The 109,594-nt window shown below is 39.7% G+C and overlaps 4 protein-coding genes across 5 annotated transcripts; 3 read left to right on the forward strand and 1 right to left on the reverse strand.

The window, feature by feature from the left end:
- Window positions 1–603: 603 nt before the first annotated feature.
- On the forward strand, window positions 604–25,057 carry LOC104604566 (NAC domain-containing protein 53). The gene is made up of 6 exons (XM_010268966.3): window positions 604–1,064; window positions 1,170–1,447; window positions 1,621–1,815; window positions 23,195–23,728; window positions 23,809–23,926; window positions 24,373–25,057. Exons 1-6 carry the CDS (start codon window positions 869–871, stop codon window positions 24,819–24,821), a joined length of 1,770 nt encoding a protein of 589 aa, XP_010267268.1. The 5' UTR covers window positions 604–868; the 3' UTR covers window positions 24,822–25,057.
- Window positions 25,058–26,897: 1,840 nt separating this feature from the next.
- On the forward strand, window positions 26,898–44,235 carry LOC104604567 (hydroxyproline-rich glycoprotein family protein). The gene is made up of 7 exons (XM_010268967.3): window positions 26,898–27,204; window positions 27,340–27,509; window positions 34,391–34,467; window positions 34,764–34,829; window positions 43,286–43,360; window positions 43,455–43,529; window positions 43,630–44,235. The coding sequence occupies exons 1-7, from the start codon at window positions 27,053–27,055 to the stop codon at window positions 44,086–44,088; spliced, it is 1,074 nt and encodes a 357-aa protein (XP_010267269.1). The 5' UTR covers window positions 26,898–27,052; the 3' UTR covers window positions 44,089–44,235.
- An 8,649-nt stretch (window positions 44,236–52,884) lies between these two features.
- LOC104604568 (uncharacterized) lies at window positions 52,885–54,279 on the forward strand. Its single transcript, XM_010268968.3, has 3 exons — window positions 52,885–53,217; window positions 53,328–53,702; window positions 53,807–54,279. Exons 1-3 carry the CDS (start codon window positions 53,029–53,031, stop codon window positions 53,879–53,881), a joined length of 639 nt encoding a protein of 212 aa, XP_010267270.1. The 5' UTR covers window positions 52,885–53,028; the 3' UTR covers window positions 53,882–54,279.
- Window positions 54,280–62,412: 8,133 nt separating this feature from the next.
- On the reverse strand, window positions 62,413–108,123 carry LOC104604569 (phosphatidylinositol 4-phosphate 5-kinase 9-like). 2 transcript variants are annotated; one of them, XM_010268969.3, is made up of 9 exons: window positions 107,834–108,123; window positions 102,429–103,834; window positions 98,539–98,706; window positions 96,039–96,204; window positions 67,783–67,893; window positions 66,907–67,094; window positions 64,795–64,952; window positions 62,980–63,145; window positions 62,413–62,819 (listed from the first exon to the last, which is right to left on the reverse strand). In XM_010268969.3, the coding sequence occupies exons 2-9, from the start codon at window positions 103,691–103,693 to the stop codon at window positions 62,555–62,557; spliced, it is 2,487 nt and encodes an 828-aa protein (XP_010267271.1). In that variant the 5' UTR covers window positions 103,694–103,834; window positions 107,834–108,123; the 3' UTR covers window positions 62,413–62,554. The 2 variants fall into 2 exon arrangements, with proteins under 2 accessions (XP_010267271.1, XP_010267272.1); XM_010268970.2 differs by having other exon boundaries at window positions 107,683–108,005.
- Window positions 108,124–109,594: the final 1,471 nt, after the last annotated feature.

A 109,594-nucleotide genomic window follows, 5' to 3' on the forward strand; every position in this document is an offset into this window, starting at 1 on the left:
ACAAAATTATTGAATAACCATGTTTTAATTCAACAAAAACATTAGAAGATGATCATTAAAAGGAGATTTTTGTCAAGTAAAAAATAAGGTTATTTCAGTAATTTTGTATATAAAATAATTTATGAAAGTGTAAAATGGGTATTTAGAAGAAACTACTACATCAATCTAACGTTTTTCAGTATGGGGAAGTGATGGAAGGGAGGTTTTTGTCAAGTTTCTCAAAAGTTTAGAGGAGCTATTTGTTAAAATAAAACTATAAAGGAGGTTTTTATAATTGTCACAAACTTCAAGGAAAGTTTTTATATTTTACCCTTAGAAAAACCTACGTACACGGAATTTAGACGCACATCGGGAATATCTCTTAAATGAATAGGGAGGTGTTCACAATGTGAGGTTGGAGAACCCGTCGCATACTTTTTTGACCTTCGAGGCCTCAACTCATCAACCATCATACATTCTTTCTCATGCCCATCCAACGGTTGTAGAAGCCCTCGTTGAATCCATAATGGCACCAACCATGGATGATGGAGGAAGCAATCGTCATTCTTCTACGGTTCTACCTGCCACAGAGCACTTAAATAATATAGTCAGCAAACAGCAACTCAAAGGAAGGAGAGAAGAACAGTGGAAGCCGATCAAACAAAAACATCAGACTCCTTTGCTTTTCTTCTCTCTCTCTCTCTCTCTCTCTCTCTCTCATACCTTCTTCGAATGCTCCGAAGTCCGAACATGTTGAGTTTCAACGTCGTAGAGATGATAAGGACCTTGTTTAAATTATCAGACATTGATTGAATCCTCTTTTTTTTTTTCCTTTTCTATTTGTTATTCTTCATCGAATCCTCAATTCCCCAATTTCCAATTCTCTGTAATGCCATCTGTCTGTATCTCCAAGAGATCGCATGCTATGGGGGGTGAAGCAGCACTTGCTCCTGGTTTCCGATTCCACCCGACCGACGAAGAACTTGTAAGCTACTACCTGAAGCGCAAGATATTGGGAAAGCCTTTTCGCTTCGAAGCCATCTCTGAAGTCGATCTTTACAAAACAGAGCCATGGGATCTTCCGGGTTAGCTATTTCTTTTTACAAAATCATCTTTAGTTTCATTTCTAATGACTCCATTACCTTTTTTTTTCTTTGTATGTATTTCTGATGAATTCTTCGAATTTTTAGGTATGTCAAAGCTGAAAACCAGAGACCTACAGTGGTACTTCTTCGGTGCCCTAGATAAGAAATACGGTAACGGGTCAAGGACGAATCGCGCTACGGACCAGGGGTATTGGAAGACCACCGGTAAAGACCGTCCGGTCCGACATAACAACAAGACGGTCGGGATGAAGAAGACCCTTGTATTCCATATTGGACGGCCTCCACGTGGCGAGCGGGCCAATTGGGTCATGCATGAATACAGGCTCGTCGACGAAGAATTGGAGCTAGCGGGTGTTCTACAGGTTAGTTTATTGGTGAACTTTTTGTCTGTTACAAACTATAGAGAATTATTGTCCAGAAGAAAACAAAAAACTGCAGACAATCGGATGCTTGTATGTGCACTTTCATTCCTTTTTCTTTTCTTTTTTTGATTTTCTTATATTGTGGAAATTTATTAATTGTTTTTGCTGGGTAGGATGCGTATGTGCTGTGTAGAATTTTTCAGAAGAGTGGTTCAGGGCCCAAGAATGGTGAGCAGTATGGAGCGCCTTTTATTGAGGAGGAGTGGGATGAAAACGAAAATGTGCTGATTCCTCAGGGTGAGGATGGTGACAATGTATTGCTTAATGGTGGGGATGACATATACTTCAGTGTTCATGACTTTGAACAGGTATATGCCTTCACTAATTAGTTTATTTTGTTCACATGAAACTTTCTGAATTATGTCACTCGAATGAAATTATTTTGCCCGCAATTGGTGATGGTTATAGTAGAATATAGTTCAATATTATGTTGTTTTGCATTATTGCAACAGCCACTAGACTCAGTTATTGGTTTTACTGTTAAAGGTTTCCTTTAGTAATAATTTAGATGAAGTGAATAAATCTATAGAGAAATTTATAACTCAAAATGGATTCAACTTGAAGGTGAAAATCTGGCCAACTTAGATAAGAGGTGTTGAACTTTGTACAGATAGGATGACAGGCGGAATTTAATTTTGTGGGATCTCAATACAACTCAATTGCTTGCATATTGATTGGACTCATCTGAATAACTTTTCTGGCTAGTGATCTTGATTGATCTATATAGCACTAATTGCCATGTAATGCATGAAAAGATGTATGATATTATGCTTGTCAAGGAAACAACTGGAAAAATCATCATTTGATGTCAAGTCACTGGGGGAAATGGTCCTCATTCTACTACTTTTTACTTTTTTAGGCATCTTGCCCATTGATTTCTTTGTTAGTCTTTCTTAGGCAATTTCTGTGGTACTGAAAAGATACTGTACCTAAAACACTTTCACTAATCAAAATCTCTCATGAATTCATACCCTTTGATTGGTTATGAATTTGTTAGGTACCATACCTTTTTGTTACAGTAGTCGATCAAGACTACAGTCAGTCTTGGATTCCAACAGATTTTGGATTGAGAAAAGTAGAAGAAAGAGGGAGAAGAAAGGAGAAGAAGCAGAAGTACACAAGGGTTTTGAAAGGAGGGACAGATCGAATGAATCTGCCGCCGCCACTCTCTCAATATTTATAGTTTATATTCACTAAATGTAGGAAAGGACAAAATTGCCCTTAATGCTCACATGGCAAATAAAACAAATAAATAACTGAGATAACAAGCTGTCTAAGATAACTACCAACTAACACTGACAAACTAATCAAAGGTTACATGTGCTGTCATACGAACACAGTGGGGACCACAGCCGTGGGGCCCACATCAGTGTTCTCTACACTCCCCCTCAAGTTGGGAATATATATTTGTCATTCCCAACTTGAATAGGTCTGCTTCTAACTTCTTCCTTGGAACGGCCTTGGTGAAAAGATCTGCAAGCTGCATGTTGGAGGTAATATACGGGAGACACACTTCTTGTGATGAAACCCTTTCTCTGACGAAGTGTCGATCAACTTCGATATGTTTAGTTTTGTCATGCTACATCAGATTGTGAGCTATATTAATAGCCGCCTGATTATCACAATACAACATCAAGGGCTTCTCATAATCAATACCCAAACTCTTCAAGTAGTGACTTCAACCATAGGATTTCAGCCACTCCGTTAGCCATTGACCTGTATTCAGCTTCGGCACTAGAGCGGTAAATAGTACTTTGTTTCTTACTCCTCCAAGAGACAAGGTTACCTCCTAGAAGGGCACAATATCCAGAGGTAGACCTCCTATCATCAGCACTCCCAGCCCAATCAGCATCTGTATAGACCTCCACCTTCATGTGATTATTGTTCTTGAACAGTATACCTCTACCTGGGCATTTCTTCAAGTATGCTAATATTCTCTCAGCTGCAAGAAGATGTGTAGTTCTAGGGGAATGCATGTACTGGCTGACAACACTGACTGCATAACTGATGTCTGGCCGTGTGAGGCAGAGATATAGGAGCTTTCCAACCAATCGTTGGAACATAACTCTGTCTTCGAGAGGCTCTCCACCCTCTGCACTGATCTTGTGATTCTGTTCAATGGGTGTATCGGCAGGCTTGACACCTAACTTTCTAGTTTCCTCCAACAGATCTAGAACATACTTCATTTGAGAAAAAAAGATCCCCTGTTTAGATCTAGCAACCTCAATACCCAAAAAATATCACAGTGCACCAAGATCTTTCACCTCAAACTCTTGATGAAGGAGCTGCTTGAGGGACTCAATCTCACTATTATTATTCCCTGTCACTACGATATCATCCACATACAGCAAGCAAGGTCAAAGAAGAGTTCACTCTTTTAACGAACAGTGTATGATCTGACTGGGCCTGTACATAGCCGAATTTTCCTAGGGCTAGTCTGAATCTATCAAACCAAGCTCTAGGGGATTGCTTTAATCCATACAATGCCTTATTCAGTCGGCAAACCTTCTTACCTGTATCTGTATCAAAGAATCCAGGGGCAACTGCATGTAGACCTCTTCCTGTAAGTCTCCATTCAAAAAGGCATTTTTAACGTCCATCTGGAACAAGGGCCAAGAGTAACTTGCTGCAAGGGCTAATAGAACTCGAATAGTGGTCATCTTTGCTACTGGAGCAAAAGTCTCCAAGTAGTCTATACCATAAGTCTGAGTAAACCCTTTTGCAACCAACCGGGCTTTGTACCTTTCAATGGAGCCATCAACATTATGTTTCACAGTAAATACCCATCTACATCCAACTGGTTTCTTTCCTTTGGGTAGGTCAACTAGCTCCCAAGTATTATTTTTCAAAAGGGCATCCATCTCAACTTTCATTGCATCTTTCCACTCTGGAACTCATAAGGCTTCTTGCACTGTTCTGGGGATAGGGATATCAGCAATGGAAGTGAGATAGGACCTGTAAGAGGGAGACAGGCGATCATAGGATAGAAACTGGGAAATGCAGTGAGCTGTGGATGTGGTGCAACGCCGTTTCCCTTTACGGACCGCAATAGGGAGGTCAAGGTCATCTGAAGGAGGGGAAGTAGCAACAGTGGAAGGTATCTTAGTGGGCCCTGGGATTGTAGTACCTGGATCTGGATCCGTAGAAGGGACTGGAGCTGGCCTGGACTGCCGATGATCGGGATCAACCTGCCTGCATCGCTTGTGATAGACTTTCAACTCCTGATCCCTCTGACAACCCTCACCATTACAGCCTTCATCACTCAATGGAATGGGTAAGGGAACAACCTCAGATGAGTTAACCCCACTCTCACTGCGCTCCCCCTGAGGAAGAAGACCCAAATTCTCACTACTCTCCCCCTGAGGAGAAACCCTATGATAATAGGGTGCCTCCTCAAAGAAGGTGACATCCATTGAGACAAATCTCCTCCCTGAAACAGGATCATAGCAGCAATAACCCTTTTGAGTTTGTGCATAACCGAGAAAAATGCATTTGGAGGCCTTAGGGTCACACTGTCTCTTGTCAGTATCTGCTGTCTCACAATGTCATAGTCTGAATTCAGGCCAGCCAGAAATTCAAACACCCTATTGGTCTCGACTTGCTTTCTATGGGTCTGTGCATCTTTTGGACTTTCCCACTCAAGAGTCTCCAGATGGTCAATTTCATGCCACAGGGATTTCAAGGTAGAGAAATAAACAGAGACTGGTTTCTCTCATTGTTTAAGATTATTCACCTCACACTTCAGTTCATAGGCTCTAGCAACATTAAGGGGTTGGGAGTAGGTCTCTTTCATGACATCCCATATCTCCTTGGCTGTCTTTGCCCACAAGTAATTTCGGCTGATATGTGGCTGCATAGAGTTGCACAGCCATGTCATAACCAAGTAGTTCTCCTGAACCCACTTGGTATACATTGGGTCCTCCTTGGAAGGTTCTTTCACATCTCCCAATAGGTAACTAAGTTTTCCCCTTCCCCCAATAGCCATTGGGCCCATTCCAAGTAATTGGATCCGTCAAATCTCACAAAGTCTCAGACATACTACTAGAACTGCTATTCCCAAAAACACCTTCTCCCTGATTTTTGAACTCCATTCTTGGTCAAGAATCAGTAGTTAAGAACTATCAGGGTTACTACAATAGAAAACAGCACTTAAACAATCGATCACAATCAGAAATCTGTATGAAATCAGTTCAGATCTGATCTGAAACCAATCGGCAACTAGAATATATGCAGTCCGATAACAGTTCTCACCCCCAAAACAGGCTCGGAAGCCAAAAACAGGTCTGAAACCCACTTAGAAAGCAATCTATAGTGCTGAAGCAGAATTAGGGTTTTAATCGTAGGGTTAGGAAGATCTTTGTGAGAATATAAACAGTGCTCAGCCGCACTTTCCAAAAGAATTCACATTCAAGTCTAGCCGTAGGGTTAATGACAAACCCTAAAAAAAACTGATCACCTCTGAGAGAAAATAGGAGAGTTCGGCCGCTCCTCCTAGATAGGTCCAACCTATCTTGACTGACAGCAATCTCAAGGGAAAAATAAAGACTTACCCAGAGAACTCTGATTGCTACCTTCAATCGTGGCCTGAACCCTAACTTTCTTTGATTCTTCCTGATTACCAAAACACTCTGCAAGCCTCGACAAGTCTTCGAACAACTGCTAAACTTTTCTGGTAACCTCCAAGAATCAGCCAATAAACAGTCCTTTGTAAGCTTCCAGCCCTAGACAGTTCTCATGTGGTCAGCTGGACTAGACTCACATGAGAAACCCTAGATAGGCTCTGATACCAAGTAGTTGATCAAGACTACAATCAGTCTTGAATTCCAACAGATTTCGGGTTGAGAAAAGTAGAAGAAAGAGGGAGAAGAAAGGAGCAGAAGCAAAAGTACACAAGGCTTTTGAAAGGAGGGACAGATCGAATCAATCTGCCGCCGCCACTCTCTCAATATTTATAGTTTATATTCACTAAATGTAGGAAAGGACAGAATTGCCCTTAATGCTTACATGACAAATAAAACAAATAAATAACTGAGATAACAAGCTGTCTAAGATAACTACCAACTAACATTGACAAACTAATCAAAGGTTACATGTGCTATCATACGAACACAGTGGGAACCACAGCCGTGGGGCCCACATCAGTGTTCTCTACAGTTACCATAACAAGATTACTTTTAATGCTAATCATTTCTTGGTAATCTCTCTCTTAGGCACATAGGTACATGCATACCCCTTTAAATCTAGTAATGATGCAGTACCAGTGGGCCTTGCCAAGATGGTCTTAGGCCAATGCCATATAGCTCTAGTAACGGTATTTTCTTTTTAGGATCATTAACATTGTAATACTTTATTAGTTTATAAAAAGAATAGGTGACATGTACAAAAGCATATTGTGCCAGACACCCAACAGTTTGGTTTAGGATCCCAGCTACTAAACCCCCCAAGATTCCTTTTATTTGATTACATGTAACAGTCAACTACTTAACCCTTCTAAACTAGGTTGTCTTTCTTTACAAGTCCAATATTCTTGGCCCATGATTCACAACCCAATTCTTTTTGCCGACAAGTCTGTTTGGATAACTGGCCTGTGGCCATTATGCAAGCCCATGCCAAGCCTACTCCAGCAGGCCTAGAGCAGAAGACACATAGAAGGGAAATACTTCGATGAAGATTATGAGATTAGGCTATTTTTGTAATTTTTTCTTGGATTGTAAAATGAATGCATTGTACCCTCATTTCTCCTTTTCATAAATGAGTGAATTTTGAAGTTTGAGCATTTCTTGTAGTTGAGAAGCAAGACTCTTCTCCTTGATGGTGAGGCTCCATTTTCCATTTTGGGTTTGGTTAGATTCTATTTCCAAGGTGGTTTTGGTTAGTGATACTCTACCCAATATACCTCTTATCTCTTCTTGTTTCTCATATTTTGTCCTCTCCTCTACATTGTCTTCTTTCCATTTGTAGAAGTCCACCATTAAAGCACCTAGGCTCTTAAACAGTTTTAAAACTTGAAGTTTCCAATTGCCTTAAGTTCCCTACTAGCACCAATCTTCCAAAGCAATATCTTATTTCCAGTAGTTAGATTTTCTTCCAAGTAAATGACATTTTAGTAGGCTTAGTCATATTATATTTTATATATTTGTAAAATATTAGAGATTTCTACAGAAGTCAATTTAGATTTACACTCCTTGTGTAGTAAAATTATCAAAACAAATATGCACACTGTAGAGGCAGTCCAAATCTTAGACATATTTTGTATCAAACAGTCTTACACTTGTATACATGCATGATCTAGAGCACTTCCATATCTAGCAGAGTTTCTATGTTTAACAGTTTCACAATTTCACTTCAACTTCTGTTGCTCTTTCTCTACAGTTTGGTTACTCGGGCCATAGACTCACTGTGTGTGAGGTTGCAACCCCAGTCAACCTCATCTTGTGACACTTGGAAGGTCATATTGTTAGACAATTTTGTATGCCCTTAGCTTCAATCTGATTTGATGTACTTTTGACATTTAGTGTAAATAAATAAAGTGCATGTTTGATTCATGTTGTTTGGTATGATTCTATGTAAGACCCTAAAACTGGACATTTATTGAGACTCGTGTTAGTTTTAAATGTTCACAGCCATTGGATAAGTCTGGGGAGATTTATCCTGCCAAGGCTGATACTGGTGTGCCGCCAAGTGTTGGGATGGCTTGTCTCGACCACCAGGGTAAGACCTAAGGCACATGCAGTATGGGATTACTCGAATCCTTGAACCGGACCAGATTTCCAGTATTGCCCTGGATCTTAGAGACAGATGGGCAAAACTGGAAAGTTACACCTGACCCCTAGACTCGATTATGATACTTCACTAGGTGTTGGATTGGGTTGTCTTTGATATGCCATTCAGTGAGATCCTTAGCGGGGGTCAAAACCTGGGCATGTTGGGGCAGTCTGAGAATTCATCCAAGTGGGTGATCATAGTGACAGGATCAGCCCCTTTGTCGAACAAAGGTAATGATCGGGAATGCACTATCTCTGATGGAAACCAAACTGCCGGCAGTTGATTTCAATCGTTGGAATTTTGTTTTGCAAAATTTATATATATGATATATAGGTATTTTCGTTTTCAAGTTGTTTGCAAATGGTTTTAATTCCCGGGATCCATGTGAGTGGAGAGTGCAACACTGTTCCTTGCAGCCGAGGGAGAGGTCCTCTCTTGTCGGGCAGTGCTTGATCATTATGGGCTGAGAGGTTAAGTGTAAGGCCATTTAGGATAATACCTGGTGGGCTAATCTTGCACCTGCCCACAGTCCCTGGGCTTTTATAAGATGGCTTGGCCCAGGGACCATTTAGTGTAAGTGTTGGGCCCATAGGGTCCATGTGATGGGCTTAGGGGTTCACTGGGCTTCCTAGTGAATTCGGCTAGGCCTTGCAATAAAGGCTGGGCCGAGCCCATATGGCTGGTGTGTAGATCAATGCTTGGGTCCCACGCCATACAAAGAAGCCCAACTGGCCAGCAGATTGGAAACTAATTGAGCACTGATTACTTAATGGGCCAAAAGCCCATTTCGAATTGGGCTGATGTGATCATCCACTAATGGGGCGGATATGAGATTAAGGTTAGCAAAAGGATTGAGCCTTTAACCTAATCCACTCCAGGAGACCAAATTCGAATAAGATTTGAATATGGTAATCTCCTGATAAGATTAGGAGTAAACTAACCTAATCTGCAGATAGGATTAAGATCATCCCCTATCCAGATGCTGATTTGGATTGGGATAACTCCTAATAGGATTAGGAGATTTCTTAATCAAGAAGAAAAGAGGAGAAATCCTAAGATGATTAACAGAATTCGAACCTAGGGTTTAAGCAGAAAATTCTCCTGCGAATTGAGATAAGGATCTCATACACTCCAGAGAGAAGAGAATCAGCATTCGCCATCTTCATCTCAGGAGTTCTCCTCCAACCGCCGCCATTCACTGCAGGATTCGATCTTTGAGAAGAAATCAAGAAATCAGTTCTTGATATCAGTTTTCCAAAAGAAACTGATCAAGTTCGGTGCTCATTGTTTCCAGAGAATTCTTCTGAAGAATTCGGTGTGTAGGACACACTCTGCTGGTTCCGTTCCACAGTTGCTGTGTCATCTTCAACAGGAGCGGATCTCGGTGTCTTCTTTGGGCGTGAACACCAACTTTGGGAGATACTGCTTCTCTGGATCAGGTATAATTCCTCCCTTGTCTTTTGGTTCAGATTTGGTTCGGTTATGGTTCAAGTAGGATCCTTGAATATTGTATTCTAAATTTAGGGAATATGATTCCCAGTTGGAAGAAAGGTAGGAAATTTTTGAAATTCGTCCACCCATTCCGCAACCATTTTTGCGTCCATACGATGGATCCTACCATTCTTTCACATATATATATATATCCCTTTATTTTTTTTATCATATTTTTTGATTGATAACAAAATTATATCCATTCATTAAACAAGATAGAATGGTACATAGCAGAATGCAGAAGGAGAGATAAATTTCCTTATCTCTCCCGAAAGATATATAGATTACAAAAAAGCCCACAATAAGTTTGGACTTCTTTATTCCTTTATCTGTTCTTGTTGTAGGAAGTATGGATTTACTATTAGTATCAAGGCTTTAAAGTTCAGAAGTTTTGTGCATATTTCAGAACCAAAATCTAATTTTGAAAATTTGGATATTTTATAGGTTCTACACAAAAATCAGAAATTCTGGATGAATATTGTAGACATTTAAAATTCTCATGGTTTTCTATATGGGCCCTACCCCCATAAACTCAAATTTGCTTATGGGCCTTAGTATGGGTCCTTCTATTTGGACCCTGCCCCATACTCTCAAATATGTGCATGTGCCTTAACATTTGGGCTTTGCTGTTGCAAATCCATTAGCATGATGGAAAGATCCGTGCGAGACCCACTTTAAAGTCAAACTGAAATTTCAAATTCAAATTCAAAATTGATTTACAAGTCTTAGTGGTTTATGGTAATAATCCAACTAGAGCCCATCTCAAGTCCTAATGATGGAAATCTAATCAATGATTGAAGAAAGAATATTTCATTGAGAATCATTTTCTCCATAAATGGCAAATTGCCAACCATTTATAAAAGGTAACTAGAGCTAACCAAATTTCTAGTCAACCAAAGCACATCTTCCCATAGATGGAAATTGGTCAATGATTGAAGAGAGAATAATAATGGATGATAAATTATTTTATTAAAGAAAGGAAGTAACTACAATTTTTTGCTCTTTGGAAAGGGTGAAAAGAACCAATAAAAGCCTCAATCAAGGGGAAGAAGAGATTAAACAAAAAGAAAATCTATAAATAGGGATTCCCATCAAGGGGGAGGGGACTTTTTGGTTAGAAACTAAGTGAAGTAAAAAAGAATCTTGGAGAAGGAAGAAGCACACATAGTCATACACACCATATTCTTAAGAGCAAAGCCACAACGTTCTTGGAGTTTGAAGAACCCTTCTTTTGATCAAGTTTTTAAAGTCCAATTGAAGGAAGCAATCTCCATCGCTTTCTGAAGTACGGGAGCACGTCATCTGACCCTTGGCTTCAAATCCAATACAAATATTCAAGTTGCAAGAAATATTTCATCAAGAGAGAATAAGAGGTGCAATGTCTTTTTAGTAGAGAATTCAAATACAAAGAGTTTGTATCCCATTTACTTTAAATATAAGAAAATCAATTTATTTGAATTTGTCTTCATTTTTCTTGTGTTTGGATTTATACATGAAATTTGTGTTGACAAATTTGTCTTGGAGACATATTGGCTCTATTACTTGGTAATAAACAAGCATAAATAGGGGGCATTTCTTTAAAGAAATAAAGGAAAAGAGAGAGAAAACTGAAAAGGGTACTGCACTTACCAATAATGGAGCTAATGGAAAGTCTCTCCCCCTCAAAAGTCACTTGTTTCAATATGAAGTAGTTGAAAAACAGTTCACTTGATGTATGGAACTGTTTGAGATTAGATGCAAAACAGCAAAACAGCAAACAAGAGAGGAAGAGAAGAGAGAGAGCTGCTGCAATGAGTGTTAGAGAATAAGAGATTCGAACATTACCTCTCTCTAACACTCTAAACATCTTATTAATAAGTTAATCTTTGACAAATTACAGAGAGGCCCTTGAGTGAGCAGGAAAATACAAAAAACAGAATATTATAGAGTATGGGCCCAGAATAAGGCCCACAACAGAGAGAAACATAACATAACATAAAATGACAGTCTATGGGCCATTCGGCCCATCTTCTCTACACTCCCCCTCAAGCTGAGCATAGATGTTAATCATGCCCAGCTTGCCAGTGTCATGTTGAAGCCTTGCCTTGGAAATGGCCTTGGTGAGAAAATCTGCCAATTGTCCTTCAGAAGTAATGAATGGAAGACACACTTCACCGGAGGAGACTCTTTCACGAATAAAGTGTCTATCAACCTCAATATGTTTGGTTCTATCATGTTGTACCGGGTTGTGAGCAATGTTGATGGCAGCCTGATTATCACAGTACAACATCATGGGTTTGTCATGATCTACCTCAAGTTCTTCCATTAAGGACCTTAGCCACAACAATTCCGAGACTCCATGTGCCATGGCTTTATATTCTGCTTCTGCGGAGGATCGAGCCACAACTGTTTGTTTCTTACTCCTCCAAGAGACAACATTACCAGCCAACAGACTGCAATACCCTGAAGTAGATCTTCTATCATCAATATTTCCAGCCCAATCAGCATCAGTATAGGCTTCAAGTTTCAGATGACCATGTTTGGCAAATAGAAGTCCTTTTCCTGGAGAGCCTTTCAGATAGCACAAAATCCGTTCTGCTGCTGCCATATGGGTATCTCTAGGAGCATGCATGAACTGGCTAATGCAACTGACAGCATACGCAATATCTGGCCTAGTCATGCACAGGTACAAAAGTTGCCCAAGAAGTCTCTGGAAGACCCCTTTGTCTTCTAACAAAGTTCCATCCGAAGCTGAAAGTTTGTGACTCATATCAATAGGAGTTGCAGCTGGTCTTGCACCCAATTTGCCAGTTTCAGACAACAAATCAAGGACATATTTCCTCTGGGAAATAAGAATCCCATCCCTGGATCTGGCAACTTCTATGCCAAGGAAATATCTCAACTCCCCCAGATCCTTAATCTCAAATTCTGTACGGAGGAAAGACTTAAGGCCCAGAATGCCTGAGGCATCATCACCAGTCACTATAATGTCATCAACATACACAATGAGATACACTGCTAGAGACCCACTTTTCTTCACAAAAAGAGTATGATCTGACTGTGTCTGAACATAGCCGAATTTAACAAGTGCAGATCTAAATCTCTCAAACCAGGCTCTAGGAGATTGTTTGAGGCCATAAAGAGATTTCTTCAGTTTACATACCTTTCCTTGCATATCTTTCCCATACATTCCTGGAGGAAGACACATGTAGACCTCCTCATGTAAGTCACCATTCAGAAATGCATTCTTTACATCTAACTGATAGAGAGGCCAATCAAAGTGAGCTGCCAGAGATAAAAGAACCCTCACAGATGTCATCTTAGCAACAGGGGCAAAAGTTTCCAGATAGTCAATCCCATATGTCTGTGTGTAGCCCTTTGCAACAAGTCTAGCCTTGTACCTCTCAATAGTCCCATCTGCCCTGTATTTAATGGTAAAAAACCCACTTGCATCCAACTGGATCCTTCCCTTCAGGCAAATCCACCACCTCCCAAGTACCATTTTCATGTAGAGCATCCATTTCAGCCTGCATGGCATCTCTCCATTCTGGAATCCCAAGAGCTTCTGATACAGACCTAGGAATGGGGTTATAAGCAACTGAAGAGAGGTAGGCACAATATGAAGGGGAAAGTAGGTCGTAAGAAAGGTGTTTGGAAATGCAGTGTGCAGTACACTTCCGCTTTCCTTTCCTAACAGCAATGGGGACATCAAGATCTGGGAAGGAGGATTCCAAGGGAGCTGAAGCAATACCTGTTATCTCATCTGTGATTGGGAGGGTATGAGCCTTATCTGTTGTAAGGGAAACCACTTGCTCATTCCTGGGTCTCTGCCTTTGATACACTTTGGGATTATGGGTAGGACGAGGAGGTAAAGAGATAGGAGCACTAGGACAAGAAGAATGAAGTGGCTGATCCTCCTTTGATTCATTTTGTGAGGATACAGATTTGTCAAGAGACTGAACTGGGACAGGAAGGGGAAGAGCAAAAACTTGTGACAGACTCTCCCCCTGTTGACAATGTCCTTCCTGAGAGGAACCATAAAAAGGAGAAAGTTCATCAAATGTAACATCCATAGAGACATGTCTGGTGCCAGTCTTTGGATCAAAACAACAATAACCCTTTTGTGTGGGGGAGTAACCAAGGAAGATGCCTTTGTGGGCTTTTGGTTCAAACTTGTGTCTCTGCACACTTGGAATGTGAACATAACAGGTACAACCAAACACACGAAGAGGAATTGGGAAGAGATCCTTATCTGGATGAAGAAGACTGAAGGGGGATTTAAACCCTAAAACCCTGGATGGCATACGGTTTATTAGATAGGTAGCAGTAAGTACAGCATCACCCCAAAATCTTATGGGAACATGTGAGGCAAATAAAAGGCTCCTTGCAACCTCAACAATATGTCTATTTTTCCTCTCAGCAACTCCATTTTGTTCAGGGGTTCTAACACAGGAGCTTTGGTGAATAACCCCCATGTCAGAGAGATACAAGGATAAGCTCTTCTCAAAATACTCTTTTGCATTGTCAGATCTGAAAACCTTAATTCTGGTACCAAATTGAGTTAAAACAAGCTCATGAAATTGCCTAACAAGTCTCGGGATTTCATTAAGTATATCCAAGTGAATCTAGAAAAGTCATCAATAAACAGGATAAAGTATTTGTAGCCCCCCATAGAGGGTAAGTGGTAAGGCCCCCACACATCAGAGTGTACAATATGAAAAAGAAAAGAGGATCTTTTATTGCTCACAGGGTAATTTTTTCTACAATGCTTTGACAACTGACATGACTCACAACTGAGACTGGACGCACTGACTCCCTTAAACAGTTTGGGAAACAAATGACTTAAAGCAGAAAAAGGTAAATGACCCATTCGACAATGACTCAACATAATTTGACTGACAGACTCTGAAGAAGTAGAACCAAAAGCAACATTCTTGGGATGATCAAAGCATTGGCCAGGGGTGTCAAGCAAGTATATTCCATTCGCTTCATGGCCACTCCCAATCACCTTCCGAGACTTCAGGTCCTGAAACACACAGTGAGAAGGGAAAAAGGTTACACAACAATCCAATGACTTGGTCAAGCTACTTACAGATAACAAATTGGTATTTAACTTAGGTACATGAAGAGTGGAGGATAAAAGTAAAGAGTCTGTAGGCTTGACAGTTCCCTTGCCAGAAATGGGGGCAAGAGAACCATCAGCTAAGGTGATTTTGTCACGACCAGGAAGCAAATTATATGACACAAACAAAGTGGAAAGGTTGGTCATGTGATCAGAAGCACCTGAGTCAATGATCCAAGGGGTCTTGGGATTACCTGAGGTAGATGCATGGTTAGCAGAAGCCCTTATACCTGAGTGAGCAAATGCAGTGGTGGCTGGACTTCCAGAAGGGTTGGATGATGAAGTTACACCTTCAAGCTGGCTGATCATCCTTCCAAACTTCTCATATTCAGCTTTCATGGCTGCCAATTGTGCACTTGCAGACTCAAACTCTGTATCTGTACTTGTGGCAGTATGTGCACTTCCTGTCTTTCTATTGTCATTCTTCTTCTGGAATCGGATAGGAACAAGACTGGGATGCAATTTCCAGCACTTGTCCTTAGTGTGTTTCGGCTTCTTGCAATATTCACACACCACCTCCTTCTTTCCTGTGCCACTGGGAGCTCCTGTAACCCCTTTGGGTTTGATTCCCATATTTGCAAAACGATCATTGATACTGACCCCTTGAACCTGCACTTTCCTCCTACTTTCCTCACTGCTGACCAAAGCATATGCTTGAGACAATGAAACATCTTCCTTGGACAAGATGTTTTGCTTTGTAATGTCATATTTAGAATTGAGCCCTGTCAAGAACTCAAAGACCCTATTCCTTTCAACCAATTTCCTATATGTTTCAGCATCTTTAGGGGTATCCCATGTCACGGCCTCTATCAAGTCAATTTCTTGCCATATAGATTTTAGGGCTGAGAAGTATGCTGCAAGTGACTTCTCTCCCTGTCTTAGAATCTTCACATCACTTCTCAGTTTGTAAGCTCTGGCAACATTCAACTTCTGGGAGTAAGTTTCTGCAACACTATCCCAGATTTCTTTAGCCGAGTTCATCCACAAGTAATGTTGGCTAATCTGTGGCTGCATTGAGTTCACAAGCCACCCAATCACTGTGTAATTCTCCTGCACCCATTTCTCATAAGAGGGATCCTCCTCTGGGGGAGCTTTCTTGCTCCTAGAGATAAACCCCCACTTTCCTCTACTGCAAATATGAATTTTTACGGATTGTGACCAGGCCAAATAATTGGTTCCATCCAATTTAACTGTAGTTACAGCCAACAAGGAATCAGTTGTAGTTCCCAAATTATGTCCATATTCAGCAGTGCTCTTGTTCTCAATTTCTGAGAAGTCCATTATGTAACAGCTTCAATTAGGGTTTTGGCAGGCCTTTAAAAGTGATTTGATTTCAAAGAACTCAGATTGAGTTGAAACAGTAGCAAACACAGCAGCACACAAACTCAGTTCAGAACTGACAGCCGTGAGAACCAAGTTCGGTGGCAGCACTTTCAAAGAGAAGAAACCCTGATTCAGCCTTCAAGGAACAATCAGCAGGCCTCCAAACAATATGTATTCTTGGTTCCCAACAGTAATTTTCCAAGGAGAACAAAGAAAACAGTCCACAGTACCTAAGAGGACTTTTTACAAACAATATGTATGCAACAGTCAACACTTCACTGTTAACAAGCAGAAATCACTTCAAGAACACTTTGTCTAGGTCCAAGAAGCAGCTGAACTAAAGTAGAGGCTTGTACCCCTTAATTTAGATCAGTTTTTCAGCAGTTTGGAAGCCCAATAGCAGCCGAACCACACTTCTAGAATAACCCAGAAATCAGTCCAGCAACAGTGGGCCAAATGGAGGTGTGCTTTGAATGCTTTAACAGTCCTCCCAAATAACAAAAATAACTCAGCAAAGAACTGAGAAAACAACTTACAGTATCTCTGGTTTGAACTTCAAACCAGGCTGAACACTTTGCTCTCTGAGCTAGCTTCGAAATCCCTTTTCTCTGATTTCAAATCAGGCTAAAAAACTTGCTCTCTGATTCCTCCTGGTCACCGAACCCTTCTCCAAGTGTATAGAAACTTGGGCACCCTCCAATGACCTCCAAGAACCAGGCGAATGACTGTAAACATTCAGCCCTAGAACCTCCTCATGCAGTTGGCTGAACTAGAACCACATGAGGGACACGCCAAGCAACGACCCGCTCTGATACCAAGTTGAAAAACAGTTCACTTGATGCATGGAACTGTTTGAGATTAGATGCAAAACAGCAAAACAGCAAACAAGAGAGGAAGAGAAGAGAGAGAGCTGCTGCAATGAGTGTTAGAGAATAAGAGGTTCGAACATTACCTCTCTCTAACACTCTAAACATCTTATTAATAAGTTAATCTTTGACAAATTACGGAGAGGCCCTTGAGTGAGCAGGAAAATACAAAAAACAGAATATTATAGAGTATGGGCCTAGAATAAGGCCCACAACAGAGAGAAACATAACATAACATAAAATGACAGTCTATGGGCCATTCGGCCCATCTTCTCTACAGAAGTCAAGATAAGTGACACAGGTTCAAGAATTGCCTCTCCACGAAATGTGCAAATGCTAGAAGTTTATGGCAAAATCTTCCCCCCCTCAAAGATGACCTATTTCAATCCAAATGCCAAGATAGGTGATAGGGTTCAAGGACTACCTCTCCACCAAATGTGCAAATGCTAGAAGTTTATGGCAAAATCTTTTCCCCTCAAAGGCCACCTATTTCAGTCCAAATACTAAAATAGGTGACATGGGTTCAAGAAATGCCATTTTATCAAGTAATTAGAGTCGGTATGTCTCCAAGACAAATTTGTTAACACAAATTTTGTATATAAATCCAAACACAAGAAAAATTGAAGACAAATTCAAATAAATTGATTTTCTTATCTTTAAAGTAAATGGGATAGAAACTCTTTGTATTTGAATTCTCTCCTACAAAAGAAGATAGCATCTCTGGATCTCTCTTGATGAAATATTTTTTGCAACTTGAAGATTTGTATTGGAGTTGAAGCCAAGGGTCGGACGACGTGGTCCTGTGCTTCAGAAAATGATGGTGATTGCTTCCTTAAATTGGGCTTTGAAAGCTTGATCAAAAGAAGGGTTCTGCAAACTCCAAGAGTGTTGTGGCTTTTCTCTTAAGAATATGATGTTTGTGGCTTTGTGCTTCTTCCTTCTCCAAGAGCCCTTTTAGTTTTTGACCAAAAGTCCCCTCCCTCTTGATGGGAATCCCTATTTATAGATTTTTTGGTTTAATCTCTTCCTCCCTTTGATTGAGGATTTGATTGGTTCTTCTTACCCTTTTAGAGAGTAAAAGATTGTAATTACTACCATTCTTGGAGGGAATAATTTATCATCCATTATTCTCTCTTGAATCATTGACTAATTTCCGTCCACAGGAAGATGTGCCTTGGTTGATTAGAAATTTGATTATCTCTAGTTACCTTTTATAAAGAAAAGTGTCGGCAATTTTCCATTTATAGAGAGAATGATTCTTGATCAACTATTCTTTCTCCGATCATTGACCAGATTTCTATCATTAGGACTTGAGATGGGCTTTAGTTGGATTATTTCCATAAACCACTAAGATTTGTAATTCAAATTTGAATTTAAGTTTGACTTCAAAGTGAGGGCATGCACATATTTGAGAGTATGGGGTAAGGTCCATATAGAAGGACCCATAGTAAAGCCCATGAGCAAATTTGAGTTTATGGGGGGGTAGGGCCCATTTAGAAGCCCATGAAAATTTTAATGTCTACAAATATATATGAGGAAATCCTGAAATTTGAGGAAGGATTCCTAAAATCTTACTTGAAAGAATTCCATGCAAAGTTTTTAGGATTTTGTTTTAGTTATCATAGTGTAACCAAAGTTTTGTGAAATTTCTCTTGGAGGGAGAATCACTCTAATTAGGTCTGCCTTAGGTAACTTGCTTGTTTACTTTTTGTTAGTTTTTAAGAATCTGGTGGGGGTGGCTAGTAGGTTGGAAAAATTAATGAGAAATTTCCTTTGGGAGCCAAGGGAGGATAAAAAAGATCATAGGGTTGGGTGGGAGGTGGTGTGCAGGAGTAAGAAGGATGGAGGCCTTGTTATTGAGAACATAAGGAAGAGAAACTTGGCCTTATTGGGTAAATGGCTATGGAAATTTTCATTGTAAAATGAAAAATTGTGTTCCAAGATAGTGCGTAGTATTCATGGGCTTGCAGACAATGGATGGGACTTTGGGATTCTAGCAAGGACTACAAGGGCATCTCCCTAGAAAGCCATCCAAGCTATTTTGCCTTTGTTTTCTCCTTGGACCAGGTATGATTTGCACTCAAACAATCTCATTAAATTTTGGGAACATGTTTGGGTTGGGAATTCTCCTTTAAAAGGCCAATTTCAGCACTCTTTGTTATATCTACCTTTAAGAATTGTTGAGATGGGCCTAGTTGTTTTTATTCTTATTTTAAGTTATTTAGTTAGGAAGTTGTTGGGCTTTAGGCCCATTAGTTTATGTTTAAGTTGTGATTGCTCAGCTACATTAGTAGCCGCCCTACTAAGGGCATCCTAGTAATATCTCATTCTTTAAATTAAGTATAAATATAATGAGGAGTTGGCAGCTAGGGTAAATCTAAGAATCCTGGTTGACTTCCTACTCTTTCTCCTTCTCTTTTCTTCTCTTCTGCTGAAATCTTCATCTTCCTCCTCTTTCCCTTCACAAGAAATTCGACTAAATCTGCAATCAGTGATTTCTACTTGGTATCAGAGCAGGCCGAAGGTTCCTTGAGTTGTTTTCTCATGCAGCCCTAGGTCGGTCGACTGCATGGTGATTTAAGAGGCTGATCGAAGATCTCAAGTAAGCCCAGTTTTTGGATTTTTTGGTGGATCTGTGTGCCCTGTAGCTGGTCTAGGGTTTCTTATCAAACTCAGGAAAAACTGGAGAAAGGGAAAGAGTCGTGTTTCTGTTGGACTCTTCAATTTTGACCTAGGAAGTGGTTCCCTAATTTTTTAGGGTTCCTTGGAGTTTTCTGTCAGGGGCGGTTCAAGTCCTGCCTGATTTGGAGGCTTCTAGAGAGAGCAATTGCCTCTTCTCTCTTTTTTCCCGTCCCACAGAAAAAAGGAATCTTTTGTGGAAAGACAGTATAGGACACTAGAAAGGTGTTGTTGATTCCAGAAGTGTTTCATTTGATCTTCTTGCATATTTCAGTTATTTCCTTTACACTTTTTGAGAAGCATGGAGGGTCACGGAGTTGAAAATAAGCCTGGGAGTGAAATGAGACCAGTGAGAGGAGGTGTTGGAGACCTTTTCGAGACTGGGACCATTACTACAATTAGGTTGGATGGTGCAAATTACTTAGAATGGTCATAATCTGCAAAGATGGCCATTGGTGCTCGTGGAAAATTAGGGTATATCACTGGTGAAGAAGTGAAACCCGAAACTAGCAACTCCCGGTGGGTACAGGAGAATTATATGGTGATGACTTGGTTGTTTAATTCCATGTTGCCCCATATAAGTAAAAATTTTTTATGGGCAAATACAACTAAGGAAATATGAGATGGGGTTGCAGAAACCTATTCACAGAGGGAGAATGTTGCTAGGGCTTACCAATTAATATATTATTTTTTTTTGAAGAGGAACTTATCCTCCTACAAAAAGGAAAAAAAATCAAGGTGTCACATGGTCCTTGAACATTTTGAGGTTGGCCAACAAATTTGTAGTTTGGATGTGAACTAGATGGATCTAGGGTTGAGTATCTGCACAAAGGCATTGTTTCACCTTCGTGAGATAAATTAAGTTTTGTATACTTGGTGACTTGCTGTGGTTTCCATTATTCTTCTTGCATATTTTATATGATTCTCCATCTTTATAGGATTCATATTTGCTATTGCCTTAATGGGTAAAACGATGGTTACAAGGACACACATTTGGTACTACTCTGTGTTTGCTTAGGTGCTCTCTGGGCAATATGATGGCTGTGATATTGTTTTAATGAACACCTGAGAGGGAGGGAGGGAGGTAGGGTTTGAAAGGTGATATTTTCTCTGATGAACCTTTTTTTTTTATCTGGATGAAAAATAAAAAAAAAACTTTATTTGAATGTGAGAAAAAAATTACAATTTTCAAGCCCTGAACAATGGGAAAAGATTAAAGAAAAGAAGATTTAATGGAGGCAAAACAACAAACAAGGAAGAGTGTACTACTAACATAAATGCATACAATGGAAATACATACAGGAATGACCAAACCCCATCCCTTCCTACCAAACCAAATTATCCACATATTATCCAGTCATAGAATTAGCTGATTATCTTCTAAATGATAGGGATCTAATTTTTTTAATTCAATGCTATAATGTCAATGGACTCTCGTGCTAAGTTGCATCTAGACTGACAACCTGTGAATCATCATCCACTGTAGTCCAGTTATAATTCAATACAACCATCAATGTTAGAGAGTGGCCTGGTTTCTTGGTCATAATTCTGGTGCTGCAGTTTTGTCAATAGGAGTGATTAAAATCGGCTTGGACCAACCTGGTATGAATTTTTTCTAGTTGAGTTCAGCCTGGACTTGCACTAAAGTCTAAACCTACACATAGGACGGGTTGTGCCTGGGCATCAAATCTCAAGGCCTAGTCCGCCCAACTTGGCCTGTAATATATACATATCCTATGTATTATATATCATATAAATGTGCAAAATATGTTTTTATTTACTTCTTTACCTAAACCTGAAGTCTAAGTCCAATAGCCCACCTACCCACCTACCATAGCAGTGTGGCCACCCATTACCTGTTACCTGATGGATGTCAAACTTTATTTTTCTTTAGATGTTGCTTTGAGGGCTAGGTGACATCTGAATTCAAACAGTCTGCACTGAGCCATGGACCTTATTTGTGGCCAACTTTGCACTAGACCAGCCCATGTACCAGTTGAGCTGGGCCTAGATGTTTAGGCTGGGGCTTGCCCAGGCTGACTCTTTTTTTATCATCAACGGATCAGTACTAATCTATTCATTTACAAATTAACATTTATGCTTATATCATCATAAAATTAATATGAATCTAACTATCTATTAGTGAAGTGGTTGAATATATGTTCACTAAAGAGTCAGATTTAAGTCAAAAGTTATTTTCAAGTCGTTTTATTTATGCCATACAATATTAAATTAGGTTTTCTCTTTATTTTATTAATAACATATAATATCCAGATATGTTTTAGTTTAATCTATTAATGATATTCAATATCCAAATCTGATCTGAGTTTGATCTAAATCCCATCGATAAGATTTGATTTGAATTTGAGTATTAATGAATCAAACTTGGGTCTAGGTACATCTGATTCAATCCAATCCGTTTGCAGGGTTGGGGGAATACCCACGGGGTAAGGATTACTATATATGAGTGTGGGGTATATATGATGGGGCAAAGTAGCTATTGGATCTATCCCATTTTTTTCTTTTTTTTTTTTCTTTTTGGTCCTGTGCTTGTGTACTACTTTGTTTGTTCTGTCATTTATTTCATACTAATGAAATTGCTGGATGAGTTACTGATAGAAAAAGGAGAGGGGTGGCTAAAACTAACTGGGATTAGGTGCTAAAAAAGGATCCTTAGCTAATTATTATAACTGCCTTAGAGTGGAATGGAGGACATGATTCTTGTTGCAGGACAACCTGATTGTGACAAGGCAGTGATTGGTTATTCCACAATTGGTGGGTGAAATATATACTTCCTTTTGAGCCTTTTTTTTGTGTCAAGCAATTTTTTAATATTATCGAGATAATGTGGGAAAAAATTAATAACAACTAATATATTTGTTTTTGCATCAGTAATATGAAATTGTTTGTGCCTCCACAAACTCAATTCAATTTGTTGTGTTCCTCTTATTTATGATGACTGACTAATGGTTGATGTGTGCCATTTAATGGCCACAAGGATAAAAGTACCCTTTCCCTTTTTCTGTTTTTCTTATTGAACTCTCATTTGTCAGGACTATGAACTTAAGAGCTCAATAGCATTAATCAACTGATAAACATTATTTATAACTTTACATTAAGTTCCTGCAAACTTAAATAGTTCTGATCATTGCTGTTATGCATTCTGTGTTGTATTTCTTAGATTGTCTTCTCCAGGATTCATTAACTAGTGTTATATTTCTTCTGGATTCTCATAGTTAAGGGCCAATACCTAATTTTCCCCCGGCCATCTTGGTCTATTGAGGGTTGGACTGGATACTAACCTAACCTTGATATTCTTTCACACAAAGTGCCTATTCTTGGAATCAAACCCTTGTTCTCATGTTTGTCAGGCTGAGATTTTATCCTTGCATCAAGCAACGATGACCCCTTTTGGGTTCTTGTAATTGTAGCCCTAAAATCTTTATTTTTATATCTTTTCAGGATCTTGGCATTGATCCATCTCAAAGCACTCCTGCTCCATTGAACTTTAATTCTGGAAATCGTTTCAACCATTTAGAGGGACCTGGTGACCTCCTCAAAGATGATGAGAATCTCAACTGTCCAGAAGAATGGCAGGACCTTAAAGATGATCAGGAGTTACTAATTGGCATGGATAAAAGTGAAAACTTACCAGAACTGCCTGATGACCGATGGTTCGCTGACTTATTAGAACAGTATCAGATGGAGCCAACAGCAATCCAAGATGACCATTTTGTTGAACTGAATGATCTTGTGAATCCTATGGGTGATGATTCCCATGGCATTGACCATATTAATGAGGAGCTGAAGTTCTTTGATTCTTCTGATAGTCTACTAATCAATGATGGGTTATTCCTAGAAATTAATGATCTCCAGAACCATGTAGAGGCAGGTCCATCAGAATTTGAAATGGTCGATGAATATCTGATGTATCTTGATGCTGTTGAGGATGACCTAAAGACTCCTACTTTCAGTGAATCAATCCTCAACCTGGAGGTAATCTCTCAAAGCCTTGTGCTTGTCACTTTTGAATTAGTGTGGCAACTGAACATCTTGAATGTTGATCTGGTATACAGGTGAACACAGAAATTGGAGAAGTGCTTCCTGAAGGACCTCAGCCCTTTATATTACAAGATGGTGAGGAGGGTGCATCCTCTTCAAAGCAAAAACCAGACACAACAAAGTTTTCACCAGGTACATAATCTTTCAAATAAAAAAAAAACTGTTTTAGAAAAAGTAACCATGGGTCTTTGTCCCTGAACTATCACATGAAATGTCAAATGAAATGGTAGAGCTTTTTATTTTGGGATAAGTGGACTGCAATCCACCTCAGAAATCTGAAATTGCAGCCCCCTCCTAGTCTACTAGTAGCCCCCCCCTCCTATAAACCGCATCCTGCCTGGGAATTTGGCATCAATCCACGGGCAGGATTCAGTCCACCCCTAGAAATCTTAGCTCCACCCCAGGGGTGGACTGAACTATAAAAACCCCTTTTATTTTATATAGAAATATTTGAAAGGCTTTGTTCCAAATTTGTGATTCTGACTTGTGCTATGAGCCAGTGTTTGTTATTTTTGCCACATTCTTCTGCCTGTATTGCCTCATAAGGGATATTTGTTTTCTGCCCTTTTATGGTGTAGATGTCCAACATGGCAATGGTTGGGACAATAACCTTGTCAAACATGTCAGCCGCATGCTGGGTTCGATTCCTGCTCCCCCTTCATTTGCTGCAGAGTTCCCCTTGAAAGAGGCAGCTATTGGGCAGAATAAAGCAAATGAAGCTTCTAATCCTGTTCGTGTTACTGCTGGGATGATACAAATAAGTGGCATGACTGTAAGTGGTGGTAGAAAGTGTTACTCGTTGGGGAAGAGTAATGCAGATCTCTTCCTTTCCTATGGCATGGCAAGGGACGGTGTGATGGCTGCGGAACAGTTGATCAACAACTCTGTTGCTCTGGAACCGATGGCTAACATACTATCTGGCAAATCTGGGTCACTGATGATTAGATGCGGGTTCTACTTTACATTCTTCTGGGTTCTGATTCTTTCAGTGAGCTTCAAAATAGGAAGTTATATTTATACCAGGTGATTCTGTATCAGTAGAAACAGAACATAGACCTTATCAAAAAATATTAAAAAATAATCATTAGAAAAGAGAGGGATAGACTATTACAATGGATATTTATTGACACTAAAAATCAGGGAATAGTGTTACAGCATTACCATTATGGTAGAAAGTGGTGGATAAGAACAGTTGAGACATAAAAGTACATCTGATTTTTGTTAGTTATCATCATTTATATTAATTTATTACCATCCTCAAAACCTTTGCATGTGATGTACCTGCATCGTCCAACATAGGTAGCTCTGTAATTGTTCATACATCTGATTTTTGAACTTTGATATGAAGTTTGCACTTTAAATAATTTCAAATTTATGAGTGCAAAATTTGTATTGGGTGGAAATGCAAATGTATGTAAATAAATGTATGCAAATTTGAACAGGGTGCAACATTTGTATTTGGTTTATACTTGCACCGCAGACAGAGGAGTATGGATTCAGTCCTCACACTCTGCTCATAGCCTTCTGCAGCCATGTATCGGGAGCATCTCTGTATTTGTATGTTTTTTCATTCACGGGGAGATATTCCCAATGCAGAGTTGCAAGTCACAGTGTGAGGACGGTTTTGTGAGGACTGAATCCGAATTCGACAAAGAGAGCCTAAACGCCCTAAATAGAAGTGGTAGATAATCGATTGTATCTTGATTCCTAGAGTCCTCCGAGGATGAAGTTAGCTCCAATTCTATTTGACCATAAAATTACACTATCAGTTGGTTGATCCCTACCAGGCAAAGTTTGATACCAATAGGGTCCTTACTTGTATTTGCACTCTTGTCAAATAGGGCCTCAGGCTCAGTTTGGAAGAGTACAAATACAAATATGTAGAATGCACAGTCTTACATGTATTTATATTTATATTTATATTCTTTTCAGAGTCTCAAGTGCAAATATCTTCAACAAATTATATTGAGGACCAAAATTTGGAACTGTTATCTGACTATATGGTATATGCTGATGCTACTGTTGAACGGACGGCTCCAACTGGTTAAATCAATCAAGAGTCCTTTCCCATACCAACTGTATTAAGGCCCTGTTTGTTTTTAAGGGAAGGGGGGGGGGATTGTGATATCCATTAACTGATTTTTCCACATTCTTTTTGTCGTTGATTCATGTGGGACTCACAAAAAAGTCACTTTTCCACTTCGGGAAAAAAAGTGTCAATACAATTCTAATTCTGTATTTTAAGGGTAAAATAGTCATTGTCTCACTTATACGAGAAATAAATACACTTACTGATAAGTATTTCCCTGGCTGAATGGCCAAAATAAAAATGAACAGGACCTAAATGAAATAATCTGGCTATCGAGTGCCACAAGTTCATACCTCGATCTGTGCATAAATAGGTTGACATTTGGAGTTCAGTTCTGCTCCTCACAAAGTGTGCCTTACACCGACCTAACAACATGTCTTACTCAAAAAATAAAAAAGAAAAAAAGTGCTGTGAGGTTGGCACAGGCACACTCCGTAAGAAGCAAAATGGAACTTTGATACTTCTGATATTTGATCATGTGGATGAAGATGTAACTAAAGGCATTGGATAATTTGGATTGCATATAGTAAAATTTGAATTGGAATATTCTCCCATAAAACACTCCTCACACTGACCTCACATTCACATCCCACCATGTATTGGGAACATCTCTATACAAGTACAAGAGATGTTTTAGGATAAACATGCTGCGTAGTCAATGTAAGGAATTTGTAAAACTTTACTTTGAGAGGGTCAAAGGAACAGACCGTCGGACCATTTTACGATAAACATTGCGATGTATCTGTTTAATATGAATCGATACCTACGCTACAATCGGAAAATAGCTATATCTTGATTTTTTCCAAGTAATATAAATATTGTCTCTACTATTGTCTATCTGTCAAAAGCTGAAAGCTGATTGAAACGGAAAATATGGAACTAATGGAACTATGGAAGCATGATCAGATACGTATCGGCCGATAGGAAAAATACGTACCGATATTTAAAATGAACCGACTTACGAAATGGTTTGTCGTTCGCAAAACGGCCATTTATTGAGGATATATAAATTCCCATGCGTAGGGACTAGGGAGCGATCTGAGAACTCTTTCCTCAGACCTGAACTTGAGCCCTGCGCTGCATGGGAGTATAGGTAGCTCCTCTAGCTAGATTGTATACCTTAATAAAGGGCGAGGGAGAGAAAAGGGGAGAGCCGGAGAGGAAGGAGAATGGATAGAGACTGGGGATCGAAGCCAGGGAGCGGAGGCGCGGCCTCCGCTCAGAACGAAGCTATCGACAGGAGGGAGCGGTTGAGAAGACTGGCTCTTGAGACCATTGATCTCGCTAAGGACCCCTACTTCATGCGCAACCATCTCGGCAGGTCGGTTCTTAACATCTTTTCTTTCTTTATTGCTTAGTTTCTTTCTCGAAACCCTAATGCACGTAGTGTATATGAATTTATTCTTCATTTGGTGGCGTGGAGTCTTTATTTGTCGGTTTGGTTTGCATTTTGTAGCTACGAGTGTAAGCTTTGTCTGACGCTGCACAACAACGAGGGGAATTACTTGGCCCATACACAGGGGAAGCGCCACCAGACCAATTTGGCCAAGAGAGCTGCCCGTGAGGCTAAGGAGGCCCCCGTTCAGCCTCAGCCCCATAAGCGCAAGGTTGCGCTGCGCAAGTCAGGTCATTACCTTTTTATCTTCCTTTCACTTCTCATACATAAGATATGATTCTTTTGTTGCCACTTTTGTTTATCTATTCATATATAAGATATTTATATATCTCATACATAAGATATTTTTCTTTAGTTTAGATAACAAAGTCTATTCATATATTCTTGTTCGATGTAAATCTAGGAAAAAAACAGAGTACAGTACATCTTCTTTTGTTTTTTATTTTTTTGGGGGGTGATTAGAGAAATCAGATTAAAATTAGGTTATTCATAATGATTCTAAAAGTGAGGGAGGCTTGATTCATTTGAATGAACAACTGTTGTGAAAACTTGGTTAGAAGTCAAATTTAGCTTGAGGTTGGTAGTATTGGATAATCCCAAAACCTCGTTTGGGGCACTGGAACGGGGACAGAATTACAATCTTAAATCAATTCCCTTAATTGTTTAGTCTTGTTTTGTCAGTCATGGCTGTTTTTTTACTTCCCTCCTGTTGCGTATCCTGGTACTCTGTTAGTGGAGGTTTGCATTTAGATCATTAATAGAGTCTCCAGTTATTGATAAGAAAGAAAAAAAAAAAGAATCGGGTAATCAAAGAGATTTTAAATATAGCTGGTGGGAAATACTTACACCTTGAGGAACAGTGAGTTGGTGCCTTGGTGGGAGTTTCTTGGTGATATTGGGTAAAACTTTAGTGGTGTTAAAAACATCCAAGATTTAGATTAAGACTTGCATACCTATTCTTGATAAAAGTTAAGGGTCCTACCACTTAGGCTTTTCACTCTGTTTTTTTTTTTTTTATCAGAAACTCAAGGAATTTTATTAAAACTCAAAGATGAAGAGAATATACAACAAGAAGTTGTAAGGAATAGCACCCTTTACAACAAAGAGTTCCACCACCCTGATAGGCCCCAATTAATGCCAGGAAGAGGAAAGGTCAACAATCAGCTAAGGGGGGGAAATAATTGAACAATTAATCACATGAGGGCAATTATAGCTGGAGGGAATAAGGAGAGTCTTGGGGCATTTATAGCTATGTCAGTTATGAATAAGAAGAGTTTTTGGGCATTTATAACTAGGCCAGCTGGGCATTTATAGAGGGAGTCAGTTATGCTATCAGTAGAGTATAAGAAGGGGCTTTGGGGGATGGGGGTGGTATGTTTTCTTTGAGTAAAGAATATTGTGAGTGTTTGGGAGAGCCGACGGTCTCTCGAAGAACCGACCAACTGTTAATGTTTTCTGCTGAATGAATACTAGTTTCTTTTGTTGATGTTCGAGTGTGTGAACGCTGCTGTTAGACCTGTTCATGGGCCGGGTGGCCCGACGAGCCAGCTCGGCCCGGCTCGACCCCCAGACAGGCTTGAACATGCTTTTTGGCCTGCGGGCTTAACCTCGGGCCAAAAAGCCCGGCCCGCATAAGATTTGAGCCGGGCTCGGGCTTTGCCAAAATAGCGCGGCCCGAGCCCGGCCCGGCCCGACCTATAGTTAAACCTAAGTAAACCCAGCCTGACCTATAGTTAAACCTAAGTAAAAACCCTATGTGATGTCCATTTGAATAAATTTTTTGATTTGAGAATGTTGTTGATTCACTTGTAGGCCCATTGTTCATTTAAATAGGGGAAAAAACATCTAAATTAAAATAGAAAATGTCCATTTGAATAGGGAAAATTTTGAATTTCTTTTCTTAGGTTGGGCTTCGGGCTCGGGCTCGGGCTCGGGCCCAAGTTGTAGGCTTGTTGGTCAGGCCGGGCTCGGGCTCGGGCCTAACATTTTTCTGTTAATAAAGAGTCAAAGCCCGGCCCGGCTCATGAACAGGTCTAGTTGCTGTAAGTCTGTGAACTGCGTGCCAAATTTCTGGGACATATCAGTGGTATCAGAGCACGTCTTTCCTCGGCCATGGTGACAGCTAAGGAAGTGGCATCGCAGGTGGAGGGTTTCGAAGAACGCTTGACTTCTTTGCATTCTGAAGTGGATGGCTTATGTGATGAGATAACAATTGGACTGTCGAAGATCACATCCCTGGAAGGAGGTGTTCAAGACTTGGTAAGGCGTTTTGATCTGTTGCTGCAGCAATAGTCCTTGTCATCTCTCTTGTCTACAACTGACAATGTTCCTCCTGTAGCCGCATCAAGTCGTGCGGCTGACAAAGGGAAGGGTGCAGCTTTCCCAACGTCCCCTTCAATGACAGTCCTGGAACATACTTCTGATTCACTTCCTCGGAAGTTGGAGCTGCCTATTTTTGATGGGGAAAATCCAAACGGCTGGCTTTTTCGCGCGGAGCGCTATTTTGAGATTAATGGCTTGCTTCCAGCGGAACGTTTGAGGGCAGCAGTGGTCTGTTTAGAGGGTGATGCACTGGCGTGGTATTATTGGGAGGATGGTCGACGACCTTTTCGGAGTTGGGCTGAATTCAAGGAACTCCTCCTTGAACGTTTTTGATCGACTCAGGAAGGTAATTTACAGGAGCAGCTCTTCTCATTACATCAACCTTCTACTGTTAAGGAATATCGTTGCCAATTTGAGGTGCTCTCCGCTCCCTTACGTGACCTGCCAGAATCAGTCCTTGAAGCAGCCTTTGTTAATGGGTTGTGCCCAGATATCCAGGCCGAACTCCGACAGATGGAACCCGTTGGGCTGATCAGAAAAATGGTTGCAGCCCAGAAAATTGAGAAGAATCAGGCCTTATGGGCTTATCAATCAGGTTCATTTCCTCGTGGGCCCACAACGTCCCTCTCTGGAACCCACTTTAACTCACGGGTTTCGCAAGTGACTACTCCTGCTGTCACCTGACCCGCACGTGCCGCAATCCCTCCTTCTTCATCAGCCCCTATTATTAAGGCCCCACCCCCTGCTTTCAAAAAGATGACCGATAAAGAGATGCAGCAGAAACGTGCGAAAGGTCTATGCTTCCATTGCGACGAGAAATACAGCCCGGGACACTGTTGTGCTCAGAAATCACTTCAGGTTTTATGGGTTCAAGATGATGTGGAGGAAATTACTTCTGATGCATCTAATTTGGACTACACTTCCGGGGACACCGAAATTGCTCCGGCTCCAGAATCAGCTGCACTTTGTGTTTCGTCTCTTGTTGGGTTGTGTGCGGCAAATTCCCTTAAGGTACGTGGACACATTTTGTCACGTGAGGTGGTCATATTGGTAGACTCGGGTGCATCCCACAACTTTATCTCCGAAACTTTAGTGGAAGAATTGAAATTACCCCGCACCCCTACACACAAATTTGGAGTTCAGATGGGAAATGGTGAGGAGGTGAGAACTTCCGGAGTCTGCCGTCAGGTTTGCCTCAACTTACCCGAATTGGATGTCATTGCTGATTTCTTTCCTTTAAAGTTGGGCTCTACGGATGTCATTCTTGGTTTTCCTTGGTTAGCATCCCTCGGGGACTCAGTGATGAATTGGGGCAACATGTCTATGAAGCTCAATTTGGGAGGTGTCCGAGTGAAATTACAGGGCGATCCTTCTCTCTGTTCTTCTCAGGTATCTTTGCATGCTATGATACGTAACTTACAACATGAGGGACATAACATGGGTTTTCCACCTGGATATGATTTTGATGTTCATATCCACTATGGGGTTGATGCTTACATTTGTGGAGAAGAGACGACATTGTTGGAAAGCCTTGAAGGAAAACAAGGAAAACCAAGGTTGAAGCCTCCTTTTCCAGCTAATGCAGGGCTATATGGATGTCCAACAACTGTTACAAATGTTGAAACTGTGGCTGTTTCCCCCACCATTTTAAGGCGTGGTCCTGAATGGTTTGCTAGTTTTGACAGGAAGAACATTTCTGGGACAAAGCTATTCTGTGTCTCAGGCCACGTGAATAAGCCTTGTACAGTTGAAGGGGAGATGAGTATTCCATTGAAGGAGCTGATAGAGAGGCACTGTGGAGGAGTTAGAGGTGGATGGGATAATTTGCTTACAGTGATACCAGGGGGTTCTTCTGTTCCACTGATTCCAAAGCACATATGTGATGATGTGTTGATGGATTATGATGCACTCAAGGCTGTCCAAACGAGTTTAGGGACAGCTGCTGTAATTGTGATGGACAAGTCAACTGATATTGTGGATGCAATTGCTAGGCTCTCTTATTTCTATAAGCATGAAAGTTGTGGGCAGTGCACACTATGCAGGGAGGGGACAGGATGGCTGTGGATGATCATGGAGAGGCTGAAGGTTGGAAACACGAAGCTGGAGGAAATAGACATGCTTCAAGAGGTGACAAAGCAGACACACCATCTGTGCATTGGGCGATGCTGCTGCTTGGCCTGTGCAGGGACATATCAGTACGCAGTGTGCGCCCATCCACTATGCCTGGAGCTACTGGTTTGGGAGTTCTTATTCATTGGCTGGGCCTGCCTGATTTTGAAGATTCTTGGGAGCCTTTTGACTTACTTTGAGACCAGTTTCCTCATTTTAACCTTGAGGACAAGGTTAGACTTTGGGCGGTGGGTAATGATAGGCCCCAATTAATGCCAGGAAGAGGAAAGGTCAACAATCAGCTAAGGGGGGGAATAATTGAACAATTAATCACATGAGGGCAATTATAGCTGGAGGGAATAAGGAGAGTCTTGGGGCATTTATAGCTATGTCAGTTATGAATAAGAAGAGTTTTTGGGGGATGGGGTGGTATGTTTTCTTTGAGTAAAGAATATTGTGAGTGTTTGGGAGAGTCGGCGGTCTCTTGAAGAACCAACCAACTGTTAATGTTTTCTGCTGAATGAATACTAGTTTCTTTTGTTGATGTTCGAGTGTGTGAACACTACTGTAAGTCTGTGAACTGCGTGTCAAATTTCTGGGACATATCACACCCTTTTAACATCGAGCCCAAAACATATGATTTCTATTTACTCATTGCTTAGCTAATCCATCCGCCAACCCATTAGTGGGGGACCTCCTAACCCATCTTACATGAATTTGCATTTGTCTTGGCAACAACTTGAATGGTCGGAATTCATTTCCAAATTTCCATAATGCCCCTTCTCCTTTTTTTCAACCAACCAATGATTATTTTTGAGTCCCCTTTTACAATCAGCCTTGTGAATCCCATTTCCTTAGCTTTTTGCACCCCAACAATAGCAGCCATTAATTCAGCTCTCATTGAATCACCCTGTTCTATAGGCCCTCAAAAACAATCAACAAATGTTCCCACTCCCATCTCTAATCACTCCTCCAATTCCAAAGGGTCTCGAATTGACAAAATTACTTCCATCAAAGTTAAGTTTCATCCACTCACCACTTGAGTGAGACCAAACCTCCAGGACCTTTTGTTTCCTAGAGGAAGAAAGGGCAATCGACCATAGTTTTGAAAAAGTCTTCCACTGAGAAATCTAAAAATGGTTTCGAAGTCTTCACCCAATGTGCTACTTTTACTGTAATAGTCTCCAAGATTGCCTCCTTATTTCTTTCTCTTTCCTCAAAGAAATATTGTCCACACAACCACTGCCCTTGCACACTTCCACAAGATTCTACCTCTTCTCTATGTGCATCTCAGAACGGTTGGGCTGAAAAGCCTTTCCAAACTAACAGGAGGGACCCACCTGCAACCAAAAAGAGAGCAAAATCATTCCCAAACACGACAAACAAAGGGACAGGAGATTAAGAGGTGGAAAGCACTCTCACCATTCAACTTACACAAGATGCACCAATTAGGAGACAAGCACCAATTTGGCCTTTTCTTTTGCAGCAAATCACCCATGTTGATGCTCCCGTGATAAAATTCCCAATAGAAGGCACTGACTTTTGGGGGATAGGGGTACACCAAACTTATTTAATAGGAAATGGGAGAGGAATTGGCCATGAGGGAAGAGAAAAAAGATTTATAGGTAAACGACCCAGAGGGACTGAGAGACCAAACCTGCTTATCATCCACTAAATCATCAAAACCAGGTCATCCAAAATATTCAATAGGTTAGACATTGATGAGATTTTAGACTCTCTAAGGTTTCTCACAAACCCCAAATTCCATCCCTCCCCAGAGGAGGAGGGAAACCCAAGGAAATCATACACAGGTCTCCAAGGCTTAAGAGAGCATACAGAGAAGGAAACACACATCTTTCAAGGGGAGATCCCCAACCCACATCTTCTCAGAATATAATCCTTTTACCAGAAGCCAAATCATACCTGATATGCTCAAGGAATTGAGGAAGAATACCATGCATTGCTTTCCACGAAGCAGCTTGATCAGCCCTTTGCAGAATACTGGCATCCCATCCGTTCCTATAGAGCCCACGAACACTTGAAATCACTTTATGCCACAATTTGTCATTCTCCAGGGGGAAGTGCCATGACCACTTAAAAGTGGTTTCAAGTGATAGGAGTTGAAGTAGATGTATTTGCTTAGATTTTTTGTGTTTGAGGATATTTGAATCTCTATGCTTTTCATTTTATTGCCTGAAGTGTTGGACAGACATTTGCAATGGTAGAAAGGGGAAGTTATATTTGGAGATTGTTTGTGGCTTTTAAGCAGTCTTGTCATTCCCATCTTAAATTTGTAAATGATTCATGTTTTTTTATCAATAAAAATGATTCATGTTTTTCTGTGCAAAGTTATTCAGAAGCAGCTAAAATAATCTAGGTGCTTCTTGCAGTCCATTGAACAGATAACCTTGATATGGTATACTATTTATGTCTCTTGTGTAGTTGTAAGCCCTTAAACAGGTTCCTTAATCATGATTACATAATAATCGCTTGATACTGTACTTTCTCTCCCCAACTTTTTGGAATTTCTTTGTTCATCCAAAGAAGCTTTTTCAAGTTTATCTTAGGGAGTAGGATTGATGTCTTTGGTGCTAGGGTTTGAAAATAGTTACTAACAATGGATTATTGTTCCTAATTCCTTCTTTGTATTTATGAGGTTTATTGCTATTCTCTTCTGCAGTCAAAATTGGTAGGCCTGGTTACAGAGTAACAAAGCAATTTGATCCAGAGACAAAACAGAGATCACTTCTCTTCCAGGTTCCCATCTGTCTTTAGTTGTTTCAATTGTATATTTCTTAAGAGCAATGCCAGTCCCTCAATCATATATGGGGCTAATGCTAAAAAGGGGCATTTTTTGTCAACACATGGGATTTGAAGCTCATTAGTATTTACTCTTTTGTGATTTACAGTTTACCTTGAGCTTTGATCTAGCATTGCTCTTAATTTAATACCATAGATGTGTTTAGCGTTGAGGATATGCATATCACTGTTTATATTATACTTTATAGTTAGCTTAGCTATACCTTATATGGTGACATTGCACTTCATTACAGATTGAATATCCTGAAATTGAAGACAACGCAAAGCCACGACACCGATTCATGTCATCCTTTGAGCAGGTATAAGGTTTGTTTAAAAGGTTTGTGATGCTTATGCTTTGGGGCTTACTTCAAACTGAAGTTTAACTGCCAAGTAAAATGACCCTCAGGCTCAACCTTAAGGGTCAATGCTAAAAGCATAGTGGACATGCATCATGTCTTGATCTGTCTATAGCTTCTGGCTGCACACTGACTTTCAATCATTTCATACGACCAAATGATAGTGAATAACTTTATTTTTTTCAAAAAAAAAAAAAATGCATTCCACCATGTCTTGATCTGTCTATAGCTTCTTGATTTGCATTAAGAGCTTTCTCTAGGACTTTTAAGAAAGCTCTTAATACTTGATATTCCTATATATTGATAAATTATTCATCTATATGTTATTCCTATATAATGATAGTATTTTTGCATGGTACTAGGGGGTGGGGCAATTTCTGACCCAACCCACCCATTTAAGATTTGGGTTGAGTATGGGTCAAGTAAAAATGGTTGGGTTAGGGTGGGTCAGGGGTTTCCCTTTCCCTTAACCAAGAGGAGTGCACACAAAAAAAGGGTAAAATGCTGAAACCTCCCATGAAGTTTGGTAATTGCAATTACCTCCTCTGAACTTTCTAGCACAGTTGCAAGTGGACCCCCTCTACTAGAATCCTCTAACAAGAGGCATGAAAATGTCCAAAATACCCATGCAGTTACTTTTTACCAAAATGTTTATTTTCCAAATTTTCTCTTCATATCAATTGCTACCCCAAACCTTTCCAATCTCTTTTCCAAAATAGATTTATTTTCCAAAAATTTCCAGTCATATCTATCGCTCAAAGGTAAAGCTGCAACTTTGAACTCTCCTTTTTTGTTCATAAAATTTGTATTGTGTTTCTGTAGAAACCACCTTAATAGTAACTGCATGGGTGTTTTGGACATTTTCAGGCCTCTTGTTAGAGGATTTTAACCAAGGGATCTACTTGCAAGTTGCAACTATGTCGGAAAGTTCAGGGGAGGTGAATGCAATTATCAAACTTCAGGGGAGGTTTCAGCAATGGTCAGAAACTTAGGGGAGGTTTTTTAGCAAAAAAGCGGAGAAAGAAATTGGAATAATGAGAGAGAAATCACACAACCAAGAGGAGAGAGAATCTAAAATATAGACAGTAGGAGAGAGAAATATAAAGATTTGGACTTCATTAGAAAAAAAGTTAGAAAAACAAGAGGAGAAGCCACATAACCAAGAGGAGAGCGAGTTTAAAGGAAAGAGGTGGAGAAATATAAAAATTGGACTTCAGTACAAAATATTGGAGAGAAATGGCAAAAGAGTGAATCCACATAACCAGGAGGGAGGAGAGAGAAACAAGATAAAAGTGGCGAGAGAAACATAAAAATTGGACTTCATAAGTAAAAAGTAGCGAGAGAAAGGTGATAAAGGAGAGAGAAGCCACGTAACCAAGAGAGAGAATTTAAAGGAAAGAGAGGAGAGAGAAACAACATAAAAGACAAGAGAAACATAAAATTGAATTCCATTATGAAACATTAGAAAGAGAAAGGACGTAAAGAGAGAGAGAATCCATACAACCAAGTGGAGAGAATGAGAGGAGAGAGAAATAAATATTGAACTTCATTAGAAAAAAAGTTAGAAAAATGAGAGATAAGAGAGAAAACCCGCATAACCAAGAGGAGAGAGAGTAGTGAGAGGAGGGAGGAACAAGATAAGGGTGAGGATATTGAAACACAAAGCTTGGACTTCATTGGAAAATAGTTAAAGAGAATGGACATGAAAGAGAGAGAAGCCACATATCTAGGAGAGAGAAACATAAAAATTGGACTTCATTGATTATGTGGCTTCTCTCTCCATTATCTCCTTTCTCTATGTTTCTCTCTACTCTTTCTATCCTCTAGATTATATCTCCTCTTGGATACCTGGCTTCTCTCTTTTTTGACCTTTCTCTCTCTATTTTTTTTCTTAATGAAATTTAAATTTCATTTTCTCTCATGTCTCTTATATTGTTTCTCTCTCCTCTTGGTTATGTGGCTTCTCTCTTTCACGTTGTTGAAGTTTGACCTGCCATAGAATTCTGTCTTGTTCGTTGACTGTAGAGTAAAGTAGACAGCAAGAAGTAGGAGAGGAAAGAAGAAAAGAGAGAAGAGAGAAAAGAGAGAAAGGCTGGTTCGAATTAGGGAAAAAAGTTAATCCCTTGATTCGGCCAGACCTATTATTATATTATTGACTTATTGAAAAAGACTTGAGTGCCCTTCTTTAAGTAAGAGGCACTCGAACTAACATAACAGTACACATCAGCATTCTCAACAAGTACAAAGACTGAAATACCCCTTCACTAACACCACTAACACTCCCCCTCAAGCTGGTGAGTATATATCATATAATCCCAGCTTGTTACATATGTAGTCCACTCTCCCCCGACTCAAGCCTTTTGTAAACAAGTCTGCCCACTGGTTTCCCGTACTAACATATGCAGTTTCTATCACCCCATTCAGCACCTTCTCTCTCACAAAATGACAGTCAACTTCGATGTGCTTGGTTCTTTCATGAAACACTGGATTGGAAGAGATATGAACCGCTGCCTGATTGTCACAGTAGAGCTTCATTGGAGTACTGATGTCATATCCTATCTCCTGTAGAAGGTTCCTCAGCCACACTAGTTCACAAGCAGTATGTGCCATGGCCCTATATTCCGCTTCTGCACTGCTTCTTGCCACAACTGTTTGCTTCTTACTTTTCCATGTTACCAGGTTACCCCCCAGAAAGGTGCAATAGCCTGTGGTAGATCGTCTATCAGACATAGAACCTGCCCAATCAGCATCGGTGTATCCTTCTACTACCAGTTTTCCACCACTTCTGTACAGCAAACCACGACCAGGAGCTCCTTTCAGATACCTCACAATCCTTAGCACTGCATTCCAATGTGGGACCAAAGGTTTCTGCATGAACTGACTCACCACACTAACCGCAAATGAAATATCTGGCCGAGTAATGGTTAGATAGTTTAGTTTGCCTACAAGTCGTCGGTATCTGCCAGGCTCTTCAAACACTTCACCTATATCACTGCTCAGCCTCGTATTTGTTTCCATAGGTGTCTCAGCCGGTTTAGTACCCAACAATCCTGTTTCTTCCAGTAAATCAAGCACATATTTCCTCTGGCACAAATTAATGCCATGCTTAGATCTTGCTACCTCTATGCCCAAAAAGTATTTCAACTTGCCAAGGTCCTTTGTCTGAAAGTGTTCCTGTAGGAATGCCTTCAATCTGTCAATGCCCATTTTATCATTCCCAGTCACAACGATATCATCCACATACACCACCAATATTATTTTACCTGCCGAAGAGTCAAGACTGAAGACAGAGTGATCAACTTGGCACTGTTTCAGACCAAACTTCTTGACCACCTCACTGAACCTACCAAACCATGCTCGAGGGGACTGTTTAAGTCCATAAATAGCCTTCTTAAGTCTACATACCTTACCATCCTCCCCCTGAGCAACAAACCCAGGTGGTTGCTCCATGTAGACCTCCTCGAGCAAATCCCCATGCAAAAAGGCATTTTTGATATCGAGCTGATGGAGAGGCCAACCAGACATAGCTGCAAGGGAGATGACGACACGAACTGATCCTATCTTAGCAACCGGGGAGAACGTCTCCGTGTAGTCAATGCCATAGGTTTGGGAGTACCCTTTGGCAACCAGCCGCGCCTTCAGGCGCTCAACACGACCATCTGGCAAGTACTTAACACTATACACCCACTTACAACCGACAGCCTGCTTCCCAGGAGGAAGAGCGGTGAGATCCCAAGTGTGATTATGATGCAAAGCAGAGAGCTCTTCTTCCATAGCACGGCACCACTCTGGAGAGGTAAGGGCTTCCTGGACATCCTTAGGAACAACCACGGAGGATAACAAAGATATGAACTGGCGATGGGAAGCGGAGAGGTGGGTAAGTGAAACAAAATTGGAAATAGGGTGAAGGGTGCAAGTACGCTTACCTTTCCGTAAGGCAATAGGAAGATCTAGGTCGGAGGCTGGTGTCGAAGCTGGAGCTGGATCTGTCGACGGTGATGAAGCTGGAGGAGCTGCAGCCGGTACACGTGGGCGATGTGTATACACGTGACGGATGGGTGGACGGTCAACCAATGGTGGCACCGGAGGCAAGGACGTAGGCATGACTGGAACCAAAGGAGGTGGATCAGCCACAGGAAGAGGAAGAGGAGGTGGTGATGTGGGGGAAGCAGCAGCACCGGACCCCACGAAGAACGGAGTAGACTCAAAGAATGTAACATCAGCACATACCAAGGAACGACGAGAACTAGGATGATAACACTTGTACCCTTTCTGAGTTCGGGAATAACCAAGGAAGATACACTTCAGGGAACGTGCATCTAACTTGTCAGTCCCGGGACTCAGATTATGAACGAAGCAGACACACCCAAATACCCGAGGAGAAAGCGGAAACGGAGACATGTTGGGGAATAAGACACTAAAAGGAGAACGACCATCAAGGATAGACGTGGGCATCCGATTAATTAAGAAACAAGAGGTGAGCATTGCATCGCTCCAAAAAGTTTTGGGAACATTCATGTGGTGCATGAGGGAGCGTGCCGTTTCTACAAGATGGCGGTTCTTTCTCTCAGCAACCCCATTTTGTTGCGGAGTATAGGTACATGAAGTTTGGTGTATAATCCCATGGTGGTCCAAGTATTCTCGAAAAGATGAGGACAAGTATTCACGACCATTATCAGAACGGAAAATTTTGATGTGAACACCAAATTGATTGCGGATCTCAGCATAAAATTTCTGGAAGATGGAAAATAATTCACTTCTTTCTTTCATTAAATAGAGCCATGTCATTCTTGAACAGTCATCAACAAAAATAACAAAATATCGGTATCCATTATATGACATCACTTTATAAGGACCCCAAACATCTGAATGAATTAAAGAAAAAAGACTCGACACACGGTTATCGACCCTAGAACGAAAGGGAACACGATGGTGTTTCCCAAATTGACAAGACTCACAATCTAAAACAGAAAGTTGACTCAATGAAGGGACTAAGGACTGCAACACTTTCAGCGAAGGATGACCAAATCTACAGTGCCACTGGAGAGGAGAAATGGATGACTGAAGAGCCGTTGACGTTCGTCCACCACCATCAAGATAATACAGTCCACCGGCTTCATGCCCTCCACCAATCTTCATCCCCGTCTTGAGATCCTGAAAAAACACACATAGAAGGGTAAAAAGTGATGGAGCACTTAAGTGACTTGGTCAGCTTACTAACAGACATAAGATTAAATGGAAGCTTAGGTACATATAAAACAGAGGATAGGGATACAGGGTCTAGGTCAACATTACCAACACCACAGATAGATGACGTGGAGCCATTAGCAAGGGTAACAGATTGTGATGTTGAGCAATGAGTGAGAGATGAAAACACACCTGGAGTTCCCGTCATGTGATCGGAGGCTCCAGAGTCAATAATCCAGGGGTTGGGTGTGGATGCCAAACAAGCCATACCTGAGTGTGCAAAGGAAGCTGTGTTCTGCTGCGACTTGGATTGAACAAACCTCTCATACTCATCACGAGGAACACTCACCATCTCCTTGCCTGGACCATCTGAGGGAGTAGAAGGCATCGGGTCAGCTGACCGTTTCTCCTGTGTAGGGCTGAAACTGGTGTCACTAGTCATGGCATGGTTGGCCCACGTCGAGGGAGGACCATGTAAGTCATAGCAGTAGTTAATGGTATGTCCATCCAAACCACAGTGAGTACACTTCCGTGGACCCGAGCCACGTCCTCTACCACGAGCTCCCCCTGAATCTCTGCCTCCAGTACGACCACCACCACGGATGTGTGTAGATCCACCACTACCACTCCTGCCAGGCTGGGTTCCTCGAGTCCCACTTCTGCCACCTCGGCCTCTTGACACTGCAAATGCTGATTTATCGGAGACATTAGAGTCCATAGATCCAATGGAAGCCCTCCGAAGACGAGCAAACACCTCCTCTAAAGATGGAAGAGCAGATCCCCCTAGTATCTGGGCTCGTACTGGTTCATACTCAGACTTCAGCCCCACCAGAAACCGTGTTACATCAAGCTGCTCTCGCTGTTGCTGTTGAACTTTGACATCTGAAGTGAGAGGATGATAGACATTTAACTCATTACGGATATTCCTCACATTGGCATAGTACTCCTCAAGGCTCTGATTTCCCTGTTGCAGATTGAAGTAATCCTGATACAGTTGATATACCCTAGTGGTATTATCCTGACCTGAATACAGTTTCTTGGCATGATCCCACACCTCTTTGGCTGTGTCGAGAAACATGAAGTTCACACTGATTTTGGGTTCCATACTGTTCCACAACCATGTAATGATCTGTGCATCTTCCTGTTCCCAGTCTTCATACTCCTGAGAATTAGCGGGGGGTTTCTCCTCTCTTATATGCTTCACTTTCTTCTTCGCCTTCAGAAACACCTCTACAGACTTGGCCCAAGGGACATAATTCTCTCCATTCAGTTTAATGGAGGTCATTTGGACATTCAGGTAGTCAGTAGATATCATGACACTAGGTTTACTATCACTGTTATCTGCCATTGCCGAACTCCCTTAATTCTGAGCACTGAATTAGGAGCACTACACACTGCACACTACACACAGACACTTCATCGAAATCTGCACACTGATTTCAACAGCTGAGAACTGCAACACCACAAACCCTACTCACCGAAGTCTGTACACTGATTTCAGCAGTATTAAATGTTGAAAACTACAACACCACAACCCCTACTCACCGAGGTCTACACACTGATTTCAGCGATATCAAAAGCTGAAAACCACACTTGTAACACCACCAACATTAATCCACAACTATAGGAAGCTTCACCATTAAGTAGACACTATTGCCATTCGAATCACACACAAACCAGAATAAACCCTAGCATAAACCCTAGCATACTGCAATCTGAGAACCCATCATGCGAACTGTACTACACCTCTCATGTATTCCATAACAAAAAAAAATATATAAAAAAAACTTTACCTCATCGCCTGAAGGCCAACCATACGAAGGGCTGAGACACCACTGCACCACACGTACCAGCCCTAACTAGGGCTTAGAAACCACAGCAACCAATCACCAACGACACAATCGGAGGCATAGAGACCTCCTAGGGAAGAGGGCGATCACTCCTTTTCAGCCCTTTTCCCAGTCTCCAACTCACAACTGAGAACCCCAAGTGAAACCCTAATTCGAATGCGCAGAAGGCAGAATTCTAGCAAGTCTGATTTGGTGAACCTAGCTCTGATACCATGTTGAAGTTTGACCTGCCATAGAATTCTGTCTTGTTCGTTGACTGTAGAGTAAAGTAGACAGCAAGAAGTAGGAGAGGAAAGAAGAAAAGAGAGAAGAGAGAAAAGAGAGAAAGGCTGGTTCGAATTAGGGAAAAAAGTTAATCCCTTGATTCGGCCAGACCTATTATTATATTATTGACTTATTGAAAAAGACTTGAGTGCCCTTCTTTAAGTAAGAGGCACTCGAACTAACATAACAGTACACATCAGCATTCTCAACAAGTACAAAGACTGAAATACCCCTTCACTAACACCACTAACACACGTCCTTTCTCTCTCTAACATTTTTCTAGTAAATTATATTTTTTATGTTTCTCTCCACTCTTTTCTTTAAATTCTCCCACCTCTTGGTTCTGTGACTTCTTTCTCTAAATTTTTCCTAATGAAGTTCAATTTTTATGTTTCTCTTCTCTCTACTCCTTTAGACTCTCCCTTCTCTTTATTATGAGGTTTATTTCTTTTATGTCATTTCTCTCTCTATTTTTTTTCCTAATGAAATCTGATTTTCATGTTTCTTTCTCCTCTCTTATTTTGTTTCTCTCATCTCTCTACTTTTCTTTACATCCTCTCTCCTCTTGGTTGTGTGGCTTCTCTCCATTTTCTCTTTTCTCTCTCTAAAATGAAGTGCAACTATTCTATTTGAGTTGAACCAATTAGGTAAGCACATGTGGATAAGAGAAATCCAAAGGTTTTTTCCTCAATAAAGATTGATTTACATGATTTTAAATATTCAAATGGGTCAGCATGGGTAGGTTAGGGTGGGTTGCAACGTAGGTTAGGGTGGGTTGCAAGTTGCAACCCATTAACATGATGCAACTAGTATGGGTGGCAAACGGGTGTGTTGGTATTCAATCCGCACCCAACCCATCCATTTTGCCACCCCTTGTAAACACTTGTGAAATAATGTGATCTGATGGTGCTTAAGCTATATGCCTCAGCATCAGAAGATCGTAGCACCTCACCTCACTCCACTGCATTTTAAAGTGTTTGTTTAACTCATCTGATTGATCCATGTGGGTCTTTACAGATTGCCTTTGCTAAGCCAGCAATTGCACCATCTCTATGAAGGCTAAACAATAATAAGAGTTTTCTTTTATTTTGTATTTTCATTTTTTTTGGTTTGCAGAGGGTTCAATCTTGTGATAAAAGATATCAGTATCTCCTGTTTGCAGCTGAACCGTATGAAATCATTGCTTTTAAGGTATGGGGATCATATGCCAAAATGCATGTTTATAAATTAATTTTGGTTCCAAGTACTGTAACTAACCTCCACTGGTTGTGGCTTTATTGTTTAGGTTCCCAGTACGGAGATTGACAAATCCACACCCAAGTTCTTTTCACATTGGGATCCAGATTCAAAAATGTTCACGGTTAGTCTTAGCTTCTTTGTTTACTTAGTCGTTGTGTTATGCTTTTTATAACTTCATGTTCATTCAACCTGTGGACCTTTAACATGGGGGACTTTCGCAGTTGCAATTGTATTTCAAGGTCAAGCCACCAGAGGCGAATAAGCCTCAAGCTGCACCTGTACCTGCTTCTAATGGCACTGCAGCTCCTGGTGCCCCACCAAGGCCCTTGCCTCCACCACCCCAAGCTCCGCCACCACCACCGCCACAAGGACTTCCTCCTGGTGCTTCTATAGCTAATCCTCCAAGAGGTCCACCACCTCCTGGATCTGCGCCACCGCCACCCCCACCAACGGCAAATGGCCCACGGCCCATGCCTCCTGGCGGAACTCTACCAGTCCCACCACCTCCTCCAGTTGGTAGTGGAACAATGGCGAACTTCACCCCAGGTGCTCAGCTTGGTCGGCCATTGATGATGCCTCCACAAGGTTTTCCGGGTCAACAGCTTCCAGGCCAAGGAGCTCGGTCTGTCCCCCCACCTCCAAACATGGGACAACAGGTTCCTAGGCCACCCATGCCTTAGAGAGGATGGTGGTTTCTGTTCTGTTACATGGTAGAGAGGATGATGGTTTTGCCATTCTCAACTTGAACTTCGGTAGTGTAGCAGTTTAAGGCATCTATCCATGTTGAATTTTGTTCTGATTATTACTAATAAACTTGTCTTCTGAAACATCGTCTGTTTACTTTCTTCTTGTATACGGTAAGCCTCATGAATCAACAATATACGATACTGCACCCGTGGCACCGTTTTCCATTTTGTGATCTGCATGGCGGTTGCACTTGCACATATAATATTGGCAAAGACAGAGATGCGTATTGCACTCATGGACTGTACAAATATGTTTCGGTTTTTGGTCATACCAGTAAATGCATACGTGCGTTGTATGGTAGTGGATTTGTTGCTTCAACGTAAAAGATTTAGCTTTAAATCTTCTTACTATTGTTTTAAACTTTTAAATAAATCTTCTCAATGGGAGTTGGGGCAATTAGCCAATTGACATGGCACCTATTGAGATTTCTGAACCATTGACCCATTTGATTCCATCATTTCACATCAATTTCCTTTTCTGTTTTTTTTTTTTGGCATTTTTAGCCATTTTTCATCATTATTCTTATTTCTCACCCATTACACATTTTTTATTAGCCTTACTATGAGACCAAAAAGGCATGATAGAAAAACTGGGAATTGCCCTTTTATATTTATATATATTTTTTTGTTATTTAATTTATGACAATGATGACTTAGATCCGAATTTGATGAATTTCTTAAGAGTTCGAATCTTAATAAAGAAACAGTAAGGAAGGTGAAATAAAAAACGGAGAAGTACAGACAGGCCTAATGTAGATTTCTGATTTTTACTGCAGAGCTATAAACATTTAAAATGTCAAAAACTCTCATTTTATACACCAATGCCTGCCCGTGAATAGGTATCAATTCAGAGCTGCATTATCCTAATTGTACTTTAGGCCTAAAAATTTTAACCCTGGGTTGAATCGTCATTCTCTTAATTAAAAATTGGACCTGCCAAATTCGAAGAATGGAGAATTCAAAATAAACTTCGATGCCTCTCGCAGGATGAATGGAAAATGTGCCATAGGTACCATTATGAGGGATGATTTGGGTCAATCCATTTGGACCAGTTGTAGAGATATGGGTGATTGTTCGATCAATGAAGCTGAAGCATGGATCGCTTATTTCATCAAAGGATGCCATGACATACAAGACCTCAACAATCTTAGTATAAAATATAGATACGTATTCAGAGAAGTAAATAGCGCAGCTGAACTGGCAAACTTACTTGGGTCATCAAAGAAAAGTTTCGAGCCCTTCCTCCAACGATTCAGAGTTGGCATTTGTCTGTTTATTTGATGCTTGTGGTTTTTCTTCTTCTCGTTTGTCAAAAATGTAATTACTAATTTCCCTTCGTCTATTTCCTTTTTGTTATCAATGGTTTTTAACACATGGTCAAATTGGCTTATTAGGTATAAACTTGTCACAAACCGAGGTTTTTGGTCCATTCCATCACCAAGTTGCTTGTTTGCAAAAATTTGATAGTGTAGTTAATGACTCGCCTATCTAGTTGGTTGAATCGCTGAACCATTTGACCCGGTCAATAGAGTCAAGTTAACTTTCATATGCTTATTTAAATTTTGTATTACATGTGCATAGTTTATAAAAATAATTTTTATTTATTACACTTATTTTTATTTAATATATAGATTGATTTGTCTAATTTTTTTCACAGAGTTTATATAATTTTTGTATTCCTATTTGTTTTCTTTTAACTTTTTATTGTTCAACTCTGACATCTTGTGTGTTGAGTTAGTTGACCCATTTTACCTAGGGGCCGTTTGGCAAGTCTTTTTGGGAAGATCTTCTGATAGCTCTGAGCCTCCGATAGTCAAAAGATGCATTGAGCTTTTGCATAAAAATCTTAGCAGCCCGTAGCTAGTTTGGCTATCACATATCTTTTCGTGCATCTTTCCATGTCTTTCTACATGAGAATAAAGCGAGAAAGATGTGAAAAACTCCATTTGAAGCTTCCCAAAATCAACCAAAAATGGGCTTTTCACATCTTTTCGACGCATTGACTTTTGGCGGCTAGATCTATTACGAACCAAACGAAAAAAGACTGTTGCACGGTCTGCCCGACTTGTAAACAGCCAAAAGATCGTGTGGGAAGACACGCCAGACGGGGCCCTAGTCAATTGAACTATTGACCTACCACTTGGACAGAAAAAATGATTTTATTCCTAGGTTAATTTTTTAAGTGATTTTTATACACTTAAAATATGGCATATAGAGTTAATGGCAAAAAAAAAAAACAAAAATGCATTAAATATAGGTGAGGCAAGGTTCAAAATACCGTAAGCTTCGAAATGGATATAAAACATGATTTGCTTTGAATACACATGGATATGGTGGAAAGATATGAATAGTATGAACACATTTGGATATATCAAGGAAGTTTTCATAAATCATATAAATACATTAGCAATACTAGATCTAAGGTTGAATTGACCATAAATATGGTATAAATACATGATAAATACATATTTTAATAGCTTGCATGAAAAATGTATTACAATTAACAATACTAGGAATTTTGGATTTATAAACCTCACACAACTTTATAAATAACTTTGGGCCTTGGCGCAACAGTTGGGTTGCTCCATTGTGACTTGGGTGATTTAGGGTTCAAATTTTAGAAACACTTTTTTATGTGCACGGGTAAGGTTGTATACATCTTTCCCTCCCCAGACCCCACATTGGCTGGAGCCTCGTTCATTGGGCTGCCCTTTTAATAGATTTTATTACTTCAACTGATAAATATGTTTTATTTACTTTTTGCGGATTAAATTATAGTTAATAACCTACAAAAATATGAAATTTTAGTTTAAAAGTATATAATGTCCATTATAATTTTTAAGATACATATAATATGTAATTCAGAATTTTCAATTAGTAGTCACTAAATACTAATATAATTATTTTTTTATCATTTTTGTTTATGTAAATTACCCATTTTTAAATATGACTTTAGACAAATTGTTATTTAGATAATTTGGTTTGCTAAATTCATTAAAGAAATCATTTAACACATAAAATAAATTATTTTTTCTAATTTTTGGGGAAAATCCATAAATCTACTAATAAAGCCTTAAACATCGCAAATCTAACAACAAATCGCTATATTTTTGCAATTGAGGCATTCAAATGCATTGATTTACTGAACATGAATGATCAAATAAAAAAAAAGGAGAAAATTCCTGATTAGTATCCTGTACTTTAGGGATTGTCTTAAGTCAGTCCCCAAACTTCAAAATGTACCATACTACTTGAACTTCCAGAAATTATCAAATTAGTCCCTGCCATTCACAGTCCATCAGTTATCTGTATCACATGATGACATGTGCCACTTACAACTTTTAAAAATGTCAAACTATTTTTCAAAAGAAGACACTGTTCATTATTTTCTACATTAAGACTGAACCAGTTGTTGCTACAAATTCCTACTCCGACTTCCCTATCTGGAAAGCAGGTGGCAACGACAACGTTGTTAACTCGCATGCGGCCTTTGAATTTCGCACAACGAGTTCCAATCCAGTCTCTTAAGTCCTGTGTAAAAAATCTTCTGGGTTAGCAACCATGGTTTTTAAAAACGAACTGGTGACCGAACCAGTCAGGGGTCTGTTACCGGTTTGAATGGTCCGATCGTTCGACCCGAACGGCCAGCCCGTTCTGACAAAAAAAATTTAAAAATTGGAAAAGGTCAAAACCATTCGAACCGTTCGAACGATTAACCGGCCAGTTCAGCAATTTGCTGACTAAAATCAACGGTTTTGGAGGAAAACAGAACCAATCAGATGACTAGTTCCTGGTTTTTCCAATCCAACCGTCCAATCCGGTCCGGTTTTGAAAACAATGTTAGCAACTGTGGATCAAAGTGAACAACAAAAACTCATTGTATTCTTCGATTGGGTGTGCTTGCGTAAAGATTACAAATTCAGGACTAATCACACCTTCTGGATCCCCATGAAAATCAAGAACGATTATAAATTGGTTATTGATTTCTTCAATTGGGTGTGCTTGCGTAATGATTAGTTTGGAAGTCTAACATGGGCAACCGCGACGTTACAATGGCGACACTTGAAGACAGGTAATTTTCTTATGAGGAACGACTCGGTTAGAGGTGTAAATAAGCACGATTTTGGACTGGCCCGGCATGGCATGGCACGATGGCCCATGGGCCGTGTTAGGCCCGGCACGATGGTCCGTGCCATGCTGGGCCTGGGGTTGAAGTCCATGGGCCGGCACGACATGATACGATCAAGCGGGCGATGTCGCCCGTGGCCCACGTGCCAGCACGATCTATATATATTTTATTTATATATATACATAATATTTATATAATATATATAATATAATATATTATATAAATTATAATTATATAATATATTAATAAAATAAACATTTTTTTTCAATTTTTTTATACTAATTTATTTAATTATCGCATATATAAATAATTATATACATCAAAATTCATATAAAATTAAAATTTCAAGTTTTTTTTTCAATTTTTTTAAATAAATAGGCAAAAATAGCTTTGGCCCGGTCCATGACCCAACTTGGGCCAAAGCTTGGCCCACGGGCCAGCCCAACCCGCAGCACGACATGAGCCCACACGGGCCTGGGCCGTGGGCCGTGCTGGGCCGATCCCCAAAATTTTCTCCAAAAAGGGCGTGATGGCATATGGGCCAGCATGGCACAGCTCGCACTTTGCAAGAGGCACCTGCGGCCGTGCCGAACGGCCCACTTTACACCTCTAAACTCGGCTATGGCTATGGTTTGGTATACTTTCTATCCAATTGGATTATCCAATTTCTCACCATCACCACCCAAAATATCATCTTTGATAGTAGTGTCAAGATTTAGAACATGCCCGCCACCACCCACGTCAAACGTCTCCATCCCTTCTCCAACCAGAAGGCTAAAACATCGGCATTTCTGGTAAACCTTTAGAAAAATGAAAAGAAATATCCAAGTTGATAATTAGCGGTGGAAGTGTGTATCCCAGAGATTAGGATTACAAGAGTGGTGCGCTCTTACTCTGTGACACGGCTCACATCAGTGGTCTTATTGCTGCCCACGTAACTATAAATAACAATTTTTTTAAGCTAGATCTGGGTTTTGCAATTCTGTTTTCGGTGAATATCCTCATCTGCGCGTTTTGCACTTCTTTTGAAGTCTGAAAATCTGACTTTTAGATGAAACGGCAACATAGTTTACTGGAATCAAGATGACGTCCATTGATGCGAATTTGACAGAGTATTGGACTTTTGTGGCTTTACCATCTTAACTGTTTAACTTTTTTTTTTTTTTGTGTGTGTGTGGGGTGGTGGGTGGGTGGGGATTCCTGATCACTGATCAGTCAAAAACTGTTTAATGGGTCCCTATCTGTTAATCTACGTTAGTAGATAAGTAAAATGACAGAAATGTCCATCAGGTATTATTTAATTTTCTTTATCTGCCACTTTCATGTAAATTAATTTCAACAAAACTCATTCGGTCTTTTTCCTAAAAAAAACATTTATTTGTACTATTTCTTTAACTAGAGGTTCTAGAACCCTTAACATAGCCGTAGATTATCAAGTTTCCATCGGAATCCAACTTCAGAAATCTAAGAACATCAATCTTCTTGGTTTTGCTAGTTTAGTTTTCTTGGGACTATCTCCAGCGAGCTTAGGAGACAATAATATTGAATGTAGGAGACGATGACAAGACCAAAAGCTGTAAAATATGTCAAGGACTGAAAAGGCTGAGAATCTGCCAACTTATAGACTTGGTATCACATTCTATCAATAGGATATATATGGGATACCATGGAGAGTGCATCACCACTTAGGCCGCATTTGGTTTGAGGGAATAGGGGTTTGAAATCAGAATCGGAATGGGCTAGCGCTATTCCTTTTCCAACTGTTTGGTTGGGCAGAATCAGAATTCCATTCTTATTTCTCTTGAAATGACAATCCCCCATTTGAGGGAATGGTCATTCCCTACTCCTCTCTTAGGAATAAAATCCTATTTCTGCTTATTCCAATTATCATTTCCATTCCTGTTTCAACCAAACAGATATGAGAATAGATCATTCCAATCCTGATTTCGAAAGATTTTCATTCCGATTTTGACTCCAATTCCAACTGCAAACCAAACAGACACTTACATGGACATTCCAAAAATGTTTTTCCACACCTCTCTCTCTCTCTCTCTCTCTCTCTTGTTTTTACACTTCAAAATTAACAGAAGAGGAGGGGACTTAACTCCATTTTTGACAATGACCATGCTCGTTGTGGAGGTGAGGTACCAATGCCCACTTCTTTCTTTGGTTTGCAGTCAGAATCGGAATCCAAATCCTTCAGAATTGGAATTAGAATGGTCTATTCCCATAGTCTGTTTAGTTCAGACAGGAATGGGAATGAGATTTTATTCCCAAGGGAGGGGCTAAGAATGGCCATTCCCTCAAATGGGGGAATGTCATTCCAGTAGGAACAAGAATGGGATTCCAATTCCGCCCAACCAAACAGTTGGAATTGGAATAGCCTTCCAATTCCGGTTCCGGACCCCTATGGCTGATAACAAAGACATCCGGGACTTAGAAGCAGAAGAAACACTCTTGCTTTGCGAACTATCCATTAGGGGTGTTCACATTAAATGTCAAACTGACCAAACCGGCCTGACCCAATCCGAGTTTGTCGGTTTTTTAAAACCACTGGTTGGTTTCGATTTGTGTGAGAAAATAAACCAGCAACTCAGTATGTTTAGGTAATTACTAATTAGTCCCTACTCGGTAGGCCTTAGTCCTTCCCTACTCCCTATTACAGTTAACTTAAATTAAAATTTAAGTTATTTATTACCTTTATTAGTTTATTTATTATGTTTTTGGGTTTAGCAACCATTGTTTTTTTTTAGTTTTGGAAAGAGGTGTTAAATAAATACTATAAATGACTATTGGATACTTACTTGGAGTTGGAGTCTTCAACCTTTGCATGTTGCCTGTTCGAGTCTTGGAGCCGAACCAACCAAGGGTGTTTACATTGGACTGTTTAAAACAATTGTTATATAAAGCGACTAAACCGATAAATCAACCCTTCATGTTTGAGTCAGTTTTGCTTCAGGTTCGGTTGGTTTCGGTTTAGTCAATAAGTAAACTAACTAGGCGGGTCGATTGAAGAAAATGACTCAAACCGACCCATGAACACCCCATTTATCGATTATAAATATAGAAGCAGGGTGGGATGAAGTATTCAATGTGGGAAGCTTATTCCTTGCAAAGAGAGAATTCCTTTCTAATGTCAGAAATGGAAGAGTACAAGAATTGAAATATACTATTGGGATTTTGTGACCGATAAACAATGGCAGAGCTAGGAGTTTTCTTTTGGGGGCCAAGTTAAACAAGAAAATGAGATAGAGAGTAGAACAAATAGGGTTTGGGGAAAATGGCTTGAGAAGGTTTCGGTTTATTACTATATACATATATATATGTATGTATGTATGTATGTATGTATGTATGTATGTATGTATGTATGTATGTATGTATGTTAAAGAGTGATCCTTTACTTTTTAGTTCAAGTTTGGTGGTGGGGTGGTGGGGTGGGGTGGGGGGGGGGAACGGACCCACTTACGATTCATCACAATTTTGTGTCACCCTGGCTTGGTCCGATGGTCCATGGGCCATGCTGCAGCCCGGCAAGATCGTATGGACCGATGGGTTGTGCCAGGCTTGGAGTTTCAAGTCGGCCCATGGCACGACCCATATATATAAATATAATATATTAATAAAATAAACAAAATTTTCAATTTTATTATACTTTTTATTTAATTATTGTATATATAAGCAGTTGTATACATCAAAATTCATATAAAATTAAAAATTTTAAGTTTGTTTTCAACTTTTTAAAATAAATAACTTTGGCCCAGTGCACGGCCTGGCTTGGCCTAATGCTCGGCCCACGAACCAACTCAGCCTGTTCGGCATGGGCCCGTACGGACTCAGGCCATGAATTATGCCGGGTCAACCCCTAAAATATCCCAAAAAAGAGAGACACGACCCGTAGACCAGCCCGACCCAACCCACACTTTACGCAAGCCGCATGCGGGCCGGGCCATACCCACCCAGCACGGCCCGTTTTATCCCTCTAATTGGGGGCGAAGGACGCCCACCAATATATTTGGCTCGATCCCTATTGATAAGGGCTTTTGTTGTCGGTGACCACGAAGACTTTTGGGAGAAAGGCAACAGATTAAATCAAAGAAAAATACAAACTACTAACCCTACCCCTCTAACCTGGACCCTTTCTTGATATTTTTCAGAAAAATTATCTTATTTTTGTTATTTTATAAAAACATTATCTTTTGTTGATGTTCAGGGCAAAAAGCTGCCCTTATCTGCTAGGAATCCTTATTTTTTAAACACTATAAAACAATATTGACCTATATTTTATGATTTTTTCTTATACTTAATTAATATAAAGATTCGTAGCAAAAAATAATAATGAACTATAAGTTATTATATTTTTTTCCGAACTCTTGTACCAAATTTATGTTCAATCCCATGCATTGCATGGGTTCAGTTGATGGGTAGCGTGGGTCCTTATTATTGGTCACAACGGACCGAAACACAGCCAACAGCTGCAGCTACTCCGGACTCCACACTTTTCCCATTAATCGGTTGGTTGAATTCCGACCATCGAGATCCTCGTGGGAAGGAGCCACCCATCTCTCAAGTACAAATATACATATACACTCTTAAGCACTCCCATCGACTCTCTCTCTCTCTCCAGCTCAAAATCATTCCTTTCATGGTTTGAAGTTTGAACCCCATCATCTCTTAATTAAGTCGTAAAGCTCTCTCTTGTCATCCTTTACTCCTGAGTTTAAACTTTGTGTAAGAAAGAAGGAAAGATGGTGAAGAACAATAACAAGAATATTGGCGTTCGTAGTTCAACTCCAGCGCGCTCATACTACAGCCTCTGTGGGGTTAGAGCTGTTCTCATAACTCGTAGGAATAGTCCCCAAGATCTAATCCTGCGTCGTCTCAGACGATACCTTCTCTACTGTAAGCTCAGATCTTTGATACCCCCAAATCTTCAGGTATATTATGTACAACCCATTAGAACTCTCTCTCTCTCTCTCTCTCTCTCTCTCTGTGTGTGTATGTGTTCTCTCTGAAAGTAGTCTGAAACTTCAACTTCATGCAACAGCTAAGGACTGAAGGTGGGCTTGGAGGAGCAAATGGAGTTGAGGTGGAGCATCACGAAACCCAGTTGGGCGATTCATCTGATGAGGAAAATTGCAGTATAGAAATGGGTTTAGACGACTCTGGCAAATCTCATGGAAACAATCAGAAAGAAAATCATAATAAGAAGGGTACTGAGGAAGATGATGATCAGGAGTTACAACCTTTTGTTCCTTCTATCAAATTCACAAGGTTTGACAGTTCCCTTCTTATCAGTACTGTAGTGCTCAAAGACATCGCTTTGACCTCGGTCCTCTTCCACATTCTAGAAGAAGAGAAGCTCGCTATTGTGTCTGAGAATCAGTACAGAACAGAAACCAAAGTTTCTCATACCGTTCTGGTGAGTGACTCCTCTCCCCCATGTCACATTAGTGAATCAGTCTGTATCAACCTTTTTATAAATTTGTTTCGTTAACTTCTGTCATGGGTGCAAATTATGATCAGGTGAGAGTGAAGCCGGATTACGACGTAGATGAATTGGAGAAGAAGCTTTGCAGGTGGGCAGGGAAGCCCATTTAACAAGCCTGTGCGTGTAGAGTTCCGATGGATATGCCATCACATCCTCTTTAACTGAAAGTTGGCCGTGGATGGATTCGTTCTGCTTAATTACTCACTAATTCGTCATTTGTTATCTTGTTCAGTTTATTGACTCATCAGTCATCTAAAAGTCTAGAATTAATTTATACCTCTAGCTAGTTGATTTAGATAGAAAATAACCTTGACAATACTTCCCCTTTTATCTCTCTCAGAATTTGAGAACCCGTTTATACATAGGAGTATAAGAAGGATTCATAGGGTGTTGTGGTGGCAAGTATATCTGTTTGAGGGTGAAATCCTTCTCGATTGTAAGGTTTGAACTTTGATATGATATGACACTTTTATTTAATTTAAGCATCAAACCAACCTTTTTCTCCTTAGTGTTTTAAGTCTTACCTAGAGATAATGTCATTCTTTTGCCTAGTAATTGGCTAGCAGAAATTGTAACCATAATCATGAATGTAATCAACCAATATAATTCCTTTCCCCTGACCATCTACCCGCCATCTTCTCCTGCTTTATTTCACTGGATTTCGATTTCAACGACTCAGAAACTCAGACACAGACCATTCAATTCAAGCTATATCAATCGAATCGTCATTCTCTCGTCCAAGATTGAAATTATTGAAGGAATCTCAAACCCCATTACCACACATACGAACGCCATGAATTTGTTGTTCAAAGTAGCTCGTTAATGGAAGTTTAATTAATGTTCAGAAAGATTATTGGGGGTAGAGGTGTAAATCGGGTGGTACCGCCTACAACTCATTACAATTTTGTGCCAATCTGGCTTGGCCCGATGGTCCATGGGCCATGCTGCAGCCCGGCATGATCGTGTGGTTCGATGGGCTGTGCCGGGCTTGGGGTTTCAAGTCGGCCCATGGCACAACCCATATATATAAATATAATATTTATATATAATATATAATATATTAATAAAATAAACAATTTTTTCAATGTTATTATACTATTTTATTTAATTATTGTATATATAAGCAGTTGTGTACATCAAAATTCATATAAAATTTTAAGTTTATTTATTTTCAACTTTTTAAAATAAATAACTTTGGCCCAGTGCACGGCCTGGCTTGGCCTAATGCTCGGCCCACGGACCAATCCAGCCTGTTCGGCACGGGCCCGTACGGTCTCAGGCCGTGAACTATGCCAAGTCAACCCCCAAAATATCCCAAAAAAGAGAGGCACGACCTGAAAACCAATCCGGCCCAATCCACACTTTATGCAAGCCACATGCAGACCGGGCCATACCGACCCAGCACAGCCCGTTTTACCCCTCTAATTGAGGGCAAAGGACGCCCACCAATATATTTGGGGACCCCTATTGATAAGGGCTTTTGTTGTTGGGGACCATGAAGACTTTTGGGAGAAAGGCAACAAACAACAAAAATCGCATTAAATTCCTGTTAATTTTGAAATGAACAAAAAGAGACAAACATGATTGAAGGGTCAATCATCAATGTAAGTGGTGGGCCGGAGGATCCACCCGATGCGCTCTCGATACCATGCAGGAACATGTAGATGTAGTAGAATGTTTGACACGGTGACACGAGGTGGTCCAGGTTCAGTCCATCCATGCCATGTGTCTCTTAGCTTTTTTCTTTGGGAAAATTCTTTAAAAAGATACAAATGTCCTTCAAGTGTCATCTAATTTTCTTTTTCAATTATTTAAATATTAACAAAAAAATTAATAGTCCCAAATCCTTGCCTCTTCCATTCAAGAAAGTTAGGGTCACCAAAATACCCACTCAAATGTAATCCCAACTTTCTTGAATGGAAAAATGCAAGGATTTGGGGCTGTTAATTTTGTCAACGTTTAGATGGTTGATAAAGAAAATTGACACTCGAAAGACATTTGTCTCCTTTTCAAATGTCACTTGAAGACAGATTAACTGCTGATTAATGACAGGTAAGGCTACAACGTGGGCCGGGTTGGCCCGAACCTAACCCGAAAAAGTTGGGTTGGGTTAGGTCGGGTTGATGTTCAGGTTAGGGTTAGGGTTCAAATTCATGAACCCGATTTTACTTCAGGTTGGGTTAGGGTTGACCCCTTAGCCAACCCGAACCGACTCTATAGTACATGTCATATATAAATATTTGTTATATGTAATATATAACATACATTGATTTGTTTAGATGCATGATATCAGTATCTATAGTCATTTCTGACACTTGTTTTTCTGAATTTTGTACCAAAAGAATAAAAAAAAAAAGTCAACAAATACTAATGAAACACAGGATTAATATATGTAGTGAGAGTTGAGTTAAAATCTAAAATCGAGAAATTCTATGAAGTTTTAAGGGATGGGAAGAAAGTTGGGTTGGGCCCAACCCGAACCCGACCCATTCGGGTTGGGGTTAGGGTTGAAGGAATTTAGTTAGGGTTAAGGTTGGATTGGTCGGGTTGGGTTGGGTTAGGGTTAGGGTTAGGGTTGGGGTTTAGAACTTAGGGTTGGGCTAGGGTTGGCCTCAACCCGACCTAACCCGGCACGACTTACAGCCCTAATGACAGGTACTGGATTGTCACGTTTTGAAAGTTCGGATACTGAATTGTCACATTTTAAAGTTTGAGAACCAAAATTACACTAAACACAAAATAAAAAATACTAATCGAGAATTTTCCCTCTTTCTTTTTTTTTCTTTTTTTTTTAGTAATAAAAGTTTTATAGAAAGAGAGAAAAAGCAACGAATAGTCATGGGAGATATATACAAAACCTGATAGTCCAGTAAATCATCAATGCAGTATTAACTACTCAAAAGGGAAGATTGTTGGTCTAACAGAAAGAAAAGCTTTCCCCACGAGCTGTTGGAGCTGCTTTCATGAACGATCAAGTTAGTTTTCCTTGATATTGAGGTTAACTTGAAACTGCAGAGTGCAGAATGAGTTCAAAGGCAGTCTTCTTTCCTCCCTCAGCCAAAAGAAATAGACGGCCGGTGGAATTTGTTTGCTTCTGCCTCTTTGGAGGAGATGAGCAGCCTTGCTTGCATGTGTCTCTTAGTTTGGATATACCTTTACAATTCACCGGACATATCATGTTTATATTTTGAACTTTTAATATATGAATTAATAAGAGAATAAGAGAAAAATAATAATTTAAATTATATTTTCTATTATCAATTTCTAACATTAAAGAGGGGCTAAATTCAAAATTGAGGTGTTTCAATTAAGGAAAAATCCATTGCCACTTTTTCATAGTAGTATAGATACTGATATAGGCTGAATGGCTCACTTTAGGTGTCATCATTTTATTGTATCATTATTTGTCAACACTTTACATAATTAATCAGTTAACAAATACAATCTGATAAATGGGAGTGCAAATGAAAAAAAAATGCAAATTCTCGTTTAATTTTCACATTATGGTTTATTTGCACAAGTGTTTGAACATAATGCTGTGTTTGGTTGCAGTGAAACTTTATTTGCACTAGTATAAATGCATGGGGAGTGCAAATGAAAAAATGCAAATTCTCATTTAATTTTGTTTTAAGTCTTAATTTATTCTGCTTCAATTCTTAATTTCCTTCATATGTACTGCAATCAAACAAAATAAGCTAAATTTTGAAATAAAAATAGGTCTGAATTTACACTCGAATCATTTGCACTGTCATAGTTTTGCATCAGTGCAAACTTATTTGCATTGCAATCAAATACAGCATAAGGCTCAGTTTGGGAAGAATATAAAAACAAATTTGTACAATAAAAACATCGCATATGAGATTTTGCACTGAACATATTTGTATTTTCACTCATTCCCAAAGGGAGTACAGTGCAAATACAAAGTTTAGGAATACTGAATACAGGGTTTTGCACCATACATATTTGTACTTGCACTCTTCCCAAACTGAGCCTAAGAGTGCAAATACAAGGTTTAGAAATACCATATACGAGAGGTTTTGCATCGAATATATTTGTATTTATACTCTTCTCAAACTAGGCCTAAAGAACTATCATGTTAACACATTCTTATCCTTTTCTCGAATGTTGGCAAGTAATTAATTAAACCCCTGAAATGTACAGGGTTAAATAGAAATTTGGTGAGGTTGGATTAACAAATATGGGTTTTGTTGTCATTTTGAATAGAGGTTAGGGTCCATATTTAGGGTTGGTCTTGAGTTTTTTTACTTTATTAGAGAGCCAAAAGGGTTTGATATATTTAAGAGGAAATAAGAGACTTAACGAAAGAGGGGAGACATTACATATGTTGTCTATGGAGAGAAATATAAATAGTATTGATCTTATTGGAGAGAGAGAGTGTGTGTGTGTGAGAGAGAGAAGAATGATCTTATTAGAGGTTAGGCTAAGATATTGAAAAAACTTGTAACCAATGAACCAGTATCATAAAAGTAGTAACCAATCAGGTGGAATTTATCAAAATTCAGAGGATTTTTTCAAAGATGAAAAATCTTTTCAACCCCCATATAGAGTTTCCTCAATTAAGAACTATAAAGAGAGTTTTCATTTTGAATTCTCATATTTTTAATAATTCAATTTAAAAATAAATAATTACATGGCTGAGAAATGAGAGGAGGTATTTGAGCATTGACATTCTCTTAACCTCTCATAAAAATTAAATTAAGGCATCAAATCATTTGATGTTAATACCTTATGTATGCTTACCCTTTTGTCTTTACATACATGTACAACATGTGTCGACATTAGTGTAAATGTGTATATCATAGTTGTCTTAAGTTACGAAAAAAAAGGTTTTTATAAGAAAAGGGCAACTTTAGATAATATTTTTGTAAAATAACTAAAATAAAGTAAATTTTTTTTGAAAAATATCAAGTATGGGCAATAATACTGTTTATCGTCTTCCTCTTCCTCTCCTTCTCTCTCTTCTCTCTCTTGCTCTTCTTCCTGAGACTGAAGCTCTGGTGTAACTATGACGTCTGTCGTAGTTATCTCACCGCGAGCTGGTCGATTGAATTCGACCCTGTCTTATAACCTCTTTTGCGAGGACGTCGATTAATCAAATACCCTTCTTCAGCTTTTTCTCTGACCCCAAATTCAGCAGCCGCTTTATCTTCCAAATAAGCAGAGATAGCGACAGCGCTCGCTGAGCTAATAATTTGGACGCCAAATCAAAGGCCATTGCGAAATCCGAGATGGGAAGCGATAGCTCCAGGCAACCGGGGTCTAGTCCGAACGAGAATCGACAAATGTTATCGAATGTGAATCTTCGAAACACGTCTTGTAAATCTGGCACGTTTCCTTCGCCAGCAGCCGATGATAAGAGCGGGACAAGCCGACGCTTGATCTCGGTGGTGACTATCTCGATGGCGAATGATCTTATCGAGACGCTACCCAGCTCCAGACTCGCTAGTTTCCGCTGAAACTTCCATGTATCTCCGTCAACGTTGAAGATGCCATGCCGATGATAAGAGCGGGACAAGCCGACGCTTGATCTCGGTGGTGACTATCTCGAAGGCGAATGATCTTATCGAGACGCTACCCAGCTCCAGACTCGCTAGTTTCCGCTGAAACTTCCATGTATTTCCGTCAACATTGAAGATGCCATGACCCAAGAGGTCACCCAGGGTCACGGAGAAAGGCTTCCCTTTTGGGTAATTTCAAACCTCATCTTCAGCATATACTCGACGTTATCCGGATTGGCTGTAATCGTGTTTCCGAACACATGGACATGGATGGTCCTGCTGGGAGACTTCTTGAGGTGATGGATATACCAGTCGCAGAGATTGTCGAATTCAATCGACCAGCTCCCGGTGAGATAACTACGACAGACGTCACAGTTACACCAGAGCTTCAATCTGAAGAGCAAGAGAGAGAAGAGAGAGAAAGAGAGGGCGAAGGAGAAGAAGAGGAAGACAATGAACAATGTCTTGCCCATTGTTGATATTTTTCAGAAAAATTATCTTATTTTTATTATTTTATAAAAATATTATCTTTTTTTGATGTTCAGGGCAAAAAGTTGGCATTATCTGTTAGAAATCCTTATTTTTTAAACACTATAAAACAATATTGACCTATATTTTATGATTTTTTCTTATACTTAATTAATATAAAGATTCGTAGCAAAAAATAATAATGAACTATGAGTTATTATACTTTTTTCAGAACTCTTGTACCAAATTTATGTTCAATCCCATGCAATGCATGGGTTCAGTTGATGGGTAGCGTGGGTCCTTATTATTGGTCACAACAGACCGAAACATAGCCAACAGCTGCAGCTCCTCCGGACTCCACGCTTTTCCCATTAATCGGTTAGTTGAATTCCGGCCATCGAGATCCTCGTGGGAGGGAGGTTTAAGTCTTTCACCCTTTATTTTTTTAGGTGTTGAGTGATTTTTTCTTTGTTTTTATCTCTGTTTCGATTTCTGTTTTGCCGGGGTCTGTAGGTTTTGGTTAGAGCATAAATACAGACACAAGCGATTCACGCCCATGGTGTCTTCTGCTATCTTTTTGTTTGTACTCTGGCAGTTGATTTGGCTTCTTTACACCACCTTCCTAGAAATCTGGGTGACTGGCATATGCCTAAATTCAAGCCTGTGAACTGTGAAGCCCTAGCGAAATACGGATTGGTGAGCTGTTGCTCTGCAGAGTCTACAATGTAATGGGGCCAACAGAGCCACACACAATATTGTTCTCACTTGTTACCCCAAACAAACAAACAAACACCGCCTCTTTTTCCTAATAATCCAGCAACTGAGATAACCATTCTGTCTCTCCAAATATGTAAAATTGTATCATACCTATACCTTCTCAGCATCATAGGTCCACTGTTTCTCTGTGGTGTTTTCCACTTTAAGACCTTCCATTTGGGAAGAGTGAGACAAATGTAGGGTTCATGAAAATAAAAATATATGGTGGGGTTTGGAACCAATGCCAATTTCTGAATGGTGTTTTCTCAGAAAATGATGCCATTTCTTGAGATGTGTTTTTTCAGAAAATGGAATTGCATAAGCATGATGTTTTCTTAGAAAATGTTGTCGCAAATTTTCTATTTAGTACCACTGCCATTACTGCTACATAAGCATTTTTCAATGCCATACCAGCATAATGTTATTAGCAACTAGAAACAGTGGAAACAAAAAAAAAAAACAGAAAAACACCAAAAAGGGCATTTTCTCATATCACACCTGTCCCTATTTTCAATGTGTGGTTTGAAAATTGCTTTTCAGAAAAACAGCTCTCCAAACAGCATTTTCCCCAAAAGACAGATTTCTAATATGATGCTGATATAGCAAGATTTTCCGAGGAAACGGCTATTATTTTTTTTTAAAACGAAGGAATATCATCATATTAGATGTTTCAAAACGAAGGAAGAGTAGACAATGAAGTCCAAAAGAAAATTTTGTGGGCTAACGTCATCAAACAAATGCATTGGAAACATCATAATTCTGCAACGGCCTGATATATCATGGCTTGTATGGCGAGATTTATCATAAACTATGATTATAAAGATCAACCATAAATTAATCTATTAGATATTACTAGAACAAAAGAAATCCACGTCAAAGGAAATAATGCCATGAAGCGAAGGTGAGAAATGATAAAACTAACGTGGGTGTGAAGATCGTGCATTGTTTAAACAGAAATTTGATGTTACATGCAACGATGAACGATCCTATGCCGCAGATTGCACGTCCTCTCCGATCATCAAAAGATTAGATGCCCTCCAAATTAAAACCGGACCGGACCGGACAGTCAGACTGGAAAAAATAGAAATCGGTCAGATGACTGGTTCCATTCTTCCCCAAAACCGGGATTTCTCAAAAAACTGTTGATTTTGATCAGCAAACCGCTGACTCAGGCGGTTAACTATTCGAACGGTTTCAACTATTTTTTATTTTTTAAAATTTTTTTGTCAGAACGGGCCGACCATTCAAGTCAAACGGTCAGACCGTCCGACCAAGTAACCGGACCCCTGACCATTTCGGTCTCCAGATCGGTTTTAAAAACCATGGCTCAAAGTATAAAATGTACAATATGCAAAAATTGCATATCACATGTTTCAAAGGATCCATACTCATGAATGCAAAGAATTCCAATTTACACATCAAAAAGCACTCCTCACACCAACCTCAGCAAATCCTATCATGCATTGGAAACATCTCCCAGGAATTAACAACATACAAGTACAGGAAATGTTCCCAATTTGCAGCTGGGATGTGCCGTGAAATAACAGATCCAGACTCGGATGCAAAATGTTCGAGCTGTCTAGCTTTGAACCTGAATAGGAAGGTATTAACTATTGAATATAGCCATATGCCCTAAATCACAATAATTAGCAAATCAGTGACCTTGAAAATGGTGCCTGCATTGACATGTTACTCTCACAAAATGTTATTTTTTTTCTTTTTTTTTTTATTATTTGGGACCATTGCAGTTGCTCCCACAGGCATTTTAAGGGTATCCTCTCATACTACACCTTTCTAGATTTCCAAGATATGGTCCGAGAAAATGTTTTTTCAGAAAAACTCGTGACCAAATATCAGGCATTGTCTGAAAAAACTAAATGTGGTAGTTTTCGTTAAAATTTCTAGGGGAAAAAAACTGCTTTCTTTTTTCCGCATGCCATAGGTCTATATGGCTAAAATTAATCACATGAACAGAAAGTGGTACATGCAGCAGTTGGGGCATTCTGAGCACCAACATAACTAGATAGAAAAATTCATGGATCAAGAATTTGAAGGGAACACTTTCTGAATGAATTCCAAGAAGCGCCGGGAATAGAATATAGGGTCCACAGCCGATATGGACAAGGAATCAAACTGGATGGATTTGTAAGCGTGCTCAATCTTCTTGCTCATGTTGTACTCCTGCAATATATCAATAATGCCCAGATAAAGAACAACATCATATACTTCACCAAAATCTGGTTTCCCTTCTGTTGGAATACGCTCTGCTCTAGCAGGCATGTTCACTCCAAGCTGAATCTGCAACCTGCTTACAAATGAAGAATCAGATTTCAAGATGTAAAAAGGAAGAGCTTTCCAGACACCATTGGTTATATTTGCTTTACAGATTACAGTGAATTACAGTGAACGTAGGTATCATTGACAGGGGTGTTACTTGAATCAATTTCAATATTGATAGTTTATACCTTGCTGTGCCTGGAAGTAGGAGATCCACTTCCTCATAGCCAGCAGCTGATGCTCTTAACCGGCTACCCCTAATGTGAGGGCCCACAACAACACTCCCATCATCAGTTCCACGTGGTATCAAAACAAGGCTCTGAGGGTAGTTGGAAATTTCATCTTCTTGAACATCTGGCATTGATATTATCACCAACATCAGTAGCACTAGAGTATGCATGTCTAAATGGATATTTATATCAAGTTTAATTACAATATTTAGGACCAGTAACCAAGGTTCTAAGTATCAATATGCCCGATACGCCGGTAGAGGCATATCCAGCAGTATTGGTACTTTTTTTTCCTTTTTTTCAAATCCGGTTCAGGGGGGCCGGTTTAAGGTTCGTCCACCCCTGAACCGGTCAAACCCGATACACCCTCTGTAGGGGCGTATCGGGAGCACATGTATCGACCGATACGGGCCAATACATGTCGATACTTTGAACCTTGCCAGTAACCAGATGAGGTCACACCCTTCAAGGAGAGACAATAAGAAAAGGCCCTGAGGCAAAACAGTAAGCACTTCACTGATTGCTCCCTTTTTCCCTCTTTCTTGTTTTGGTGGGGATGATAGAGATGAAAAGCATGAAGATACAAAATAGAAAGAAAATATATGGCTATGATGGGCTATAAAGCAAAGAATCAAGATCAGTGCTCTACGAGTCACAATCCTGTTACAACACATTGAGCCTCAATTTTCTATGTCAAAACATGTCCAAATGCCTCAATTTTTGTACTTTCAGAAAGCTTATTGAATTATATATCAAACAAGGTCAAGAGAATTTGCACATGACTTTAGCAAGTAATAGCTAATTTACAAATAGGATAGGTTGTTTTGGGATTTTTCTTTATTTATTTCAGATAAATGGATGAGATTGAATTCTTAGGTTTAAACTGGTGTTAGGGTTTCAGTTTCCTATAATTAGATATAACCTAAACACTGTAAACAGGTTTGAAAGGAAATTGTCTTACTTCTTTTAATTCCATTGATAAACTCTTGGGTCTGCTTGAACTAACACTGCTTATGAGGTCCGTTCTGTTCAGTGCCATATCCATTGTTTATGAGCACTTAAATCATTTCTTACGACTTCAACATATATACACATCTATCTATCTGCCTGTATACATACACAAACACACATTCTGAATCTGGCAGCAACAGGACTTTTGTGAAACTAACCTGGCAGATCCAGACCCCCTTTTTTATAAGGGACAATTTAGATTGGCCATTTGCAGAATTCCTTGTGCACAACAGCCTTCGTAACATGCTATGAGTTGTAATTATTTTCTAAAAGATGAAGCTGAGGGAAATGGCCTTTTGTTATGTGGCAGAGGACCATTGAGCTCAAACTTGCCACGGGTAAGAAATGGAAAACACAGAATAAAACCACTTTAGGTTGTGAATTCTGCTACCACATGTCAAAAATGTATAGACAGGAGACCAAACTCCAAACCCACTTAAAGCAGTAACCCCGGACCTACCATAGAGTTACAATGCTCCAAAGCTAAACTATCATTCTGGGCAAAACCGCAAAAGTGTATTCATGAAGTTTAGATGGAAAGTGGAATTTACTTTGAGCATTTTTAAAATTTCTATTTTCCCTTTGTTTTCTTTTCCTTTCCAAAATTTCCTCAAAATTAGATTGGCCCTAATCATTGAATAGCATCCAACATTTCAAATCCTACCATCACTCTCATTTTCAGCTTCCATATGGTTAAAGGAAACCATAAGTAATTTATTTTGCATTAATTACTAAGAACCACGGCTTGGATTGGATATGTACCTTCTTCTGCAACAATCCCCAATCCATCTGCTGACAAACTTCGTTGGTAAGATACAAGGGATAGCAAATGTTGGGGAGCTCGATAATGAACACCCAACAAAAGGCTGTAATCCATTATGTTTTGTGTTTCTAGAAATCTACTATCAATCTCTATCTGCCTGCATAAGAATAGAGTTATGAAAAAAGTACAACAACAACTGCAACAGTTTTTAAGGGAGAAAATGATTATAGATAGAAATTAATAACTATCAGTAACCACAAGCATATGAAGGGAATTTTATTCTACAGAGTACAATCTTTTCATATCCAAAATACATGTAGAGGGTGAGATAATGAAAATAGACATCCATATTCATGTGACAAGCAACATAATACTGTGTATAAATTATAAAACATTACTCACAGCAACAGAAATCATTATTTTCTTGTAATAACAAAAGTTAACCATTTTGATTAAAAAGTAAATTGGAATTGGGGTCATTGCCAGATATGAGCCAGTTTAAGCATGTGGTGACCCTAGTGATGGAGCAGACCAGGATATGGATCTTCAAACCCCAAGAACAGATGTAGGCATCAACAAATCATATTGCTAACATCAAATTCAAAAAGGTCTTGATAGAGATTATAAACTCAGAGTTCATCTATTCTGATAATCGGAAAGGATATACAATTTGCTAACAAGAGTCCTTGAATATGCCATTACTTGGATTTTTTTTTTTTTTTTTGATAGGTTACTTGGAGATATTCTTAATCAACTATATGCATAATTAAATGAAACTAGACAGTATTGTTTCAATACCAACCAAAATCATATTCAAAGTTCATGGTATTTTTACCTAAAGCAGAGGATTTTATTGGAGTTCAACAGTGGGAGCAAAAGATCCTGTTTTTTCTCACTTTTTGATCTCCATATAACCTTAGACATATTAAAGTACTCGGATGCTTCACTCAAATGCTTTTCACATCAGTTGGATGGTTGAGATTGGAGAAATTTTTAATCAACCATAAGCATAATTAAATCTTTCCAGGCATATTAAAGGACTATTCCTCAACTTTGACTATGATTTTGACTGCTATTGAACCAATACTGTCTAATTTCATTTAAAACAAGTTTAAAATCTGGAGCATGTTTGTAAGCACTGTCTAATTTCATTCATAAAAAGGGCATTCCATCAAGTATCTGATGGGTTCAAGACCTCAGAAATAGAACACAATTAGAATGAATTGTAAGTAAACCACTAATAGGTTGTACCTTTTACCAGTGAGTTTTATTTTTAGGGTTACCTTTTTTCATGTTAACTAGGAGTGGCTTTTCCTTTATTGGCAAGCATCATCTAGGATTATGAGATAGGTCTGTCTACAAAATATTGGGGGAACTGATTGATGCAATAAAGAACTATTTTGATCTGTTTAGTAATTCTTCCCACAATGATTTCTCTAGCTAGAAATGTAGTTAATGAAATAAAGGCAGTTGAGAAACTTGAGATCATGGGGATAGCCATTTTAGAGGCAATCAAAGCCAAAATGACAGATGATATTGCAGCTATTATATTGAGAATGATCATGATTGAGGCTTCTCTTTTGATACGCTCAGATGCCCAATGGTAACATCTCCACAAGCCAATAGTATACTTGTGCTTGAAGAAATTCGAATTGCCTAATTAAGTGAACCACATGCCCAAAGTTAGAAAAACTGAAGGACTAAATATCTAAGAATACCAACTTAAATATGAATACGCTATATGATAAATTTTATTTAGTGAAACAATTGCAGCAGAACTTAGTTATCAATTCCCAAGGCGCAAGAAATTATAGCTGCATGCTGACTGGGGAATGCATAAACAAATAAAATCAAAACCCAATAAAGAGATCAAAACAAACAAAAAGAAACAAATTTACAAAACTTATGACACAAACATAAGGTTCACTGAGTGTGAGTGGTCAGCTTCTTTGAAGGATGATTTCCGGTAAAAATGCATCAGGGTCCACCATTATAAAAGAAATGATTGACATAAAACCATATTTCAGATGTTTCACAATTAGACCAATAATTCATGGACATCCAGAAGTGTGTAAAAATAGAAAAAATCAAATCAAATAAAGTATCCTTACTGTAACAGAGACTCTCGCCAGGAGGGTTCCAAATAAAAACAAAAGTTTAAGTCCAGATCTTTGAGTGTTGTATTCTCATCAATTTCAATATTCTCTGAAGACCGCCCCAAGGAGGAACCTTTCAAATCAAATCTTCGATGAATCCTTAACTCTGTGCAGAACATGTTGCCCATTACTACAAAGCGAAACTGCAAAAGCAGAATTGGTTCACAAAGATTACCTTCTTATATATCAAGGTGCATATTCCTAAAAGTAGGATTTAATAGAAGCATATCTCAATGTTTTTAAAACCAACCCGGAAATGAAAATTTCTGTCTGGTGGTGGGTCAGCAGTTCAACCATCCAGGTCAAAAGGTCAACCCATGACATGATAAATTAATTAAACATAAAGATAAAAAAATACAGAAAAAACAGAAAATGTAGAAAATTACAGTAAATTTACAAAAAAAAAGTCATGTCTCTAATTTCTTATATTCATCATATTAAATAAAAATAAGTGTGATAAATGATAATTATTGTTATTATTATGGAAATGGCTAAAAATAAACAAAAGATAAAAAGATAATAAATGTCTAACCCATGACCCACTGATTGGATCAAACAGTTCAGTGGTTTAACCAGCTGTGTCAGTAGACCATTGACTGAATCAACATTTTTTTTGCAAGTGAGCAGTTCAGGGGTAAAATGGAACCAGAAATATGGCCAGCTAACAGGTTAACCAGTCTGACCAGCCAATTCAACCATGGTTTGAAAGCACTGACATATCTATGTATAAGAAGAGGGAAATTGAATAATCATGTCCAAATTTTCATTACAAAATAGACATCAGATATGAAGAGCTAAAAATGTGTTTAATGGTATCCACTATAGCACTACCTTTTGTCCACTTGATGGTTTAATCCTGTGAAGGCCAAAAAATTTAGTTATGAGTGTATTCTCATATGTGCGCACATGATGATGATAATCTGGAAGCATCCTCAGGAGAACCTATAAGGGAGGGGGCACAGAGAGAGAGAGAGAGAGAGTAGTTAGCATGACTTCAAAGATGGTGTATAAATGTACAGTGCATAAAATCTTCCATGTTCAGATGATTACAGTCAGAAACAAGCATGCTTAATTGAAGATGAGATACTAGGGTAAATAAAAAAAAAAAAAAGCAAAAAAATTACTGTAAAAATACTTCATAGGCATGACAGGAAAGATGAAATTATACAAGCAAGAGGTATATAAATCCTCAATTTTACGTTTGTACTTGAACCTGAATCAGAACAATTGTATCAGAAGTCGGTATTTGAAGACTAGTTAATACCTTTTTTGTGTATTATGTTGGTTCGGCTGATATTTTGTTATCCTCTTGTCTGGGTTGGGTATTAAGTCTTTAGTTAATGGGCCTTAGTTACTGGGCCTATTTTTATTTAGTGTCTTATTTGACTGGGTGTCCCATCACTAATCAGGGGCATTCTGGTCCTTTTATGTAACTTTATGTACTGTTATTATATAAGTGAACAGGGCCGGCTGATGAACTGTGCCCATTCGAACATTTCTTCCTTTCTCCTCTTCTCTTCCTCTTCTTCTTCTCTGCTCACTTGACAGGTTCAGTTCGGCAAACATGATATCAGAGCACTAAAACTCGCCTGGTTACAGCAGCTGCCTCGCACCTCTCTCTCTCTCTCACCTTTCTCTCTATCTTGGTACTGCAAAGAAACCCTAGTTCTGGTTGTAGAACCCAGCAGAACCTATATCTAGGGTTTCTCTTGGTTGTAGGGCCCAAGGGGAGTTAGTCCCAGTAGCTGATGCCCTAAGAGACACACACAGCAAGTTGTAGCCATTCGGCTAAGTGAGATCTGTGTAGAACAGATCTGGAAGAGAGGACTGATCTCAGCAGTCCTAGAACAGTTCATGGGTGAGGGTTCAGCCTGCGATAGCAGTGGTTAGCGCGTGGTAGAAGCCACAACAGCAAGGTCCAGGCTGCGGCAACAGTGGCTAAACACAGCAGAAGGGTTTCAGTTCGGTGCTTCAGCAGTTTGGTGGCAGCTTGCAACAGCAGTAGTTAGAGCAGTACAGCAGAGTGGAACTTGGTATTTCAGCCTTGATACGGACCCTCCAGTCTGAGTTTACAGTGCTGCAAGCTCCGTAAGTCTGTGGTTTCATATAACTTGTGTGACAGTTTTTGGTACTCTTGCAAGTCGGAGAAGATGTCTTCCATATCTGGGGAAGTGTCTTCTAGAGATGTTAGGGCTAGTGGGAGGTCTCCTAATCTAGAAAACCCAAATCTGCACAGCCTACAGATAACAAATGTGTTGCTAGACGAATACAACTTTAGGGAATGGTCGGTTTCAGCCATGCTCTTTATCACATCCCGGGATCTTACCGGCTACTTGGACGGGCAGAAGAAAGAACCCGAAATAGGGAGTGCTGAATATGCTATTTGGAGAAGAGAGAATGCTACAGTCATGTCCTGCCTACTTGCTTCAATGACTCCAAGGGTAGCTAGGACCGTTCAACACTTCTCCACAGCTGCCAAGATATGGGAAAAGGTGTCTAAGACCTATGGGCAGAAAAAAAAATAATGCCCGAATCTATAGACTGAATCAAGATATTGCTGCCACTGAGGCAAGGAGATATGAGTGTTGCAACATACTTTGCTACATTAGAAGGACTATGGGAAGAGCTGGATCACCACCTCATCATTGACTGGGAGAATGCCAGAGACAAGGAGAAACATGACAAACAAGTTGAAGAGGGTAGAGCATTCAAATTTTTGGCTGGCCTAGATCCAATATATGAGAACATAAGGTCCCAAATTCTGGGAAGAGATGAGATGCCCGACTTACATCATGTCTACTACCTTGTGAGAAATGAAGAGGTGAGAAGAAAAGAGATGCAAGTTGATGCTCAGACTAAACTAGCTGAACAGTCTATAGAACATTCAGCCCTAATTTCTACAAATCAAAGGGGGAACAAGTTCTCTGACAAGAGACACCTGAAGTGTACTCACTGTGGGGGAGAAAAGCATGTGAAAGAGACCTGTTGGGTTCTCTATCCTCATCTGAAACCAGCTGCATTGAGGAAAGATAAGAAGCACCAGAAGGGCCAATCTACAAGTGAGAACTTGGCAGCAAGTCACAGTGATGAAGGTTCCAAACACTCATCCACAGTTGCTTCCTCTTCCATGGGACAGACTACTAGTTCCCAAGGACATGGGTCTATGGATTTCACAGCTGATGAGGTAGAGGTACTTAGTCGGGCACTAGCCCGCCTAAGGACAAATTCCCTTGCTTCCACCTCCCTTGCCAGATCAGGTATTGTCTCCGCCTTTAGTGCAACTAGTTCCATTGATCCAGCCTCCTGGATTATTGATTCTGATGCGACTGACCACATGACTCACATGTCTTCTTTATTTTCTTCCTATCATTTAATGTCTGTCCAAGACAAGATGAAGGTTGCTAATGGTTCCCTCTCTACCATATCTGGGAAAGGAGTGGTTGACCTAAGCAAGGACCTCTCACTCAAATCTGTCTTGCATGTTCCCAATCTCTCTTCAAACCTTTTATCTGTTTCAAAACTTACCAAGAACTTGAACTTAGCATAACCTTTTTTCCTATTCATTGTGTTTTTCAGGACAGTTTGATGAAGAGAACGATTGGGAGCGGTCATGAGCGTGGAGGCCTCTACTACCTTGATGCAGACATCAGTTCGGCCCTACAAACATCTACTACTAGTGGTCAATCTAATGTGGAGTCATTAACTAAGCTACACCTGTGGCATGCTAGGCTAGGTCATTTACAGTTTTCGTCATTGGAAATGTTGTTTCCAGAATTGTTCCAAGGTGTTTCAAGTCAAAAGTTAGTCTATGAAGTCGGTCAATTATCAAAACAGTGTAGAACTATGTATTCAACTTCTAGTAATGAAATTCAAGCACCTTTTGACTTAGTCCACTCTTATGTTTGGGGTCCTTCTCCCATTGTTTCTATTGATGGCTATTGATACTTTATCAGTTTTATTGATCACTATTCTCGATGCACATGGATCTACTTATTAAAGACACGAGATGAAGTGCCGCGGGTAACCATAGCATTTTGCAAAATGATTGAAAGACAATTTGGCAAGAAAATCAAGCAATTCAGGTCAGATAATGCTGTTGAATATTTCGAAAGGTCCTTAAACTTGTTTATGGAGGATGCGGGAATGATCCATCAGTCATCTTGTGCTAGTACCCCCCAACAGAATGGGGTTTCTAAGCACAAGAATAGACACTTATTGGAGACTGCACTGTTAGACAGTTTTGTATGCCCTTAGCTTCAATCAAAATGATGTACTTTATGAGTTTATTGAAAATGAATAAAAGTGCATATTTGATTCATGTTCCCTTGGTATGTTTCTGTGTAATACCCTTAAACTAGACACTTGATGAGACTTGTGTTAGTTTAGAATGTTCACAGCCAGTGGGACGATCTGGGGAGACCTATCCTGATAAGGCTGACACTGTGGTGCCACCAAGTCGGTTGGGGTGGCCTGTCTCAGCTCCCAGGGTGAGACCCTAGGCACATACAGTGTAGGATTAATTGAATCTATGAACTGGACCAGATTTCCAGTATTGCCCTGGACCTTGGAGATTGATGGGCAAAACTGGAAAGTTACTCCCGACCCCTAGACTCGATTATGATACTGCACTAGGTGGAGATTGATGTACCAATCAGTGAGATCCTTAGCGGGGGTCAAAACCTGGGTATGCTGGGACAGTCTGAGAATTCATCTGAGTGGGTGATCATAGTGACAGGATCAGCCCCTTTGTCGGACAAAGGTATTGATCGGGGATGCACTCTCACTGATGGAAACCAAGACTGCCGGCAGTCGATTTCAATCGTTGAGATTTGTTTTGCAAAGTATATTTTATATAAGATATAAAAGTATATATATTATGGTTTCTAAAATGTTTGCAAGAAGGTTTTAATTCCCGGGATCCATATAAGCAGAGAGTGCAACACTGTTCCTTGCAGCCGAGGGAGAGGTCCTCTCTTGTCGGGCAGTGTATGATCATTATGGGCTGAGAGGTTAAGTGTAAGACCATTGAGGATAATACCTGATGGGCTAATCTTGCATCTGCCCACAGTCCCTGGGTGTTACAAGGTGGCTTGGCCCAGGGACCACTTAGGGTAAGTGTTGGGCTCATAGAGCCCATTTGATGGGTTTCAGGGGGTGCACTGTCCATAGCAGTGTATTCGGCCAGGCCTTGTAACAAAGGTTGGGCCGAACCCATGTGGCTGATGTGTAGATCAATGCTTGGGTCCCACGCCATACAAGGAAGCCCAACTAGGCAGTAGTTAGGAAGGTTAAGTGAGCACATAAGCTTAATGGGCCTAAAGCCCATTTCGAACTGGACTTATTTAATAAGTTAAATATGGGCGAATTCTGAGATGGATCAGCAGATAGGATAGGGTCTTAACCCTATCCACTCAGAGAGTCCAGATCTGAATATGATTCAGATCTAGAAACCTCCTAATGAGATTAGGAGAAGGCTGATCTAATCTGCAGATAAGATAAGGGTTTATCCTTATCACCTAAGGGGATGTCTGATCCAAATATGATTTGGGTTAGCAACTCCTGATTGGATTAGGAGCTGATCCTTTGGGTTTACAAAAGGAGGGGGTGGCAACCTTTATAAGAAACACATAATCAGATCCTCTTCAGAGCTGAAATTACAGAAGAAAGATTTCTGCAATCCCTGCAAAGATCTTTCTTGCCGCCTCCTTCCTGCAGCCGCCAGACATCCAGTTTGATCTCCAGTTGTGGGAGAAGTCAAGATTCAATCTTGACATCAGTTCTTTGAGAAAGAATTGATAGGAAGCTATGCTCACGTGCCATCCTGCTGTTTCTTGCGAAGGACAGAGTTCTTGTAGAAGAACACTGCTGATTCTGCTCCATCCTACACTGCGCCATCTTCAGTTAGAGCAGTCTTTGGGTCCTTCCTTGGGCGTGAACACCTTCGTTGGGAGATATTATTTCTCCGTATCAGGTATAATCCTCTCCTCCTTTTGGTTCAGATATGGTTCAAGATTGATCCTTGAAAATATGATTTTCTAAATAGGGAATGCGATTCCCAGTTGAAAGGGAGAGAAAAATTTTTGAAATTCGCCCCCTTTATTCCGCAAGATTTGGGCGTCCATACGATGGATCTCTCATCCCTTCATGCACGAGCTTTACTATTTCAGCACAAGGTTCCAAAAGCCTATTGGTCTCAAGCAATCCTTATTGCATCATATCTGATAAACCAAATGCCATCTAAGGTCTTGGGGATGAAGACTCCATTTTCTGTTCTTTGCCCTCACCTTCCTGTTTTTTCTCTTTCACCGAGGGTCTTTGGGTGTGTATGTTTCATACATGTCAAGGATCCGAAGAAGACCAAATTGGATCCTCAAGCTATGAAGGGAATTTTCTTGGGGTACTCTCCTACTCAGAAGGGATACAAGTGTTACGATCCAGTCACCAAGAAAAAATGTCACAAAAGATATGGTGTTCTTTGAGTCTCAATCCTAGTTTCAATCTTCCCCGGATCCTCTTCAAGGGGAGACTAGTGGGATGGAAGAGGACCCTCCTGTTGATCCTTCTATTCCCTCCTCCTTTGTGCCCCTCTCTGCCTCGGATCTTCCATCCTCTCCTCTTGATCCTCCTAGTTGTAGTATCCCAGGTGAATCTAGTGAGGCTCCCATTGGCCCAGCTACTATTAGTGATGTTGCAAATGTTACTAAAGACTCCAGCAGGCAGCAGAAAGATATCAGAATCACCTACAATAGAAGGAAGAAGAGTCCAACTCATGACAGCAACCAATTGGACTCGGATCAACCTGTCTCAATAACTCAAGGTAATCCTATCAATTCCTCTGACTTGGATCTTCCGATTGCCCTTCGTAAGTCTACCCGTTCTTGTACTATCAGACACCTCATTGCTGATTTTGTGTCTTACTCACATTTGTCCCCTCGTTATTGTTCTTTTGTGTTTGCTCTCTCTTTTGTGCATGTTCCTACTAGGTACTCAGAGGCAGTGTTTGACCCAAAGTGGAAAGAGGCTATGAATGAAGAAATGAAGGCCTTAATGAAAGCAGGGACTTGTGAATTAGTAGATCTACCAGAAGGAAAAGGCACTGTTGGATGCACGTGGGTGTTCACTGTGAAGCATAGGAAGGATGGGTCCATTGAAAGATACAAGGATAGACTCGTAGCAAAGGGATTTACTCAAAAGGAAGGAATTGACTACAAAGAAACATTTGCTCTGGTAGCAAAACTCAACACTATCAGAGTTCTACTACCATTAGCTGCAAATTTCTTGTGGGAGCTTCATCAGCTGAATGTGAAGAATGCCTTTTTAAATGGTGATCTACATGAGGAGGTATTCATGGATCCTCCACCAGGTTATGAATTTGGCAGGAAAGTGTATAGACTGAGAAAAGCACTATATGGCCTTAAACAGTCCCCTCGAGCTTGGTTTGAGAAGCTATGTGGAGCCATGAAGAAAGGTGGTTATACTCAAAGCGGGGCAGATCATACCCTATTCATAAGGAAGAGAAATGGGAAACTTACAGCTCTTATTGTCTATGTAGATGATATGGTAATTACTAGGGATGATAAGGAAGAGATTAAAAGGCTGAAGGAGGTCCTAGCTGCTGAATTTGAAATCAAAGACCTGGGTCAACTGAGATACTTTCTAGGGATTGAAGTTGCTAGATCCAAAGAGGGCATCTATATATGTCAACGGAAATACATCCTTGACCTTCTACAAGAGACAAGCATGTTGGGGTGCAGGCCAGCAGATACTCCAATAGAACCAAACCATGGTCTACAGGAGTCGGTAGGAGAGGACTACCTTGATAAGGAAAGGTACCAAAAGCTAGTAGGGAAGTTAATTTACCTGTCCCTCACTTGTCCTGACATTGCTTATGTTGTTCATGTTGTCAATCAGTTCATGCACAATCCAAAAATTTCTCACATGAAAGTTGTAGAAAGGATTCTCAGATATTTGAAGTCTTGCCCTGGGAAAGGGATTCTGTTTAGAAAAAACAATAAAATTGAAGTTGAAGGTTATACTGATGCAGATTGGGCTGGTTTTGTGGGTGACAGAAAGTCGACTTCAGGATACTGCACCTTTGTTGGAGGAAATTTAGTTACATGGAGAAGTAAAAAACAGAATGTGGTTGCCAAATCTAGCGCAGAGGCTGAATATCGGGCTATGGCTCATGGTGTTACAGAACTATTGTGGCTTAAGATTCTTCTTGGTGAACTGGGAGTGAATATTGAGTGTCCTCTCAAGTTGTACTACGACAACAAGGCTGCCATCAACATTGCAAATAACCCAGTGCAACATGATAGAACAAAACATATTGAGATAGACCGTCACTTTGTTAGAGAAAAAATAGTTTCAGGAGAACTCTGCATTCCTTACACTCCCTCAGAGATGCAAATTGCAGATGTCTTAACTAAAGGGCTAACCACAGTGAAATTCTTGGACTTACTTGGCAAGCTAAACATGATTGACATCCATGCTTAGCTTGAGGGGGAGTGTTGGTTCGGCTGATATTGTCTGGGTTGGGTATTAAGTCTTTAGTTAATGGGCCTTAGTTATTGGGCCTATTTTTATTTAGTGTCTTATTTGACTGGGTGTCCCATCACTAATCAGGGGCATTATGGTCCTTTTATGTAACTTTATGTACTGTTATTATATAAGTGAACAGGGTCGGCTGATGAACTGTGCCCATTCGAACATTTCTTCCTTTCTCCTCTTCTCTTCCTCTTCTTCTTCCTCTTCTTCTTCTCTGCTCACTTGACAGGTTCAGTTCGGCAAACATATTATATGTATGGAAGGGGTTAGATGATGCTAAACATGTTACCTGCCTCCATCCCAAAAAACAAAAAAGCAAGTAACGTACACCCTTGACAATCCGCACAAGTCTGAATTTCAGGAAGCTTATATGCTTTGCAATTTGAACCATAGTTCTCAAAATCTTAGCATATGATTCACAATACAAATTGTGAATTCCAAGAGCTTCTATTTGAATTTTGTCTGATTCGTTTTCTAAAAAGCTTACAATTATTGTTTGAATGCAACTCATCTTCTAAATCTTATGGTTAATTAATTCATGCTATTTTTATCAATTCAATTGAGACCTAGTTTTATCAATTCATTTTCTAAAAAATTGTCATTCCTTTGTTTCTTACAACTTTTTTCAAGGGGCCCTTGTTTTAAATCCCTTACTAGAGTTGATACTTATTTTGTTTACTTAAGACCTATGTTGAAACTTGAAACATAATTCAGTTCATCATACATCATATGTAAGTTAAAGAGCCATTATACCTGGATTAATTGACCTTCAAGTTAAACTTGCATATAACATCTTAAGCTTCTAGTGTGCAAGTTGTAAAATTTGTTGCATTAAGTACAAATATGGTAAGTATTGGTTAAAGGGGTAAAATTATTTTTCTGCATGAATGAAATATATTATTAGGGGTAAAATTATTGAGGAATTTCAATACCTTAGCAAGAGGGAGGTGGGGGAAGTGTAAGGTTTTTGGGATGGTCTTCAGAGAAGACAAGAGTCGGGTCTCATAAGGGACCAGGGGTCTGTTGCTATATTTGCTGATATATGACTTTTTCATTTTTTTTTTTGATCAATAAATATGTGTTTTATTAAAATCCAGATTCAGATTGTAAACATTTTATACAATTTGATGATGGGACTGTTGATCCCTTTTCCTCACTCTATTTATCCCTCATTACAATGTAGCCCAAAATAATTGTTGTCTCAATGCCCCTTGTTTTGCTAATCCATCAGCTAGCCCATTTGCACTTCTACGGACCCATTTAAATTCCGCCTCAACCTCCTTGGCAATCTTCTCCACTTCCCTAATCACATGTTTAATCGTCCATGGGGTGTGGCTGCTATTTGTTGCCCATGAAACTACTACTTTTGAATCCCCTTCCACTTCAACATGTCTGCATCCTAGTTGTTTGGCTAGCTTTAACCCTTGTAATAATGCCAGTAGCTCAGCCTTCAGCAAGTTTCCGTTGCCAATCGGCCCTAAGAACATACCCAATGTCCTCCTGTCAGGGTTTCTTAATACTCCTATTCTTGAGATGCCTATATTTCCATGAGCACCCGTCAAAATTCAGCTTTACTTTATTGCCTTCAGGTGGTTTCCACTCCGGCCTTATTTTATCTCTTACTCTCGAAGATTGTGCTACTTCGGACCATGTTCTTAGAATATCTTCAACTGAGAAGACTTGAAAGCAGTCCAAGAGTTTTACCCAATGGGCTACTTTCACTTTGATATTATCAATCACTTCCTCTACTGTTCTACTTTTTTCCAGGAAGATTCTGTTGTTTCTCTCTTCCCATATTACCCAACAGATTACTGCCTTTGTTGCTTTCCACGTTACCATCCCTGTTTTCTTTCTCTGTCTCAAGAAATAATGATTGAAGAGTCCCGCCACATCTTGAGGGGGAGCCCACCTGCAGCCAAAGAGAGTACAAAAGAAATCCCAAATTCGATGCACAAAAGAACAAGATATAATTAAATGAGAAAGGGTTTCACCACTTTCCTTCCACAGTGAACACACGTGACGAGAAAGGCACATATATGGCCTTCTTTTCTGCAGCACATCACAAGTGTTTACCTTACCAAGGAATACTTCCCAACAGAAAGCTTGGATCTTCGGGGGAATAGGCTTGCACCAGATTTCTTTCACAGGGAAGGTCCCACCTAGAGGGTTGGAGGAAGCACGTACTTTGAAGAAAGAGGAGCAAGAAAAGAGGCCGTCTGGAGAGCCTACCCAGATTCTTGAATCTTCCAATGAAGGGTCCAGGTGGATTTGCCCTAAGAGGTTCAGCAAACAGGTTAAGGATTCGCACTCATTCTCCCTTAGTCCCCTTCTAAAGCCTAAATTCCAGTTCACACCAGTTGGACACAGAGATCCTAACATGGATATAGCTTTCCCCATAAGGTTAGTTAATGCAAAGAGATCAGGAAATCTATCTTTTAGTGGGGTTTCCCCTACCCATAGATCTTCCAAAAACAGAACTCTATTACCTTGTCCCACATCATACTGTATGGAATCGAGGAAAGTAGCGTAGATTTCAGGAATTGCTTCCCAAGGAGCAGCCGAAGACCTGTGAGGGGAAACTTTTGCATCCCAGCCATTTCCAGCCACCCCATGAATGCTCTCAATCACTTTGTGCCACAATTTGTCACCCTCAAATGGAAACCTCCAAAGCCACTTACCTAGTAAGAGTTGTGTTCCTTAAAAGGATGTTTCCAATTCCCAAACCCCCTTGTTCCTTGGTTTTACTAACCTGCTCCCACTTGATCAAGTGATCCTTCACTTCCTCTCCTGGGTCCCATAGGAAATCTCTCATATACTTTTCTGGGCAGTTTGCTACCTTAGAAGGGATTCTAAAAGTTGAAAGGAAGTAGGTGGGGAGGTTCAAGGTTATTCTTCCACCCAACAAAATGTAATTCCTCTTCCAAAGGGCTAACTTCCTATCAAACCTTTCTATCACGGGTTTCCAAAAACCAACTGACTTGGGGTTTCCTCCTAAGGGTAAACCTAGGTAACTAATAGGCCAGCTTTTAATCTCACACCCCAAAATTGCTGCAAATCTTGTAAGTTCCCCTTCCTCCAAATTGACCCCTACAATTCCACTTTTGGTCCAATTTATCCTCAGTCCTGTCACTCCCACAAAATTATTCAGCAGCACCCTCAAATTTTCCACCAACTCCTCATTGTTTCCTTCACAAAAAAATATGGTGTCATCTGCAAATTGGAGATGGGTAACAATCACTCGGTTTCTACCTACCCTCCACCCTCTGATGAGGCCTTGAGCATCAGCTTTTGCCACCATTCTACTTAACACTTTTTCATATTTTACTTAGACATAGTAGTCGATCAAGACTACAATCAGTCTTGAATCCGAAAGTAAAAGAAAAGATTTAAGAAGGAGAAAAGAAGAAGAAAAGAGGGAGAAAAGCAGAAGCACAAGAAGGGTTTTAGAAAAGGAGAGAGAGGGTCGAAATTGTATATTCTGCCGACCCACTCTTAATATTTATATGTTTACTAATTGTAAAAAGGCTGAATTGCCCTTATTGCTTACATGGCAAATAAACTAATAATAAAGCTGAAATAACAAGCTACAACAACAAACTGAAATAACTACCAACTAACACTGACATAACTAACAAAGAATACATGTTGTGCTGCCATACGAACACAGTGGGGACCACAGCCGTGGGGTCCACATCAGTGTTCTCTACACTCCCCCTCAAGTTGGGAATAGATATTTGTCATTCCCAACTTGCATAGGTCTGCCTCTAACTTCTTCCTTAGAACAGCCTTGGTGAGAAGATCTGCGAGCTGCATACTAGAGGTGATATACGGGAGACACACTTCTTGAGATGAAACCCTTTCTCTAACAAAATGTCGATCGACTTCGATATGCTTAGTTCTGTCATGTTGTATCGGATTGTGAGCTATATTAATAGCAGTCTGATTATCACAATACAGCATTAAGGGCTTCTCATAATCAATACCCAACTCTTCAAGTAATGACTTCAGCCATAGGATTTCAGCCACACCATTAGCCATCGATCTATATTCAGCTTCAGCACTAGAACGAGAAACAACACTTTGTTTCTTACTCCTCCAGGAGACAAGGTTACCTCCTACAAAGGCACAATATCTAGAGGTAGACCTCTTGTCATTAGCACTCCCAGCCCAATCAGCATCTGTATAGACCTCTATCTTCATGTGATCATTATCCTTGAATAATATACCTCTACCTGGACATCTCTTCAAGTATGTTAATATTCTCTCAACTGCAAGGAGGTGAGTAGTTCTAGGATAATGCATGTATTGACTAACAACGCTGACTGCATAACTGATGTCTGGTCGTGTGAGACAAAGATAGAGGAGTTTTCCAACCAACCGTTGAAACATAGCTTTGTCTTCAAGAGGCTCTCCACCCTCTGCACTGATCTTGTGATTCTGTTCAATGGGTGTATCTACAGGCTTAACACCCAACTTTCTAGTTTTTGCTAATAGATCTAAAACATACTTCCTTTGAGAAATAAAGATCCCGTGTTTAGATCTAGCAACCTCAATACCCAAGAAGTATCGTATCTCACCCAAATCTTTCACCTCAAACTCTTGATGAAGGAGTTGTTTAAGGGACTCGATCTCACTGTTATCATTCCCTGTCACCACAATATCATCCACATATACAGCAAGCAAGGTCAAAGAAGAGTCCACTCTTTTAATGAACAATGAATGGTCTGATTGGGCCTATACATAGCCGAATTTTTCAACGGCTTGTCTGAATCTATCAAACCAAGCTCTGAGGGGCTGCTTTAGTCCATACAAGGCTTTATTCAGCTGGCAAACCTTCTTACCTGTCTCTGCATCATAAAATCCAAGAGGTAATTGCATGTAGACTTCTTCCTGTAAGTCTCAGTTGAAAAACAGTTCACTTGATGTATGGAACTGTTAGAGATTAGAAGCAAAACAGAAACTAAACAAACAAGAGAAGAAGAGAAGAGAGAGAGAGCTGGCGGCAATGAGTGTTAGAGAGTGAGAGTTTCGAACTTAACCTCACTCTAACACTCTAAACATTTCACTAAGGTGTTAATCTTTGATAAATTACAGAGAGGCCCTTGAGTGGGCAAAAAAATACAAAAAACAGAACAATACAGGGTATGGGCCCAGAATAAGGCCCATAACAAAGAGAAACATAACATAACATGAAATGACAGTCTATGGGCCATTCGGCCCATCTCCTCTACACTCCCCCTCAAGCTGAGCATAGATGTTAATCATGCCCAGCTTGCCAGTGTCATGTTGAAGTCTTGCCTTGGAAATGCCCTTGGTGAGAAAATCTGCCAATTGTCCTTCAGAAGTAATGAATGGAAGACACACTTCACCGGAGAAGACTCTTTCTCGAATAAAGTGTCGATCAACCTCAATATGTTTGGTTCGATCATGTTGTACCGGGTTGTGAGCAATGTTAATGGCAGCCTGATTATCACAGTACAACATCATAGGTTTGTCATGATCAATCCCAAGTTCTTCCATTAAGGACCTTAGCCACAACAATTCCGAGACTCCATGTGCCATGGCTCTATACTCTGCTTCTGCGGAGGATCGGGCCACAACAGATTGTTTCTTACTCCTCCAAGAGAACATTTTTTTTTTTATCAATAACACTTTCATTAATTCATCAGTAGAAAATTTACAAGTGGAAGACAAACACACTTATCTTCCAAGAGTCACAAAGAACTTCAAGAAAGGAAAGAAGAAAATACAAAGATACAAGGACACTAACATTACAACTTAGCCCAAAACAAGGAATCCCTTTTTGCCCCTTGTTTTGCTAAACCGTCAGCTAGGGAATTAGCTGATCTCTTAATCCAACATGTCTTAATTTCCATCTCCCGCACCAGCCATTTGAATTTCCTCTTCTCATTGTTATACTTCCAAAGATCATTTTGTTCTTTGGTCAGCCACCCTATCACCACCTCTGAATCCCCTTCAATTATAAGTTTCTTGATGTTCAATTCCTTAGCTTTCCGGGCTCCTTCCATAACTGCACATATCTCAACTCTAAGGAAGTCACCCACTCCAATTGGGCCTGAGAACAAAGCAGAGATGACCCCATTTTCATCTCTAAAAACACCCCCGATCCCTGATTGTCCCGGGTTTCCCCTACTGCATCCATCAAAGTTTAATTTCAAGAATCCACTAGGTGGGGGGGTCCAAGCCACACTCATTACTGACTTGGTCTGCGTGCAACTTGCAATTTCACCCCACTTCCTCAACATGTCATCCACAGTGTAATCTGTGAATATTTCCAGAGATTTCAGCCACTGTACCGCCCAAAACTGTATGATAGTCCTCAAATCTGCTGTCCCTCTCTGAGTTTCTGAGAATATCCTGGAGTTCCTTTCTTCCCACAGTGTCCAACATACTGCAGCCCTTAGTCCTCTCCACATTGTCCTTCCCCTTTTTAACCGCCACCTGAAGAAGGAGGGGGCAAAAAGGCCCTGCATGTCTAATGGGGGATTCCAGCTGCATCCAAACAAGGAGAAAGCCCAAACCCACAACGACCTCGCGAAGTGGCACGACACCATTAGGTGAAAACCGGTCTCCCCGTCTGCTTTGCACAGAACACACCACTGAGGTGACAAGCAAGTATTGGGTCTCTTCTTTTGGAGTAGATCACCATTGTTGATTCTTTCCAGATAGGCTTCCCAACAAAAACTAACAACCCTAGGAGGTATAGCTCTGCACCAAACCTCACCAACAGGAAAAGGGGACAGGCTAGGACTGGTGGACTGACTTAAGACTTTGAAGAAAGAAGCACAAGAGAAAATGCCATTGGGGTTAGGTGTCCAAATTCTAGAATCCGCCCTAGTGGGGTCTAAGACAACGTTATCAAGAATTGCAAGAAGGCTCGAAATACATTCGAAGTCTGAATCCCTCAAATCCCTTCTTAGACCCAAGTTCCACCCAATCCCAGAAGTGGAAGAGGACAGGGTGGTGAAAGACGAGATCGGCTCATTTTTCAAATCAGAAAGAGCGTACAAAGACGGAAACTGATCCTTTAGAGGGGCGCTCCCCACCTAGGTTTGTTCCCAAAATTTTATGGAATTACCGGAATTCAAGTCATACCTGATATTAGGAATGAAAAAAGGTAGCAGGTCATGAATGGCTTTCCAAGGAGAATTGCTTGTGATCCTAGCTCTGATTCCAGCGTCCCATCCGTTGTGCTCCAGCCCATGAATACTTGCCACTATTCTAGCCCATAGCTTCTCCTTCTCCAAAGGAAACCTCCACAACCACTTCCCCAGCAGAGTCATATTCCTTCTCCTAATACTCCCAAGCCCCAAACCACCACACGACTTACTCCTACACACTATTTCCCAGCTAACTCTATGATCCCTCTTCTCTTCTCCCGGCTCCCACAGGAAATCTCTCATTAACTTCTCTAATCTGTTAGCAATCTTCACTGGGATTTTAAACACCGACATGAAGAAAATGGGTAAGTTAGCAAGCGTGGCCTTAATTAATGTAATTCTCCCGCCAAGAGAGAGGTAATTCTTTTTCCAGGATACCAATCTTTTTTCAAACCTTTCCATCACCGGGTTCCAGAAGCTCTCTCTCTTGGGATTATCACCTAATGGTAACCCTAAATAGTTCAGAGGCCACCCCGTGACTTCACACCCCAGCACTTCAGCATTCTCCCTGATCTCTCCCTCCTCCAAATTCACCCCCACTACACAGCTTTTCCCAAGGTTAACCTTCAAGTTGGATAGTTGCTCAAACAGTTGTATTACCGACTTTAAATTCCTAATAAACCTCACATTACCACCTTCACAAAACATAATCGTGTCATCAGCAAACTGTAAATGTGTGAGGGGGGTTTCCATCCTCCCAACCCTCCAGCCTCTAATGAGCCCCCTAGAATCTGCTCTGTGAATCAATTTCCCCAAAACCTCCGCAATTAAAATGAACAAGAAAGGAGAAAGGGGGTCTCCTTGTCTTATACCCCTACTGGCTGGAAAGAAATCTACCACTGTCCCATTCAAGCTCAGCTGACCATTTATTCTCTGTTCCTCAAATAGGAGTTCCTTAGATTCAATCTTCAAAACTTTTTTCCAACGGCCTACCTCCACGAATTCTCCCATCTCAGCTCCTCCCCCTCTCCCCCTCTCACCCTCCCACCAACTCAGACAATGGCACCAGATGAAAACACAGTTCCTCTCCCTCTCACCCTCTCACCCTCTCACCCTCTCAGCAACCTTCTCTTTGCTTCACCCTCTCACCCTCTCACCCTCTCAGCAACCTTCTCTTTGCTTCACCCTCTCACCCTCCTCCAAGAGACAATATTACCAGCCACTAGACTGCAATACCCTGAAGTAGATCTTCTATCATCAATATTTCCAGCCCAATCAGCATCAGTATAGGCTTCAAGTTTCAGATGACCATGCTTGGTAAATAGAATTCCTTTTCCTGGAGAGCCTTTCAAATAGCACAAAATCCGTTCTGTTGCTGCCATATGAGTATCTCTAGGAGCATGCATGAACTGGCTAATGCAGCTGACAGCATACGCAATATCTGGCCTAGTCATGCACAGGTACAGAAGCTTCCCAAGAAGTCTCTGAAAGACCCCTTTGTCTTCCAACAAAGTTCCATCCGAAGCTGAAAGTTTGTGACTCATATCAATGGGAGTTGCAGCTGGTCTTGCACCCAGTTTTCCAGTTTCAGACTACAAATCAATGACATATTTCCTTCGGGAAATAAGAATCCCATCCTTGGATCTGGCAACTTCTATGCCAAGGAAGTATCTCAACTCCCCCAGATCCTTAATCTCAAATTCTGTACGGAGGAAAGACTTAAGGGCCAGAATGCCTGAGGCATCATCACCAGTCACTATAATGTCATCAACATACACAATGAGATACACTGCTAGAGATCCACTTTTCTTCACAAACAGAGTATGATCTGACTGTGTCTGAACATAGCCGAATTTAACAAGTGCAGCTCTAAATCTCTCAAACCAGGCCCTAGGAGATTGTTTGAGACCATAAAGTGATTTCTTCAATTTACATACCTTTCCTTGCATATCTTTCCCATACATTCCTGGAGGAAGACGCATGTAGACCTCCTCATGTAAGTCACCATTCAGAAATGCATTCTTTACATCTAACTGATAAAGAGGCCAATCAAAGTGAACTGCCAGAGATAAAAGAACCCTCACAGATGTCATCTTGGCAACAGAGGAAAAAGTCTCCAGGTAGTCAATCCCATATGTCTGTGTGTAGCCTTTTGCAACAAGTCTGGCCTTGTACCTCTCAATAGTTCCATCAGCCCTGTATTTAATGGTAAAAACCCACTAGCACCCAATTGGATCCTTCCCTTCAGGCAAATCCACTACCTCCCAAGTACCATTTGCATGTAGAGCATCCATTTCAGTCTTCATGGCATCTCTCCATTCTGGAATCCCAAGAGCTTCTGAGACAGACCTAGGAATGGGGTTAGAAGCAACAGAAGAGAGGTAGGCAAAGTATGAAGGAGAAAGCAGGTCATAAGAAAGGTGTTTGGAAATGCAGTGTGCAGTACACTTCCGCTTCCCTTTCCTAACAGCAATGGGGACATCAAGGTCTGGGAAGGATGATTCCAAAGGAGCTGAAACAGTACCTGTTATCTCATCTATGACTGGGAAAGTATGAGCATCATCTATTGTAAGGGAAACTACTTGCTCATTCCTGGATCTCTGCCTTTGATACACTTTGGGATTATGGGTAGGACGAGGAGGTAAAGAAATAGGGGCACTAGGACAAGAGGTATGAAGTGATTGATCCTCCTTTGATTCATTTGGTGAGGATACAGGTTTGTCAAGAGACTCAACTAGGACAGGAAGAGGAAGAGCAAAAACTTGTGACAGACTCTCCCCCGGTGGACAATGTCCTTCCTGAGAGGAACCATAAAAAGGAGAAAGTTCATCAAAGGTAACATCCATAGAGACATGTCAGGTGCCAGTCTTTGGATCAAAACAACAATAACCCATTTGTGTGGGGGAGTAACCAAGGAAAATGCATTTGTGGGCTTTCGGCTCAAACTTATCTCTCTGCACACTTGGAATGTGAACATAGCAGGTACAGCCAAACACACGAAGAGGAATTGGGAAGAAATCCTTGTCTAGATGAAGAAGACAGAAGGGGGATTTAAACCCTAAAACCCTAGATGGCATACGGTTTATGAAATAGGTAGCAGTAAGTACAGCATCACCCCAAAATCTTGTGGGAACATGTGAGGCAAACAAAAGGCTCCTTGCAACTTCAACAATATGTCTATTTTTCCTCTCGGCAACTCCATTTTGTTCAGGGGTTCTAACACAGGAGCTTTGATGAATAACCCCCATGTCAGAGAGATACAAGGATAAACTTTTCTCAAAATACTCTTTTGCATTGTCAGATCTGAAAACCTTAATTCTGGTATCAAATTGAGTTAAAACAAGCTCATGAAATTGCCTCACAAGTCTTGGGACTTCATCCCGGGATTTCATTAAGTATATCCAAGTGAATCTAGAAAAGTCATCAATAAACAGGATAAAATATCTGTAACCCCCCATAGAGGATAAGTGGTAAGGCCCCCACACATCAGAGTGCACAATATGAAAAGGAAAAGAGGATCTTTTATTGCTCACAGGGTAATTTTTTCTACAATGCTTTGACAACTAATAGGACTCACAATTGAGACTGGACACACTGACTCCCTTAAACAGTTTGGGAAACAAATGACTTAAAGCAGAAAAAGGTAAATGACCCAACCGACACTGACTCAACATAATTTGACTGACAGACTCTGGAAAAGTAGAACCAAAAGCAACATTCTTGGGATGATCAAAGCATTGGCCAAGGGCGTCGAGCAAGTATATTCCATTCGCTTCATGGCCACTCCACTCCCAATTACCTTCTGAGACTTCAGGTCCTGAAACACACAGTGAGAAGGGAAAAAGGTTACACAACAATTCAATGACTTGGTCAAACTACTTATAGATAATAAGTTGGTATTTAATTTAGGTACATGAAGAGTGGAAAATAAGAGTAAGGAGTCTGTAGCCTTGACAGTTCCCTTGCCAGAAATAGGGGCAAGAAAACCATCAGCTAAGGTGATTTTGTCACGACCAGGAAGTAAATCATATGAAACAAAGTGGAAAGGTTGGTCATGTGATCAGAAGCACCTGAGTCTATGATCCAAGGGGTTTTGAGATTACCTGAGGTGGATGCATGGTTAGCAGAAGCCCTTATACCTGAGTGAGCAAATGCGGTGGTGGCTGGACTTCCAAAAGGGTTGGATGATGAAGTTACACCTTCAAGTTGGCTGATCATCTTTCCAAACTTCTCATATTCAGCTTTCATGGCTGCCAACTATGTACTGGTAAAATCAACCTCTATATCTGTGCTTGTGGCTGCATGTGCACTTCCTGTCTTTCTACTATCATTCTTCTTCTGGAATCTGATAGGAACAAGATTGGGATGCAATTTCCAGCACTTGTCCTTTGTGTGTTTCGGCTTCTTACAATATTCACACACCACCTCCTTCTTTCTTGTGCCACTGTGAGCTCCTGTAACCCCTTTGGGTTTAATTCCCGTATTTGCAAAATGATCATTGATACTGACTCCTTGAACCTGAACTTGCCTCCTACTTTCTTCACTGCTGACCAAAGCATATGCTTGTGACAATGAAACATCTTCCTTGGACAAGATGTTTTGCTTTGTAATGTCATATTCAGAGTTCAGCCCTGTCAAGAACTCAAAGACCCTATTCCTTTCAACCAATTTCATGTGTGTTTCAGCATCCTTGGGGGTATCCCATGTCATAGCCTCTATCAAATCAATCTCTTGCCATAGGGATTTCAGGGTTGAGAAGTATGTTGCAAGTGACCTCTCCCCCTGCCTTAGATTCTTCACATCACTTCTCAGTTTGTAGGCTCTGGCAACATTCAACTTCTGGGAGTAAGTTTCTGCAACACTATCCCAGATTTCTTTAGCCGAGTTTATCCACAGATAATGTTGGCTAATCTGTGGCTGCATTGAGTTCACAAGCCACCCAATCACTGTGTAATTCTCCTGCACCCATTTCTCATAAGAGGGATCCTCCTCTGGGGGAGCTTTCTTGCTCCCAGAGATAAACCCCCACTTTCCTCTACTGCAAATATGAATTTTTACGAATTGTGACCAGGCCAAATAATTGGTTCCATCCAGTTTAACTGTAGTTATAGCCAACAAGGAATCAGTTGTAGTTCCCGAATTATGTCCATATTCAGCAGTGCTCTTGTTCTCAATTTCTGAGAAGTCCATTATGTAACAGCTTCAATTAGGGTTTCGGCAAGCCTTCAAAAGTGACCTGATTTCAAAGAACTCAGATTGAGTTGAAACAATAGCAAACACTGCAACACACAAACTCAGTTCAAATCTGACATCCTTGAGAACCAAGTTCGGTGGCAGCACTTTCAAGGAGAAGAAACCCTGATTCAGCCTTCAAGGAACAATCAACAGGCCTCCAAACAATATGTATTCTTGGTTCCCAACAATAATTTCCCAAGGAGAACAAAAAAATACAGTCCACAGTACCTAAGAGGACTTTTTACAAACACTATGTATGCAACAGTCAACACTTCACTGTTAACCAGCAGAAATCACTTCAAGAACACTCCGTCTAGGTCCAAGAAGTAGCTGAACTAAAGTAGAGGCTTGTACCACTTAGTTTAGATCAGTTTTCAGCAGTTTGGAAGTCCAATAACAGCCAAACCACACTTCCAGAATAACCCAGAAATTTCTGAGTAGAATCGGTCCAGCAACGGTGGGCCAAATGGAGGTGTGCTTTGAATGCTTTAACAGTCCTCCCAAATAACAAAATAACTCAGCAAAGAACTGAGAAAACAACTTACAGTATCTCTGGTTTGAACTTCAAACCAGGCCGAACACTTTGCTCTCTGAGCTAGCTTCGAAATCCCTTTTCTCTGATTTCAAATCAGGCTGAAAAACTTGCTCTCTGATTCTTCCTGGTCACCGAACCCTTCTCCAAGTGTATAGAAACTTGGGCACCCTCCAATGACCTCCAAGAACCAGGCGAATGACTGTAAACATTCAGCCCTAGAACCTCCCCATGCAGTTGGCTGAACTAGAACCACATGAGGGACACGCCAAGCAATGACCCGCTTTGATACCAAGTTGAAAAACAATTCACTTGATGTATGGAACTGTTAGAGATTAGAAGCAAAACAGAAACTAAACAAACAAGAGAAGAAGAGAAGAGAGAGAGAGCTGGCGGCAATGAGTGTTAGAGAGTGAGAGTTTCGAACTTAACCTCACTCTAACACTCTAAACATTTTATTAAGGTGTTAATCTTTGATAAATTACAGAGAGGCCCTTGAGTGGGCAGAAAAATACAAAAAACAGAACATTACAGAGTATGGGCCCAGAATAAGGCCCATAACAAAGAGAAACATAACATAACCTGAAATGACAGTCTATGGGCCATTCGGCCCATCTCCTCTACAGTCTCCATTTAGGAAGGCATTTTTAACATCCATCTGGAACAAGGGCCAAGAATAACTGGCTACAAGGGCTAACAGAACTCGAATAGTGGTCATCTTTGCCACTGGAGCAAAAGTCTCCAAGTAGTCTATACCATAAGTCTGAGTAAATCCTTTTGCAACTAACCGGGCTTTATACCTTTCAATGGAACCATCAGCATTATGTTTCACGGTAAATACCCATCTACATCCAACTGGTTTCTTTCCTTTGGGCTGGTCAACTATCTCCCAAGTATTATTCCTTAGAAGGGCATCCATTTCAACCTTCATTGCATCTTTCCACTCAGGAACTGACAAGGCTTCCTGCACTGTTCTGTGAATAGGAATATCAGCAATGGATGTGAGAAAGGACTTGTAAGAGGGAGACAGACGATCATAGGACAGAAACTGGGAAATGCAGTGAGTTGTGGATGTGGTGCAACGCCGTTTCCCTTTACGAACTGCAATAGGGAGGTCAAGGTCATCCAAAGAAGGTGAAGTAGCAACAGTGGAAGATATCTCATTGGGACCTGGATCTGATAAAGGGACTGTAGTACCTGGATCTGGATCCGCAGAAGGAACTGGGGCTGGCCTGGACTGCTGATGATCGAAATCAACCTGCCTCCACCGCCTATGATAGACTTTCAACTCCTGACACCTCTGACAACCCTCCCCATTACATCCCTCATCACTCGATGGGATGGGTAAAGGAACTTCTGATGAGTTAACCCCACTCTCACAAACCCCATTCTCACTACTCTCCCCTTGAGGAGAAACCCTAGGGTAATAGGGCACCTTCTCAAAGAAAGTAACATCCATCGAGACAAATCTCCTCCCGGAAGTAGGTTCATAGCAGCAATAACCCTTTTGATTTTGCGCATAACCGAGAAAAATGCATTTGGAGGACTTAGGGTCAAATTTGGAACGATGAGGTCCAAGAATCTAAACAAAGCAAGTGCAACCAAAGGTTTTAAGGGGAACAGTAAATAATTCTTCATCGGGATATAGAAGGGTAAACGGAGGCTTCATGTCAAGAACCCGTGAAGGAACTCGATTAATGAGATACACTGCTGTAAGAATAGCATCGCCCCAGAAACGGATAGGCACATTGGAGGTAAACATAATGTTTCTAGCCACCTCCAATATGTGCCTATTCTTCCTCTCAGCAACCCCATTCTGTTGTGGTGTATAAGGACAAGTACTCTGGTGAATAATCCCATGATCAAGTAGATAAGAGGCTAGTGGCTTGGTAAAGTATTTTTTCACGTTATCAGATCTGAGGATTTTGATTTTGACCCCAAACTGGGTTAAAATCATCTAATGAAAGGTCTGGGTTAGAACAGGAACCTCATCTCGAGAACACATAAGGTAAACCCAAGAAAAACGGGTATAGTCATCAACAAACAACAAGAAATATCTGTACCCCCCCCCATAGAAGGGATGTGATACGGGCCCCAAACATCGGTGTGCACAACATCAAAAGAATTACTACTTCTTTTATTACTCAAGGAATAAGATGTTCTACAATGCTTTGCAAGCTCACAACTCTCACATCTCAAATTTGACATCTGAATAGACTCAAACAAATTAGGAAACAAACTCTTCAAAGACCAAAAGGATAAATGACCTAACTGATTATGCCAAAGCATAACCGGACTAACAGACTGAGAAACAAAAGACTTCTTATCTTCATGATCTTTCCAATGAGAACTCTCTCCAAGCAGATAGATCACATTCGTCTCACGGCCAGTCCCAATCACCTTCCTTGTCTCCAAGTCCTGAAAAACACATCGGTCAGGGAAGAAGGTTACTGAACAGTTCTAATGTTTTGTAATATTACTGACTGAAAGCAAGTTGGTATCAAGCTTAGGAACATGCAAAACTGAGGATAAGGAAATGGTATTAGACAACTTGATGTCTCCCTTGCCAGAAATGGGAACAAGGGAACCATCAACAATGGACACTTTATCTCTACCAGAAGATAAATGATAGGTAGCGAATAGTGATGGCAAGCTAGTCATATGGTCAGATGCACCTGAGTCTATTACCCAACAATGTTCAGTGTTACCTGGAGTTGAAGCATGGTAAGCTGAGGCCCGAGTACCTGAATGAGCAAAGGCAGATGTAGAAGGAGCTGATGATGACTGAGATGATTGAGCTAAATTCCCAACTTCCTTTTCCAACTGTTTAGGGCAGCCCGAACAGCAGCTAAGGTGTCTAGAGGCGTGCCTTTTGTGCCCGATGAGGATGCAGAATCGGTATTAACAGCCATATGGGCATTACCCCTTTTGTTCCTCAGTTTTGCTGGGACTAGATGAGGGTGCAGCTTCCAACATGTGGTTCTTTCAAGGGTGAACCCAGTCCAGAATTCTGTATGAACCCAGTTCAGATCTGATCTGAAACTAATCGACAGTTCTGAATTTTTAGGGTGAACCCAGTTCAGATCTGATCTGAAACCAATCAACAGTTCTGAATTTTAGGGTTTTCTCTCAAAACCCTAAAGAGAAAAAAATTTTCAGCCGCACCTCTCAGAATAGACCAAGATGGTTCTTTCTAGGTTGTTCTCAAGCAAAAACTTGCTTTGTGAAAGAAGATCTCTAGCCGCCGCCTTCTGTCTAATGTGAAACCCTAATCTTGGGGATCCGAAGCCTTTTCTAATTCTTCCTGACTACTGGAACTCTCCCAGCCTTCTACAATCTTCTTAGTAGTAGCCGCACACTACTAGTAGCCTCCAAGAATCAGCCGATCCTCCTTTTTAGTCTCCCAGCCCTAGGCAACTCTCATGTGGTTGGCTGGATCAGACTCACATGAGAAACCCTAATCCTTGCTCTGATACCAAGTAGTCAATCAAGACTACAATCAATCTTGAATCCGAAAGTAAAAGAAAAGATTTCAGAAGGAGAAAAGAAGAAGAAAAGAGGGAGAAAAGCAAAAGCACATGAAGGGTTTTAGAAAAGGAGAGAGAGAGGGTCGAAATTGTATATTCTGCCGACCCACTCTTAATATTTATATGTTTACTAATTGTAAAAAGGCTGAATTTCCCTTATTGCTTACATGGCAAATAAACTAATAATAAAGCTGAAATAACAAGCTGTAACAACAAACTGAAATAACTACCAACTAACACTGACATAACTAACAAAGAATACATGCTGTGCTGCCATACAAACACAATGGGGACCACAGTGTGGGGTCCACATCATTGTTTTCTACAGACATGATATACTATTGCATTGAAGGGGATTCAATTTCACCAATATCATTATTGAAGGAGATTCAAAAGTGGTGGTGGAGTGGGTACATAATGAAGGATAGTGTCCTTGATAGTATAGACACCTTATGAGAGAGATCATTGAGCTAAAAAGAGGCAGAGTCGTTGCTGTTCAGTGGGTTTACAGAGCTGCCAATGGTTTGGCAGATGGGTTGGCAAGACAAGAGGTTGAAAGAGAGATTCTATTCTGGGGGATGGGATTTCTACTAGATGTGTTGTTTATCTGATTAGAACAGCTCTGTGTTAGACCATCTCAACCACTGGTATGGCTGATTCCTTGTCCTTTAATATTTTTATCTTGATGAAAGTGTTCTGTTATTCATAAAAAAAAAGGTAAATTACGCAGACCCCCCTTATACTATGGGGTCTGTGACAAAGACCCCCTGCGCTTTTTTTGCAATAAAGACCCCCCTCCATTAGTATTCCATCAGTTAACTTTGAAAAGGATTCTACTTTAACTGTTCAAAGTTTTCTGAATGACCAAATTACCCTTTTCTGGCAACGATCACTGGTGAGAATTGAGATTTGGGAAACCGGACGGAGGGAAGAGAAGAGATGGGTTGGTGGGATTTTAGAGCACCACAACAGCTTTTCCATCGAGAAGGTTTCTGGCAAAGGGAAGTCTGCGGTCTTGGATGGTCGGTGGCGAAGAAGACCTCTCCATCCGAGTTGCCAGAGGAGAACAAGGAGATAATAGATGAGAAATCCTCAGCTTATGGGCGACATTAGCTCCAAATGTCGAGGATTACAGTGGTTGGTTGCCTGGATTAGGAATTTAGGACTGCTGATCAAGGGGATTTTATGGTACGGTGATGTTACTGTAGATAGATTGAAGTGGGGAAATGAATTCTTAAAGAAGGGGATGGGACCTGTTCAAATGCAGAGATTAGTCCAGAAACTATGAAGAAGATTAGAAGGTTTGATTTTCAACTGATTGAATTGACATTTGTTTCTTCACTCTTTTGCCAAGGGTTGTATTTGTATGTAAAGCTATTTGTACGTCTTTATTGTACTTAATTGTATAGGTTTTTGTGAGGGCATCTCATCCTTTTTGGATCGTTGAATAATTCCGTTGAGTTCTATGCTAGTGAGAACCAGCTGAATGGCCCACTACCTGCAACACTGGTGCATCTTAACGAACTCACCACACTTGATCTTACTGTTCATACTCAACAGTATAAAGTGTAAATTAAAGAAAAAGGTAGAATAAATTAGAAAAGGGTTTTGATTTACAGTTAACTTCAGAAATTTTGGTTTTCTCATTGTAATTCAGCTGCACAGTTGGAAAGTTCATTTCAGGGCTCTCATAAGCAGCATTTCCCAAGTATCTTCAAGTGTTCTAGTGGTGGACAGTTGTCCTTCCAATGCCACTTATTGAGTTACAGAAGTAGGGAATGTAATAGTTCACTGGCTCCCAGAATGCATCCTTCAGATCTTGTTCTGTTGCTGTTGCAAAACAGCAACAAAATTCCAGGAAATTGCAAAACAGCATTTCCCAGAATGCATCCTTCAGAAGTAGGGAATGTAAAATTCTGTCTTGTGTCTCAACTCAAGAAAGCGTTATCAAAAAATAGAACAGGACTCTGCACCTTCAAAATTCCAGAGTGCAAAGAAATGAAGTAGGGATAGGGAGCTTTGCTTTTGCTTAAATAGGGAAAAAAACAGGAAAAACTTCACAATCAACAACTTTCATGGGATTCTCAGTCTCTACTTGAGAGTTCTAAATGGATAGTAATTTTCGGTGATTGAATCTATATATGGATGGAACTATGAGACTGAGTATTGCCTTCGCATGCAACATCTAAATCCCACCTCCAATATCAAGGACAAAGAAAAATGAAACAGAAACTTTCACTTAGTGTTTCACGAAGTTAAATCTGCAAAAAGGGGTTTTGTATCGCATGATTCGCATCTCTTCTTCTTGGAGATTTTTTACTTTTCCGGCAATGATCACTGGTGAGAAAGTTCGATTTCTCACTGCCGGAGATTTCTCACCAAAGAAGTCAGATATTTTCTTTCCAGTGACAATCAAAGGTATTTTGGGGTCAGTTGGGTTTTAAGAGAAAATGGCAAGAAAAAGAAAATAGAGAAAATTTAGTGGGGTATTTTGGTAATTTAACGCCTTCCGTTATCTGACTTAACAGCCAAGGGGGCCTTTGTCTAACTATCAAAGTTCAGGGGGTCTTTGTCACAAAAAAAAAGTGCAGGGGGGTCTTTGTCACAGACCCCAAAATACAAGGGGGTCTGTGTAATTTACCCTGTACTATTGCATTCATTATTTTTTTAGTTTTCTGACAATATATAAGAAACAGAAATGACCTTGCGATATACAATAAAATTCACAATTTTTAGTTAGTATTTGTATCTAATTTCGTTTTCATAAAGTTTAAGTAGATAAAAAGCTTTCAAATGAGTTTCAAATACTCTATAAAATATGTGAATAATGGGATAAATAGTGTCGTTATCATTAAATAATATGGCTTTCTCAAATATTGCTACTTCTACATATTCTCATTTGGTGCATACAACATACCAAAACGCACAGAAACTCGTAAATAAAAAATTAAGAAGCAAATGGATATTATACTAAACTAATGCCACATTGCTGCCTTATGTCACATTCTGACAACAAAATCCTTGGTTGCAGAAGCGCAGGTAAGATGGTCCCACCAATCAATACAAATATATAAATAAGATACGTGCAGAACGAATACATACATGAGTACAATCAATCAAATAAGTAATGCTTATGAATCTAGATTTATCCCAGTAATTGGTATCTAAAAAAGGACAAATTAACAAGCAAAAAATGCAATGACTAAACTTGCCACATGACAACTAAAAACTCAAAATGTAATAATGCATTAATTATTAAATATCTATGCCAAATGGGGTTAAAGAAGAATTCCTGGTTGGACGCTAACTGCAAACTTTTAACTTACAACTTCTAATTGCAGTACATTGTTAACATTATCAGGGTATAATTATCTTCAGCATATTCAAATATATGGATATGTACCCAATCTATCGAAATTCAGCATCAGAAAAATGGGGAGAGGTTTGGAGAATCGAAGTATCAAACACTTCCCAAAACTTAAACCATGTCTAGTCAAGTCTAACATGGGTGTTTTAGGGAAAATAAGAGGTTAGATCATGATACGAAGCAAGGTCCCAAATGGAGTATGAGGATGGAGAGGGGAAGCGGGAAGCCTCAATTTCATTTCCAAGTCCCAAATCTGGACAAAACATGGAATTAACAGAAATCACATATAATATCATGTTGCATTCTTTTTTCCCTATGACACATGATCCATAATGCCCTGACCACCTTATTAATGTCTTAAGGTCTTGTGTGCATGATAATGAATAACATATTCTGAGCATTCTAGGAATTCCATTCCTCAATGCCATCTTATTTAGTTCTTACATCCAACAAATGTGAGAAAAGGGGTAAAAACTTTCTTGTTTTGTTTTAGATTTTCTTTTATATGTTTTTTTCTTTTTTTTATTTTTTGGGAAGGTGTTTGAAACTCACTGCCAAACATATAGCAAGTGATAATCACTACTATAGAAAATTGGCAAGAAGAAATGAAGAAAATGTGAAAAGAAGCTATACCTAATGTAAATTGTTGTAAGAAATAAAATGTATCATAAGTTCAGCTCCATTCACAATACTGTAATTTTATCTACCCCATGAGATATGGAAATAAGTCAAGTTTGAAAGAGATTATGCACACACACCTTTACTTCAGATTTGCGGAGGGTCTTGATCATAAATCGATCATCTTGAGAGAGGAAAAAGACACTACCACTTTTTCCAGGAGAAGAAAGCTCCCTAAGAGCATCATTTCCACAAATGGACATCATATAGTCTGCAGCATCAATCTTGAACAGCTCCCTCAAGTTTCTGTTAAAAGAGTAAATGAAACTCAAGAGGCATATTTTGATTGTTAACGACATAAGACATGCACAATTATTCATTTTCTCATATTCAATTTATTAACAATTTCAAGGTCCATAAGTGCATTTCAAAAATGAAAGAAATTTCCAGAAAAAATGCATTTCTACAAAACTTTTAACAGAAAAATAGAGACAGATATTTGGACAGATTGATAGTGTGGGGAGAGGACACTACAGGAGGCTTTCAAAGGCACCTTCAGCTCCTTGCATTGCATGAATCTCAAAAAAACTACCCAAAATCAAAAGAAAAAAATCACCACAATCCAAACCTTGAGCACAAAGTTATGGCCTCTAGTAGTTTTTGCACATCTTCCCTAATTATAAATGTATATAATTATATGTGCAGAAAATAATACTTTCATAAATACATAATTTCATGGATACCCCACATAGATACATTTGCATGGATCTAGGTCGCAATGGAGAAACCCAATCATTGTGCCAAGGCCCACTCTTTATGGGAACAAACATAGGTATTAATACTAATTTAAATCTGAAAATAAAAAAGTATAATGTACTTTATAAATTATAACCCATGACCCATTATCTGGGAGAAGTGGGTTAGGAGTTCAACCATCTGGGTCGATAAGTCTCTGACCAAAACAATTTTTGACCAACTACTAGATTTGGGGCTAATCCAAACCAGAATTGTTTCCAGGTGATGGTTCAAATGGTTCAACCATCTGGGTCAAAGACAGGTTGAGAACACTGATTCACCCAGGACCTTCTCAGCAAGCTCCTTAGGAAACTGAACTCAGTCTAGGATCCTTTCCAAGTAATAAACTGGTGTCAACAATCCAAATGGAAGGAGAAGGATCTAACCAATACACATTGTATGATATGCTCCCGTGCTACAGAAACCCTAGTCATCTCTTTATTCATTACCATACTACTGCAGCACTTTAGCTTACTTCATTGGTATTTTCAGGTTTAAATGGTGCACCCCCAAGACCTCAGAGCAGCTATTAATGAGTTGGCAATTTGGCATTTAAAAGAACTTAGTAGAAGAGGCAAAAAACACTGATAGGGCACCCTTCTATATAGTCTTATGGTCAACTTGGAGTGAAAGGAATTCTCACATTTTTTAGAACAAATGGAATACCTGAGATACTGGCTGTCAGTGCAGCAACAACTTAAGGGAATTCCCCATGCCTCCAACTTTGATTTTGATCACTTTTGGTAGGGGTGCAAATGAATTGATCATGATCCGATTTGAATACGAATATAATCCTATTTTTCTGGATTCGGATATTCCCCCTGCAGATTTTTGGATCGGAATGGATTGGGAAATAGGATCCATTTAAAAATTGAATCACCCCCTATCCAATCCTATATATTGCATTTTTTTTTAATTTGATTTGTTGTATTATTTATGTTGTTTTGTAAAAATACAATAAAAAATATTTGAAGAAATCCTTGTGCTTTTCGTTTTTCTTCATATAGATTGTTTTATTTCTTCTTTTTCCTATAACTAATTTGATAAATTTTACAAGCCTATGGGTAATTGAATTGGACCAGATCAGATCTGACGTCTTTAGTGGATTCGAATTTGAATTCTTTTTTGTAAGATCTGTCGAATCATTGAATCAAATCAGATTCAGATAGGGGTATATCCGAATCCAATTCGATCCGTTTGAATCCCTAACTTTTGGTCATAGAAGCATATAATCTTTTCCACAATCAAACCATTTATTCACAACCTCAATTTTATAATTAACTGGAGATGGACAGTATTGGTGCAGCACTATGGTTTCTTCTGATAAATAGCATATCAAAAGATATCATCAGAAGTCTATGTACAGGTGGGAAAGGAACTATGGTAATGCCTTTAATCAATCAAAGGCAATACTCCCTCTATGCACAGGTGGGAAACGAACTCAACATTAGAAATATTATTAAAGGCAACTTCAGCAATGCTGCAAACAAGTGTCTCAGTACAATAAATTCAAAAAGATGGATGAAAAATCCAACTTGCCAACAAAATTGTTAAATAAAAGAAAAGCTTGAACATTAATTGGGAATGTCCAACAAGGCCAAATAACTAAAACAAAATGAAGACTGTTCCACAATTTTGACAAAATGGAAGAGGAGGTCAAAATAATTATGAATGATGTGGGCTGGCTAATCATAAATTCTTTAAGGGAAGAAATTATAGTCCTTTTTACTTTTCTGATTTTGATAATCTTTTTATAAACAGTTAAGATATGCATAAATTGTTCTCTTGTACCTTTATTATCATACAATACTATAAAATTTCAAAAATAGGGAAATAAGTACTAACCTGAAAACCATTGGACAATAGTCTTTCCACTTGAAATCCTCTGATTGGTGAGGAGGTGTTAATTGAGATCCTTCCTTGGGAAAGTTCATCCAAAAGCTTGCACGTGGACCAAAGTCTGATGTGCGAACTTCTCGCCTTTGTATTGGTGTTATTTTCCCAACAGTGTACCTAACCATATACTAATATATTTTCAACAAAATTTATGTATGGAAAATCCAATGATATGAATTCATGTTTATCAAGAAGATAAGAAACTTTCTCTCCAGCTAACATGAGTGAATATGTGTGTTAAATACAACTTCTTTACAATAAGAATAAAGTAAGAAATAAAATCCAAATCAAACACAATCAAAGCTAACAAACAACTGAAAAAGATCAGAAGCATAGACGAGTAGTGTGGTAGAAAATATGGTTTATTTCTAATACTAAACTTTTAAGATAACTTACTTACCTATATAGTGTATCTTAATAATGAAGTTAATAGTAATTCATGAATAGTGTAGCCATAGTTGTCAAGGAGATGCCTAGGCGACAAGGCGCCCTTGGAGGCTCGCCTCACCCAATCACCAAACAGTTTTGTGTACTGTGTTATAAAATACTTTTATATTTTTAATTTTTTGACATTATAATTATAAAATATACATTATGAAACTAGAATATCCATTTTATGTGTTTATATACCAACTTATTTTTATTATTTTCTTATTCGTTAGGGTTTAATCAACACAAAAATTGCTAACTGTTCTATTGAACCTATGGTTCAAAGTATCGATACACCTCTGCGTTCGGTACTTATAATGATACTCCCTCTATTTCTTTTATTTTTTGGGTTTTCAATTTCATTTTTAAATATAACCATATATTATTTTAAAAATTGTGTTCCTGAACACACCTATAAACAGGTGTATCGGGACCCCAAAGATACAATACAATATGCCCGATACGGGGCGTATCGTATCAAAATTTTGATCTTTGATTGAATCCTCAATGATTTCAGAACCTGAATCAATAAGCAAGGGAAGAACTTAAAGTTTTGTCTAATCAACACATTTTCTTCTTCAACATTTTCTTTTCTTCTTTTCCTATAAAAAAAGTATGGGTTCAGTCCCTATATTTTTTGAATTTTCTTTCCTTCTTTTTCTTCTCATAAAATGTTGATTTTTCTAGACTTAAACATGAAATTTATACTTCTCTTATGAAAATTATGGATAATTATTAAGGAAAGATGGTTATGGAACCTAGGGAACTACCTTAAGATATATGGTTTTACTTAAAAAAATCTCTCGCCTAGGCATTGCCTAGGCGGCAACAAGGCGCCCCCCTATCACCTAGCCTCGCCTTGGTGCCTTGAAAACTATGAGTGTAGCTTTTCTACTGATTTGGCAAGTTTGAAATAGTGTTTTGTATCTCTAATAATAACAGAAAAGGGCCAAATAAGCCAGGCCTTGATAAACCAACAAGGATAAAAAAACACCCCATAGTCAACAAAAAAGGAATGCAAAATGTAATATGTACACAATAATGCTCAGAGTATCTTCATACAGAATACTACTTAACCCTCAAGGAAGATAGTGCATCCCTTACATGGGAAGTTTCAAGAAGTGGCCTTTTTTGTGTATTTCCCCGAATATGTAAATCTGATGGTGAATCTTGTTACCACTTACTAATCTCTTGTTCCTTTGCTGCAGATATTTGGGATTGGTTTTTCTCTTTGTCTGGATGCAGGTGGAACATGCCAATGGAGATTAAGATGTTGTTTGATCCATCTACCTTTGTGTGGCCAAAGAGAAGGGGAAGAATAATGTGGACATGCACTAGAGCAGCAATTATTTGGACCTTATGGGAGGAAAGAAATGCTAGAATCTTCCAAGAGAAATAGAGAAGCAAACAAGAAATTATGGATTGTGTATTGACCAGAGTTAAACATTGGCTATTAACTTTGAATCTGTTTAGACAGTTCTCCTTGATGATATTTGGAAGAATTGGTTGTCAGTAGCTTCTAGCTCAGTACAAAAGGTTAAAACAAGGCTGATGTGAGCACCTCCCAGTGAAGATTTTTTGAAATTAAATTTTGATGGGAGTAGTCAAGGCAACCCAGGTCCTTCTGAAATTGGAGGGGTCATAAGAGATAGGGAAGGGAATCTGGTAGCACTTTTTTCAGGACCGATGGGGAATGGAGACTCTATAAGGGCTGAACTGTTTGCGGTCCTACAAGGTGTTCAAATTGAAAATTGAAGAAGAGATGAACTTGGAAAACCTGGTGATTGAAGGGGAGTCCAAGGTGGTGGTGGGCTGGATAAAAGACCCGAATTCAGTGGTATGGTGCTATCGAGACGAAATGAAGAAGTTCAGATGGTTAACACAGCAGATGAGTTTGATTATACAATGGGTGGGGAGGGAGGCTAATGCTCTGGTTGATTCATTATCTAAGCAAAGGGTAAATAGGGATCAGTTGTATTGGGCTCAGTTGTAATTCTGGTGCTGTTTTTTCTTTATGAGTGAGGCTGCACCTCGCGCCTCCACTGGGGAAGCTTGTAACAGTTGTTTATCTGTACTGATTTAATGAATCTTTAAAGAATTTTTACTTGTCAAAAAAAAAGGTTTCAAGTACATTCTTAATTCATCCAATATATACACAGGATGGGTGTTCTTTTGTATTGGATAACACAAAAGGAACACTTCTATTTCCAGATTGTGGCTTTGGGAGATCCACTGGTTTTGTGAGAATTTTGTTGGTACAGAAACCAGATTCCTAATTGTCATGAAAGTGCAACAAAACATAGTTGTCAAGAATCTGCCTTGGTGCCTGCCTACAATGTTTTCAAAACCAGACCGGACCGGAAAAACCAGGAACCGGTCAGGTGACTGGTTCCGTTTTACCCCAAAACCGCTATTTGGCCAAAAACCGTTGATTTGGTCAACAAACCCCGGGTGGTCAAACCGTCGAACCATTTGACCCGGGAACGGTTTTTGGTCGTTTTTTGGGTTTTTAATTTTTTTATTTTTTCAGAGCAGGTCTTCTGTTCGGACCGGACAATCAGACCGTTCAACCTGGGAACCAGACCCCAAAACGGTTCCCTGTCTGATCCGGTTTTAAAAACCTTGCCTGCCTAGGCAACAAGGCACCCTTGATGGGGCACCTAACCTGAAGCCTTCATTGGGATTGCTTGGTTTTCCCTTTCCAAGAAAAATAGTAACAAAGATCTATGGTTATTCCAATAGGGTTTTTTGACTTGGTTATGGCTTAATTTTGTCAGAAGATTTCGCGGAAGTATTTTCTGGTTGTTCCAGATTTCAAAATTAAGGAACAAGTTTTCGTGTTCCAAGTAAAATCTCAGTACTCACTACTGGCAAGCTGAACACTGAGAGTTACTTGATGTAGCCTGCAGAGACCCCACAGGTAAAGGATTTCATACTTGAATTTGGGTAATATTAATGGTAAAATAAAGGCAATGCAGTTTAGCGGTCTGCATTATGACAAAATGGGAGGTTAGACACTGAGATAATGTCTTAGTTGAACATTAAAGCTCTCAATGATATGGGTAAATGCAATATTAATGAGTTTTTTTTTTTTATAAAACATAAGCATATTGAATTTTCAACTACACATAACTCACAGTAAAACAGTAAAACCACCACAAAACATAAGACATTCATCTATTTCAAGAAGAGCAGTTTGACAAAAGGTTAGCTGTCAGATGAGGACAAGTACAATTTATCAGTTGAATGATGAATTAAACTAAAACCAATAAAGAAATGATGAAGAATATGTATAAGATCTGTCAAGGATAGGAACTAATGATGCACCAAGAACTAGAAGTCTGGATCCATGAAGGATGGAAATGCATAACAGCTGAAAATGAAAAAAAAAATCAGTAAAGTGATAATACCTAATCCCGAGCTGCAAGCTGAGCATCAGATCATAACTCCTGTGACCTTTAATAATTGTTTCACCAGGCCTTTTGACCTCTTTTGCAAGTTTCTTCTGCCGCCTTCTTGCCCTTCTGGATGATGATGAAAAATTGTTCAGTACAACCTCACTGATAAGAACTCCCTGCATGTATTCTCGCTCTAGGATTGGAGCACTCATTTTGGTATCTTTCTCATCACCTTCTAAAGTAGATTCTCCTGAACTCAATGACAAATCATGTCCAATAACTTTTTCAATAGATACCTCAAGACTCCAACGTCTTTCCAAGGAATAATTTCTGGAGCGAGATTGCTCAAAATTTATAAGGTTTCCTTTGGAGAGTTTATCATATGAACCACGACGTGACCCCTGATTACTGCTTACTTTGACATTCCCCATATCCACAGAAGAAGCATGACGGATGTGTGAGTGATGATTTTGCTTTCTCAGATCTGGCAATAGCCCTCTTTTTCTGAGAGCATTGAGGTAAAGTTCTTGTACAGCTGGAAATCTATTACCTTTTGGGTAGAAAGCTCCAGTTCCATCCTTCAAACCCCTTGTCCAAGTTCCAACATAGCAACCACCATCACTCCATGCATATATGCCAAATCCATGCATCATACCATCCAACCAGTTTCCTTCAAATGAATCCCCATTTGTCCAAGTAAGAGTTCCTTTTCCAGACATTTTACCCCCTTTCATGTTGCCCAGATAAACATTTCCATTAGCCCAGACATACTTACCGGGCCCTTCTATAACTCCCTGGATCCAGGACCCTTCAAAAACATCTCCATTGGGATAAGTCTGACATCCTAACCCATGTTTAAGGTTCAACCGCCAACGTCCCTTATAGATAATGTTATCAGGTCCAGAATATGTTCCTGTACCATGCATATAACCACCAGAAAATTCACCATCATAAACAGCTCCTGAAGGCCATTGGATATTCCCAACTCCATTCCTCATCCCCCTTCTCCATTCACCCTCATATACACAACCATCTGCCCATACATACTTCCCCGAACCTTCTGGCATGTTACCCAGCAAGGACCCAGAATATGATTCTCCATTAGGAAGTAAGAGCTCACCAACTCTAAAGCCAATGGTTTCAAAAGATGCATGAGAAACTTGCCCATTGGAAATATGGTCTTTGTCACCTATTGAAATAGCATCAAGAGATCTAGTTCTTTCTGCACATGAAAGTGCCCCTGTAGCATTATCAACAGGTACCACAGGGCCAGACATGCATAATGACTAAAAGATTTGTGCCACTTACTATATGATAAGAATTAGGTATTCACATATACTGAAAGACAAGTTTTAGATACCATAAAGCACTTTATATGGACAATGCAATGACTTCACAAAATCTTCTCACTCTTCAACCTGATAAAATAAAACAAGAACACAGTAAGGAACAGTTAATGACATATGCTTTTAAACCAAAAATATGCCATCAACCACATGAAATGAATGGAAATACCAATGCAAAAAAATTGAAAAGAAAAATGAAAATCCCATAAGACATGCAACAAATAATCAAAAAACAAGCTCCAAGGCCCACTAAAAATAAGCTGCTTCCCATTCCAACTGCCACTAACCACAATATTTGAATGAAAATTGCAAGTCAAAAGATTTACAGTATTGAAATCAATTAAGGGTAAGAATGTCTTGGCCTGCAGACAGAACAGCAATGACCATCCAAGCTTTCCAATTTCTTGACTAAAAGGTTCAAGATCCCATCAAAATATCAATGTTATGACACACAAAAATATAAGAAACCAGTAAGCCAGAATTTCATCTATCCTTCTTAGTTTCTTATCTTTTATGTGTTGTATTCTTCATAGTTACTAATAAAGAAAAAGGTTATGATAGACCTATCGAAAGGTATTTTGCAACTTAAGCATACAAGGAAACCAAGGGCACCTGTATCTTAGTTGTACAAGGTTGAGATCCAAAATCTCCAATGGAACTACTTTGGTAAAGAAACATTTACTTTCATGGAATAAATAAGTCATTTTAGACTTTATAATGAAGCACAATAATTATGATGCAGAACCATTACAAACAACCCTGTTTCATGTTAGTCAAATAAATAAAACAGAGAAGTTATCAACGGGCAAGAACAAAGAAAATTAGAGAGAGTAGAATGTGTGGAATCTGAACCACATGAGAAAAAGGAAAAGTCAACATCCAGAGAAAGGTTTCTAAAGCTATTCAGAGTAATCACCTTCATCATGAAGCATGAGTTGTTGATTTACCCCTTAAATTCCCCTACTTTAAATAAATGAAACCTAATGGCATTCTGCCTTCTACACTTAAGAATGTGCAGTTAGCCACTTGGCCCCCTTATTACACTGTTATATATTATTAACAAAGTCACTTTAATCATGGCTAAAGAAAAAAAAATGTTTTGTATTGATAAAGGAGAACGGGAAGGAGCTCATATAAGAGAATGAAAAGCTTGACTCTTACCACATAAAAGGGAGCAGGTTAAAGGATCCATGAAGCATGGCACCACAATGTGCAGAGTAACAAATGATAACCCTTTGAACCCTTAATCCCCAATATTTCTATGCTTGCCTCGATAAAATCACTACTGTTATTCTTACAACTTCTTCTGTTCCTCCCCCTCCCCTCCCTTTGAACCCTTAATCATCCCAACAAATTCAAAGAAAGCATCCGCCGCATGATACCCCAAATTTCTGAAACCACATCTTGCCACCAATGGTCATCAATCCTACTATAGGAATCAGTTGTAACAAAAAGTGGCACCAAAGTAGAATCAAGTAGGTCATATGCTCATGAGATGATTAACAGTAGTCAGCTATGCTAGATAAAGTAAACATTGCATTATAAGTGGTGATAAGCAATAATAAAGCCTATATGCACAGCATAAATCCATTAAAAGGATCATACACATTGTGTCATGGAATTATACATTTTTTTCAACACTTGTGCAGTTAACAAAAATCATTAATCTACTAAACAAAAGAATGACCAACAGCATCCCTAAGGTTTTTTTGCATAACCAATTAGATGATAATTTGAGATGTGATCCTGGATTATGTTACAAGGTCAAAATCAACCCAAAGTTTATTGGAGTAAATGACAATCCGTTTTAACATATTCAACTATGGAGCCATCTCACTGAAGTAGGAACTAGGACACATGAAGTTGTCATTGAACTGTTTGGTGAAATCTATCTCTAGTCTTAAGCTTCAACCTGGATAGTTTAGGCACCAGAAAGATGTAGTTGAGTGGTTAAGCTTGGTTGGTAAATGGTAAACCATCGTATCTCAATTATAATTTCACTTTTCAAATGTGATGCATAGTCAAGAAATTCCCATTATGACTGGAATAAGTATCCACATGTGCCTTCTTTATTTTCCCTCTTTTTTTTTCCCAATTGCATGTGCCACAAAGTCGTGGACATAATTTTAACTCTTCTTTTCTTATGATTGCACAGATAAAATGCGGTCCAAAATTCTTAGATGTTGAAAGATTGTCATTTTAGGCCAGTATCTACTTTCTGTTCTAAGATAAATTACCAGGTATTCTGATATAAATCCAGAACTATCAATAATGGGGCAGCCAAAACCATAGATGGGTCCTTTATCTTTCACTTTTGGAACTCAACATCATCCAGTGTCACAATGTCAATGTTCTTCAGTAGTGGTACAATGACAGCCAAGATTGATGCTAAACACAATGGAACTCCATAACACTCAAGGGGAGTTTGGTGGGTTCCCGCTAAATCACAACGGTGAAGATCCCTTTTTTTGTGTGCAAGTACCTAGCTGAAGTCTATACCTATCACCCAAATGCTACAATCATGGGGTCACGGGCTTTTGTTAATAATGTGATCCAGAAGATCATGAGAGTAACTAACTTTCATATAATTTCAACGTGTCAAAGACCCTAGTAGGTTGGGTCCATCAACAATGCTTGAAAGTTGTTTTCATTGCCAAAGATTATCTAGATTTCAGAGAAACCAACAGGATCTTCCCCGTCACCCCTATTCATTTAACTTTAGCCCTTTATGTAATGTTGTGATTGTAAAAACATTGCATCCTTAGGTTTTACTAAATGGCATCACTTGCATGCTCTCTTGGTTACAAGTCTATGTAGATGAATTGGAATGTCAGCTCTTCTTGATAAGATCAGACAACAGGTTACACCAGAATTGCATTATGAATTTCTATCTCATTCACCTATATGATCATGAAAATTGACACTGCATGTTTACCAATCAAAAAAAAAAAATCACACTGCATGTGTTTGTCTCCTCTCAACTATATAATAAAAATAAACACCATGCCATTAAGGTTTTATCCAAACAACGCAGAAAATCCAGGTCTAGATTATGCAAGTAGTTACTACTTACTACTAGTAAGTGCTAACATGTCTACATTATGCTACTATTTACTAGTTATCATTCTGCCAATGCCATAAAACCATTTCATGTCCTCCAAATTTCAAAAATTACTATTGATTAGAGGTAACCTCTTAACTCTATCCAATCATCATGCATCCTACTACAGAAAGACAAAAAGAGGAGAAAAAAATACACAAATGAAAAAGACCAGGTCATGATGTACAATTGTAAACACACACAAATGTGTTGAAACTAAAATAATAGAGTGAAAGGATTTTTTTTCTTATTTAATTCAATGTTTTTATGGGGAAACATCTATCAAAAAGTTAGTTACAACAACAGAACCCATACCGACAAACTGAATAGATTGGCAATGTTCATTGTTCATGACGCCAATAAGAAAACAATGGGGACTAAAATAAGTAATCTCAAAGGTATGGAACCTTATAACGCTTGAAGATTTCAACGTGCAAAAATAATCAAACTAATAGAAAACTACATTACAAAAATTAGAGAAAATTAAGGGGTATTTTCCAAGGATAAAACAACCAACTGTGAGAAAAGCTTTCGGAAACTATGACCATGGAGGACTACAAGGACATAAATTGTTTTTATTTTTAGATTTCACATGTCATTGAAATGTATTAAGTGATAATTCAGGAGTTTCGTTAGCTCCACCAAAGAATGGAATATGTTGACTGAATTCTGTAACTATAAAATCTACCTCTTTTCTCTTCTTTCTCTCCATTTCATCCCTGTGAATCTAAAAATCTTCATTTCCAGATAATTACAAGCTCTGAACTTCGAAGAATAATAAAAAGACTAAACCACTAACACAAACGAAAAAAAAACATACCAAAAACTCCACACAATCAAACAAAATCTTCAAACCCCTTCAACAGTTACAATTCCATAGTCAAAGTCTGGCGGTTCTTGCAAATCGGATTCATATGCAAAGATCTAAAAGCAGAAGCAGACCAAATTTCCTAACAACAGAAAGGCAATACCATGAGCAAGGAACGAGGAAATCAGACGAAGAAAACCAACAGCTCCACTTGGAAAACTGTAGTGTAGTAGTTGGTGGTTGTTACTGGCGGTGGCGGTGGCGGTGGCGGTGGCGGTGGCGGTGGCGGTGGTTGTGGCTGTAGTTAAATTTCATTTCAGGTTGGTTTTGGTCACAGGAGGACTGAGGACACAACAGAGCGATTTCAAGTGAGAATCGACTCCAACCAGGTACTGCCCAAGAACCAGACACACAATACAAACCACGCGAATTCAATTAATGTCTCGATATTCCTCTACTTTTCCTCTTATATACAATATAAAACTTCCAAACGGGGATTAAAATATTAACCAAAATATTCGTTGGTTACTGATCCCCAGTTACTCACGTACAACAGCATCTTAGAACTTCACCCTTGACCCGGGATGGTGTGGCTTGATTGAGACGTTGCCAGCCGCTGATGCTCCCATTGAGCTCTGATATATTACTTTAAAGTCTACGATATTAAATGATGCTCTTACTTTTCTTACAGTGCGGGTCCCACTCATCGCTACCCTTTGACGTAAGATCGTATGAAAAAGGAGTTGATGATAAGGAGAGGAGAGAATCAAAGGGATGTCTTGTCCGCGAACTGTTATATAATAGGGAAATTTTCAGATTAATACCCTGTATTATGGGGTATTGCCACTTTGGTCTCCCCAAACTTTAAAATGTGAAAGTTTAGTATAGGAATTTCCAAAACGTGCCCAATCTAAGTATCTGTTGTTAACCAATCTCTTAATCAGCGTTAAAAGTGATATTTGAAAATACATAAATATCTTTTGAGTGTCATATAATTTTTTTTTCAACTATCCAAATACTGATAAATAAGGTTCAAAGTATCAACATATATCGGCCAATATATATTATTTCAGGACCTCTTGATACATCCCTATGGTGGGTATATCAGGGGTCTGACCAGTTCAGGGGGTGGAGGAGACCTAAACTGGCCCCCCTGAATGACGATTAAGAAGTTAATGACGATCCTATAATGGCTGTAGTCCAGTAGAATCTCCTCTGGACAGCTGCGGTCCTATAATGGCTGTAGTCCAGTAATTCACTTAATGACGATTAAGAAGTTAACAAGACAATCAAGCCACACATCGGCAATGAAGGGAGATGTTCCCGATCTGCGGCCGGAATGGAGTCTGGGTTAATTGCAGGGGAAAAAAACGTGTACGGACTGTTCTCTACATATGGAGCCTATGCAGAACCAATTGACTATGGTTACGTTTGGTTTGCGAATAGCTGTAAGCGGAATTGGAATGTGCCATTCTGATTCCAACTTTGAGAACTAAATTTTATTCCAATTTATTCAAATTCCTATCTCGATTCCTATCTGAACCAAATAGGTTATGTAAATAAATCATTTTGATTCTAATTTTTAAAGATTTTGATTCCAATTCCAATTATGAACCAAATGGATGTTAAATCTTTCCCTGTCATTGGTGTCTATTAACAAAAAGATGAAAAAATACTATTTAATATGTCATTCTTTTTTAAATTTTTGAAATGTAACATTTGAATCGAGGTTTTTAAAATCGACCCAAACAACGAACTGGTCAGGGGTCCGATTCTCGGGTCAAACAGTCTGATCATTCAAACTGAACAAACGGCCCATTTTGACAAAAAATAATAAAATTAAAAAAAAAAAAAAAAACCCGACCAAACTGTTGAATGATTCAAATGGTTCAAACAGTTTGACCTGGGTCAACGGTTTACTGGC

This window comes from Nelumbo nucifera, chromosome 6 (genome assembly GCF_055504915.1).
Source record: "Nelumbo nucifera cultivar China Antique chromosome 6, China Antique-T2T, whole genome shotgun sequence".
NCBI lineage: Eukaryota > Viridiplantae > Streptophyta > Magnoliopsida > Proteales > Nelumbonaceae > Nelumbo > Nelumbo nucifera.

Bases quoted from the DNA above. Each gene is read 5' to 3' on its own strand.
- LOC104604566 (XM_010268966.3), top strand. From the start codon at position 869: ATGCCATCTGTCTGTATCTCCAAGAGATCGCATGCTATGGGGGGTGAA. The intron at 1,448-1,620 runs GTTAGTTTATTG...TTTGCTGGGTAG, and splicing joins AGCTAGCGGGTGTTCTACAG to GATGCGTATGTGCTGTGTAG. The intron at 1,816-23,194 runs GTATATGCCTTC...ATATCTTTTCAG, and splicing joins GTGTTCATGACTTTGAACAG to GATCTTGGCATTGATCCATC.
- LOC104604567 (XM_010268967.3), top strand. From the start codon at position 27,053: ATGGATAGAGACTGGGGATCGAAGCCAGGGAGCGGAGGCGCGGCCTCC. The intron at 27,205-27,339 runs GTCGGTTCTTAA...TGCATTTTGTAG, and splicing joins ATGCGCAACCATCTCGGCAG to CTACGAGTGTAAGCTTTGTC. The intron at 43,530-43,629 runs GTTAGTCTTAGC...GGACTTTCGCAG, and splicing joins CAGATTCAAAAATGTTCACG to TTGCAATTGTATTTCAAGGT.
- LOC104604568 (XM_010268968.3), top strand. From the start codon at position 53,029: ATGGTGAAGAACAATAACAAGAATATTGGCGTTCGTAGTTCAACTCCA. The intron at 53,218-53,327 runs GTATATTATGTA...TTCATGCAACAG, and splicing joins TGATACCCCCAAATCTTCAG to CTAAGGACTGAAGGTGGGCT. The intron at 53,703-53,806 runs GTGAGTGACTCC...AATTATGATCAG, and splicing joins AAGTTTCTCATACCGTTCTG to GTGAGAGTGAAGCCGGATTA.
- LOC104604569 (XM_010268969.3), bottom strand. From the start codon at position 103,693: ATGTCTGGCCCTGTGGTACCTGTTGATAATGCTACAGGGGCACTTTCA. The intron at 67,894-96,038 runs GTGTGTGTGCAT...CCTCCCTTATAG, and splicing joins TCCGCAAATCTGAAGTAAAG to GTTCTCCTGAGGATGCTTCC. The intron at 67,095-67,782 runs GTAGTGCTATAG...CTGCTTTTGCAG, and splicing joins AACCATCAAGTGGACAAAAG to TTTCGCTTTGTAGTAATGGG.